The sequence below is a fragment of the Mustela lutreola genome, chromosome 1 (genome assembly GCF_030435805.1).
Source record: "Mustela lutreola isolate mMusLut2 chromosome 1, mMusLut2.pri, whole genome shotgun sequence".
Taxonomy (NCBI): Eukaryota; Metazoa; Chordata; class Mammalia; order Carnivora; family Mustelidae; genus Mustela; species Mustela lutreola.
This window is the reverse complement of record NC_081290.1, coordinates 48,047,256-48,191,434: the sequence shown is the minus strand read 5'-3', so window position 1 is coordinate 48,191,434 and position 144,179 is coordinate 48,047,256. Positions and strand designations below refer to the sequence as shown.

The following is a 144,179-nucleotide window of genomic DNA, read 5'->3' as shown; positions in this document are numbered from 1 at the left end:
GGAAATACAATAGTGAACAAGACAAAGGTCATGTCACCTTTGTCATATTATCATGGAAATTACGTTGTAGGGCAGAGCTATCCAATAGAAACAAAATGTGAGCTCCACATGTAGTTTAAAATTTCTTTTTCTTTCTTTCTTTCTTTTTTTTTTTTTAAAGATTTTTTGTTTATTTATTTGTCAGAGAAAGAGAAAGCACAAGCTGGGGGAACAGCAGGCAGATGGAGAAACAGGCTCGGAGTCTGATGCAGGACTTGATCCCAGGATCCTGGGGTCATGACCTAAACCAAAGGCTTAACCCACTGAGCCACCCAGGCACCCCAATAAAAACAGTTCTTAATGATATAGTTCATATATATTTTTTCATACTAAGTCTTGGAGATTCAGTGTTTAGTTTTTATGTACAACACATTTTGACTCAAACATAGTCAAATTTTCATTGGATTTATTTGATCTCTGTTATATTTCATAAAATTTACAGCTTAAAAAGTAGTTTACATACCTAATATATTCCAAACATAAAAGTTTCCACTAACCAAAAACAGTACTAAAGAAACAATTTTTATTTAATATTTATATCCATATAGACAAAATCTATTCATCTTTTCTAAAAGAATTAATCTGACTTTGAAACAAAAGCTTATCAGTTTCAAAATGACATCTGTCCAAATTAATTAAATTTACCAACTCTTGGACAAATTCAGAAGTCTATTGCATTAAGTTGAAAAGCAACTTAAAGTTGATTATCAATGACAATGAAATGTTCTTTTCATATTTTTGTATTTAAATCCAATTTACATAACACCTGTCAATTATAATGAAAATAATTTGCATACTAATCATGTTAGGAAAAAGTATAAAATCATTATTTTTGTTTTGTACTATAATAATTTCAGTTTCAACATAAATTCTCATCTCTATGACAAAAAGTTTTTCTTACCTTGGAATTTAAATTTAGTTCATTCATATGTTGTATGATTTTGGTGAGAAAATGTAAATCACACGGCTATTTTCTGTCATTGATTACTTAATATTTGACAAGTACTCCTTTGTTTTGAAAATCTCAGATTGGAGTTAAAAATTCAAAATGTCTTTGTAAAACTCTTCCATGACTCCAACACAGAACATAGTCAAGGAACAGAAGTCCATTAAAGTCATCTTCTATTTCTTCCAACTGTTTCATAAACTAAAGATAATTTATAGTATTTAAATGTATATAATAAACAATTTGAACCACTATAATGCTTTTCATAAAGTCAGCTATAGGCAACTAAGCACAAATATTTTCAATATGTATTATATAGTGGAATAAGCAATAAGGAAAATACTGGTTTCTTATCTGAAAATTCCCACAAATCCAGGGGCATCTGGGTGGCTCAGTCAGTCGGTTAGCATTAGACTCTCAGTTTGGGCTCAGGTCATGATCACAGGGTCTTGAGATTGAGCCCCGTGTTGGGCTCTGCACCAGGTATGAAGCCTGCTTGAGATTCTCTCCCTCACCCTCTGCTTCCTTCACCTACCTCTCGAAAAAAAAAAAAAAAAAAAAAAAGAAAGAAAAAGAAAAAGAAAAAAAACAAGTTCCCATAAACCTAGGTTTTTGACCTAGTGTAATGGAACTACCATTTGTGGTGATAGAAACTAATTTTTTCTTGTCCAGCTGGAATACTTCTTTTATAGGATGTAAAAAATTGAAGATATCTATGCGGTGTGTTAAATCTTTTAGGCTGTGAATTGATAACGTGTCTTCGTGAACTGGAAGTCCTTTGAGACAAAATGTACCCAAAGTATTAATTGGGTCGTGTCTATTATATGGCATGACTCATCTAAAGCTAAGGAAAATAAGTGTGATTTTTCAAGTTTATTGATTGGTCTTTGCTATTGTTAGAAAAGCCTTGTATTTTATGGGTAATTACTTGGTGACTTAGTGAAAGGGCTTTCACTTTTTATAAAATACCTTCTTTTAGCCTTTTCTCAGGATCTTTTAGTAATATTTTTATTAGTGAAAAATAATTTCTTTTACCAGTTCTTCATCTAAAAGCGTTTTTCTTTTGTGTAAGAATCCAATCTCTTATAGCTGGCTAAATTGATAAGCACAGATTCCATTTAAATTTATTTTCAAAAGTTTAAAAAGTTTAAAAATTTTTTAATTAAAAAAATTAGTTTTTTGTTGAACTTTAATTCTGTGTTTAGACAGCTAATTTCATTGATTTTTTTGGACCCATTGAAAAGAAACTTGTTATGAAATTCACTGTGCATTTGCTGAAAATGCCTTTTAATATTGTCAACTTTATCATCTTAAAAAATTTGTTTTACACCATAATCTGCCTCAGTAAATTATAATTGCTTTTCATTATCTTTTTTTCCTGCTTTACTCTTTCTATTATACTACCAGCTTCTGCATCTGCACTTGATTCTGAATCATTGGCTTGCCTTCATTTAAAATGTTTAAATTTGGTGGGGCCCTGGGTAGCCCAGTTGTTTAAGCGTCCAACTCTTGGTTTTGGCTCAGGTCATGATCTCGGGATCGTGAGATCGGGCCCTGCACTGGCTCCACCCTCTGCATGAGTCTGTTTAGGTTTCTCTCTCTCTATCCCCTCACCCCCTCAAATAAATAAATAAATAAATTTTAACTTTTCAAAAATTTGGCTAAACCCTTTTTAACTAGAAAGATACAATTACATTATAATTAAAATAATATTTTACAATTTAATCACCAAATATGATTTACACAGGTATCTCTGTACCATTATTATCTGCAGAAAATAGTCAAAGACTCACATTATAATGTTATGTAGGTCCGTAGAGAAAAGCAATTTGAACCAGAACAATTCACTGACAAGTTTACATGTAAAAATGACATCTTTGCTCTACATGTGCACTCTTATAATAATGTATTGTGTAATGCAGTGGTTAAAATGAAATGTAATTTTAGCATAACAATAACATTGTACCAATGGCAGAACAAGAGTGTTTCTCGCTCCAGAAAGACTGTCCGGAGTCTCACCAGCCTCCTTTCAAATGCTCAGTGGTTTCCACCCTGGTAGATGGTGGATCTTGATTATGTAGTGCTCTGAATATCAGAATATCAGGATAAGGAATTTGACCTGCATCCTGGGCAAAGGGGATCATGAGGATGACCTTTAGCAGAGGGCACTACGGGGGGGACTGGCTTCGGGAAAGCTAAGTGTTGGATGGGGAGCTGGAAAGCCCAAAGTGCAGGCTGGGCTGGGGTTCCTAATGGTGTACAAAGGGGATGGGAACACGGGAGTTGGTAAGTTAGATGCTGCGGGCACAGGAGAATCACCAGGCCTTGAGAGACAGGAGGGTAATGGAAAAAGGGATGTGTCACAGTTCTCTGGTCTGAGTAGCTGGAGAAGAGAGGCGTAGGATACTGTCAGCTTGCAGCTAAGAGTTTAACTGGCTCCTATTCAACTTGTGATTTATTTTTATGTCTCCTTGGTGCCAGCCCTGTGTCAGCCTGCGGGGGTCACAGCACCTGCTCCCCTGAGCTGGAATGAGAATGGCTGTTACCCTGACTCTGTGAACTCAGTTCTTGGAGTAAATACCGAGGGAGTAAAGAGTAGAGAGTAAAACCCTCCATAAATCTGACCTGGTCTCCTTCTCTGTGCACCTGTCATGAGAAAGTACTCATTCTTGAAGTGCCCCTGAAACATTTTCACACACACATAATTTCTAACTAGATGGAGTTTTTAATGATTTGTGATTCAAAGATCTGGCTGGACTATATATTTGCTAAGCATGCTTCTACCCTCAAATCAAATACCTATTATGTATACATGTTGGGGAAATGGGAAATGACAGTTTACAAAACAAATGCTCAGTAATCTGGCTTTCTTCCTCCCTTCCTTTCTTTTCTTCCTTCCCTATCTTCCTTTCCTTCCCTTCCTTTCTTTCCTTCTTTCGTGATAATCTGAAATATGCATGTATATTTTGAGATAAAGCAGGAGAAACATAATAGAAGTTAATGAAACAAACTCAGGAGCGTTCCTTGATTTTCAGCCTCACTCCAATGGTCCCAGACCCTCAAACCAGAGGCTCGTTGGTCAGAGAAGCATCATGCATGGATTTTTGGAGGCTGAAAAAGAGGCCAAAGGACCAGGCGGGCAAAAGGGTGGTGCAGGGGGCTGCATGTCATGAAAGAGGCCAAGGACAGCCTGGGGAGAGGGATGGGGACAAGAGTAAAAGGGACTGCTCAGAGCTGGGAGGTGAGTGGTGGCAGAGAGAGAGGTGACAGCCTATGGCTTTCTGAGGAGCCCAACTTGGAGAGAGGAGCCAGAAGACAGCTGAAGCCGTGTGGCTCTAGGATGAGAAATCAGTTTTCCATAAGCCAATTGGTGACAATACAGAGAGTGTAGGGTGCGTGCATGCGTGTGTGGGGGTTGCTGAACAAGCCCAGGGGAATGACAATGAGGATCAGACACAGAAGAGAGTTGGGTTTCTAAAGACCTCTTTGAGGTAGGAGCATCCAGAATCCATCACCGTGCTCTTCGGGGAGAGAAATAGGACTTCTTAATCTTTGTACTCCGGGTTTTCTAGCTCAGTTTCAGACATGCACCCTTCACTCATGTATGCATCCACTGCAACGGACACCAACTAGGGCTCATGCTGAGTCAGGCCCGTGCTGGGGGTGGTTGCAGGACAGATGCCGCCACCTCGTGGGGTTGGGGACAGACACAAAACCAGTAAAAGCACAAAAGGAAATGTGATCATTTCCAATTCTGTTAATAAGTATTATAAAGAAAATGAGAACAAGGGAATGTGACAGTGGGTTAGGGGAGGAGATAGGAGAGTGGCCTCAGATCCCATGGGGCTGAGTCTTGAAGGAACCAGACACCCAGCCGTCAAGACCCCTCCTGCCATTACTGAGGCACATGTTGGTTATTATTGATACTCTGAGCAAGGCCAGTTACTCTCTTTTCTAAGGACTTATTTTTAAGTTGAAGTACATATAGCTTGGTGTAAAATGCACAAACCTAAAAGGCATAGCTTGGTTAATTTCTATACTTTTAAAAATATATTTTGCATATTATTTTCATATATGTAGGTTACCACCACCCAGATCATATGTAGAACATTTTTAGCTCTCCAAAAGATTCCCTTACGCTTTTCCCACTTAATACCCCAGAAGTAACCTCTTCAGACACCCATTGTCATCAGATTTGCTGATTCTTTATTTTGTATAAATGGAACCATTTAACATGGAATTTTGTTTTGTTTTGTTTTCATCTGGATTCTTTCATTCAACACTGTACCTCTGGGGCTCACCCATATTGCTGTGTGTAGCTGTAGTTTGTTTTCATCACTATATCGCATGCCATTCTACAAATAAATAGATCATTTGAAAAATCTATTCCACTGCTTGTGGGTATTTGATTTACTTCCAGTTTAGGGCTATTATGATTACAATTGCTGTGAATATTATGCATATCTTCTGGTGAACATAAGCTCCCATTGCTATAGGTTATATATCGAAGGGTGGAATTGCTAGTTCCAACATTAGGTTTAGATTTAACTTTGGGGGACATTTGCAAATAGTTTTCCAAAGAGCTGGGATCAGTTTGCACCCAGCCCACAATGAATGGGAGTTCCTGTTGCCCCATATCCTCAAGGACAGATATTTTGAATCCTCTCATTTCACCCCATTTGAAAATCAGGAAACTGAGGCTCAGGGATGCTTGAAAACCCCAGAACATAGCCAGTGAGAGGTGGGTCTCCACTAAACCCCAAATATTGCTGCCAATTCAGCGTTGCCCATCACACCACCTTGCTCATGAGGATACTGAGTAAATGGTAGAGGTCATGAGTATCCATGGAATTCTAAGAAAGGTCAGATCTGCTTTCAGCAGAGATGGAACTTCAACTTGGTCCTTAAGGACAGAAGAAAGCTGGAGGCCACTGGTGGTCTGCCTGGGTTTGTTGATTGCAGCCATAATCTTAATAATCTTTTGTCTCCATTCCTGGCTTAATATACACATCTCCTCTTATTGAAGAGAATGCTAGAGCCTAGCTGAACTCCCGCAGTCTGACTCCCTTCTTCCTCACTGTTTATGTCCGTTTGGGCTGCTATAACGAAAATACCATAGCCTGGGCAGTGGCTTAAACAATAGGCTTACTATTCTGTTCCTTACCATCCTGAAGACTAGGAATCCAACATCAAGCTGCCAGTCGGTTTGGGAGCCCTTTTCCTGGTTTGCAGACAGTCACCTTCTTGCTGGGTTGTTAGAAGCTCTAGTCTTTTTTTTTTTTTTTTTTCAAGATTTTATTTGCTTATTTGACAGAGAGAGAGCACATACAAGCAGGAGGAGCAGAAGGCAGAGGGAGAGGGATAAGCAGCTGAGCAAGAAGCCTGATGTGGGACTCCATCCCCGGATCCTGGGATTCTGACCTGACAGCTAACCGACTGAGCCAGCCAGGTGCTCTGGAAGCTCTAGTGTTTTTCTTTCTCATAAGGACATTAATCCCGTCATGGGGACTCCACCTCTGACTTCATCTAAACCTAACTGCCTCTCAGTGGCCACACCTCTAAACTCTATCACATTGGGGATGAGGGCTCCAACATGTGACTGTGGGGGTACAAACACCCAGTCCATAGCACTCCTCCTTTATTCTGTTCTATGAACACTTCTTGATTCACCTTTATTCCCTTTGTTACCAAATCTAGCCTTTCCAATAAGACCTTAGTCCCCCTAAGGGCAGGGGCCAGAGATGAGCACCTCTTTTGTATATCTGAGAATCCCTAGTGCTTTCTGGGCACATGGATGATTAGAGAGACTGAGTATCCCCTGTGAGGCTCTCGGATTGATGAAGTCACTCTTAACTGTCAGCTTACCCATGAGGTCTGATTCCTTCCCTCACAAATCTATGTAGTGCCCACTTGTGGCTTTTCAAGTCCCCATACCAGCAACTTATCAGCTGTTTGGACTCCTGTGATGAATCAATCTAGGTATAATAAAATATGCTTTTCTTCTTTATTATTTCTCATAGTTCAGTGTGGTCAGGAAAACTCATAAAACGAATTGTAATTCATTGTAAGCTGGAAACTGTGTCTGGAAGAAAGATACTAAAAAACTGCACACAATTTCCTCCCATGTCCCAATTCCTAAATTATGCTCTGTGCATTGTTTACCATCTCCCTTGTTTTGCACCCTGAACCTCCCTTTAAGTTGGATCACAACTTGACTCCCTCTCCTTCTCCTCCTTAAATTGGTGTGTAGCTTCTTTATTTTATGATGAAAGCTCTTTTCAGAACTGCTGTGAGTTGCCTCCTTGAGCTCCTCTGCTCTCCTGGTTATACCTTATCTCTCAGATTTCATTCCTCCTCTGGCTTTGTGGTCCTGTTAATTTCACTCAATTCCTGTTGGCACATGGATTCATTTCACCCAACCACAGTCAGCTTCACTCACACTGACATTCTTTTCCACGCTCTCTTCTTGCAAACTTTCCCGCTCCAAGCATACTGGAGGTAACCTATTCCTTTTTCAGTATTTTTTTTTGCATGGGTTCAGATCTCCAGCTTAGAAATAAAAGACTATTTATTTAGTCCAGTGTTAAATCTACAAGATAACTGAGCCAATAGTACATAGAGTTCACCATACCCACCCACCCCTGCAGTCTCTGCTGTTATTAACATCTTGCATTCTCGCGGTACGTTTGTTATAACTGCTGAACCAATACATTATCATTAACGATAGTCTCTGGTTTATGTCAAAGTTCACTCTCGATGTTGGGCACTTTTATGGGTTTTGACAAATCCAGTATTGACACGTATCCATCAGTACAGTTTCTTATAGAATAGTTGTACCAAAATAACAATCCCCTCAGACCATCCCTTTCAGAAAGCCTTTTTGTCTCTATGGCACTTCATCTACACCTGAAAGTATGGTAAAGTTGAATTAGTATTAGTATTAGTATTAATATTATTTGTATGTTGGCTGTCTTTCCCTCACCCCAGCACTTTTTAGAGTACAAGTTCCACAAAGGTACAGATTTTGATCTATTTTGTTTGTTATTGCATTCCCCGGCTCCTAGACCTTGGTCTGCCATACTGTAGGCACTCAATAGATATGTGTTGAATGATGAATGAATGAATGAATGAATGTCTGAGTGACTTAATGACCATTTGGAGCTGAGTGATCTGTTAATCTATGTGTCTTCTTTGTTAGCTGTTGAGAGTTTTGTCACACACTGTATTAGAATATATTAAAACATTTATGGATTCCTGCCTATCTGAAAATGGTCAGCCAGCTGTGATCAAAGCAGAGGGACACTGTAGCAATTAGTTAATCATACCAATGGGTGTTGGTAGCTCTGGGGAGACCTCCAGTGGACTCATGATGTTTCCTCTGCATCTTATCCTCTAGATTAGTGTTTCTCAACCATTTTCCCAAATACCCATGCCTCTTAGGAAATTTTAACACCACAGATGATATACTATGTACTAATTTATGTACTAAATGGACATCTATGCTTTAGATATAAAAAAAGCAAGATGGCTTTTGCCCCTTCAGAGTGATATCACTCTCCTTGTGAATGCATGCTGTCAATAGTCTTACTGATGACCTGGAGAGAAAGACAGGAAAGGCATGTCGACGACACTCAGGGGGAACAGCACTGAGAGAGAAGGGAATATAACAGATGGCAGAATCCAGACTCAGAAGTATTTAGAACCATTAAATCCTCACCAACAAGCTTTCAGTATAAACTCCTATACCCAAGTTCAAAAATTCAATTGCATGGACAGCCTAGGGGAAACCAGCTTGATGGGTTGCATTCACTGAACGAGAATTTCTTTCTTGACAAGTCTTGGATTTACTTTGTTCCCTGCAGTCATGCTGTGCGTGGAGAAACCTTTTCTGTTCTGGGAATGGAACTAGAAAGGATCCTACCAAAGTTGAGGATGCCCAGATGAGAGTTCCTGAGACTCTGAGCCATTTGGAAATTGTGGCCAATAAGACCAATCTCCCCAGACAGGGAAAAGGGAGGCAAAGTGGATGCAAGATGGCTGTGTTTGTGTTTGAAGTATTGATGTTTGGAGCAGGAAGTTGGGCTTCTGTGGCCTAATTCCATAGTGTGTGGGCATGGGCTGAATTGCGTCCCACCCCTATCTCCCACCTCCCCACAAAGGTATTAAGTCCTAACCTCCACCATCTGTAAATGTGGCCTTTTGGAAATGGGGTCTTTGCAGATGATCAAGTTCAGATGATGTCGTTAGGGAAGATCCTAATCCAGTATGACTGGTGTCCTTATAAAAAGGGAAATTTGGACATGGAGACAAACAAGCATAGAGGGGAATTGCTGTGAAGACATAGCGGAGAGGCCATCTGCAAGGGATGCGTGAGGCCGAGACAGAACCTAGGAGAGAGGCACAGACAGATTCTCCTTCATAGCCCTTGCAAGGAACAAACCCTGCCAACACCCTAATCTTGGACTTACAGCCTCTAGAGCTGTGAGATAGGACATTTCTGATGTTTAAGCCCCCTGGTCTGTGGTAGTTTATTATAGCAGCCTTTGGAAAGTAATGCAGGGTTCAAGTAGGATCCAAGGGTAGGAACTTTAAGGAAACAGCTTTTAGTTTAATCAAGGCTGGAAGTGAGAAGGAAATTCACATAGCTAGAAGTTAGCTCATGCATGCTCACCAAGGGCCCCAGAAACAGGTGTTACTGGCATCTCCATTTCACTCATTGGGAGAGGGAGGCTCAAAGAAAGCTACTCGCTCAGACTCGTGAATGTCAGATCCAGGCTTCAGATTAATATATTGATTCTATTTCAAAGTCCACATCCTTTCTACAAAGCCCAGCTGAGGCTGGGAGATGGGACCAAAGGGCACCATGCCCATGAGCTGGGGCTGGTCAGACCATGGGTGGTGACCTCCGTTCAAGGTGGTGTGAGGAAGATGGCAGATGCATCCCGGGCCAGAAGGGAAAGACGCTCATACGTCCCGAGTGCCTGGGCGTGGCTGTGTTTTCTCCTTTAGCCCTCCTAGGGGCGCTTGGAGATGGACAGCAATTTCCCCATTCCCCATTAGCTGCCTAGTGAGAGAGTGGAGAAGTGGGGCTGTGGTCCCCATTGCGAAGTCCTGCCCTCTCTCTCCGCCTCCTGCTCTCAGGGCTCCGGCCGTCCTCCCCGCTCTGTCTGACCCGCCCAGGTGCTCTGTCCTGTGACGGAGAATAAATAAGTCCCTGCCCAGAGGAATGTTTGCTCACCTTTCTCAGTCAGGCCAGCCAAGTTCCTGATGCCCAGGTATCTCACTACTTTGTGTGGTCTGCTTAGTTACAGCAGAGTGACCGTGACCTGTAGCCTTGGTAAATGCCCAGACTGTGTAGCATAGTAGTTAAGGCTGTGGCTTTGGACCCAGACTGCCTGGGCTTGAAGCCTAGCTCGGCCTCTCACAAGTTCTGTGTGCCTTTGGGCAAGTTGTTTGATCGCTCTGTGCTTGGTCTCCTGCCTTGCAAAAAACGTCCTACACTGAAGGCACCCACCCCACAGAGTTCTTGGATGACTGAGCCACATTCTCACATGTTAAGCTCTTGGAGTAGCATCTGGCACACGCCAACCCCTCGGCGCTGTTATTAATATTTTTGTTTGTGAGTGCCTCACATGCCTTCATTGGCTCCTGATCTGAGCTCATTCACGGGACTGCATTTCCCACAGTAACAATAAAGCAGACAAATTGGAGGCAGGGAAAAAAATGCAAAAAAAAAAATGTTATTAGAAGGGAAGGACATTTTAAAAGTCAGAATCCACATAAAATGAAATAGCTCTTGTTTATTTTCTCCCCGTGGAGCATTTTGTCTTGGGTTTTCAAGAGGCACCTACGATAATTTGTAGTTCCAGTTGGTGGTAAATCCTTAAAGAGCCATTGTCTTCTGTCAGCTGGTTTCCAGAAGACACAGAAGGAAAACATACCCCAGGATGACAGGACCCTTTGTGCCTTTTATTTGTGTTGTCTCTTTGGCTCAGTCATGGGCAGGTCTGAGCAAGCAGGCAATATTTAATTTGATATAAGGAGCCGGAAGGGCCTCACCACTTTGTAGGGGGTGGTGGAATTACTCCAAATGGTCTCAGCAGAAGGAATGAGTGATCACAGAATTTTTTTTGGAGTCTCAGGAAAGAGTTCTTGTAATTCTGGATCTCACTCCGACGGTCAGGGGTTCTTGCTCACTTTGCATTAGCCTAGGGTCACCAAGGATGAGCCACGGACTCAGAGCCCTGGTGCTATTATCTGAAAAAGGGAATCACAAGACCCAGTGATTTCATCAATTCAGCTTTCCCCTCTTGTTTAAAGGAGGGTGATTTGGGCAGGGTTGGGCATGGTGAAGGGTTTGCAGGGAGCGAAGTTACCTGGGAAACGCGACTTTAAGTCACCCACACTTTAGTGTAAATCAGTGATTTGATTGACCTGATGGTATTCTGTCCCAGGTATCTATCTGCTATGTGGCAGGTGTCCTGCTGAACCTGTGGACATAGTGATTCATGTGGTCCAGAAAAGGATGACAAAGCAGTAACTCCCAATGATGAGGTTGTGTCCAAGGAGGGTTAAAGGCAAGGCTGGAAAAAGGCTATGTCATGCCATGTTATCTGAACAGGTGGGTATCTCTGGCTTCTTGGATGAAGGGACTCCTATTCTGAGTCTTAATCTATTAATAGGAATGCCAGATGAAGAAGGAGAAAAAGAAAGTAGAGCCAGGTTGAAAGCCTATTTTATGTAAAAACGCTGGGAGATCAAGGACCCTAAAAGTCCAAAATGCCCTTCAATTGGGTCTGGGGGAATATTTCTAGAATTAAAAGCCTGATTGCTCTTTCCAGGGGCTGGAGGAGGTTGAGGGTGAGACAATGAAGGGGAAAGTTTAACTTTTTTTTTTTCTTGGTGAGACTATCACACCCAAACAAATAGTATATGTGCAGGTATGTACAATTACAAGTATGTAACTAACCACTCCCAAATGCTTTAAGAGCATTATGAAACTCCCCAGCTTTCTAGATCAGGATCCCTGAGAGACCAACAGGTAGGCTTGTCAGGGTCTCAGGTGGGTACACAGGCATATGGAGCACTAAAGCCTCCCCTCTGTGCCACCTCACTGATTTTTTTTCAGTTCTCTCAGGAGGAGAGAGAGAGAGAGAGAGATGGAAATGGAGATGAGGAGAAACAGGATCCGAGAAGAGGGAAGGTTGGATGAGGGTTTGAAGGAAAGCTAAGGAGAGGGACAATTCCCCCCACCAGGAATCCGCCCCTGTGCTCAGCTCTGGGAGCTGGATCCATGCTATCTTCCTTGTAGCCATCCACCAGTAGCCCAAGACAGGCTCCAGTTGGCTTCCCAGGTTTTTCTGGACCCATCCATATCTCCCCCACACCCCCCTTTGCATTTGGCACTAGACAGGACTCTTCCATGGCAAGATCCAGACACGGAAAAGCCAGTCAGGATGAGCGCTGGCCCCAAACAGGCGTTCAGTGAATATCATCACTGAGAAAGCAAGGACTCGATAATTCATAACGCACCTCCCACTTCTGCCCACCTATGCCTCCGTAAGTCACCCAGGTTCATTCAGAGATGAGTGGATTTCATTGTGCACAGGTCACAGTACACATTTATTTGTGTGTGAGGAGATTCACATGCCCAGACAGGGAGGGGTCATGATAATTAATATCCAGAGACAGCAGCTACACATTAGGATCTCTATAGTTCTTCGGCCAGGGAAGCTGGGCTCAACCTGGCACATTCAATGACAATGTGTTATCTTCGAGTTTCCATTTCCTGGGTGGAACAGGAGGTCTCGCTGGGCAGATCACCAACTTCCACCCCTGACACTGCCAGTCAAGTTACCCTCCTTGGATCGTTTACAGCTGACCATGTCTATTGCTGCTAAATTTAACTTCACATCAGACCAGATCCAGAACACGCCCACCATGTTGGAATGGACAGGAGAGTGGGCACTGAGGCCAGGTGTTTGGACCTTCTCCTCTCTTTTCACAGGTACAGGCAATGGGAGGCAAAGAGGACACCATGCCATGTTATCTGAGTGATTACTGCCTAACAACTTAATAGCTTATTTTGATTATTTATTGTTAGAGGGTGGAGTGATTAACATAAGCAGCAGAGGCAGGTTCTTTGGGCTGAGATCCCAACTCTGCCATCTCTCAGCTGCATGACCAGGATGCAGGCCCTCAACCTCCTTGCCTTATCTGAAAAATTAGACAGAAAGTCTCCTCGTTTTTGAGGGGGTTAAATGAGTTAACCCAGGTGAGACACTTAGAACAGTACTCAAAAGACATGAGTCATTGTTCATTACCTGTACCACGTGAGGACTTGTGGCCAATTATAAAAGTTAACCCTGTGCAGGTCCTGGTCTCTGGAAGTCGCAGAAAATAGTTCCTGGAGACTTTTTCTGCTTCTTGAGTGGTCCTACAGAGACATAATGGGAGATATTGTGGGGATGGCCCAAACTCCTGCCTTCCTACAGAGGGGACTCCCCTGAAGGGTGGCAGGTTGGGGAGAAAAATTTTTAATTTACTTTTTAAACTGAGGTATCATTGACTACATAGAGTAAAGTGCCTACATATGTTTACACCCACAGAAGCATCACCATGATCGGAACATAGAAGGTTACCAACCCCATCAGAGTCCCCTGGGCCTCCTCCCAGACGAAGGCTACCCCTCCAGGGACTGTCCTTGCTGACTTCTAATAACATGTATTAGTTTCTCCTATGCAAGAAAATATAAAAATAAAATCGTGCCTGTGACTTGCTGGCAGGTGCTTGACAACAAGGTCTCCAACATGAGTAACAATAGTAAAATAATAGTAATAAAGCCAGTTTGTGGCTTTCGTCCATTTCCCTGGCCGTCACTATCACTGATTTGAACCCATCAAGGGGAGGTCATTGAGCACTGAGCTGAGAAGGATGTGCAGCGAAACACAGTTAGACAGAACTTTCATTACCCAGAGGCAAGTGACGTAAATTGCCTGACGTGCATAGATAATAGTAAAAATGTAGTAAAAGAATTAGGCAGGGAAGAGCTTTGAAAATTTACTACCTTTGTTTTCGATTTAATTTACTCAGTTGTAAGTTTATATCATTGGATTTTTAACAAGGCTGCATTTAACAACTGGCTTGCAAAATTCCTGAAAATGCAACAGTTACTTCTCATGATTCTTACACCCTGTCATCATCTTTTGTGTCTTGCTTCTTCACGCTGACATAATGTGTGACTTTCATCCTTGTCCATCTGGGTGTGAGTCATTTTCATGTGTGTGTGTTACATGGGGACACCACTTTCCTGTTGATGGTCATTGGGTTACTTCCCGGTTTGTTTTTTTGTTTTGCTTTGTTTTTTTTTTTTTTTTTTTTTTTTCCTGCAAGTTAGTAAGCTGCTATGATCATTCATGTACAGACATTTTAGTGGACATATGCACTCATTTCCCTTGGATGTGTACCTAGGAATGGATTTGGTTTGTCTTCAGTAGATGTTTCACCACTGATTGAAACAGTTTACCCTTCCATAGGCAATGTTTGAGGGTCTCCTTGCTCTACTTTCTTGCCAGTGCTTGGTACTGTCAGGCTTCAAAACTTGAGCTAACTCTAGGGGCCCCTGGGTGTCTCAGTAGGTTAAGTGTCTGCCTTTAGCTCAGATCATGGTCCGTGAGCCCTGGGATCAAGTCCCACATTGGGCTTCCTGATCAGCAGGGGGTCTGCTTCTCCTACTATAGCTCCCCCACTCATTCTCTCTCTCTCTCCCTCAAATAAATAAATAAATAAATCTCTAAAAAACCCAAACTTTAGTCACTCTGGTAGATATATAGGGATTATCTCATAATAATTTTAATTTATATTTCCCTGAGAAGTCATAACATTGAGGTGTTATTGGGTTTTGCCTTTTGTTTTCCTCTCAATTTCATAGGCAGGAATTCAGTTTTAGAAATGGTTCCTGAGACGACCGGTGATTTTTTTTTTTTTTTTTAATGTTTTTTTTTTTTTTAATTTTTTTATTTTTTATAAACATATATTTTTATCCCCAGGGGTACAGGTCTGTGAATCACCAGGTTTACACACTTCACAGCACTCACCAAATCACATGCCCTCCCCAATGTCCATAATCCCACCCCCTTCTCCCAAACCCCCTCCCCCCGGCAACCCTCCGTTTGTTTTGTGAGATTAAGAGTCACTTATGGTTTGTCTCCCTCCCAATCCCATCTTGTTTCATTTATTCTTCTTCTACCCATTAAGCCTTGACCGGTGATCTTACTCAGCTTTGCCAGAGGCACTGGATCCTATTCTAGAATTTTCAAGTGAACACTGGGTACTAGTTAACACCCTGGCTGTAACCAAAGGGGATATTTTTGACCAGAGTGACATATCCTTCAGGCCAAACTAGGTGGCTCTGGAGGGTGCATGAAGTCTGTCCTGGGTTGCCTAGCAGATGCTGCACTGAAAGCATATGGGATTCAGAACTGGAAGCCTGAGGTTCAGGTTCTAATCTGCCCTCTTATAGCCACAGGACCTTGGGAGGTCATATAGCCTCCAAATCCTCAGTTTGCACATTGGGTAAGCTCTACTCTGGTGCAACAAAGAGACATAGAGAGAAACACTGTAAAACAATGAATGGATGTCAAGTCCAATGTCAGCTTTGTGGGCGTCAACAACAGAGATGCAGTGTTCTCCTTGGGGATGCTGGAGCTGGCTCTCGAGGACCCTCAGGGAAGCAGCACATGCTGGGAGATGCTTAGCTGGGTGTATAATGAGCCCTCAGGCCCTAGTTCTAAACACTAATTGTGGAAAATACTAAGGCAGGAAGCAAGCTGAGTTTAGTGGTAGTGCCTGGAAGCCTCAGCCTCTAGCCAAGTCCATTCAGGGGACAGGCAAAACGGCGTGATGTCCTGTGATGGGGGAAACAGGACCCAAGGAGCCAGGGTGTCCACAGAGAATGGGAGCAGAGGGTGACCTGAGGTTTCTGAACACACTGGGCCCCACAGAAAGGTGAACTCCAGTGAGCTGACTTTGGCAAGTGCTCAATGCCAGTAGAAAGGTTGACATATTTTCTGGTTCTAAAAATCATAAATCCTGGTGGAAGGAAATTTGGGAAATGCAAGAAAGTATTTAAAAGACAAAAACTGTTGTCTCTAATTCCAACCCTTCATGTTGATATGTGTTGTACGTATACAATATTAACAATATTGTGTACGTACATGTGCCTCCCATTTGGCATTATAAATGCCATCTGTAATTCCTGAATGTCATCTTCTGCATGGTTACATTGCATTCCATTTTGTGGATATATATAAAATCATATAGCCATTTGTGGGTATATAAAAATTTATTTAACCACAAATGGTATTCTCTATCTGCTCTCTACTCAATATTTGCTGGATATGTTAAGATTTACCAATCTTGCACAGCTTATTGTCCTATAGAAAGAAGGAGCCAGAACTTGCCTAGTTATCAGTTATCCCTTTTCGAGCGTTTAAGATCTCACCAGGAATAGGACCGCCGGCCCAACAATTATTCATGGACAAAGAAGGGACTCTTGAAGTAAACAGGGAGAAAAAAAAAAGTCCCAAAGTGGGGACTTCTGCATTTCTAAAATACACAATAATGTTCATTCACTATTCCTTTTTCATTCATTGGATTATTTTCTCAGACATCCATCATTCCATATTTTTTGGAGCCAGACATATCTCCATTCCTGACACAGCTCCGCCGCTTTTCAGCTTGGAAGCCTTGGGCTAATGACCTATGTTTTCTTGGATTCTTTTCTCCCATCTACAACATGGGTCGCAATGCCTCTCGAGGCTGTCATGAAGATTAAACCCAACAGAGTACACGAGGTACATTTTCCTACCTGCCCCTTGAGCTGCCTCTCTGTTCACCGAGCTCTACAGCAAGCTCTGGTGAATTGTGCACCCAGAGGTCTATAAAGTCAGTTTTGCTGAAGACTGGGAGACACAGGGAATGCGTCTGGTGGGAAGCAAGGTCGCTCATAAAATCAAAGCTAGTGGCAGAAAAACTCGGTCTTCGTTCCCTCTGATGGCTTCATGTGTCTCTTGCAGGTCATTTGTCTAGTGGAGTTCAGAAGAGCCTTACAAATATTTCTGACCCCTTGCCATGCACTTGGGTGGAGAGGTCAGACAGAATTTGAATTTCAGAGCTTCACTTCGCAAAATGATGCTGAGGTTTCTTAATTTTTCCCCCTGGAACTTTCCCAGTGTTATTTGAGATTTCATTTTGTCTGTTTCTTTCTGATTCTCTCCGGTAGTTTTCTAGAAGAATGAAGGAAGAAGCCCTTTTGAAGTCTCCAACACTAACGATGTCACCTAAGTGACTTCCATGGGCCATTAGGCAGCCAGCCAGCAGCATTCATGTCCTTGCCACCAGCAGGATATGGAAGCTAGGGGAAGGAGGAGCCGTGCTCTCCTGCTGCTCCGACACTCATTAATACATTGTTAACTGCAGCTCCGATCTGAGGCACAGACTTCTTCAAAAGATTAATGTTCTTTTTAATATGGGAGGGGAAAAAAAGACCGAAAACAAACCACCTAGCCCCTCCAGAAAAGAAGCCGAGGAAGGATGGTCCTTGCACTCCTCCTGGCCCCCTGCTCCTTCTATTTCTGCTACTCTCTTTGAAAAAGGATCTTTCCATTTCTACCGCAAATCATACTCCATTGTCCAGCACAGGGCAGCGATGGCATTTCCTTCATGCATGGATCTGTTTGACGACCCAGAGGCATTGGGGAAACCGATGCCATGATGTCTCCATCAACTTTTGCATGATGGGGTTACGACTGTCTCAACTTCCTCACCTCTCTCCTCGTCCTTGGTCTGTGGTCCTTCACTGAGCCTATTCCTGCCAACGTCACAGTGTCAGGAGACCCTCTGGTCACGTTTCTGTCCTCATCCTAGCCACTGTCCCCCTACAAAGGAGGGGGTCTCTTGGTGACTTTAGTGGCTTGGTGCCTTTGACCGTTCCCTCCTTCCTGAACTGCTCTGCTCCTTAGGCTTCCTGGTCAATGAATATCCCTCCCTTCTCTTGCATGTTTGGCAAATCCTCTCATGCTCTTTTGTGAGTTGTTCTTTTCTCTGCCCATTGTTTAAATCAGTGGTTAAAAAATCAAAAAAAAATTTTTTTTTTTTGCAGTGGAATATTTTTTTAACAGATGAAACTTTATGCACATCGAAGCCCACTTAAAAAAAAAAAAATCATGAACACTGCAACTGCTGTGTTTGAACACAGGGGCTGGAGGTGCAGGAGTAGCACCTTTCCCATCCCATCTCCTCTCCCAGAAGCTCAGAGGGCACCTCTTCAGATCCTGGGGCTCTGAGAAGCTCAGTTTGCAAACCACCGTCTTAGCTGTTGAGATTCCTCTAACTTGGCCTCTTGCTGTCTCCCTTCACAATGCTAATTGGATGACAACAGTTACTATCCTGGAAGTGAACAGTAGCTATCCTTCCTCCAAAGGTAGTGTGTGTAGGGGCGGTGAACCACACCCAATTCTTCTCTCCTATTCTTTTTTCCAGGCTTCTTTTCAGGGATTGAGAAATGAGACACAGGGAACAGAGTAAAAGCTTTATTACTGACCAGGCTGATGAGAGAATGTGACTTTAAATCTGCAGCCCGATGGGCTTACTATCCTTTCCAGAACTGACTTGCCCACCGGCCCAGTGCTGCGTTGAACTTTGTAAGCATTTCGGTCTGGCTGGAGAGCAGTCCAGAATGTATATCCTCCAGTAGGCTTCCCTGGCCAGAGAAACTGGATGGCTGATGTCCTCCCCAAAGTACCAATCAAAAAGCTCTTCCTCCTCCCCTCGCCCTCTGGCAAGAAGCAGGAAGGGGTGGGGAGAGAGAACAGGCACATTGCCCTCCACCAATAGGGTGCTTCCATTCCCAGAGGTGCTCTGTGATTGTTGGGGTGCTAAGGCATATGGTGGATGGAGCCAGTGGTGCTAGGAATCCCACCATGGGGAACAATTTGCACAATGAAGAACTCTCCCTAGTCCTGCAGGTGTCCCAGCACACGTTAATACAGGTGAATGAATGATAGTTCTAATTATGTGTATCCAGAGCGTAACTCTGTTGTTAAGGTAAGGAGAGCACTTCTGGCAGTTCGTATTTTTTTTTTTTTTTTTTTTTTAATTGAAGGTGTCACAGTTTAGATAAGCTGTGATTTAAAATTTTAAATTTTGGTAAAATTTTCCACTAAATTTTCTAGAGAAGAACATATGATGAGAACTGAGTGTGGATTACGATTTGGTGGATTGAGGACTTACCCGAGGATTGTTACTATATCAGAAAATGATGGGCGCCTGGGTGGCTCAGTGGGTTAAGCCGCTGCCTTCGGCTCAGGTCATGATCTCAGGGTCCTGGGATCGAGTCCCGCATCGGGCTCTCTGCTCAGCAGGGAGCCTGCTTCCTCCTCTCTCTGCCTGCCTCTCTGCTTACTTGTAATTTCTCTCTGTCAAATAAATAAATAAAATCTTTAAAAAAAAAAAAAAAAAAGAAAATGATGTCACTACTGTAGTATTTTCATGACAGTACAATCCAACTTGGTCACTGTCATTGTCGCTACCATGTTGCCAGTCTCGGTTGCTGTTGTGTTCACTGTACTTCTGCATATAGGTACTGACATCTGGCTGCTTCGTTTCTGCTTCTGGTAAACTTGTGCCCCAATATTTACATGCTGAAATGCATTTTATTCAAAATTACCCTCTTTTTCTCTCTTATATTACAATTAAGGTAGTATCATCATTTTCTTCAAAAGATTTTATGTATTTGACAGAGAGATCACAAGTAGGCAGAGAGGCAGGCAGAGAGAGAGAGGGGGAAGCAGGCTCCCTGCTGAGCAGAAAGCCCGATGTGGGGCTTGATACCAAGACCCTGAGATCATGACCTGAGCTGAAGGCAGAGGCTTAACCCACTGAGCCAGCCAGGCGCCCCAAGGTAGTATCATCATTTTTTAAAAGATAGACTTTTTTTCTGGGAAACCTGGCTGGCTCAGTCAGTAGAACATGCGGCTCTTGATCTTGGAGTTGTGAGGTCAAGGCCCACCTTGGGTGTAGAGATCACTTAAAAATAAAATCCTAAAATATGTGTGTGTGTGTGTGTGTGTGTGTATTTGTTAGGTAGGTTATATTGCCTGTGCATTCCATTTCACAACAGCAAAGGTGGTACTGCAAAATATTCCTTCTAAGAATGAGGCACGAGTCTCATATTGTGCTAATGAAGGATGCTCATAGAAACGTGAGATTAAAAAAATGGAGTCTGCATCCATGGGGCAATTATTTTCAAAAAATTCATATTCCTGGGCCCTATCCCAGTCTTGCTGAATTGAAGCAGGGGAAAGACCAAGTTTCTTCCAAGGCTTAGAGGTCCATCTATAGGGCCTTCACCATGCTGTGTTCCAGGCTGCCTTGGGTACAAAGAGTTCCCAGAAGGTACCAGGCTGTTTCTTTTCCCACAGGCTCTGCCCTCCTTATGCCTCCCCTACTTCTCTAGAAGCTTCCCTGACACCTCTCTGGTCTCTAGGGCATTGCTCATCCCAATTTGGATTCTCTGCTTGATTGCAGCCTCTGCCCCCAGACTGTAAAATATGCCAGGGAGATGTCCATATACTCTGACCTTCATAGTCCTCATGCTTGGCCCAGGTGGGAGCATCTTTTCCCCTGGTGCCCTGGACAGAGATTTGAATACACATCTTCACAACAAAATAAACAACGTTTGTTTGAAAAACTATAAATCTCCACACATCAGGTATTAATGGGGACAAAACATGGGATCACCCATCAAACCTCAGGTGAAACAAAGATCTCAGAGAAAAGGAAATCTTTCCTCCCCAGATTACTTTGGGAGACAGTGTCTTTTATTCTTCAGTGTCAGAAAATCAATTGTTAAATTATTCATCGAGTCAAATCAGGTCCTTTTGAAAGCGATCTTCATGGCATGTCAAGCTTGATCAAAGTTGACATTATTCCTGATATCAGAGAAGATTAGTTTTCATAATTTAATACTTAATCTGTCCACAAAATACAATGATGAAGAAGATATCACTGCTTTCTGGATACCATGATGAACAAAGGCCTTGATGGGTTTTATTCTCTCATGACCTTATCAAGTGAATGAAACCTGAAAGCCATAAAAAGGGACTCATGAAATAGTACTCCTTTGGGTTAACATTTCTAATCCCTTCATTACCAGCAGCTCAACTGCCGCTCCTGACTTCCTGCTGCAGAGGGAAGGAACTGGGAGGACACTGGAAGTGACCTGAGAGGTTATCCTTACCAGAGAATCAGAGCAGGTAGGTTGAAGGTGACACTCCTTACTTGTGACCTTAAATCATTGAGGGGATCTCTCCAAGGCACTTCTCTGAACTTGTTTTCTTCAGGGTAGGGTAAGAGGTGGAATGCCCACTTGGCTGAGTTGTTGCAAAGACTGAATGAGTGATGAGTCAATGACTCCTGAAACCAAGAAGATGCACAGTAAAGGTCAACTACCTTCCCACAGACACAGAGGCCACTGTCCGTTCTTCTCTCCAATTCCATAGCATTATCATCTTTGGCTTGAGACCCCAGAACATCTCATTTCTCCATCTAATTAGATCTCTTGATTAGAATTTGAGTCCTCCTCAGGAAGTCTCTATGTAGTAAATGCCTATTTATCGAGTGGGATTAGGGGGATGGCCTTATGGCTCAAAGGATGACAGGGACAGGGTGAGATTTTCTTCACCAAGCCTTGCAATTTGGGAAGAAATTCAGTCTCAACTCTTAAAAGACCCCAATTCACTTTACTGAGAGAACCCGACTCCACAGTTCTTCAAGCCTCAAAGCACTCTGCTAGCTTTTTGGGTGGTGAGGATTAACTCATGAGTTACCTGGTATCATAGACCAGGACGAAGCTCTTCCTTGTGGATTATCAGTGACCTGAGGAACGGGACGACATCTGTCTCCATACTTCAGTATCCCCTAAGACAGTGTCCTGTGCCTCATAGGTGTTCAAAATATAATTGTCAAACGAGCAAGGGAGTATATCTCACCCATTCATGGAATTATAGTATTGGAGTGGACTTGCTTCTCGGACCACATCATCCCCTGAGACCTTCTGTAGCCTAAACAGTTGCTCATGTGTTAGCCTGATGATGGTTGATAAAGCTACCATATTTTGGGGCCATGCATATACAGAAGCCAGCTCGCTTTTGCCTCGGTGTATCTCACAGGTCACCCTTGATGAGACAGCTAGAGGAGATGTGGGAGAATTTATTCCAGTGAGAAAGTCAATTAGAGCCCAGTGAAAAGAATGTAATGACCTGCAATTATTCTGAGGTCGGAGGGCAAAGTCTCAAGTCTCTTCCCTCCTGAAGCCAAAGCTTGCTTTTCCAACCTTCTTGATGCTTTTGTAATGAGTTCCTGTTTTTGTTCTTCATGTTGAGATTCCTACTGAAATATGGACCATTCAGATAACTGTTTAAAGCACTTACTTTAGTAAATGAGAAAATCTGAGAAATGTCTCTCTCTGTGTTAATTTTGCCAGATTTATACCTTGGGAAGACATTGGATGCAATTGGAATAGTTAGGGAACCAAATATATAGTGGATGGAACAGCCTTATCATTATTACCGACTCTAAATTACTCTGGCTGTTTTCAATTGAAATATTGTAAGAAAATCTCAATTAGCTGGACATCAGCCTTCCGGGAACTTTAAGTCATTTGATAAAACACGATGCAACACAATAACAAAACTTAACCTAATTCCATGGTGGGTGGGTAGGTATGCTGTATGCTCTGTGCATGTTCAGTCTACATTTTGCATATTACTGTCCTTAATATCTACTTACAGCATTAAATAATGAGATATGAGATGAACCAGGATGGTCTTGTGGCTCTACAGCTTCTGTGATGATGGAAATGTTCCAAAACTGCACTGCCTAATATGGTAGTCACCAGTATTTACTGAGCATTTGAGATATGGCTGGTGTGACTGAGGAAATGAATTTTGAATTAAATTACAATAAAATTTAGATGTAGGTGTCATTTAGTGATTAGAAAGCTTAATTCTGGAGCATCTTGGTGGCACAGTTGGCTAAGCATACAACTCTTGTTTTCGGCTCAGGTTGTGATCTCAGGGTCATGGAATGAAGTCTGCATAAGGCTTCATGCTCAGTGCGGAGTCTACTTAAGTTTCTCTCTTCCTCTGCCCCTCCTCCACTAAAATAAATAAATAAATACACCGTTAAAGAAAAAAAAAAAACAACCGCCCAATTCTAGAATATTTGGCATAAAGAAACTTCTTTTATTATGAAATATTTTAAACATTCAGTAAAGTACAGAGAATATTATAAACCACCAACTACTTTAAATACCGAGTTAACCTTTTGCTGTATTTTGCTTCAGATAATTGTAAAGAAATAAGATATTAAGACTCAATTAAGGTTTTGTGGGGTTTTTTTTGCCTTTCCTTTTCTCCTCCTCTGTTCCCAGAAGCATGTGTATCCTTTGCACCTATGTTTTTGTAGTTTCACTATTTATAAACAATATGTAACATTGAATGTTTAAACAAACAAACAAAAAAAATGGCATTATGCTGTATATATCCTTCTGAAACTTGCTTTTCTTTTTTCACTTTTTGGGGCCCTATCCACATTGATACATAAAAATTGATTTTATATATAAGTCAATTTTATTTGTTCTAAACTTCTCTAGAGAGTTCCAACTTACACTGCAATGTATCTAGTCTCCTAAAAATGGTAAATTTGGGTTGTTTCTAATTCTTTTTTGTTACAAACAATACTGTGATGAACCTTCTAATATATTTTTTTCCCTAGATCTATGTGGGAGGGTTTCTCCACAGTCATTTATATTCTCATGATTACTGATATGTGTGAACTTGTTCATACTAGATTATTCTTTTTTTCTATTCACCATGATTTTTCTTTGCTTCTCTACCCACCTCTTTCCCCATCACCTGTGTGGAAGCTATACATTCGATTTCTAGTCATTTCATGGTTAATTGTTCGCATGCATGGTTAAAAGTTTAGATATAATCGATAGCCCTATCGTTTCTCAAACAATACAAGGAACTGGGAATACTTTAACTCCTAAATCCTCTACCATCTTCTGTATTATTGCTGGGTAATATTTTGGCTCTACTATTTTTTTTTTAAACTCCCGGTTGGTCATCATCATTGTTACTGTGATTTTACTTTTGGCATTATTTAGATTTATCAACTTTTTCATCAATTTTTTGGCTTACCATTGCTTTTTGAATTCTACCCCTTCCTCCTGGGTTGAGTTTCCTTTTTTACCAAGACATACATCACTTTGGGTACTACTTTTAGTAACAGAATGTTATAGTAAATTATGTTAAAATTTTATGTCCAAAAAATCTTTACCTATTCACTCCTGCCTACTGATTTGGCCTGGACCTCCTATAGTATCTCCTGGGGTCTTTCTCCCTTCTCTGAGACTCCTATGAAATGTACACCAAATCTTTTCATTCTGTATTATACATCTCTTAATTGCTTTCATATTTCCTACCTCCCAGCTGTGAGCTGCCTTCCAGATGATCTTCTCAAATCTACCGTTCAGTTCATTAGTTCTCTCTTCAGATATGGGTCCACTGAGTTTTTAATTTTAATGATTCTATTTTTTTTTTTTTCTGGAAGTTCAGTTTAATTCTTTTTAAAAATTTTACAGTCCCTCCCTTAGTGCTATGTTTTTTCATTTTATTTTCTTTCTTACTTTAATACATTTTATTCCTTTACATTATTGCATGTTCAAATTACATGATTTTAAAGTCTCCTTAAGAGTGCTTTATACTGTAGTTCTTGGTTTTGAATTTTGTTGCAGTTGTCATGTTTACTGATTTTCCCTCACAGTGATTATTTACTTCATGAGATTAATAATTTTTTATTGTGAGCTCATCTTCAGTGGGAATGGTATTCACTAGAATAGATGTACTTGGTCAGGACCCTGTAGATTCCAGGCCTGTTTTATGTAAGTTTCTCAGGATGGGTTCTTGTGCTTCATTGGTAGTGTGGATTCTGATCAGAAAGCCTGTGCATGATGCACTTGGAAGTTCTGCTTTCTTTGGAGTGTTTTTTTGTTTTTGTTTTTGTTTTGGTTTTGGTTTACTTTCCCTGGCCTCTAAAGATGTTTGACTTTCTTTCTGCATCACTGGCCAATGAACGGATTTCTGTTGCCTGTTTCAGGGTCAGAGAGCTTTTGTGACTCCTAACTTGAGGCAGGAGGGGGCTCAGTTTCAGCTCGCACCTCTCATGGGCTGAGATCCTGGTTAGTTGTTTTCACACCAGTCTCTTCCACCCCATTCCAATGCTCCTGTCGACTCTTTCCTTTTAGCTCCTGCTCCCTGTTCCAGACCCTGGGGATTCTTTTCTAGTTTTCAAGCTTGATCAAGTATTTAAACATTGGCAGAAAGGATTTAAATTTTATCCATCATTTGTATTTGATAGAAGTAGAAGGGCCTGCCATTCTGCAAAATGAATTAGAAATCCAGTAATCAATTATTCCAATCTTTTCATAGGACATTATGTGCCCATTTTGAGCCTTGAGGTCTTATAATGGTGCCTGAGAATAATATTAGTACCTACCTAACAGGATAGTTGTCAAGATCAAAGAAAGGAGATAATGGAAGTGTTATTTAGATTTCAGCTAGGGTCTTGCTGGCCTCTTAAGTTATTTATTTAGTTTTTAAGATTTTATTTATTTGACAGAGAGAGAGATCACCAATAGGCAGAGAGGCAGGCAGAGAGAGAGGGGGAAGCAGGCTCCCCGCTGAGCAGAGGGCTCGATGTGGGGCTTGAACCCAGGATCCTGAGATCATGATCTGAGCCGAAGGCAGAGGCTTAGCCCACTGAGCCACCCAGGTACCCCTGTTTTTAATTTTTTTTTTTTTTGTTTAAAGTCAGTTAATTAACCTATAGTGTATTATTAGTTTCAGAATCAGAGTTTAGTGTGTCCTCTTAAGTTTAGAGAGAATGTCCTCAAACCTTCTTCTGCGTGAGGTGAATGTGGAGGAGAGGGCACTTTATATTCTTCCACTTACCTCTACTTCTGAATTTTAGCATCTGGTGAATTTGCTCTGTTGAGGAGTTGCTTCTATATCTTGCATATGCTATTCCTCTCCAACGCTGTTATTTCATATGAGAAAATTCTACAAATACCAAAGCCCTCATAAGGCACTGTGTGCTCTGTCCCAGACACAGACAAGGACATTATTAAACTGAAGACTGAGGAATCCCTTGGTCATCTCACTGTCTTGAGATCCAGCCACCCGCCCTGTGAGCAGACCTTCTTCTCCCCTCTGCCCCTTCCCGCCTCTCTTCTCATCCATCATCTCCAAGATTACTTCAGAAATTCACATTCTTCTCAGTTCATGAAGCAGAGCAGTTGGGCTCTCTCTAGTTTTGAGCAACAAATTTACTTCCATGCTCATTTTGTATAATTGAACTAAGATGCTCAGCAGAATAACACTCTAGATATGAGACTCCCTCTCCTTGGAAGGAAGTTGTTATTTTAAATAGCAAGTTTTTCATTCCTTTATATCTGTAAAGCCCATAGCATAGTAAGTACCACATAATAAACACTCACCAAACATTAGCGATCACAATTTCCAATTCTAAAGACTGGGATTCTAAATTAGATTTAATGACCGGCTAAGCAGAATTGACTTAAAACGGGAAGTGTGGAGACCAAACACTGACAGTTCCAGAGTTCAGTTAAAATTATTTGTGAACCACTAGCATGTCTGTTCCATAGCTGGTGCATACGAATGAAGAAATTTGAGATGCCTGGGTACAAATCAGACATGATAATTTGGAACAGAGAAAGAAGGAAATAAAAACCAAAAACTTGTCCTACAAAAGGGTTCTTAATTTCATTCAAAACCAGGGAAATGTAGAATAAGGGGGATACTATTTTATTATGACTAGAATGGAGAACATTCTGGCAAGAGTCGGAGAATACCAAGCACCAGCAAAGATGTGGAGTAACGGTGATCCCCCTTCATTGCTAGGGGCAGTCCCCTTGCGTGGTGGTGTGGTATCTGGTGAAACTGAAGTGCTCTCCCTTCTAGAGAAATTCACACGCGTATATAACTGAACCTTGATAAGAATGGTCATGTCAAGGGGTGCCTGGGTGGCTCAGTGGTTTAAAGCCTCTGCCTTTAGCTCAGGTCATGATCCCAGGGTCCTGGGATCGAGCCCTGCATCGGGCTCTCTGCTCATCGGGGAGCCTGCTTCCCCCCTTCTCTCTCTCTGCCTGCCTCTCTGCCTACTTGTGATCTCTGTCTGTCAAATAAATAAATAAAATCTAAAAAAAAAAGAATGGTCATGTCAAGATGGATCAAAACAGCCTCAAACTGGAATCAACCAGAATGTCTCTAACAGTGAGATGCATTTTATACTATTCTTGCTGTGACATTCCATACAGCAGTAGAAATGAACATAGTTTACAGGTGCACATGGATAAACCCTGCAGTCAGAATCTGACTGATGGAAGCAAGTCCCAAAGGACACGTAAAGGTTGAATCTTTTATATATAGTGCAAAAGTAGGTAGAACTAAACTATATTCGTAGCCAGTTCCTCGGTGCTCCTCTCTCCTCTGCTCCCTCTTTCCTGCCCTTGGAACAAGGTTTTAATTTGCTAGGACGGGCCCCGTTCTGAGTGGTACTTACACCACATTCTTCTTGATTCCATTTGTTCATACATTCATTCAATGAGTACCAAATGCCACCTCCATGCAAGGCACTGTCCTTTGTGTTAATGGCAAAACAGACAAAAATCCTGCCCATCCTGGAGCTAACTATTGTTTTGGCAGGGAGATGGATGATAAGTAAAATAAACAGGTAAATTTTATAGTATAGTAGAGGCTGATAAATACCATGGAGAGAAATAAAGCCAGAAGAGGTTATGTTGGATGGGGAAGTGGGGAAGAACTCTCTGCAAAGTATAATATTTAAGCAAAGACCTGAAGAAGTGAATAAACTAGCTATATCAGTATCTAGGGGAAAAGTTTTCCAGGTGGAGGGAACAGCAAGTGCAAATTCACTGAGGTCCATCTTCATCAACCATCATTTTAGAATCTTATCAATGTCTACTCCAAAAATCTCTACATTTCCTTTCACTGCCAAACTAGAAGATTCATACTGTGTTTTACAACCCCAAAGAGAAACTTCTTGTAATTTGTGAGCCTCAAATTGTGTGCATGGGGAATAATCTTGGGGTAAAGGAGTACTTGAAAGTCCTATTTTGTTATTTCTTTAACTTCTATCAGCTCCTTTCAGAGCACAAATGGGAGACTCTGGTGGACAGAGGTTTGAATTTTTTCTCCATGACTCTGTGAACTTGAGCAGCCCACTTAATCTTCCTGTAGAAAAGAAAAAATAATACCCATCTCTAAGCGTTGTTGTGAAGACTGGGAGAAAACAGAAGTTGGAGTCTTTGTGGTCCTTCAGTAAGACTTAACAATGTTTCTTTACCTAGATCTCATACATTTTTTAAGTTGTTAATATCCTAGGTGTTCTGTATTTTTTGTTGGAAGGGAAAAATTCTAAAAGCTCCCAGTCAGAAAAGGCAAGTGGCTTAATAAGAAGTGTGGAATTCAAGTTCACGGCTGATGGAGTGGCCCCACAGTGTTATCTGCGTTTCCCAACCTCCATTTTTCCTCCATGCCATCCTTAGCATGTGGCTTTCATCCTCATGCTTAAGGCCTTGTGCTTGCTGTTTCACTCCAGTCTTAGGTCCATGGAAGGAAGAAGGAGGGCTTATGTGAACACTTTAATACCTTGGCCTATGCTCTGCAACATCACTTGAAATGCCTACCTTTGAATAGGTGTGCTAAAATTTATTTACCTCTTCCCCCATTGATGTGCATATTTTATTTATATACATTATATATATAAATATTATATATTTTTATTAATTTTATTAATTATATTTGTATATATTTCTATAATATGTAAATACATACTATATAAAATATACACTGTATATTACATATATAAACAAATACATATTTATATATGATGTATAATGTATATACATACTTATGCACATATTTATTACCACTAATAACATATAATTTGCTATGATGACATGTATTATTACAGTATGTGTACATTAACAGTGCTGAGGGACACCTTTGCAGTGAAATCTTTGCACGTATCCCAAATTATTTTCTTAGGACGGATTCGTAGGAGAACTATCTTTGAGACAGAGCATGTGCCTACTTCCAAGAATTTTGATGTGTTTTGCCAACTTGCTCTTAGGAAGTGTGGAGGTTTTTACTCCTTCCAGAGCTGAATACCTGAATAGCCTAGCACATTCTATCCATGTCCATCATAAAACTAGCCACTGTCAACTTTATTCAATTTCATTTAATTCATGTATTCATTTAATAAATGAAAAGTCATATTTTATTGTTCTAATTTCTTTGGCTATTAGTAGGTCAGTCATTTTTTTTACATCTTTTTGTTCTGTTTTTTATATTTTTTATAGGTTTATAAGGTAGCTTAAAGGCATCCTTTTATCCATCCAGCTCCAGTAAATGATACGAGAAAAAGAATTAGTGTATACTATATGCTGACCTTGACTCTTAGTGCTGTCTTGCAAAATAATCTATCTGTGTTGTAGTCTTTAAAACCTTGCTCAGTGTTTGTTAATGTCTTTGGTTAACACCTGTATCATTTTAGTGTATTAAGATTAGGTCAATCTCCATTATAAACATAAAATAATAATAGTCTTACCAAAGTCATCTTTTCTGCTTACACAGTTTGTTTCTTGGAAGATCAAAGGACTGTGATAATATTATTTTAATGAATCATTTTGCTACCCCACCTGTTATTCCATCAAATGGTTGTTCATGCTTATATCACAAAATTATTCCTTATGTATCTGAAATTCCAATTGAACTGGGAGTTCTGATTGTTTTGGTTTCTCCAAATCCAGCAGCCCTGCCTGAAGAGGGCCCGGAGTTTGAGATCTGGGGTGGGCAGGTCTGTAGGGGCTGAAAGGAGCAGAAGCTGCCTCAGGCAGAGCTTGGGAGCTGAGGGTCCCAGACCCTTCTCTTCCTGTATCCACGTGGCAGCCAGTTACAGTCGGAGCTCTCCCTGTGTTGGGGACTCGGGCAGGGGGTGTGGCAGAGGTACTTCTGGGCCCCTGAGGCTGAGCTGGCGTATTCCATCCATAGAGAGATTCTATCTGACGTGGCACAAAGAGTCTGGGAGGCAGACAATCTTTTTTTTTTTTATTTTTTTTTATTTTTTTTTATTTTTTAATTTTTATAAACATATATTTTTTATATACATATATTTTTATCCCCAGGTCTGTGAATCACCAGGTTTACACACTTCACAGCACTCACCAAATCACATACCCTCCCCAATGTCCATAATCCCACCCCCTTCTCCCCAACCCCCTCCCCCCGGCAACCCTAAGTTTGTTTTGTGAGATTAAGAGTCACTTATGGTTTGTCTCCCTCCCAATCCCATCTTGTTTCATTTATTCTTCTACCCACTTAAGCCTCCATGTTGCATCACCACTTCCTCATATCAGGGAGATCATATGATAGTTGTCTTTCTCTGCTTGACTTATTTCGCTAAGCATGATACGCTCTAGTTCCATCCATGTTGTCGCAAATGGCAAGATTTCATTTCTTTTGATGGCTGCATAGTATTCCATTGTGTATATATACCACATCTTCTTGATCCATTCATCTGTTGATGGACATCTAGGTTCTTTCCATAGTTTGGCTATTGTGGACATTGCTGCTATAAACATTCGGGTGCATGTGTCCCTTTGGATCACTACATTTGTATCTTTAGGGTAAATACCCAATAGTGCAATTGCTGGGTCATAGGGCAGTTCTATTTTCAACATTTTGAGGAACCTCCATGCTGTTTTCCAGAGTGGCTGCACCAGCTTGCATTCCCACCAACAGTGTAGGAGGGTTCCCCTTTCTCCGCATCCTCGCCAGCATCTGTCATTTCCTGACTTGTTGATTTTAGCCATTCTGACTGGTGTGAGGTGATATCTCATTGTGGTTTTGATTTGTATTTCCCTGATGCCAAGTGATATGGAGCACTTTTTCATGTGTCTGTTGGCCATCTGGATGTCTTCTTTGCAGAAATGTCTGTTCATGTCTTCTGCCCATTTCTTGATTGGATTATTTGTTCTTTGGGTGTTGAGTTTGCTAAGTTCTTTATAGATTCTGGACACTAGTCCTTTATCTGATATGTCGTTTGCAAATATCTTCTCCCATTCTGTCAGTTGTCTTTTGATTTTGTTAACTGTTTCCTTTGCTGTGCAAAAGCTTTTGATCTTGATGAAATCCCCGTAGTTCATTTTTTCCCTTGCTTCCCTTGCCTTTTGCGTTGTTCCTAGGAAGATGTTGCTGCGGCAGAGGTCGAAGAGGTTGCTGCCCGTGTTCTCCTCAAGGATTTTGATGGATTCCTTTCGTACATTGAGGTCCTTCATCCATTTTGAGTCTATTTTTGTGTGTGGTGTAAGGAAATGGTCCAATTTCATTTTTCTGCATGTGGCTGTCCAATTTTCCCAGCACCATTTATTGAAAAGGCTGTCTTTTTTCCATTGGACATTCTTTCCTGCTTTGTCGAAGATTAGTTGACCATAGAGTTGAGGGTCTATTTCTGGGCTCTCTATTCTGTTCCATTGATCTATGTGTCTGTTTTTGTGCCAGTACCATGCTGTCTTGATGATGACAGCTTTGTAATAGAGCTTGAAGTCCGGAATTGTGATGCCACCAACGTTGGCTTTCTTTTTCAATATCCCTTTGGCTATTCGAGGTCTTTTCTGGTTCCATATAAATTTTAGAATTATTTGTTCCATTTCTTTGAAAAAGATGGATGGTACTTTGATAGGAATTGCATTAAATGTGTAGATTGCTTTAGGTAGCATAGACATTTTCACAATATTTATTCTTCCAATCCAGGAGCATGGAACATTTTTCCATTTCTTTGTGTCTTCCTCAATTTCTTTCATGAGTACTTTATAGTTTTCTGAGTATAGATTCTGTGTCTCTTTGGTTAGGTTTATTCCTAGGTATCTTATGGTTTTGGATGCAATTGTAAATGGGATTGACTCCTTAATATCTCTTTCTTCTGTCTTGCTGTTGGTGTAGAGAAATGCAACTGATTTCTGTGCATTGATTTTATATCCTGACACTTTACTGAATTCCTGTATAAGTTCTAGCAGTTTTGGAGTGGAGTCTTTTGGGTTTTCCACATATAGTATCATATCATCTGCGAAGAGTGATAATTTGACTTCTTCTTTGCCGATTTGGATGCCTTTAATTTCCTTTTGTTGTCTGATTGCTGAGGCTAGGACCTCTAGTACGATGTTGAATAGCAGTGGTGATAATGGACATCCCTGCCGTGTTCCTGACCTTAGCGGAAAAGCTTTCAGTTTTTCTCCATTGAGAATGATATTTGCGGTGGGTTTTTCATAGATGGCTTTGATGATATTGAGGTATGTGCCCTCTATCCCTACACTTTGAAGAGTTTTGATCAGGAAGGGATGTTGTACTTTGTCAAATGCTTTTTCAGCATCTATTGAGAGTATCATATGGTTCTTGTTCTTACTTTTATTGATGTGTTGTATCACATTGACTGATTTGCGGATGTTGAACCAACCTTGCAGCCCTGGAATAAATCCCACTTGGTCGTGGTGAATAATCTTTTTAATGTACTGTTGAATCCGATTGGCTAGTATTTTGTTGAGTATTTTCGCATCTGTGTTCATCAAGGATATCGGTCTATAGCTCTCTTTTTTGGTGGGATCCTTGTCTGGTTTTGGGATCAAGGTGATGCTGGCCTCATAAAATGAGTTTGGAAGTTTTCCTTCCATTTCTATTTTTTGGAACAGTTTCAGGAGAATAGGAATTAGTTCTTCTTTAAATGTTTGGTAGAATTCCCCCGGGAAGCCGTCTGGCCCTGGGCTTTTGTTTGTTTGGAGATTTTTAATGACTGTTTCAATCTCCTTACTGGTTATGGGTCTGTTCAGGCTTTCTATTTCTTCATGGTTCAGTTGTGGTAGTTTATATGTTTCTAGGAATGCATCCATTTCTTCCAGATTGTCAAATTTATTGCCGTAGAGTTGCTCATAGTATGTTCTTATAATAGTTTGTATTTCCTTGGTGTTAGTTGTGATCTCTCCTCTTTCATTCATGATTTTATTTATTTGGGTCCTTTCTCTTTTCTTTTTGATAAGTCGGGCCAGGGGTTTATCAATTTTATTAATTCTTTCAAAGAACCAGCTCCTAGTTTCGTTGATTTGTTCTATTGTTTTTTTGGTTTCTATTTCATTGATTTCTGCTCTGATCTTTATGATTTCTCTTCTCCTGCTGGGCTTAGGGTTTCTTTCTTGTTCCTTCTCCAGCTCCTTTAGGTGTAGGGTTAGGTTGTGTACCTGAGACCTTTCTTGTTTCTTGAGAAAGGCTTGTACCGCTATATATTTTCCTCTCAGGACTGCCTTTGTTGTGTCCCACAGATTTTGAACCGTTGTATTTTCATTATCATTTGTTTCCATGATTTTTTTCAATTCTTCTTTAATTTCCCGGTTGACCCATTCATTCTTTAGAAGGATACTCTTTAGTCTCCATGTATTTGGGTTCTTTCCAAACTTCCTTTTGTGGTTGAGTTCTAGCTTTAGAGCATTGTGGTCTGAAAATATGCAGGGAATGATCCCAATCTTTTGATACCGGTTGAGTCCTGATTTAGGACCGAGGATGTGATCTATTCTGGAGAATGTACCATGTGCACTAGAGAAGAATGTGTATTCTGTTGCTTTGGGATGAAATATTCTGAATATATCTGTGATGTCCATCTGGTCCAGTGTGTCATTTAAGGCCTTTATTTCCTTGCTGATCTTTTGCTTGGATGACCTGTCCATTTCAGTGAGGGGAATATTAAAGTCCCCTACTATTATTGTATTGTTGTTTATGTGTTTCTTTGATTTTGTTATTAATTGGTTTATATAGTTGGCTGCTCCCACGTTGGGGGCATAGATATTTAAAATTGTTAAATCTTCTTGTTGGACAGACCCTTTGAGTATGATATAGTGTCCTTCCTCATCTCTTATTACAGTCTTTGGCTTAAAATCTAATTGATCTGATATAAGGATTGCCACTCCTGCTTTCTTCTGATGTCCATTAGCATGGTAAATTCTTTTCCACCCCCTCACTTTAAATCTGGAGGTGTCTTCGGGCTTAAAATGTGTTTCTTGGAGGCAACATATAGATGGGTTTTGTTTTTTTATCCATTCTGATACCCTGTGTCTTTTGACAGGGGCATTTAGCCCATTCACATTCAGGGTAACTATTGAGAGATATGAATTTAGTGCCATTGTATTGCCTGTAAGGTGACTGTTACTGTATATGGTCTCTGTTCCTTTCTGATCTACCACTTGTAGGCTCTCTCTTTGCTTAGAGGACCCCTTTCAATATTTCCTGTAGAGCTGGTTTGGTATTTGCAAATTCTTTCAGTTGTTGTTTGTCCTGGAAGCTTTTAATCTCTCCTTCTATTTTCAATGATAGCCTAGCTGGATATAGTATTCTTGGCTGCATGTTTTTCTCGTTTAGTGCTCTGAAAATATCATGCCAGCTCTTTCTGGCCTGCCAGGTCTCTGTGGATAAGTCAGCTGCCAATCTAATATTTTTACCATTGTATGTTACAGACTTCTTTTCCCGGGCTGCTTTCAGGATTTTCTCTTTGTCATTGAGACTTGTAAATTTTACTATTATGTGACGGGGTGTGGGCCTATTCTTATTTATTTTGAGGGGCATTCTCTGAACCTCCTGAATTTTGATGCTTGTTCCCTTTGCCATATTGGGGAAATTCTCCCCAATAATTCTCTCCAGTATACCTTCTGCTCCCCTCTCACTTTCTTCTTCTTCTGGAATCCCAATTATTCTAATGTTGTTTCGTCTTATGGTGTCACTTATTTCTCGAATTCTCCCCTCGTGGTCCAGTAGCTGTTTGTCCCTCTTTTGATCAGCTTCTTTATTCTCTGTCATTTGGTCTTCTATATCACTAATTCTTTCTTCTGCCTCATTTATCCTAGCAGTGAGAGCCTCCATTTTTGATTGCACCTCATTAATAGCTTTTTTGATTTCAACTTGGTTAGATTTTAGTTCTTTTATTTCTCCAGAAAGGGCTTTTATATCTCTCGAGAGGGTTTCTCTAATATCTTCCATGCCTTTTTCGAGCCCGGCTAGAACCTTGAGAATTGTCATTCTGAACTCTAGATCTGACATATTACCGATGTCTGTATTAATTAGGTCCCTAGCCTTCGGTACTGCCTCTTGTTCTTTTTTTTGTGGTGAATTTTTACGTCTTGTCATTTTGTCCAGATAAGAGTAAATGAAGGGGCAAGTAAAATACTAAAAGGGTGGCAACAACCCCAGGAAAATATGCTTTAGCCAAATTAGAAGAGATCCAAAATCGTGAGTGGGGAGAAAGGGGATAAAAAGAGGTTCAAAAAGGAAGAAAGAAAAAAGAAAAAAAAAAAAAAAGAAAAGAATTTTTTTTTAAAAAAGAAAACACCTAAGAAAAATGTAAAAATATATATATATATATTAGATAAACTAGTAAAAAATCGTTAAAAAAGAAAAAGGTAACAGTTAAAAAAAAAAAAAAATTTTACCCGAAGGCGAGAAAAAAAAAAAAATGAAAAAGAAAAAATTAAATTAACTGCAAGACTAAAAAAAATCACAGGAAAAAAGCCATGAGTTCCGTGCTTGGCTTTCTCCTCCTCTGGAATTCTGCTGCTCTCCTTGGTATTGAAACCGCACTCCTTGGTAGGTGAGCTTGGTCTCGGCTGGATTTCTTGTTGATCTTCTGGGGGAGGGGCCTGTTGTAGTGATTTTCAAGTGTCTTTGCCCCAGGCGGAATTACACCGCCCTTACCCGGGGCCGGGGTGAGTAATCCGCTCGGGTTTGCTTTCAGGAGCTTTTGTTCCCTGAGCGCTTTCCGTAGAGTTCCAGAGGCCGGGAATACAAATGGCGGCCTCCTGGTCTCCGGCCCGGAGGAGCCGAGAGCCCAGGGCCCCACTCCTCAGTGCGCCCTCAGAGAACAGCGCCCAGTTACTCCCGTCTGCCTGACCTCCGGCCGCGCTCCGAGCTCACCGAGCCTGCGACCGGTTCAAGGTAACACGGAGCTGCGAGCTTACTGTCGGCTCTGTCTCTGTAGCCGGCTTTCCCGTTCCAATACCCGCAAGCTCTGCGACACTCAGACACCCCCGATCCTTCTGTGACCCTGCGGGACCTGAGGCCACGCTGACCCCGCGTGGGCTTCGCTCCGGTTTAGCCTCTGGAGCGATGTCCCTCCGCGGAACAGACTTTTAAAAGTCCTGATTTTGTGCGCGGTTGCTCCGCCGCTTGCCGGGAGCCGGCCCCTCCCCCCGGGGTCTATCTTCCCGTCGCTTTGGATTCACTTCTCCGCCGGTCCTACCTTTCAGAAAGTGGTTGTTTTTCTGTTTCCAGAATTGCTGTTCTTCTTCTCTTCGATCTGCCGATGGATTTTCAGGTGTTTGCAATCTTTAGATAAGCTATCTAGCTGATCTCCGGCTAGCTGAAGCAGTCTCAGCTTGCTACTTCTCCGCCATCTTGACTCCTCCCCCTGGGAGGCAGACAATCTTGACTTCAAATCCCATTCCTTCTTTTAACTGGCTTTGTGATTTGCGGCAAGTTGCTTAAAAGCTCTTAGAACCCCTGTTTGCAGAGAGAAGGAGGGCCAGGAGGGAAACAGAGAGAGCAGAAATATTGATGACCGGCAGAACCATTGCATCAGGCCTGAACTTCAACTCCAGACTCCTGTTCAATGATTTCCTGTAACAGGACAAAATAAACCCAGACTCAAAGGTCATCATAAGGACTTAGTAGAATCTTCGGCATCTTGCAAGCAGCCAAGAAAAGAGTCTGAGCCTCGAGGTGGTAGGGGTTCATGGAGGCTGGGTGGCTACTCTTGGGGTCCACCTGAGAGTCCCTGGAATGAGAGACAGCAATAACAAAACGTGGCGAGACCACAGCCCCAGAGCCTGGGAATTCTAGTGTTTGGTGGCACAACATTTGGAACCCTTCAAAGGGAAGTTATTTCTGCTTTTTCTATATGTGTTTTCCTTTGAGAATGAGATGAGTTCAGGTGTGGAATGCAGTTAGGAAACCAGCAGCCTTGGTGGGTGCCAGGTGGGGCCCAGCTCCACACAAAGCCAGCCGCCTCCCCTGGTTTCCCAGTAACTCAAGGAGAAGCACGAGTTGCCTGGGACATTTCTGTGCTTTATTGCAGGGGCCAACAAAACCCTTGACCAAGGCCTCTACAGATCTACCAGAGCCTCAACAACTTCCTCATGATTCAAGATCTTACTGAAAAAGCTAAAGAGTTACCTATTTGTAAATACTTTCAAGTGCAGGTGTAGCCAGCCCAGCCATCCCTTCCCTCTGTCCCCAAGGGTTTCAGCCAACAGCTCAGGGGCCTTCCAAGTTCTTCAAGAAGGGGCTATCTAACTGTCAAGTGGGGAATGAAGTTAAGGGGCCAGGGGAATAATTAGGGCTTCTGGCTGCGCAGGGTCAGGTCATTGGCAGGACAGGCTAATGTCTCCCCTTCTGGATCCTGACCCAAGGGGTTATCAGGCACCCGACGGGTGTGGTCCAGGAGGAGCTCCCTCAAGCTTGCCTCGAGATGAGGGTGTGAAAAACACACCCTTTGCCTTTTCCTTGAGGGTATGGCCTTGACCCAGGAAAGGATCATGTGAGCTGAAGACATAGGCCGGTTTCAGGGAGTGGGATGCATCCCAGCCAACTTCTTTCTGGACTGCTGAACCAGGTAGAGGTGGGCATTTGTAGAAAAGAGCAGGGGAGGCAACTGCTAGAAACCGGCACGGTTTGAGGTCCAAACCAGTATTTTTCAATGTTGGGGCATCTGTGTTCTACCTTAGTGATTTTTTTGCTGACTCCTTGTCATGTCTGGGCTGTCTTAAAATTGACTCTGTATTTCTACTTAAATATTACCCCAATCCTCAATTTAAGCAATGATATCAATGAAATTAGGGGCCAAGGGTATGGTTTCTTTCTAATATATGTTTATTTTTATAAATGCTCACTATGAACTTTAAAGAAGTGTATCTGTGACCTTTAAGACCAGCCCATGCAATCACAGCTAAGATTCATTGACTGTTGTGGGCCAGGAACTGTGCCAGTCCGTTCATGGGTCTGAGTTTGTTTACCCGTCACAGCGAGGTAGGGAGGAGGAGGAGGAGAAGGGCACTAAGGATTTCTATTGCCCTGTGAGGCTTAGCTGGCTGACCCAGGCAGAGAGCTCAGAACTGTGTCTGCTGCGGAGAAGGCATAAGTGAGTGTTGGCTAATAGTATTGTCATTCTGTCCATTCTACAGATGGGGAAGTGAAGGCAGGTGTAGGGATGTTAGCTTCGGCAGCAGGATCTGAGCTTCTGGAAGGCTAAGACAGGACTCACACCCAGACACTGAGTCTGGAGCCCGGCCTCGGACCTACCATGTTGTCCTCCCTTCCATGTTTATGGAAGCACCACCGAGGGACTGGGCCCCAGCCCACGTCGGATGGGTGCTGACTGTCACCTGGATGCGAAGGGGTGGGGCCTGGTGCCCACTTCCCTGGCCAGGGAGACAAAGGCGAGGTGTTTGTGGGAGGAGCCCGAAACTGTTCAGAGATGCCAGGACCACGCCTGCGAAGCTGGCCCTTAGTGCCCGACCAGGGACAGCCAGGGAGGAGGCTGCGTAGAGCTGAAAATAAGTCTTTGTCCATTCGGGACACAGTACCTAGAGAACCCATTTCCCTGCTCCATTCCTGTAGCTCAGAACCAAATGCTCCTCCAGCTTTCAGCAAAGGCATCAACAAAGAGTGGGTTGCCTACATACTGCGTGTGCCTAACACTGAAGGAGATGGGATGGGCTTTTTGAAGCCATCCTGTTCCAGAAGTGTACCAGGCCAGACTTTCTGAAGGAGGTTGCCAACGTCATATTTGATCTTGTGGAGAATAACCTTTTGGGGCCCCCCCCAGAGGCCTTCATTTACATATGAACACGTTGTTTGGCAAATCATAGTCCTGCCTCTTCTTTATAGCAGACTCTACAGGACCTCAACCTGTGGTTGGAGCCCAGTGTCAGAGATTCTAGGGACGCCGAGGTGACTTCCTGTGGGCATCCCATAGTCAGAATTGGAACCTTTCATTAATTTAGATTGCAAGATAGCATCTAAATTATGTACTTCTATGTGACGAGCATTTTTCGAATATTCAGAAAACATTCTTGCTGTCAGAAACTGTGGTCTCTCTCTTCTGCCTTTCAGAGAACATATTCATCAGGAAACTTCATTTAGAACATGTTTCTAATGCAGATTCATCCCCACACACTGAACTGGTTTTATCGTGGACTGGCTCCAGGTGGAGCTGTGGCGTGGGTGTCTGCCCTCAGAGAGTCTGCCGTGCTCACCCCACCTCCTTTCTAGAACCTTATTGAAGACTGTTGCCCCGTGGCTGGACCCTACTGCCCACGTCTCCCTCAATGACTAATAGGAGTAGCCTTCTCTACACCAGGGCCTTACATAAACTGTTCGAGTTCTTACCAGAGACACTACAGTGAGGGGACTGCCACCCCCATTTTACGGATAAGGACGTGAGGCCCACCATCAGCTGGCAGATAGGCTGAGCTCAGGTCTGAATATGTCCAGCCCACTGGTTCTGCCTTTCAGGATAAGTCTGCTGAGCGTGAGCAGTCCTCTGACTTCTGCTCCTACTTAACAGCTAACCTGCTGCACAGTCTTGGGTCAGTTTCTGCCTTGTTCTGGACCTCAGTGTCTTAGTGTGTTTGGACTCATAACAATACCGTTGACTGGGTGGGGAAGAGGGAGAGGGAGAGAGAGAATCTCAAGCACGGTTTGTACTCAGCCCTTGGGGGTCAATTCTACCACTCTGAGTGATATCATGAGATCATGACCTGAGCTGAAACCAAGAGTCAGAGGCTTAACAGACTGTGCCACCCAGGCAACCCTCTTGTGTCTTTTCGTATAAGGGATTTTAAGACCCATTCATGGGACTGATCCTATCCATAAGGTTCCACTGGCATGACGTAGTCACTTCCCAAAGGCCCTACCTCCTAATGCCATCATACTGGAGGTTAGGATTTAGCATATGAATTTGTGGGAGGAATACAAACTTTCCATCAAGAACATTCAGTTTGCCTACTTATGAAATGAAGGTTTCAAATGGCTATCCCAAAAGTCCTCTAGGTCTAAAACGCAATGATTCCAATGAACGGGTAGAGACTCTGCTCATTCACTTCCAGTGCCAGGTGTGCTGCCCGGTGCCTGGCAAAGACATGGTAAATGTTTCCTAAACACATATAAGAATAAAAAGCAAGATGCTTTCTTCCACCAGTACCCCTCAAGGTTTCCTGACCACAGATCCTCATTTTTGTGTCTAATTCAAACATGTGATCGATGGTGAAGGAGGTGGGGTGGCCCAGGGTGGTTGGTGGGACAGAAGTTGGCAGCACGTGGTACCTGGGAGAGAGCCTTCCCACCTCTCTGCCCTGGAGGTTCTGGTCCACCTGCACCCAGATCCCATGTACCACTGGGAACTTGAGAACTGAAGGAGATGCTCTCCGGCTCTGGAAAACTTTCCTACAATGGCCTCCCTGCCAAAAATGAGCTTTCCCTCTTGGTTTGGTGCATTGATCTTCCTTCCTCAGTAACTTTTTTTTTTTTTCCTAGCTTCCCCCATCTGCCTTTCTTTATTATCTCTGTCTCAGCTTTCTTTCCTGCTTGGGGCAAATAGACAAACCTGGGTAGGAAGGATCTCCTCCCAGCCAGTAGGAAAAATGTTAATTTTTTGTAAATTAATTTTTTGTTAATTTTTTGTAAATCAGGGCTAGTGAGGTATAGCTTCTACATAGTAATAGGCACACTTTTTAGGTGTGCAGTTCTAGGATTTTGACAAATGTAGACAGTTGTGCCCCTACTGATTAAGATACAGAGTATTTTCATCAGCCCCAAAAGTTCCTTCATGGGAACTTTCTCTTTGTGGTCAGTCTCCGGCCTGGCCCCCAGGTCCTCACAACCACTGTTCAGGTTTTTGCCTCTAGAGCTCTCTGTTTTTTTGGGGTAGGTATTTTTATTTTTAAATGACAAGGCAGCTGTGGTTTTTGTTTTGTTTTGTTTTTTAATTAATTTTTTATTTTTTATAAACATATAATTTTATCCCCAGGGGTACAGGTCTGTGAATCGCCAGGTTTACACACTTCACAGCACTCACCAAAGCACAAACCTTCCCCAATGTCCATAACCCCACCCCCCTTCTCCCAACCCCCCTCCCCCCAGCAACCTTCCACTGGCTCCAGGAGACGTGTCTGGAAAGAAGCTGCTGTTTAAAAATTATTTATACACCACACTCTGGATCCAACATGGAGATGAAGCAGTCATAAAGTCACAAGTCCCACAGTGAGGACGATTACTGCAAGGACAGATGGAGAGTAGACTAGTTCTGGGAGTCTCCTTCCCCTCATTAAAAAAAAAGTTCAAGGGCACCTGGTTGGCTCAATCATTAAGCGTCTGCCTTCAGCTCAGGTCATGATCCCAGGGCCTTCGGATCGAACCCTGAATCAGGCTCCCTGCTCAGTAGGGAGCCTGCTTCTTCCTCTCCCACTCCCCCTGCTTCTGTTCCCTCTCTTGTTGTGTCTCTCCCTGTCAAATAAATACATAATATCTTTTAAAAAATGTTCAAGTCTTCAAATAAATTACAGGAAGAAGACACTGAGCATCCCTATGCCCTTCACCTAGATTGATGACTGTTAACTTTTTGGCCGTATTTGTGCTTGCTTTCTCTCCTTCTCTGTCTATGCACCATTATGTATTTGTTTATGTTTGCTTGTTTATTTTCACTGAACCAGGTGAGAGTCACCTGACATCAGCATAGCTGCTTTAGCAAGTATCGTAACCATCCTGCGACCATTACACTTAGGACTGTGGTGTTGATGAATGGCTGCTAACATGGCGGAATCTGTTCATGATCTCCTTTTTCCAGTCATCCCAATGACGTCTTTTATAATTGTTTCAGTTAAAAAAAGAAAAACCTGGGGTGCGTGGGTGGCTCAGTGGATTAAGGCCTCTGCCTTCCGCTCAGGTCATGATCCCAGGGCCCTGGGATCGAGCCCTGCGTCAGGCTCTCTTCTCAGCAGGGAGCCTGCTTCCTCCTCTCTCTCTGCCTGCTTCTCTGCCTACTTGTGATCTCTGCCTGTCAAATAAATAAATAAAATCTTTAAAAAAGAAAAAGAAAAAGAAAAGTAAAACCTAATTAACTAATCAATTAATCATTCATTTATTTTTGAGAGAGAAAGTGTGTGTACATGAGCTGGGCAGGGAGGGGCAGAAGGAGAAGGAGAGACAGAACCCCAAACAGGCTCCACACCCAGCTCAGCACAGAGCCTTACTTGGGGCTCGATTCCACGACCCTGAGATCATGACGTGAGCCAAAGGCAAGTGTCAGATATTTAACTGATGGAGCCGCCCAGGTGCCCCAATGTAGCTGTTCCAGTTTTTAAACAACATTTTAAATCCAGGATGCAGGGAAGGATCCCATGTTACATTTTGTCAACCTATCCTCTTCAGTCTCCTGGATGCTTCCACAGCCCCTCAGCCCCGATGCACCTTTCTCTCGGTGTTGCCAGGAACCTGAAACCGCTCTTAAAAAAAATCACTTCTTAAAGTAAATAAATAAATAGAAGAATATCTTAGAACTTCACACCCATGAGGATGCCTTCTGTCAAAAAAACAAAATAACAAGTATTGGCAAGGATGTGGAAAACTTGGAAGCCTTGTGTGCTGCTAGTAGGCATGTGACATGTTCCAGCTGTTTTGAAGGATGGCATGGAGGTTCCTCAAGAAATGAATATTAGAACTACCATATGGGGACGCCTGGGTGGCTCAGTTGGTTGAGCAGCTGCCTTCGGCTCAGGTCATGATCCCAGCGTCCTGGGATCGAGTCCCACATTGGGTTCCTTGCTCAGCAGGGAGCCTGCTTCTCCCTCTGCCTCTGCCTGCCATTCTGTCTGCCTGTGCTCGCTCTCTCTCCCTCTCTCTTTCTGATAAATAAATAAAATCTTTAAAAAAAAAAAAAAGAACTACCATATGATCTGGTAAGCCCCTTTCTGGGCATATAGCCAAAGATGCTGAAAGCAACATTCAGAGATATTTGTACTCCAACATTCATCACGGCATTATTCACAGTAACCAAAAGATGGGAGCAGCCCCTGGGTCCATTAACAGATAAATGAACAAAAAAATTGGCATATATATATATACACACACACACATACATATATATATATGCATATATATATACACATACACACATATATATACATATGTGTGTGTGTGTGTATTTGGTATATATTTTGAAATATTACTTAGCCTTAAAAAGGAAGGAAAGTCTAACACATGCTACAACATGGATGAACCTTGGGGACATTATATGATGTGAAATAAGCCAGTCAAAGAAGGACTGTGATTCCACTTATCTGAGGTGCTGAGAAGAGTCAAAGTCATAGAGACAGGAAGTGCAGAGGCAGGAGGGGAGGGGAGAACGTGAGGTTGTCATATAAAAGGTATGGTGTTTCAGTTTTACAAGATAAAAAGAATGCCAGGGATGGATAGTGGTGGTATTGGCACAACATTTTGAATGTGTTTAATACCATAAGGCTCTACACTTAAAAATGGTTACAATGGTAAATTTTATGTTCTGTGTGTTTTACCCCAGTAAATTAAATAATGTCTAAGAGGAAGGACTGGTTTTGTCCTTTGAACTTGGCTCATCTGTTAGAAAAGACAATTCCAGAATCTTGAGATTCCAGAATCTTTGAAAGAATAGGGCATATAGCCAAAGTAAATAAATCTCAAGATTCTGGAATAGGCAGTGCCGTATGGTGCAAAGAGGTCCCCTTGCTCTACCACTTTCTGACCAGTAGCCTTGGTGCATCAAGCTCTGTCCAACCGGGGCTCTCATCCATTGGGCTGGACTATTCTTTCATTTTCTTCATTTCACAAAGATGGCCCCAAGAGTTAGAGAGGGGCTTCCTTTGCCTTGTATTCCTTCTCGCAGCCAAATAACATGGTCCCTGTTTCAAACTTCGCCCCCCCACCACTACCCCAGAGGTCACCCCAGTGACCTCTCGTCTGGAGTCACTCCTTACTCTCTGGGGTGATGACAGGAGCATCCTTGCCTTCCTCTTAAGACTCAGTGGGTTACTACCACCACAGGGACAGGGGCTCCGACCCCTTCACTGTTGGTCATGGGACCCACCCTGTACAACTTTCTTTTACCTCTTTCAGATGTCAAGGAGAAGGGTCTCCCTATTCTTTCAAAGAAACAAATAAATCAAGACAGAATGATTTCTGAACAAAGAGGAACGCCTACCATGGAATGTGCTGGCAGCTCTTGTTCTTTCCCTTTGCTACAGAATGTGGCCTCTCCCTTCTAGAGGCACATCAAGACCTCAACACACCCTGCTCGAGAACAAAAGACAGCAGTAGTCTTGGGCATTTCCCCACATGTGCTCCCCTGAAGAAGGCAGCGTCACTGTGGGTACAGTCATGGGAATCCACAGCCAGCAGGGGAGTTTTCTGAGAGCTGCCCACAAGCCTCCACCCCCGGGCAAGTTCCTTAACCTCTGCACTTGAGAGAACTGTTTCCGTCTATGTTCGGGGATAATAATATTTACCTTCTGTGGCTCTTGTAATAGAGAGAGGTAACATATGTAAAATGTTGGGCAGATAGTAGGTATTTAATATTAATAATAAGGCTCATAATAGCACAGCAGCTATGACCGACTACAGGGCTATTCTGTACCAGGTGCCATGCTAAGCACACTCCATGCATGGCCTCATTTAACACAGCAAGCCCATTCTATAAGCACTGTAAAATAGTTCCATTTAGCAGGTGTGAACACTGAGTCTTGACCCAGTAGAATGGCCCAAATCTGGAACACTGACACCACCAAATGCTGATGAGGCTAAGGAGCTGCAGGAACCCTCATTTATTGCCTATGGGAAGGCAAAATGGTACAGCCTCTTGGGATGGCGATTTGGCGGTGTTTTTTTCCATTTTATTTTATTTATTTATTTGACAGACAGAGATCACAAGTAGGCAGAGAGGCAGGCAGAGAGGGGGAAGCAGGCTCCCTGCTGAGCTGAGCAGAGAGCCCGATGCGGGGCTCAATCCCAGAACTCTGAGATCATGACTTGAGCCAAAGACAGAGGCTTAGCCCACTGAGCCACCCAGGCGCCCCAATTTGGCCGTTTCTTATAAAACAGCAAACTCTCACCATTCCATCAAGCAATTGTGATCCTTAGTACTTATTCAAATGGGTTGAAAACTTATGTCCACTCAAAAACTTGCATGGATGTTTATAGCAGCTCTATTCATAATTGTCAAAACTCAAAAGCAACCAAGACGCCTTTCAGTAAGTGAATGAATCAATAAGCTGTGGTACATCCGGACAGTGGATATTATACAGTGGTAAAAAGAAATGAGCTGTCAAGCCATGGGAAGACATGGAAGGAACTTAAGGGCATAGTTCTAAGTGAAAGAAGTCCATCTGAAAAGGCTACATACTGTATTTTCCCAACCATATGACATTCTGGAAAAGGCTGAACTATGGACATAGCGAAAAGATCTGTGTTTGCCAGGAATGGGATGGAGGGGTGAAGGGGAAGACGAACAGGTAAAGCACAGAAAGTGTTCGGAACACTCAAACTTTTCTGATGAATACCTGTCATTCAAACCCATGAAACCTACTAACATCAAAAATGAATCCTAGGATAAATCATGGACTTGGGGTGATTATGATGTGTCAGAGTAGGTTCATCCTTGGTAAAAAGTGTACGCCTCTGGTGGGTGGTGCTGATAACAGGGAGGCTATGCGTGTGTGGGGGCGGAGAGTTTATGGGAAATCTTCATGTCTTCCTATCTAATTTTGTTGTAAAGCTAAAACTGCTCTTAAAAAATAGTCTTAAAAACAAAAGCAAACAAAAAACCCCACCCGAGTCTTAAAAACATGTTTCTACTTAAGCCACAAAGTAGGAAGGTTTCAAATCAAGGGCCGGTTGCCTGACTCTGGAACCAAGTCCTTAGACTCTTAACTACCTGGCTTCGTGCCTTTTCAAATAAGTGAATACACACATGCATTCTTCTCCAGGGACGTCGTACAAAGGAACTGGGCATAGACTAGAGACCTTGGTTCATTCTGGGAACTTAAGGAGGTCACTTTCCTCTTTGGGTCTTAGGCTTTCTCTCTGTAGGATACCAAGAATTCTCCCCACACCCTGCTTAGCTCGGGACAGATTCAAATCGCTCCTGTCACTTCGTCTCTTCTGGGAAGCCCCCTTTGCACCCCTTGGGACTGTCCTCGGCAACAGCGTCAAGTGGCATTTATGGTGGATCTAGAGGGCTCTGGCTGGCTCTGGGCCAGTGGGTAGGAGGAGGACGAGCCCTGGCTTTGAAGAGAGACTAATGCCGGCACAGGTACTGGATTTGAACCTGCCAAAAACCTGTGTGACCTTGGGCCAGCCTCTTAACCTGTATTCACCTTGTGAAACAAGCTCCGTGCCCACCTTACCAGGTTGTGAGGGCCCATGAGATTGCTCTATAGCAGCACTTCAAGACTATAAAATATTGTACAGGTATAAGCTATTCTGAATTGTGTACATGCTCTTTTGTGTGTGTTGCAGAAACATCAGTCAGGTTTGCCCTGATGCAGTTTGGAGAACCACATAGGAACTTTCAAGTCCCTTTCAACTCTGATTTGATCCCCCAAGGCCTTTGCACGGCTGCCTGAATACTCTTTCCCCATCAGTATCACTTGCCCTCTCACTTCATTCAGGTTCTGCTCAACGCTTCCCTCAGCAGAGAAATCTTCTCTGACTTCTGTATTTAATATACACTCCTTTCCACCCCATGCCGCCCATCACAGTCATTCTGAATTTATTTTTCTTCGAAGCATGTAGCTCCACCTAACCTAGTATATGTAACTTACTACTCTCATCCTGCCCCCAGCAGGGCCTGCTGCTTCTCCCTGGTGCCTGACATGGAGTTATTTCTCAGGAAGTATTTATTGAATGGATTGAAGAGACAAAGAGGTTGATTTAATCCTTCGAAGGCATCAGAGTGGACAGGCAGGGCCAGTTTTTTGGATCTGGTGGTGTCGCTTAGAAGCCCTTTGCTACTTGGAGCCCCTGTGCCTAGGGGTCTGGGAGGAAAAAGGCAGCACTGCCTTTGGACAACCACAGCTTCCCAACGGCCCTAAGACATCTCTGATCTCTGACTATGCGTCAGGCTGTTCTAGTCAGTCGTCAGTCATTTCCTCTCCTCCATGACCCTTCCCATATCTACAATATTTATTCATTCCCTGCTGGGAACTAGAACGGGGCTAAGCGCTATGGACAATTTAAGAAATGTAAAGTGATTCTTCATCCTTGAGGACGCTGGAAACAGAAGAGCCTCATGGTTAAAGTTGAGGGAGTGTTTAGTGATGATAGAAAGTCTGGGTTTCAACCCTACATTTACTACTTAGTAGCTGTGAAACTTGCACAAGTCACCTAAACTCCCTATACCTTAGTTTCTTAACTGGGAAGAGGGGCGCCTGGGTGGCTCAGTTGGTTAAGTATTGTCTTTGGCTCGGGTCATGATCCCAAGGTCCTGGGATTGGGTCCTGCATCGGACTCCCTACTCAGTGGGAAGCCTGTTTCTCTCTCTGCCTGCCACTGCCCCTGCTCTTTTGCTCATGCTCTCTCTCTCTCTCTCTGTCTCTGGCAAATAAATAAATAAAATCTTTAAGAATTTTTTTTTAGAGTGGGAAGAATAATAGTACTTCCTTTCTAGGGTAACATGAGTTCATGAAGGTTAAGCCGGGCACATGGTTGCCACTTGATAAGCTTTAGCTGTTTTGTTAGACTGTATTGGGAAGGTGAAGTAACGATATGCGTATTGGTGACTCAGTGTGGTATTTATACAACACGTCTGCCCCACACGCCTGGGTAGGATGGAAAGAGCATTGCTTTGGGGTCACCCAAACTGAGGAGGAATGCCTGCTTGTCACCAGCAAGCTATAAGACCTTGAACAAGCCAGCAGACCTCCTGGAACTCCAGGTTCCTCTTTCGTAAAACACAGATCCGAATTTTTCCTTAATAGATGATTTGAGAAGATTTACTGAGAGGCCCATTCTTTGCCCCATCAGTGCCTATCGCTGTTCAGAAATCCCAGTGCGACAGCAAAACCTGTCCTCATTGAGTGGGAATTGGTTATACCTCCCTTGGAGAACCAGGAAGACTCCAGGCAGCAACAGAGCTTAGAATTCTGATTAAAAACAAACAAAAAGCCCCAAGAAACAAAGAAAACGTGTGTTACGAAGATCTTCATCGGATATGCCAATGCATAGAATTTTAAAAACCCAGTCACAGTGAGAGACCAGGAGGCTGGGTAGCTCAGTGCAGAGACCCTTCCACCATACCCTGAAAGGTCATTGCCCCTCTCCTTGAAGATTTCTAGGGTGGCCAATTTACTGTCACATGAGGTTTTGCTTTAAATCAGTTCAGCTCTCTAATTGGTCCCAAACTCTTCCTTCTTTTCAACTTTGACCAGTCCCTGGCAAAGCGCATTTTCTCATTTCTCATTTCTCATTTTCTCATTTCTTCTCATCTCATGTCCAGCTCATTTCATTAACATCACTGAGCATCCACCAGGCTGTGGGAGGTGGTAAATCCAGCATGAGGTGGCTTTCTCTTTCTGTTGCTATTATCACTGTTTCAAGCCCTGTTCATAAGATGTGAGTATAATATAACATGATTGATACTTCTAACAAAGCCTTGATGCTGCAGGGGGCAACCTACACTGGAGCTGGAACATCTTGAGGCAGGGTCTGGGACTAGGGCGTGGAGAGGGAAGTGCCTAGACACAAATGCTATGGAGGTACTCGTTCATAGGAAGTACTCGGTGACCCACCCATCACGGAGTCCCAGTGAAGCCATCCTGCTTCTTCCGGGTTTGGTAGTGAGTGATTCGGGACTTACAAATGAGAAATGTGGTCTTGCAAGTCACTGCCTGGGAAAGCTTCACTGTCAAACAATGCTTCCGTTGTTCACAGGGAAGGACTCTTCCTCGAGAATGATCTTTAGAGCCTGCAGTATGTTTTGGATACCATTATACCCTTGAACGTGGCGAAGCTTAATCTTTTGAAGGTGGATTGGATGTTTGGACATAGACAGAAACCATTTGTGGTCAAATCTGGAGACCGATACAGAGTAGACAAGTCATGGAACACTATGTGGGGGTCAAAAGTAGATTTTTGGAGTGTCTTGTAAATGGCCTTGAAGGTAGTTTTCAGTCAGGAGTTCCAGAATGTGATTAAGCTCTTGCAACCTGTTCCAAATTGAAATGTATTTCGGAAGGTAACCACTCTGAAGCCAACACTCATTCTCTTAGGAAAGTTTTGGAGTGTTTATCCTAAAAGTCACCTCCATTACATTCTAGTCAAATGTTGTGTTATTAAGTGATAGTAAATAGAAACCATTTAACTTATTGCTGGCCTTTTTCCTTAAAGGTTGGAAGTCTGGAGAGATTACATAAGAACAACATATTACAAACCATAGATGTATTTGCTTTAACATTCATGGAGTAGACCCTCAAGAGAAATGGAACGGATCTGAAGCATCTTAACTTTTAACTTCCCAAACATGTCAATTTCTCTTTAGGCTCAATACAGCATTTAGTGTTGGGGAAATTCAAAGTCAAGAGTCCTTCTTGGCAAATCATCTGAGTCAAAGCATTTACTGAAGTACTCAGAATGAGGCTTAGAGATAGAGCAGAGAGGGCCCTTGGAATATTTCCACTACTGATCTGAAAAATCTTAGTTGGCAGAGAAATGAAGGAAGAACTGGAGACCTTGCCTTATAACCAGTAGGACAGTTCCAGGAACTCGGACTCATTGACTTCCATTGTGGTCATGCCCCTTGGGCCAAAGGTGGAAAAACAGAACTCATGAGTTTCGTTCCTCAAGACCACCCTGATTTTGCACAGGGACTCAATCTATCCAGATTTCCACTCACCCTTTTACGAGCCTTGTCCCAGAGCTCTTACTGCTGGTGAGAACTGGGTGGCCTCAGATGTCAGTCACTGGAATCCAATGCCAGCTTTGTCAGGCCTAAATCCCATTGGCCACTTCCCGGTGGCATGGCCTTTAGGTAGAAGTCGCCTCCGGCTGTGTGTCCTCGCCACTCCAGTTTCCAGGAAACCATTTGTTTCAATTCTTCAAGAGAACTACAAGCTTCTGAACCCTCTGATTATTTGTAAATTGGAGCCTTGGGCACACATTTATACTTCCTGATAATTAATTATTTGATAGCAGAGTATCGCTAATTGTTTTATGGCTTGGCAACTGTGTGGTGCTTTAGAATTGCTTCTAAGCCAAAATAAAAAACCATGCACCTTCCAGATATTTTGAAAAAAAGGAATGATGTTTGAGTAGAGGGAGTGATAGAGGGAAAGTCCAAAGGTTTCTGCTTGGAGGGGAAAGAGGAAGAGAACAAATATCCTTTGAGGACCTACTGTGGGCTGGGCGCTGTCAACTGACTTTCTACCTTGTTCTTTCTGATCCACTGCTATTAGAAGTTAGGGCTATTAGCTTGGCAGAGACTCGGAGAGGTTAATAAATTTTGCACAAAGTCGCAGAGCCAGTGAGCAGCAGAGCTGCAGTTTCAGCCCAGAGTCCAGCTGGGCCTGGGGAGTATGGAGAGGTGGGGAGAGGAAGACCCGTCAGTGGTGAAGATGGGCAGAAAGGAAAGGAGGAACTTGTGCGCAGGTAAGCTCGTCTTGGGAGTTATGATACTTTGATAAAGGAGCCAAAGGAAGAGGTGGAAAATGAAGGCCCAGGAAGGCAGAATGAACTCCCCTGCATTCATGATTTCATTCAACAAATATTTGCAATTTAAGCCATGCCATCTGTTGAGAGGCTCCGCTGCACAAGGTAAAGGGATGGGGGGAGCAGAAGTAAAGAGCTGTCTAACGTGCGGGTCAGCATGAAAACCCACGTACCAAGTGTGTGCATGGGACCCCCTCCATGGTGTTAACGTGAGGGCTACAGAGAGGAAGTTAAATAGATGTAGTGCTTGACCTTTGACCCTTGACCTCTAGTAGCACTTTAGCAGAATTCTATCGCAGCTGCCTACCTCCTACCTGGGTGATGGAAGTCTGCTTACTTTATCTCTCTGGGCCTCAGTTTCCTCACCCATAAAAGAGGATATAAAAATAGTACCCACCTGGCACACACTTATTTTGGGGCCCAAGTGGAATTCTGTGGTGTGGAGCCAAGGGTCGCTCCCTGGCTATCTTCACCCTGACCTGCAGTAGGAACTTAGGACTTTTAGAATAAAGTTCATCTCACTTCACTCAAAAGATCCAGGTGGAAAAGAAGGGTGTGTGTGTGCCTGTATGTGCATGTGCATGTGTGTGCATGTGCACACCTGTGTGCCTGTGTGCTGGTTCTTTCTGCAGCAGAGCAGAGTACCACACACACACGCCTGGACACGTAAAATCCAGATCTCGTGTCTCCCCATTCTGGGCTGGTGGGATGTTGGAACCAATCCCCAGACATATCCCCAGGAGGCATTCTGTGGTAGAAGGGAGACCCTTTGGAAAATGTTCCATTGTCCCTCTTCTGAGCAACTCTCGGGGTCCCTAACCCTTCAAGGAAGGCAGGCCCTATTGTGTTCTCTCCTGAGCTCATAGCAGGTAGGCTGGAGTTTATGGCCACAGCCCGTGTTCTTTGCCGTAGGCCTGGTTGACTGGGACCCTGTGAGAGGGGCTGCTTTGGTGTTTGCTCTGCTTTTCTGACAGAAACGTACTTGGGCACAGGTTGGAAATTTAGATCAGCTTTGAGGTGGACCCAGACTGAATTCTAAGCTTCACCTAGAATCAGGACTCTAAGAATGAGAAGGAGCTGAGAATGTGTCTGGTCCTGTCTCCTACTGGGCCATCCCTTGGAAGGACCCTGCAGTATGTTTTACCTTAATCTGATTGCTTAAGGGACTCCGGTTTAGCTTGGCCTTTGCAAGTGTGGCTTCCTTTGCCCTGAACAACCTTCTGCCTCTGCCTTGAGTAACCCCAAGCTTTCTCTCAAGTGTTGGCTTAGACACCACTTTCTCCAGGAAGTCCTGCATGATTTCCTCAAGATAGCAAGTTGCTTCACCTGATCTGTTGTTCCCTCTACCCACAATTATCCTCTATTGAGCCACACAACATCACTTGTTTAATTGTCTGTCTCTCCTTCCAGATTGTAGCCCTGGAGGACAGAGACTGAGTCTATCTTATTCACTCCTGTGGCTGTAGTGTTTAGAGAGGTGGACTCATCATAGGTCCTCAGTGAATGTTGAAACAAATGAAGACCTGGAGCAGGTTGATCCTCTGCACTTAAAGCAATAGCTGTGGCCTAGAATAGTGCAGAACCTTGGGGAGAAGACAGAGAAAAGGAGAGGGCCCCTGAGCACCCTGCTTCTACCCCCTTTACCTGGTATTTGGTTTTTAAGCAGACAGAAGTTCAAGAGCAATAATCTATTTAAATGGTTTCCTAGTTAGTGTTACCAAGCCTTGGCCATTATGGATTGGCCTTATCAGGGTTTGAGTTGAGCACATTTGGCTACAAAGAACAAAGATCCCTTAGAGTCTTCTACTCCTACCCAACCTCAAACACCACAAAAAAAAAAAAAAAAAAAGAACTGGTCTCAGGTCTATATGTATAGTCATGTTGGAGATAGAATCTCCTGGACAATTCAGAACTGGAGCTGTTGTGGAGTCCATGCTCCCTAAGAACAGATCTGTCAGACATCTCTATATCCAAGATGGTGCCAGGGACTTCTCACATCCAAACGTTCATGACTCTTTGTTTTTGAGTTGCACCATCAATGTGATGGGGGTTCTCTCTGTGTTCCCACTCCTCTCTATCCCCTTGCATCTGATTAGGGGTGTGCTTTCCCAAGAGAGACAGGCATGGGTCCAGAACATCATGTCATGTCAGGCATAGACATGGGCATCAGGTCAGCTAACAGATGGACTGTCCCCAGGGGTAAGATCCATTCTGGGTCCAGTGAGTTGTCATTTGGTGAGGGGGAACACAGAAGGAAGCAGGCACAAAATGTGGTCCCCCATATCAGCAGGAGCTAGAGGTGGATGGGCCCAGGAAACATACCCAGTATCATCCATTAGACCAAACTTCTCATCTCTCCACTCAGGGCTCCTCTCTGAGGCCAAAGCAACAGTACACATTTTACCAACATAGTCCTCAGTCCTACATCATAAACATAAGAATGTAGTATTTATTGCATTCCTATAGGTTGGGTGTCAAGATGAAACAGAAATAATAATTTTAAATATCACACAAGGGCTTTGGAGATCAATGAGGTAATTTGTATGAAATAGTTTGGGCTCCCAGGGAAAGAACGTGTGACATAAATTTAAGATTTTCATTGGATGGCCCTCATGCCTATAACTCACCCCAGTTCATGAAAAGCTCACTTGGCCATACAGACTATGTGGGCTGCTCTCTGAGTCCAGAATGGAATATTCTGTCTGGCTGTGGACTTGGTCAAACCACAGTGTAGAAACCGGTCTTCAGTCTTTTCCCTCATGGGGTAGGACATAAATAAATGACAGGTGCCTGCATTTGAGATCTGTAACACAAGGGCCTGTCTGAATGATGCCTGCAGATCACACCATCAGACTCACAGTGGCTACAAACTCAACTTTAGTTGCCATGGTTCTGTTTCTCTTGTGAAGCCAAGTAACTGATGTGAGTTTCTTGAAGCAATGTGAAAATGCCCCGTTGCCATCACTGAAAGGCCCAGCACTGTGCAAGTGAGTTGAAACTCAGTCCTTCTATATCACTGATGACTGCTCTCTCATGGGTCCATTTATGGAAAAGGAATGACCATTTACCCAGCATCCCCTTTTTGCCAGGAACTAAAACTTTCCCAAAGAGCTGTTCATGCCCATGATCTCTTACCCTCTTCTTTTAAACCCATTTTAATTGGGCTTTCACCCTCATTGCTCCAGGGAGACTGCTCTGGTAGAGGCCAGCTATGACCAATGCATTCTTACAGCCAATGGCTGATTCTCTTCCTTCATGAGACTTCACCTGTCTGCAGCATTTGCTACCACTTCTCACTCTTTCTTGAAACACTGTCCACTTAGCTTCCACAACACCACGTCTTCAGTTCTCTCTCCGCATTCCATAATTGTTGAGGTGCCATCTGCTTTGACCAGAGTTTGGCAAACCAGAATGCGCGGGACAAATTCAACTTGCCACCTTTTTGTTTTTCATTTTTTAAGATTTTATTATTTATTTTAGAGATGTGTGGAGAATCAGAGGGAGAGGGACAAGCCGACTCTGCACTGAGCACAGAACCTGATGAGGGGCTTGAATCCATGACCCCAGGAACATGACCTGAGCCAAAATCAAGAGTCAGACGATCAACCAACTGAACCACCCAGGTGCCCCTTGCCACCTATTCTTATAATAGAGCTTTATTGGAGCTCAACCACAGTCATTTATTTATGTATCATCTATGGCTGCTTTCATGCTATGGTGGTGGAAGTCAGTGGTGCCAACAGAGACCAGATAAAGCAGAAAATACTTATTTATTTAATTTAAAAAGACTTTATTTACTTATTTGAGAGAGAGAGAGTGTGCACACACAAGTGGGGTGGGATGAGCAAAGGGAGAGGGAGAAGCGGACTCCCTGCTGAGCAGGGAGCCCAGTGCCAGGACAATCCCAGGTCCTGGAGATCATGACCTCCGCTAAAGGCAGACACTTAACCAACTGAGCTCCCCAGGTGCCCCTGAAAATTTTTATTATGTAGTATTTTATGGAAAAAGCTTGCTGGCCCCTGGCATTGACTCCAGTGGAGATCCTGGTTTTCCTTTTGCCTCACCACCACACCTTGTGTTCTTTGCTTTCTGTCCTCTCGTCCTTGACCTCTAAGCCCTGGAGTCCTTGAACTCTTCTCTGTCTATGCTTAGTCCCTGGCTGAGCGTAAGCAAACCTCCGGGCACATATGCCCAACTGTGGACCTTGCATCTCCACTTCTTGCTCAATAGAGTGCTCAAACTTCAACATACACAACACTAAGCTGATTTCTGCTCTGCAAACCTGCCTCTCCTGCAGTTTCCTTCCTTTCCATCAGTGGCAACTCTGTGCCTCTAGGTGCTCAGCCCAAGTCTGTAAAAAAAACCATCATCACTTGCCTGCAGTATTTCAATAGCCTTCGACTGGTCTCTCTGCTCTTGTCCCTTCCCACTTCTCTTTTTTGCACCAGACATGGGGATCTTTTCTAAACAGAATCCAAACATACCCTTCCATTGGCTTTCCAGCTGACTCAGGGTAAAATCCAGATCTTCTTTTCTGCTCCTCCCGCTTGAACACCTGTCTGACTTGATCTCCTTCTTCACCCCACTTGGCTCACTGCCCTCCAGCTGTGATGCTCTCTTTATTAAGGGGATGCAATGAGCAGGCTCCTGCCTCAGGATCTCTGTTTGTCTGTTCCTTCTCTAGAGCCCTCTTCCCCCAGATGTATGCATGACTCACTACCTCGTGCGTCCTTATCACGAACCTTGCCCGATCCCCCTAAATAAAAGAGCAGTTGTGCTCCCACTCCTTCCTGCCCCGCTCCCAACATCCCCACCTGGTGTACCCTGTTTGTTTACACATTTCTTGTTCATCTTGCCTCCCTTGGTTGTAAGGCAGATCTTCATCTTGGTCCCTGGGTGGCCTTATTGCCTAGAATAGGGCTTGGCATATGATAGGTGCTCAATGATTGTTTCAACATCTTTGAATTCGTAAGACTCTGTGAACCCTATTTTACAGCTCAGAATATTAAGCCTTAGGGAGATTAAGGCCCCTATACAAGGTCAATCAGGGTAAGGGTAAGGCAGAGCTGGAATTTGTACCCGGAGCTATCTGACCGCAAAGTCAGGGCTGCCCCGGCAAGTGTGTGTTGGTCTATGAAGTGGCTCTGAGGATAGTTCTGTGGAAAGACAGTTGTTCCCAAGGCATAAAGGATTCCAGGACCCACTGATAACCCATTGTGAGTCTTTGTCTTATCATATTTATGTTTTGGGTTCTGATCACCCTGAGGGTTTGGGGTATGTATGTGTGAGTCCTTTAAGTTGAGCCTAACCTAAAGTTTCCATAGTTTACACCATCAGGAAACTTTCCCCCATTTCATTAAGCTATACCATCAGTGTGTTGGTTGGGGATTTAATAGTCTTTTGTGGATGACCAAAGGCCTGGGATTTTAAGGTTTTTTTCCCTCCCTTTTGCCCTTCTGTAATGTAGTTAATGAGCTCTAAACATAAGCTTAAGTGGACCAGACTAGTCTCCAGTTAAAGAAAGCTGTGGTAGATTTAGATTGGAATGCTCCTTTTTGTTGGTAGGAAACAAGTGATCATTCATTTCTAAGTTTGAAACCAACCTTCCTTCTTCCATCCATCCTCCCTCTCTCCTTCCTTCCTCCATCTTTCCCTCCCCTCCTGCCTCCTGCCTTCTTGCTTTCTTTACCTCCTCCCTCCCTTCTTTCCCTCCTTCCAGGTGTTCTAAACTCTGGTTTCCAGAATTACAGAAGACCTCACTGTGCAGCACCTTCTCCGCACCTCCTATGTGATAGCGTGACAGTTTCCTCCAGGGTGGCCTGAGCAGAGCTGTCTGGGGTTCTGTGGGGTGGGAAAGGTGCCTCCAGGGTGAAGGAGCCAGGCGCCCAGGCTGTGGGCCACCAGGAGAGGCTTGGGTTCCCTCACCTGACTGACTCCTGCATCCCCTGAAGAATGTTCAGCCAGGCTTCTTTCATTCCTTGCCGCTGTCAGTGGGGCAAGTCCTTTCCTTCCTTTCCAGTCACTTGAGTCATCTGTCACCCCTTGTGGTTGTGGTTCATTGACAGCATCTTCTGCCCCTCTCACCGTCCCCACTCGGGAGGTCGTTGTGGCAGGGGGAACCCTGAGGGCAGCGGCCTAGGAAGGTGCATTGCCACCCTCTGTCCGTTCACACCCCTCCCCCACCCCAGGCCAGCCACAGGCATACCTGACCCTGGACAAACAGGCTGTCACTGTCAAACTTTGCTCTGGGACTTTACCTTTAATTCCCCGGCCTTGCCAACTCCACCTTCTCCTGGCCAGGAACATTTGGTTTGATTTTTAATCTGATTGCAAAGTGTTTGACTTCTTGAGGGATTTGGAGATCACAGGGGTCATGTGAGAAAGGAGGATGTCAGAGAGAGATTGAACCCCATCTGACCCGGACTGCAAGCTTCCTGACTGTTTTCCGCATCTTCACCCTCACTGCTCCTCTTCATTTCAGACACAGAGGGGATGATTTGGGGGTGGTTGTTTGGGATCCTGTCATTAGAGTTTTTGAGACTCTTCTCTCCTTCTCTCCCTGTCCTCGCAACATCTCCTCCCTTGACCACTTGACTGATATCCGGAGACAACAATGGCGGCATGCTTGGCAGCCCACCCAGGCTCAGGTTCAATCCCAGCTGGGCCACACCTGCGCTGGGGGAACTCTGGGCGAGCCGCCCTTCAAACACCAGTGTTGACAGATGGAGACGCGCCATCACAGCACACGCTCCAGAGGGAGTTGAGGACTGAAGGAGAAGCGCCTGCCCATAGCTGAGGCCCACATTGCTGCCGGTGTGGTTGATACCCTTGTTTGTGAAACCACTGAACTTCCCTCTAGAAGCTTAAGCAGCCTCGTAGGAGAACAAGCTTGAATACTTGAGCAGAATCAAAGCTGGTGTTTGTTGGGGAAGTGCCTAGGCTCAGGCAGTAGATATTTATTTACTATCTATTATTACAAAGCATTTAATGTATCACATGACTATTGTTCATAGTCACATGGCTTCCTTGCCTTCTTCACACCCAAGAACCAGAATCCACAACTGCCTTTTGGTCAATGACTTGGTCTAGAATTCCTCTCCCTCCTTGAGGTGTTAGTTTTGAGCATCCAGAAAGACTAGAAATCATGGTTTTTTGGGGTACGTTATTAGGCACATAGTCTGTGCCACTCAACCATACTAAGCATACTCCCACACACATAATCATGTTTGGTCTTCTCCACAAACCCATGAGGTGCTTCTGTGACTGTCTCCATGTAGAAATGGGGGCTTGAGGATGAGAGAGGTCAAGGAATTTGCCTGAGGCCACATGGCTTGCAAGGGGCCTGCATTAAGCCCCAGACGGATCCAACACCAAAGTCCAGGGCCTTGCTTACTCCATTCCACTGCATCCTACTCATGCCTCTGGAAGGCACCTGACTCACACCTATAGTATGCTGGGTCACATCCTGCTTTCCTCTTATATCCATGCCTGTACAACACATGCCTGAATGAAGATCATCTTTGCATTTTCACTTTTTCAATACACTTCCCAACAAAGTCCTCTCCTAACTTCCATTCTTGACACTGTCACTGAAGTTGATTCACTTCCCTTTCTGTGTTCGAGGTCATGGTAGCCTTCTGTGAGGAAGAGAGCCAAATCATGACTCCCAGAAACCACTGTTTGGGTGCATGGCTTCCTCCAGCACCCACTGGGGATTCCCATCCACAATCACTTCTTGAAAATATGTGTGGGCGGTGTGAGGTAGGGATGCCACATGTAGAAAAGGGGCCAACAGGTGTTGGCTCCTCAGCTGCTTCAATATTGCTTGAGAAGAAATCCCAGAATAATGTGAAATCAATACTTACATTTTGCAAATAAGAAAAGGGTAGGAGTCATGGTAGGATGGGCGAGAAGGGGTTGCACCTGACAAGAGGGAGGAGAGAGGAAGAATCACCTGCAGGAGAAGATGTGGAGGCAGACCACAAACCCAGGACCAGCTGATGCAGCTGAGGAGTCCAGGGCTTAGGAGCCTTGTGGAACCTGAGTGCCTGTTTGGGGCAGGCTAAGTCTTGCACTGCTAGGTGAAGTTGGGCCCTGGCTGGGAAAGGCCGCTACTCTGGGGCCAGTGTTCTAGGATTGGGGGCTCAGCCCTGCTTCTGAGGCAGGAGACACAGGAAGAAGTTTGGATGAACGAATCCATCCTGTCCCCACCCTGCCCTGGGCCTGAACAGAAGGGCTCTATCTTTGGAATCCACACTGGGATGCTTGTTAAATTCAGATTCCTGGCACTTTTCTCTTGAGATTGAGATTTAATACTTGGGGGACCAAGACATCTGCGTTTTAATGAGAGCCCTTGGAGGCTCTGAAACAGAGCTCCATAGGACACATTTAGAGAAACATTGACTTAGATGGTTGGGCATAGCTTAGAAAAACCTGCTTCTGGCCACCAGTGTCCCCTCTGGTTGGCCAGCCATCAGCTACTACTGCTTGTGGTTGTACTACTGCTCTTGCTTTTACTATTTTGGGGGGAGAGACAAGTTCACCCCTGGAGGTGGCCACTTGCCTGGATGGACAGAACAAGGCAGAGGATGCCAGAGTGTGGGGAAGGAGCTGACTTTGGGAGACCATATTTGCCCAAGAAACAGCCCCTCCCTTCTTGTCCCAGGAGTTCTACTCTGAGTCTTCCACTGACCTCCCCAAGCCTTAAGGCCCTTATCTTTAAAATGGACCAACATAAGTTTTTAGTTTAGAGGGTCACTGAACAGATTCTATGAAGACATGTACAGGGAAGCAGGAAGCACTGCACGTGACAAGTTTGACAAAGGGAAATCATGGCTCCCGACTATGCCTGACATTTCAGAGCCCTCGCTGAATGACAGGGACAGCCCCTGGTGGTTTACAAGTACAAACTTGTGTAATCCTCACAGCAACCCCATGAGCTGGCTGCTGTTATTATCCATGTTTAGGAAAGATCACAGAGATGTTAAGCAACTTGTCGAAGATCACAAAGCGAAGACCCAGGCCACCTGTCCCTAAAATTTGTGTTGCTTAATGGTATGCTGTTGTGATACTGGGAAGAACCTTTTTATCTGCGTCCTCCCCCCTGCCCCCAACCTGTGTTTCTGAGGCCTTTGTAAGCCACCGACCCTTGGCTTCAAATGAGATCTTAGAAGGAAAACTATTATAAAAACAGTGCACACGGAGCAATTTGGACTGAAGGAGGTGCAGTGAGCCACAGCCCAGCCCCTCCACTTTCCTTTCCCCATCACCCAGAGGGGTCCCGTGGGGCACAGGTCCAAAACCAGAAGAGCAACATCACATGAATGATAACTGATTGGAGCCTAAAGAGTTCTTGGAATTTGGGATGGAAACACATGAATTGTTCCTGACCTCAAGGCTAAGACCTTATCTGTCCATGCTACTAGTGAATACACGTGCACATACTCCCTCCACACACACACACTCACCTCCACACACACACACTTGCCAATGTACATTCACAAACTCACCCACACACATTCACACATGCTCTCTCTCACACACATTCACCCATGGGCCTGATCCTCTGCTCCCCCGACTCCTGTATTGTGTGGGATTGCGGTCCAGTGAGGGGGGGTAGAACCCCCAGGCTCCTCAGAGCACCCTCCACCACCCCCCTCCACAGCAGCCAGACTCGCCAGCATCCTGCTCCCATTACAAACCTTTTCCTCCCAGGTCCTGTGTAAACAGGCAGCCTCGCTAAAGCCCATTTCACAGATGGAGAAACTCTCCTCACTATTATGACGTCTCATGGACAGTGGCATGTCGTCCGTGGATCATGGAGGACTCCTCCCACACACTAATTTCCAGGCCCACAGGGGTATGCACCCCTACCCTTGCCTCTCATCAGCCTTGGAAAGGGGCAGTGGTGGGGGAGCCCCAGGGCAAGGGGACCAGAAGCGCAAACCCCACTTCCCAGTGGAGGAGGCTGGCGGGCTGAGGGAGCTGAGCGTGTATGGTCAGTACCTGGACCCGGAGGTTCTGGGAAGGGCTTTAGGAATGGAGAAGAAGCCTGCAGAAGATTATTTATTATAATACTCAAGAGAGTTAGAACTATGAGTGGGTTCCCCATGTGCATGATAAACACAGTGCCCACAATGCTACAAATCACAGCGCGTTTCCTTTTTCTTTTCTTCCTCCCATTCTCCCCCTCCTCCTCCTGCTCTTCCTCCTTCTCCTTCTCCTCCTCCTCCTCCTTCTTCTTTTCTTTTTTTTGGTGGGAGTTAGGGGCCATTTGTAAGCATTTCCCTGCATACCACGGCTTGGAAGACACTGGAAGTTTCTCAATTGGTGAAATATGGTGCTTCATAAAGATGGATCTTAAGGCCGTGTGTGCAAGATGAATCAAAAGGGAGTTGTGGAAGGGGGTTCGGGGCCATCGCCCCAGTGCTGGTTTGGGCCCGGGGCAACCCGGATGTGAGCTATTTCCGGACAGAGTTGTGGAAACAAGATGTTATACAGCCATCCTAAAACAGCATGGCAATAGGATGGAGGCACATGAATGAGAGCAAAGCTGTTTGCATTCATGGTTTTGGGCTGGATTTTCCAGGGCAACATGGGAGATTTTTTTTTTTTTTTTTTTTTTTAATGCTTATGCTCAGGTCCCACTGAGATTCTGAATCAATTGGCCAGGTGTGGGGTCCGATATGGCCCCCAATGTGAGCCTGAAGGAAATCCAAAGCTAAGAATCACCAGTCTAGACCCTTGGTACCCCAGGTGTGATCCCCACCCCACCCCCAGTACTGGCATTCTCTGGAAACTCGCTCAAAATGCAGATTCTCAGGGCCCCGCTAGGCCCTCCGAATCCATATTTGTATCCTAAGTGCTGCTCAGAAAACAATGTGCCTAGACATTTGAGGGGAAGGGTAGGGATCTGGTTCAAACACAGTTTCTGATTCTGATTTAGATCTCACCCAATGCTGACTCTGAGAGGTATTCCTAAGCCCAGAAGGGGGTCGGCACGAGAGCTGACATTCCTGCAGCATCTGGAACTAACCAGGCCCTCGCTGGGGACTCTTACCCTAATTCTAATCCTCATGCTGCCTGCAAGGCACCATCTCCCCCCACCCCTGCCTTAGAGGGGTTCTGATTTACAAAAGGAAGGCTGAGGCTTAGAACCCTAAAGGCGGCTCTTCTTGCTCAAGGCCCTCCTTGTCATGTGCAACCAAGTTCAGGGCTTGGAACTGCAATCCTTGTGGCATCGGAAACCACGGCACATCACTTAGGGGGCGTCAGGCTTCCTGGGACTGCTTGCTAAATGAGTGACAGGCTTGCAAGCTCCGCGAAGGAGAAGATAAATCACCTGTGACTTGTGTGAGGGGAAGAAAGACTCAAAGGTCAGTGGTTTTCAACCCTGGCTATGCAATGGGATCTTCCATGGGAGCTTCCCAAAGTACCCAAGCCTGTGTCCCAGCCTCGGCGACTCTGATTTAACTGATCTGGATGTGGCCTGTGCTCTGAGATGCTTTTAGGGCCACGCTGGTGATTCCAATGTGCCGCTGAGGCTGGGAAGCACCTCCCCCTCCCTCTCCCCTCCCCCTTCTCTTCCTCCTCCTCCTCTTCTTCTTCTTCTTCTTCTTCTTCGATTTATTTATTTACTTGAGAGAGAGTGAGCATGAACCGGAGGGGCAGAGGGAGAGGGAGAGAGAGTTACAAGCAGACTCCCTGCTGAGTGCAAAGCCCTTGGCATAGGGCTCGATCTCACGGCCCAGAGCTGAGACAAAAGGCTGGATGTTTAACCAACTGTGCCATCCAGGTGCCCCCGGGGACCTTCTGTCTCCCACACCACCTGACACAGTCCTGTACCCCAAACGGACACAGCCTCTGGTTGCTAAATGCCTCCTCCCAGCCTATGGCATCCATCCTTTATCCCTGAGCAGCCTAGTAGGGTGTCGGGGGAGGGAGGTGCCTGCGAGGAAAACATGCTCTTCCAGGATCCCAACCTGCAACCCCATTTAAGGCACCCTGTGAAATTTGAATTCCAGGCCACGATGAGTCCTTTTATTAAACATAAGTATGTCCCACATAGTATGTGGCATACTTATACTACAAAGTCCTTTATTATTTATCTGCAATTCAGATTTCACTGGGTGCCTTGTATTATACCTGGTAGCCCAGATTCTCATTTCTAGCAACTAGGCCTTCCAAAATGAGAGTATCTGAGGTGAGGACGTCTGGGCCTGGTTTGGGGCATCCAGTTTTGTCAGGTGAGAAAGATAAGAAGTATTGGTTTTCAGGTTCCTTTATTAAAACTGCCCCAGATGGACAGACACAACACCCCCCTTGTCTTCTTGGCTGCAGAGTTGGCTTTCCATGAATATATTTCACGTGAATGAGCAAACCGGTTTCTCCTCTTCCTGGCACCAGGCAGTGTTCACCCATGACACAGCCTATCGAGAAGCTAGGAGCCCAGAATCTGACAAAGGAAAGTTTTCTTTCCCCCCCCCTTTTTTTTTCCTGGAACCAAGTTAACATGAGCCAAGTAGCTATATATAAGTTTGGTAGAAATGTCACAGATAGCACATTCTAAGAAAGTTGGCCATGGGGGATCTTGACTTCTATATGCAACTGGCATTCATGCTGTAGGTCTGGAAGTCATGTTATCTAATACAGAGAATAGCCAAGCAAGTCAGAGTGGTGAGGATCTAAACTGCAAGGGTGTAAATTAGCGTCTGTTGCCTGCTCATGTAATGATTTATTTTTAAAAAATATTTCTTGTCCTGGCACATAATAAGCTGCCAGTACATGTTAGCTATTAAAACACATAGATAATCTTAATATATTAATAGTAGCCATTATTATTAGTGATGTATGAACCAATGTGGTGAGCAGAGAAGTGAGCATAACAGTCACTAACATTTGTTGAGCACCTACAATATGCCATGAATATTTCACATTGCACACAGTTCATTCTGTGCACGTTCCTGAGAGGGATGCTCTAACTATCTCAATTTTAGGTCAAGGCAGCCGAAGCACAGAGAAGTTACATCACTTGCCCAAAGCTCACACCACTAAGATGGCAGAACCTCACACCACTAAAAGGGCAGAACCTGGCCTTTGAACCAAGGAAGTCTGGCTTTGAGGACCACACTTTTTGTCACTAGGTGGTACATGGACCAAGGTCTTCTTTTGCAATACTCCAAGCATTTCCAAATGTAAAGAAAGGAAATTTGACTTTCATTAATTGACATTATAGTCTCCCGCAAGAACTGCAAACAACCTGAATCTGTGTTTCTCAAACTGTGTTCCATGTTCCACTACATCTGTAGCAGTAACATGTTAATAGGAGTTATGCCCTCAGAAGATTCCATGGCTAAGTGAGTCTGGAAAATGCTAGACTAAGCGAAGTCCGCTTGCTTAGTAAACTGCAGGACAGCTTCAGGGCTTTAAAATGATGTCCACTGTGAATCTCTGGGTGGGAAATGTAAGAGCAGTGTTTCTTAGACATATTTCACCATGGAACCCTTCCTCTTCTTTTCACAGAACATCTCATAGGAGTCATGTTCCGTGGAACACACTTTGGGAACTATTGCTAATGGTGAAAGCCAGGAAGACTGAAGAGGAACAGGGAAGTTAAAATCTGTAGTTTGGGAGCGCCTGGGTGGCACTGTTGTTTGAGCATCTGACTCTTGATTTCGGCTCAGGTCCTGATTTCAGGGGTATAGGATGGAGTCCCAAAGTAGGCTCCCCACTCAGTGTGGAGTCTGCTTGGGATTCTCTCTCCCTCTCCCTCTGCCGCTCCCACTCATGCTCTCTCTCTCATTCACAAATAAATACATCTTTAAGGAAAAAAAAAACTATAAAATCTGTAGTTTGGCAGGAAAAGACAGAAGTTTGAATATCTTGAAATCAGACAAAAAGGAAACCCTGTCTTAGAGGTCAGTGACAAGGGCAAACTGAACATGAATTTTGGCAAGAGGTGGCATTTTTACATAAATATCTAGTATCAGAGCATTTGATATTACTGGGCTTATATTTTTATAAGACAATAACCGGCCATCCTGTCTCAGGCAAGCTGTCCTATTTGCCACAGCCCTCCCCACCCCCTGCTTTATGATAGTTGGCCCCACTTACGTCATTTATGCTACATGGAAGTGTTTGGGTTTGTGACCTCTGGTCCAGCTACATTTATAAGCCTCATGGAATCTGGAACAAGGATTTATACTCTATAACTGCCACTCAGGTATTTATTTTTAGCACGAGTTCTTTTTTTTTTTTTCCTCATTGTAGAAGTTACTCATGCTGATAGCAGAAAACTTAGAGATAGAGAAAAAAAGAAAAATAAAACTACAGCATGCATAATAACCAAAGCTCAGATAATAACCTGAACTATTAATCTTCTGGTATATTCCTTCTCATATTTTTCTTTGCACTTGCATATCTAAGTTGTTGTCATATTTTGGATCACACTGTATATGAAGTTTTATATCTCCCCTTATTCAGAGGATATTCTATTAGTTCCTAAGGATGATTTATTCTGCTCTATGGTAATAGCTGAGTTTCTAAGAAAACTCATTTTCTTAAAAATCACTTATAATGAAACCAGAGAGGTTAGGGGCTAGAAAGTTTTAAACTCACAATAAAAAAGGTATTTTTCTGCCTGAAGTTCTATCTTCGAGTTGCTTTTCATAGTCATAAGTGCACAGCTCTAAAAGTTAAACACTCGAATAAATCCAACATTATATGGTTCAAAAAGGATTGTAATAAAAAAAATGTCAAAGTGCATGTGAAAGACTTGAATGTGATTTCATTAAATATAAGAATAGAAAATGTAACTTTTCTAAGTTTACATATGATAATTTTACAATACACGTAAGTGTGATGACTTATGTGTCAGGTATAATAAAAATATAAATAGACATTTAATTGTTCCATCTACCTTCCTAAAAGTTTATCTCTTCCAATGGCTCAAAACCCTCTTACACTGGAAAAATTAGGGATGGTCTTAGATTAGGGGCATAGTCATCATTTGGCACTTTATTTAGACCCCCAGCATCCCATAATGTGAGAGGGCTTTGGTGGTCATTCCAGGTAACTGTCTCCTTGAAGTATGAGTCCCTTCCACAAATCACAACAAGTGAATGTCCATTCTTGGCACGAAGGTCTCCTGCAATGGAAACCAAGTACCTCAGAGGTGCGATCCAGAGCTTGTTGCTAAATGCTCCTTCTTCACTGAAGCTGACTGTCTTCTGCCAACTCCCACCCAATCACTCGATTTTGCTCTTCAAGTTGAAATCCAGTTCTTTTCCATATGGCAGCCTTTTAAGTATTTCAAGAAAGCTATTATTTTGCCAAGCAGTCTTTTCTAAGTGAGGTGTCTTTAATTTGTTTGAATTTCTACTATATCATAGTTTCTAGATGTTTCTAGAAGCTCAGAATGATTTCAGGATTGCATAAAAGTAAAAAGGAGTCAAGTGAAGATATCTTTGGATCAAAGCAAGAACAGGCAGGGGGAGGGAATCTGGACCATGGTAGTTATCTCCCGTGTCATCTCAATCACTCCTCATAGCTCCCAAAGAGACAGTGTTGGTCAAGACATAAGATCCTGTAAGTGACAGAAAACCAACTCAAGCTCGCTTAAGCAAAACACCTAAATAGATTAATAAAGAACACTGAAAATCCCAAAAGTTGGTCTTGGCCTTCATTAAGTTCACTGAGTTCCTGGATCAACTTATGATCTAGGAACTTGCAGCAAGATCATCAACTTATGATCCAGGAACTCAAATAATGCCACTTTTTACTTCTTAGCAATGTAGTCTGGTAAATGGCCTTCATTCTTGGCCAAAATTTGGTGACTCCTTGTAACTCCAGGTTCCCATCCTCCTAAATTCAAGTTCAGCAGGAAAAAGCCCCTTGTAGTTCCCATAAAAGTCTCGTTGCATCTCGTTGGTTTTGACTACATCATATGCCTGTCTCAGAACCAATGGTTGGGCAGGGGACATGGGTGATCTTATTACCCAGGCCTGAAACCCATGTCCACTTCTGAATTTGAGAGAAAGCTTCACCCAAAATGTGTAGACTATGAATGGGGGAGAGGTGGTTCCCCAGAAGGAAGTCTGGCTGCTGTTACCCAAAGGAGTGGGAATGGAGCACCAGGTCATCCATGTCTAATTATTATTATTTTAACCTTCCATTTAGAAACAAAGGAACCAAAGCTCTGAGACAGGAAGTTTTTGGTCCAAGGTCACACATGGAGCAATGGCTGCAAAGCTGTTCCTTTCCCCTCTGCCACAAGGGTATTTTTGTTGACCTGAACTGAACCATAGGAAATGTATCTCCATTTTTTATGATTCAGTAACTTTAGGTGACAAAGTAACTCATTTTAAGGCCTGGTTGATAAACTCTCCTGAATCATTCATGCCACGCTACACATTTTATCCAGAATTCCTGGCAAAGGTGTTAGAATTTCTCCATGATTAGCCAGTGAGCTCATCAGCATCTTCCCAGAACCTGGGGGCCGTGGCTGCTAGGACTTCAGAGGTTAGTCACCCACTTCATCTCGATTTTTCATTTCCTGGTAGCAAGTCCGCTACTCTCTGTCCCAGGGTCTTGTCTGTTCATGGACAGTCTGGAGATAGCAGAGGGGAGCCCTGGGGTGATCCTGCTCCAAGGATAAGATCTGTTTTGCCAGTGCACTGTTTTAAGACATAAATATGAATGCATTGGTCACAAGGGGCACTAGTCCCCATTATCAGTAGAGTATTATACATGAATCTGTCTGTCCTGAAGATATTTGAACTACTACACCCCAAAAGACACTAGAAAGTTAAACTACATCCCTTATCAAGAGCAGAATAGACTGTCATGGAATTGTGCATGAAATATATTCATACATGGGATACCAGCCAGCCATTAAAAAGAATAAAACGAGGTGACTAAATATCAGTATAGGCAAATCTCAAAAATATGTTGAGTAAAAACAGCAAAATTACTGAAGCTTACATGCCAGATCACACTGTCAGTGGTGTAGGGCTGCATGCAAAGTAAAAAATGTAAACACATACGTAGCCATTTCAAGATGGCAGGCCTTCGGGGCAAGAGGAAGGGGCTTCACGTAGTAAAAGGGAAATGGCGCATCATCAATTTTATTCGTAATTTTTTTTCTCAAACTGAGTGGTGGATATAGGGATGTTTGTCACCTTATTCTCTGTACTTTTTAAAAAATAATAAAATATTTGAAATGTTTGATAATGGGATGTGTTCTGCCTGAGTCATAGTTAAGTTTCCACCTGTTGGATGCTGTATGGGTCAGGACTTCATAGCAGACATGATCTACTCAGGGTCCCAGCCAGGTTAAGCTGAAGAAGACCTGCTAGTGTTTACAGAATTATTAGGATGAAGGCACAAGGCTGAGTTTTCAGGAATAGCTTTGAGAACCATGCTACAAAACAAGGGGCCACCAAGAGCACCACTGCCTTTTAAGATCATAAAAAGACCAGACTTTCAGCAGGGACACTTGCGAAGAGAAACAGTGGGAGAAGAAGTGTGGCTGCCCCCTCACTCCTCCTTTCTGGTGGTAGAAACTCATGGGCATCTGGGAAGTGTAATTCTTTTTTTTTCTTTTTTTTTTATTTTTTAAATTTTTTATTTTTTATAAACATATATTTTTATCCCCAGGGGTACAGGTCTGTGAATCGTCAGGTGGGAAGTATAATTCTGAACTGTCCAGCCCCTGAAGTGGGAGAAGACACATGAGGAGAAGGTAGGAAATGTTGATCCCCCACATTTCTTACAGGAGCTGTATTGTTCCATCACGTAATTCCCTTCTGCCCCTATACCACCTTGTCCCAGCCTCCAACTCCTACCTTCACCCCCATGCTGAACTTCCACCCCCAGCCTCCACAGTCGACTGGGGACTGGCAATCAGGACTCCGTGAAGAACAAAATGCAATTCAGTAAGCACCATTGCAAGATGGCAGGCTTATGAGTCTGGGACCAGGCACAGGATTGAAAAGAAGCATTTGATCAGGAAAACTATCTGGGATCACAAAGGACTCCAGTCAGCCAGGTAGTCCTAAGGGGAAGGTGTAGTGCTTAGTGGTGTAAGAGCCCAGCTCTGAACTCAGACCACCTCAGGCCATTTTTGATGGCCTCACCCTTTGCTTAAGGGTGACCTTGGGCAAGGCCCTTAACGTCTCTCTGCCTTTCCATGATCTGCAAAATGAGGATGATGATGGCGATGATGCTAATGGTAATAAAACCTCCCTCACCAACTGTTGTAAAGGTTAAATGATATAGGAATAACGATAACTAGCAAACACAAGCAGTTCTCACCAGGCCTGGGGCTGAGCATAGCATGTGCTTTAATTCATTTGACTTCACGGCAGTGCTGAAGATGGCTACTTTCCATATAGGCATCTTCTGGGTATGGAAACTGAGGTTCGAACCCAATGACCTGGCATCAGTCTTTGTGCTCCTGATCTCTCCCTGCTGCTCCTTTCAGGAAAACATGAAGGGCTCAGGACAGACTGGGTATCTGGTGAGGCTGAATCCATAGTGGTCATCACCTTGGAAGTCTATAGGGGCTCTCACAATTAGTGGGTGTCCAAACGAGTAGGCTGGAACATGGGCAGGAGCAGAGGAGGAAATTTGCAAGGGAAGGCCAGTGTCCCTTGCTTCTCCTGCTGAAATTCACTGCCATGGAGGTCCCATGAGAGCTTCTTATTATTAACTACTTCATCAGCTGGGTGGGAGCATCCAAGTGACGGGACTAGATGTGCCTGGGAGGCTGGCTCCTGAGGTGGAAAGTACCAGGGTTTTTAATTTAAAGAGATAGTTATACGTGGGGAAGGTTCTGTGCCTGCAGCTTCCTCTCTATCATTGACAAAGAGAATGTGACCAGTGCTAGGAAAGTGTTAAGGACATGCCAACTGAGACTTTTCCTCTTGCACAAACTATTTATAATGTTGACATGCTGCTGTGAATTAAGGAGCTCTCTCAAACAAATGTGTATTTTATTAAATTCATCAATGACCACATAGCTTTGAAAAATAGCAGATGATAGATGTGCAAAAAGTACTCAGCCTTTAGATAAGGAATTCTTGGTGAATATGTGCATTAGGGGACAGGGACTTGGTCTTTGTCCCCTGGGCCTGGGAAGCAGGAGGATCTGAGACCCCAGCCCCCAGGACTTCCATACTTACCAGGCAGGACTGGCTACATAATTTGCAAGGCCCAGTGTAAAAGGAAAATTAAAAATTTATTAAGAACTTCAAAGAAGTGATAGTAGGACATTAACCCAAGTATAGGGACCCTCTCGGTGTGGGGGTCCTCTGAGACTCCTCGGGTCACACGCACATGAAGCTAACCCAGCTACCAAGGATTCTCTCCAGATGAGAGCATAGTTTGGATGCTTGACAATGGGCCCTCCACTGAAATGCCCTTTTTCCCCCAAAGAAGTTGGCTATGCAAGATGACAAGTGATTTCACCCACGACACGAAGCTGAAGAGCTTCCCATTGCCCCCTCTCCCCTTCCTTCTACCTACAAACACTGAGCATTGTCCCTGTGTGGGGGGCACTGGGAAAGACTTCATTCCCAAACTTCAGGACACTCACAGTCTAGAAGCCAGCAAAGGGTCCTCAAGGGGCTCTTGCAATTCTTCATGGGCCTGGAGAGCCGGGGTTCTGACTGTGTTTAGAAAGTACCACTGCCGCAGGGTCGAAGCTGGATTTAGGGAAGGCCAGGTTGGTCCAAGGGAGCCCAGTGGGATTGCTCACTGCCCTGGTGAGACATAACTGAGTCCTCAATGACAGCAGTGGTATCTGGCGCTCCTCCTGGAGCAGGGGCGGGGTGGGATTCAACAGTTAGTTCAGACAGGGACGCCCTGGGGTTTGGTGACTGACTGGAGGTGGGTGGGTATTAAAGTTAAAAGAAAATCTTAAAATGACTTCTTGGTCTCTGACTTGGAGCAGATACATGAACACAGAAAGAAAGCCAGTTTAGAGGATAAGATTATTCAGATTATTAGTAATTCTGCAAATTGAAGGTAAGATACAAATTGTAAGATAAGATACAATTTGTAAGATACAAATACAAATTCTGCAATTGAAGGTAAGGAGAGCTACATACCCCTTAAATGCTCTTCTGACTTTCACATCACATCTCTCCTTCCTCCCCACCATGAGCTTCTCCACAAAAAACAAAACAAAACAAACAACAACAACAACAACAACAAAACCAGCACACAGAAGAACACAAAAGAATCCCCAGTCCTTACTGGAAATATGGAGAATTGGAAAACTATTAAGTGGAATGAAGTTAATAGATTGGTTATTCCATCTCAGAAGCAATGAAAATACAATTTGGGAAAACGAAATGTCAGGTTTCTAATTGTTTCCAGTTCTGTAATCAAAGGCAATCATCCTAATACTATTTTTTTTTAAAGAGAAATAATTTCCCTGGCTTTATATCACCAGAGTCTTTAGTAACTTATTTATTTATACCTTTAAGATTCTAATAGATGAACTCAGGTACTCAAAAGGTGCGGGGTTTGGGGCAGGAAGAAGGAAGATCCTTCTCAAGTTCAGCCAGATCTTTAAATTAAAATAATAATAATAAAAAAAACACCTTTAGTGGGAGTTAATTGCTTAATAATTACCTTGTGTGCACAACACAAATCCTTGAAATGATTAACAGGAGGCAAATATTGGTGGAAGCCCATAACATTTGCCTTATTTAGAAAGCATTTGAGGCCAACTCTATAATGCAGTCTTAAAATAGTTGCTAATCAGATTCTGATTTGGGCAGCTGTAAAAATAGGGAAGTCCCAGCCACATCACCTGAAGAGGTAACTAGCATTAAGCTACACCATGTCCACTTCTCATTTCACACTTTATAGACCCCTTAGTTCCACCTCAGCAGTGATGGAGGGAAACTATTCGGGAACTTATATATGCCAAATCACACCCATACTCTCAGGGGGAAATAGTCCTTTGATAGAACTTAACAAGTGAATTTTTGTGTGTTTTCAAATTACCCAGAGCTTGTCTTGAAGGGAGTCTTTTTCTTCCCTTCCATGTTGTGGCAAGGACTCTGCCATCTTGGGTTGCCACCTCTTTCGTGTGCTTTTCTTGTCCTGATTTAGGGGGACAGGCACGGGAGCTACAATAATGAAGCATCTCTTTCTCAGTGCTCCTGCATTTCAGCTTCCTTTCATACCTTCTGTGGGAGGGTGCTGCTGTGGCAGTTGGAGGGGGAGAGCAAGAGAGAGATTTTTCTACTGACCTGTTAAATGATGTGATAACACAGTTTTCATAGAAGTAATTGCTGAGTGGATTTGGTCCTTGGGTGCCTTCCTCCTCAAGGCTGGGCAGCAAGGGAAGATGAATTATACCAAGATCTGACAATACAGCTCTGCCCTTCTCTCTGCCTTACACCTGGTGGCTTCTCTCAGAGACCTTCGGCCAGAGCATCTGAGCTGGCCTGAAAGACTTCCTGTGTGGGAATTGCTACTATTATTTCTTACAGGAACCCATCTCTGTGCAGTTGAGCTGGCCAAACCAGACTTCTCTCTAGGACAATATTTAATTAGGAATGTTTCCATCTCATGACGGCCATACTCTAGGCATTGAAGAATGATCAAATTGATTTGGGTTCTAAAAACTTAATCAAGCATCTTCTTAAATGGGATTACTCACATTCCTGAGGCATGTGAAGTGAAACTGGAATCTGCTCCTACATTTTCGCTGGAAGTAGGTGGAATTTTTTTTAGCCAGCCTTTTGGAGGAGATGCCAGATGTCCAGATGGACAAAGAAGGAAACTTCCTGGGGAAAGTTGGCAGTCAGAGGGCATGAATGGAGTTACAGATTGTACTTTGGAGCCAGAGTGGGAGGGCTGCTGGCTCTGGAGGAACCACCAAGAGTCTGCCTGTTACATGCCTTTGTGTCAAAATACCAGGCCAGGAAAAGCCTTGGCCATAGGTAATTTCTAGATGACTTGAGTGTAGAGCACACAAGGGATAAACCAGTTTCAAACTTTCTGCCAAATCAGTGACAACTGTTGTTTGGCTATTGGTTCCTAGGTGTTGGGGCAGAGTCTTGGTTGCTAAGCCAGGGGGAATAGATCTGCCTTGTCCACTGAGAGTCAATGATCCATTGCTGATGTATTTCCTGGGCCTTCCTAGGACAGCCTTGAGACTGACATCGGTCAGTGTGTGTTCATCCAGGTATGGCAAAAAGGTCCTTCTAGAAATCAGGACTAGAGTTAACTGAAATGCTTCTTGGGCAAAGGAATATGGTTGTTTGTTGTTTTTCTCCCTTCCTCAGGAAAGCTGGTTAGTGGTTCTCTGATGCAAGGAGTCTTCCTGCTGGGAAGAGGCATCTCTGGGAGGTAGGAAGGTGGGAAGCAAATGCAGGGAAGGAGGATGGGAATGACCTCACATGTCCCATCTGCAGGGAGACCATTCATGGCTGCCCAATATCATTTATCCTCCACCCCAGGAACTGTCTACTATCTTGTTCTGATCCATCACTCTGATGTATTTCCATATATCCTAGCACTTATTATAATCCCAAATTATCTTGTTCATTTAAATATTTCCTTAAGGTCTCCTCCCCACAGAAATGTAAATTTCAGTGGAGTAAGGATCTCATCATCATGTCCACCCCTCTGTCCTCACCTACTGGACAGTGCCTGGTCTGTGGTAGGTACTCAACGAACACTTCTTGAATGAATGTGTGAAAGCACTGGGTGTGAACATTCTATAGCATCTCATGCTTTTTTATTTTTAATTTACACATTTGGGTTAGAAATATGACTGAAATGGATTATTTGGTTTCATGCCTTCTGCAGGTGGAAGGTGCCAGAAAATTAAATCTACTCTGAATGACCCAGGGCATCATCACGAACGTTGATTTTTATACTGGACTGTCATTTAATCCTTTAGAGTACGTGAGTTTTTTTCTTTTTCCTCTACACAAATCATTTTGAGTGTTGAAAGTTTTGGCTCTGTCTTTTATGGTGTTTCTCTCTTCATTTTGCTGGGCTAGCAGCTCTTTTCTTTCTATCATCAAAGACCTACAATAACCATTCTCCTACTACTCCTTTATAATTTCATTGAAACTGGGTAGTTGAGCTTGGGACAGATGACTATAAAATATAAGTGAATTGGTCCTGCCTGAGAAGTAAGTGTATCTCCTGGCTACATATGTGAGTGTTAAGACATCTTAACACTTAAACACTTGGTGGTGTTTATTGAAATTAATTCAATAGATTCTTCCCATCCTTAGTTCAGGAGAACAAATTAGAGGTTATTTTAGTTGCAAGCAACAGATACCGATGCTGGTTATTTCATGAGAAAAGGGGACATTTTGGAGCCCTGGGAGAGCTCATAGAATTGAAAGGATTTTATGTCACCAAGGAGCTTCCAGGCTATACCAGGAAGTGAGATAAAGTTAGTTTAAAGGCAATGTATTAGGTTCCTTCAGAAAAACAGAATCAATAGAATATATTTATATTTGCATCATTATCTATCTATCATCTATCTATCTATCATCTACACTGAGAGAGACAGATGAATATAAGAGGAGATTATAGGAATTGGCTCATGTGATTATGGAGGTAAAGAAGACTCAGAATCTGCCATCTACAAGCTAGAGAACCAGGAAAGCTGGTGGTATAATTCAGTCTAAGCCCAAAGGCCTGAGAGCTGGGAGTGTTGAGGTCTGAGGGCAGAAAGTGGATGTTTAAGCTCAAGCAGAGAGAATAAATTCACCCTTCCTCCACCTTTTTGTTCTAATCCATCCTCTGGCAATTCACCATATTGGTGAAGGTGATCTTTACTCAGTCTGTGGATTCAAATGCTAATCTGTCTTGAAGACATATGCATGAAACACTTAGAAATAATGTTTTACCAGCTATCTGGGGATCCCTTAGTCCAATCAAGTTGACACATAAACATTGACCATTACAGGCAATAATGGAAAAAACACCAAAGTATCATAATGTTTGTTCTGTTGAGACTCCAAATGGTTGGAAACTCGGTATGAGCTAAGAATTTTGAGGAGAGATCTTTGTACACTGAGGTACATTTAAGGAAAAGGTATGATAGGATTTGGATACCAAAGGAGGTTATAACTTGCCTAAGTGGAGAGGAATGTGAGTGATCAAAGCTCAGGTTGTAGCAGGAGCAAAAGAATGGGAGCAGGACCATGTGAGACATTTTTAGAAGTAAGTGAACCAATCAGCTGGAGTGGAAGTTTCCAGAATGGGAGTGTTGGAAAGCAATGCTGGAAATCTAGGTTGGGTCATATTAGATGGAGTCTTGCACACTGGCTTAAGACCTTGGGGTGACATCCATAGCTGAGCAATTGAGCTGGTAAGACAGAGCCGAAACCAATCAGCAGTGCTTAACCAGTACCTTCCACTAGTAGTATAGTAAATTTATACATTGGCCTTGAAAGTGTGACTTGCCTTCTTCTAATCTCCCAAACAGAAAGTGACCACAGGCAGGTGTGCTGTGATTGTTTCGCCAGAATTTCATAATCTTGTTTTAAAACCTATTACCCAATTTGGAATGTGCCTAAATCCTAAATGCCAGGTAAAGTGAGCTTGGCTTTGAAGAGCGGGAGTTTTTGTCCTTTAACCCGAGCCAGTGACTCCAGGTAAGAATAACAATAATAATGGCTGAACCCAACCCAAAATCCTGCCACGAATTCCAAACTTATAATCACCAGGGCTGGCCTCACAGTGCCTGGAGGTGGAAAAGGGAGCAGTGGTAGCCAGCCAGCTTTGCCTCTCCCCAGGGCCTGCCTGGTGTTGGCAAGTTCTATCGATTGCTTTGCAAATGCCAACTGAGTCCTCTTAGAGAGAAATGTAGGTTTCCAGTTTTTCTCTAAAGTTCTTTATTGGATGGATGGGTGGATGATGGATAAATGAATGGACAGACAGATGGATAAGTGGGTGAATGGATGATGGACAGATGGGAAGAAGTGCCCATTTCAGGTACCAGGGCAGCTCACCCAATGTCTCAGGAAAGCATGATACTCTCATGAAATAAAAAGCACCTTCTTCACTACAAAATTTTTTAAAAAGAGAATCTAGCCCAAAGAAGTAGAGAAAATCAAGAACTGGCCCTTCATTTCAACGACTTCTTAGTGGTCTGCACTTAGGATTTGAATATTCATCCTTTAATATATGGACCTTAACTCAAAAATGTGCATGTATCACTCAAAGGCTAAGTGTTGAGTGCCCTTGCATTACACCGGGTGCTGGGGACAAAGCAATGAGTGGGATGGAGGGGGTTCCTATCTTCTCATATATTCTGAAATAAGATAATCTATGAGAAAATGCTTAGTATGATGCCTGGAAGCTAATAAGTGTTCAGTGTCAGTAAAATTAAAAATTGAATGAATGAATGAAAATCATAAACTAGTGATTTCTGAAATGTGTCATCTCATTTGGTGTTTTCTAGTCTCTCATCATTTGCATACCAACATCATGATTTGTGCCTTATACACAAACTGCATTGCTATTATTTGCTGAATATTTATTCTTAAAATCTAATTACTTGTTTTCTGCCTGAACATTTTTGTTTTGAAACAGAAATATCCTACTACCACTACAAATGGAAAATCATTATCACTTGCTATTACACAGAAATAATCTTGAAAACACATATAATGGGAAAAATAACAGTGATGTTATTCAATTCCAGCTTAGGGAGATTCTGGGTTGGAAGCCTCCTTTCTATTGTTCATCCACAGGAGTTTAGCTAACGTTGTAGAAGTGTTGAAGACATTCTAGACCCAACTGAGATTTTATCTAGTACAAAATATGTGCGATGATGAAATGTCAATGTGAATTAAGGAAAGCTTTCAGTGAATGTGGATTTTATTAAAATCAACTATGACCATAGCTTTGAAAAACAGCCGTAGACAGATCTACTCAGTCCTCAGAAAATAAATGTTTGTGAATATCTGCATAGAAAACAAGGACTTGGTCTTGCTTACCACTCTCTGTTAGACTTCCAGAGCTGCCAGTAACAGACATTTATTTCTCACAATTCCAGAGAGTGAAAGTCTGAAATTATAGTATCAGCAGGCAGGTTTCTTCTGAGGACTCTCTCCTTGGTTTGTAGGTGGCCATTTTCTACCTGTGTCTTGATGCAGTCTTCACTCGGTGTCTGTGTCCAAATGTCCTGTTCATACAAGGACAACTCTAATGACCTCGTTTTAACTGAAGTACCTCTTTAAAAACCCTGTCTCCAAGTACAATTCTGAAGTACTGGTGGTTAGAATTCCAGCACATTTTGAATAGACACAAAAACAAACTGGATCCTTCCTGACATTTAGAATAATGCTTGACACATAATAGGTGTCCAATAAATGTTGTTGAGCAAGAGAAAGGGAGAATGAGTGGATGACTCTACAGCTCCTTGGGGATCTATGATATCAGAAAATTCTACTGGTTTCATATTTAATCTTTTCAGAAATATTTTTCATGGTCACTTATGAATGGGTACTAGCTTGATTGTCCATAAAATAATTATTCCAGTGAATTGACAGAAGTACAGAGGACTTACTCTTGCCCATTATAGACTCATTTGTTCATTCATTCATTCATTCATTCAATAAGTGTACAACTAAGAGGGATGGTTAATTGGTCCTGGCTTCTTTTTCTGTCTTCATTCCCTGGGTTTCACCTCAGATTATGTCAACTCTTGGTCCACATGCAATACCCAGGAACCCCTGACAGATTTTCTCCACATCTGCAGACTTACATCTGGCCAAGACCTTATGAATTCCAGGAGGTCCCACACCTTCCCAGGCCTGGCTGTGCATTGGAATCACCTGGGAAGATTGAAACATTTTTCCCATGGCCCATGCCTCAACCCAGTCAGACTGAATTGGAATCTCTGGGAGAAAGGTCTGGGCATCAGTATTTTGTCAGCCTCCCCACATGATTCCATTGTTCAGCAAGCACGAACAACCGAGGACCTCCACGCCCCCCTGGAAAATTACCAGATCATATAATCATAAATTCCAGGGTCTGCACTTGCCCCAGTCTCCTAAAGATGCTGCCTTCCCAGGGCGCCTGGGTGGCTCAGTGGGTTAGGCCTCTGCCTTCGGCTTGGGTCATGGTCTCGGGGTCCTGGGGTCGAGCCCCACATCGGGCTCTCTGCTCTGCGGGGAGCCTGCTTCCTCCTCTCTCTCTCTCTGCCTGCCTCTCTGCCTACTTGTGATCTCTGTCAGGTGAATAAATAAAATCTTTAAAAAAAAAAAAAAGAAGATGCTGCCTTCCTATGTTGACCATCCTTACTAACGCTCATACGTGGAAATACACTTGTCCATCCATTCAACCAACACTCATGGAAAATCAATGTGGGAGCAGCTAGGGGAAAAATGTAAACAAGAAAAATATAAACATGGTTTTTCCCGTTAAAAATAAATAAATAAAAAGTACACTTACAATCTTATAGGAAAACCAGAAGTGTATATGCTGAATATGATGCTACTCCTTCATACTTTCATTCATTCATTCATTCATTCATTCATTCATCAGGTACTTATTAAGTATCTATTAGGTACCGAGCTTGAAGATACAAGGGTGAACAAGAAGCCCAGTGTCTATCTCCATGGGGTTGACAATCTGGCAGGAAAGAGAGGTTAAACCATAGTCAGGTGTGGTGATACTATGGCAGGGAGGAAGAGTGGAATCTAGGGACACACACCAGGGAACATAACCTGATTAGGGGAAAAGGAATATTTCCTTGAGAAACAGAGATTTAAGCTGAGCCCTTGAAGATAGAAAGAAGTCAACTAGACCAGTGTAAGCCTCATAAAAGCAGAAATCCTCTTTGCTTTTTTGTACTCCTAGTGCCCAGCTCACAGTAGGGGCTCAGGAAATTTTTTTTAAATGAATAAGTGAATGGATGGCAAAAAAAAAAAAAAAAAAAAAAAATCCAAACCCAGGGGAAGGTTTAGTGTGTCTGAAGCAGGGAGTTTCAGAAGGGAAATCTCCAGGGGAAATCTTAGCACTGGAAGGGGAGGCAGAGGCTAGATCAGGGAGCCTCAGAAGCAATAAAAAGGAGGTGGAACTTTATCTTGGGGTCAAGGGGAAGCACTGAAAATTTGGCAGAACAGCAACTGGCCAGATTTGTATTTTGAAAGCATCAGTTGCGCTGCCTGTGGGATCAGATGGGAGGGGGCGTGGGAGACTGGCGGAGAGCAGCTGTGTGAAGCGGCCACAGTGCTGGTGGTGGTCTGCTCTCAGGAGTGCGGGGACAAGCAGTATCTAGGCAGAACAGACTCGGTTTAGTGGCTGACTGGTTGGATTTGGGTGAGGGAGAAAGTGAAGCCACCTGTGGACAGTGGATTTAGGAAGCTTGAAAGATGGTGACAAGGTTCACTGAGGCAGGCAGCTCTGGACACAGAGCAGGCCTGGGATAGAGGCTCCATGTTTACCTTAAGCCAATGCTGGGTTTGGGGCAGATGTGTTGGGAGTTCAGTGGCGAGGCCGGAGCCAGAGGCATAGTTGTAGGGTGACGGTACAGAAAGGGGACCGTTGAAGCCCTGGGATTGTTGAGGTCCCTGGGACGACTATGTGAAGGGAGAAGGGAAGTGGAGTTATTTTGCATTCTGAGACTGCTTTGGCCACAATTAGTTAGCTATTGGTCGGATGGAGGACTGCGCCACCCCTTCTTCTTAGGTGGGATGCTACCCAAATCAGAAAGTGACTTTTAGGCCTTGTTTGATTAGCATAAAGAAGAGCTCCCATTTCCTGAACAGCAACACATGTAGAGGCCCCCTGGCTCTTGTTAGCTGTGTGGCTTTGGGAAAGTGATTTAACCTCTCTGCTTCTCTGTTGCCTAACCATTAAAATGAGGTTTAAAAGTACTTACTTTACAGAGCTGCTGTGAGGGTTGAACAAGTTACTCTGCCGGCCCTTGGAACAGCTCGTGGAATATCTTAAGCACTATCTAACATCTGCTCTTCATCACTTGTTACTGTTGTTGTGATTTTATCCTTCCAATTTCTCTGCACAGTACGAGTTAGTAGCTTAATTTTCCATAGGAGGAAACAAAGTCTCAGAGAGGTGAAAAGGCCTTGTCCAGGATCCGCCCTTCGAGCTGTTAGGACTCCTGGCCACAGGAAATGGAAATCCACTGAGGCTCACTTCAGGGGGAAAGACACGGGCTGACTCATGGAACTGAAGCTACTGATATAACTGTGACTCTCAGTCATGCCCTCTTGCAAACAAGAGAAACCAAGTGTGGTTTTGCTAAAATAAAGGGGAATTTTCGGAAGGATGTTATGGTGCATGGAGCTTGTGGCTGATTGCAGATGGGGCAGGACCCGAGGCGGGCTGTCTGGAGGGACGAAAGCTGGAGGTCCAGTGGGGACTGCTGGGTCATTCCAGACTGCCACCCATCTGGGCCTGGGGTGAATGGCCCCTGTCGGTCACTTGTCTGTACTCACATTCTAGGGGAGGCCAGTATGTTTATGCAGCTCAGGACACATGTCTAAATGTGGTGGTCCCTGGGGTGAGAAGGAGGACCTTGCTCCCCCTCCCAGTTGCCTGAAATGACCCATCCCCACAAGGCAACTCACAGAGAGAAGTCACACTCCAATAGGAAAGGAAAGCCTGCTTTGGCAGGAACATTGGGCAGCCAAAAACACACAAACCTGCACTTTATCAGCTCTTGACTATGAACAGCCAGGGACAGGAATGCCCATGAGACTATCTCCAAGTCCCATTTTGAGGTCTCTTTATATCTCTGTTTCATTCATCTTTTTCTATTTCCCCAAAAACTGACTTTCTCTGCATCCTAGGTAGAAAATGACTATCCACAGTCTCAAGATTTGTTTTTTTTTTTAATATTTTATTTATTCGTTTATTTATTTATTTAGAGCACATGTGAGCAGGGGAGGGGCAAAGCGGAAAAGAGAGAATCTCAAGCAGACTCGGCGCTGAGCACAGAGCCTGATACAGGGCTTGATCCCACGATCCTGATTTCGTGACCTGAGCCAAAATCAAGAGACAGAGGCTTAACTGACTGAGCCAACCAGGCACCCCACAGCCTCAGCATTTCTTGACTGGCCCAGCCCCACTGGGACTGAATCTCTTAGTACAATTTCAATTCTCCAGGCAAGGAACTGAGTGGTCCAGCTCAGGTTCAGGTGTCTATGTCTGGTCCAGTTGGTTGAGGCCAAGAGAGCAGAGACAAGGCAAACTTGCTCTTGAGAGGGCCTAGGGAAGGAGAACACTCTGCAGGGCCAGCATGGGGACTTCTCATAGACTGTGAACCACTGTCTGTGGGATTTATAAGTCCCTGACTGTCCTAACCGGCCTTTCAGTAGGAGCTCAGCACTCTGGGTTTCCAGAGCAACCTCTAGCCTGGGGACACCCCAAGATCAACAATCTTCAGAGACTGTCGCAGCTCAGCAGGACTAAGATGTCAAGATACTTGTCACTGTGAGGACAGGGACAGAAGTGAACGTGACTGGTCAAGGCGGCCCAGGAGATGTTGGAGGAGGGGTGGAAGGAGTTAGCTTGTGCAGAATTTGGGACCATGTGCTCGGCAGGAAGATGTACAAAAGGAAGGAAGTCCCTTTCCCTGCCTTGGGGAGCAGAGCTCCCACACACTGCCTGTGGACTGATACTCCAATTCTTGGGGTCTTCAACCAAATGCAGGAGAGGAGGACAGAGAGTCAGAAGACAAGCCCAGACTTGAGATGGTATTGCTCAGGAGAGGATCGAGCGGACAGCAGTCCATCTCCTGCATGTCATGGCTTTAGAGGTTGAGAGATATGTAGCCTTACCCGATGCCCCAGGCTGGTGACAGAGCTGGGACCTGCATTTCATTCTCTGGATTCTTTGCCTGGGGCACTCACCACTCCCAGAACCATCCTTCACGTTTTATTTTTAAAACTCCACTTTATTCTGAGTTTTGCCATGCAACCAAAGGAAGGAAGTTGAGCTTACCTTTGCATAACTGAGGACTTGGTGTCACCTTGGATTGCACAGTTCATCCCAAATGCGAGCTAATGGCTGGGGTCCTTTTTCCCCTCTAATGATCTGAGAGAGCAGCCCAGCCACTTGCAAGTCGTCTGCAGTGACTCTCATCCTCTTTGGTAGCGGTCCTGTGAAGCTTGCTCTTGACTTAGGATCATTTAGGGCCCCGAGGAGAAACTTCTAGGCCCAGTGTCCTTCCAGGCTTATCTGAGATTAGCAGAGCATCATGTATCTGGGGCATCTGGAATGTGGGCCCAAGGAGTGAATGAATTCTGGAGAAGCTCACCCATCTCCCCAGTTAGGGAAGACCATTCTGGGGGACCCGCCAAGATTTTTCTTGAAACCAAATGCATTGAGGGCTGATCCAATCTGGGGTTCTCCTGAGAATAAATTGTAAGTGTTTCTTTTCTTTTTAAAGTCTTGAACTTTAATGTTAGCATTTATTTTTGAAAAGGTAATAATTATATTCAGATGGCTCCAAGTACAAATCGGTCTGCATGAAAAGTCTTCTTCCCACCCCACAGTCCCCAGGCAGCCAGCTCCATCTCATGAAAGCAGCCAGCAATAACTAGTCATCTATTTTTTTTTCTTTTCTTTCTTTCTCTCTCTTTTTTTTTTTTTTTTTTTTTTGCCAAGGGTCCTCTTGGGGAGGAACCTACCTGATGAACACAAGTTGCTGGTGGTGCCAAGAAATACGTAAGATGCATTTAGTGGGAGTGTGCGGCTCCTGAATCCTAGGTGTGCTGGGCAACTTCCAGAGCCGTCAAGAGGCAGAGGCAAAAGATCAGCTCTGAGGGCATGTGTCAGATTCTGAATCCGTCTCTTGCTCCTTCTGGGATCCAGGCAGGTCTCTTGCTGACTCATCCTGTCTACAAACATGTAGAGGATGAAAGAACCTCCTCTGTGGGCTGGTTGGGAGGATTACAATGAGACCACACAGGTTCCTGGCCTATTCTCAGGCACCTGCACTGCACAAATAATCCTTAATATTATCTCCTCTCGGTGACTTCTCCACTAGAACACAGAGGCAAGGGCAAGCCCAAGGGCAAGGCTACATCCATCAGAAGCACCAGGGTACACTGTCTTGTTGGTGCAGTGTCACCTTGTGGCAGAAACCCCATGGACCACTGTCATGGCCAATGTTGTGAAGGACTTGCCGTGTGTCAGCATCATACCAGCCTTACTATAGATACAGTCACAGCAGCCACACTCTGAGGTAGCTGCCCTGTCCCCATAGCATGAGGACACAGAGGCACAGAGAGGTTGTCCTCCGGATGGAGAACAGCAACACCAGCATCTGACGTCTGGCTGTCTGGCTTTACTACCTAGAGCCCTCTGAGGGTGACCAACTATTCTAGAAGGCCCCAGGCTAGGGTGAAGTGAGTGAGGCACCCACATCAGGCTCACAACTTAAGGGGGTGCCAAAAATCTCAGTGATCAAAGGAAATAATATATAGATGCAGTATCATTTTAAACTATCACAATGTTTTATTTTTTTTTAAAGATTTTATTTATTTATTTGACAGACAGAAATCACAAGTAGGCAGAGAGGGAGGCAGAGAGAGGAGGAAGCAGGATCCCCGCTGAGCAGAGAGCCCGATGCGAGGCTCGATCCCAGGACTCTGAGATCATGACCTGAGCTGAAGACAGAGGCTTAACCCACTGAGCCACCCAGGCAGTCCCTATCACAAGGTTTTAAATGTGATTTTAAACAATCACAATGAATGTGAAAAAAATCCACGAAAGCCGAATAACAAAATGTAGCTAAAGCGAAGGTCAGGGCCAGTGAGAATCCCAGCTCCTGATGTGAGAACGTGTTTGGGTGGGAGAGGCCAAACCGGACACAGGGGGGGGAAATGCAGGACAGGAGGCCAGGCTCTGCTGCCCTCTCTCCTTCCAGCTGGGACTCCTCAGGGACTCAAGGACTTGTGCCTTTTGGTCTTTGTTGATTCGGGCAGGTGGCAGGGAGTCTCTGGGAGCTGTGGGAGTCGCTGACCCAAAGCAGAGGAAACACTGGGTTGTGCTTGTTAAGGAAAGTCAGGAAGTGGTATCCCTTCCAGGAGAGAGCACCGCTGGTAGGGGGGAAGGCCACAAGAGGAAGGCCACAGGGTACCAGGCGGTGTCTTCTCTTAGTGTCAGAAGGAGAGAGGACCAACTCTGCCAGCAAATGCTTCGAGAAGCCCATCAGCCGTGGAGGCTGCGGACTTAGGGCTTTATTTACTTGGCAGCCAGGATCAGAGGAAGGAGAAGCAATCGCAAAGCAGAGTTGTCACTGGGCTGGAGGATCGGGGGAGGGGTTGGGGGAGGGGCCAGAGAAGGATGCTCCTGCTGTGACTTGATGTGACTTCTCCCCTAACCTCTCATCTCCGCTCTCCCACCACATTTGCAGCCATTGCAAATTGCTGAGGGGAGGGGGGCAGATCTGTAACAAGGCTGCGGTGGGGGGGGGGGGGGCAGGCTCAGGTGCAGCTCCCAATCTGCCTCTGGATTTTGAGAACATCGTATCTGCAGGAAATGGATGCATTCCCTCTTTCTGGGAAAGACAGCTCATTTGTGACTGTTAGCCAGCAATTAAGAGATTTCAGAGTGATTTTGCTATTGATTGCAAGCCTATTTCTGTATCTACTTTATCTCTGTAGATCTGGAATAACAGTAGTTCTCTCCCAAGTATTTCCCCCCCCCCCTAAAGATTTTATTTATTTATTTGAGAGAGAGAGAGAGAGAAAGAGAGGGAGAGCACGCACAGAGTGAGGGGGAGAAGCACGGTCCCCCCTGAGCTGAGAGCCCTAAGTGGGACTTGATCCCAGCACCCCGGAATCATGACCTGAGCCCAATGCAGCCTTAACCCACTGAACCCCCGGCGCTCACCCAAGTGTTCTTATATTGGCTTTGCCATCCATCTCACTTTCTAACTGAATCCCTGGCCGTCACCCTTAAACTCTCTTTTCCTTTAGTCCCATCTGTCAGCAAATCAGGTAGACTTGGCCTTCACACACGGCTGCTTAGGATGACCGACTGCCCAGGCTTGCCAGGGGTTTCCCACTTCAACACCAAGGGTCCCGTGTCCTAGGAAGCCCCTGAGTCCCAGGCAAACCGGGGAGATCGGTCACCTCGATGTGCCGTGGCCACACCTAGTCCCCCATGGACGACTGTGTACCGTCCTCGCTGCTGGCCTCCTGGCTTCGCTCTGGACCCACAGACTTTCCCCACACAGCCACAGGAGAGCTGGCGGAGGGTGCACTCAGGAACTCCCACCCGCCTCTGCTGGAGACTCTCTGATACTCTAGAGCGCTCACCTCTGCGGGCTGCCTGTGGCCTTGCTTCCTCTGTCACCACACAGAAGCGCCCCCTCAACGTGCTAAGTCCCCTCTCCCATGTCCACTGTGGCTGTCCCCTCTTTCCAGAACGCTGTCCCCAGGACCTGCTTCTCATTATTCAGGTCTCCGCACAAATGTCACCAAGTCGGAAAGGGCTTTCTTACCACCCAGATCGAAATTAGGCCCCCCCCGCCCCCCCCAAGCAGCCCCTCTCTATCCCATAATTCTGGTTGATTCTTCTCCCTGTATGTGTCACTGTGAAGACAGCTGTGTGCATTTTGTTCATTTATTGCCTTTCATTTCCTTCCTGCTCCTCCAGAGTATAAACTCCTTGATAGCAGGAAGCTTCTTGTCTCATTCTCCACTAAACCCCCAACACTTAGAATGGTGCCTGGCATGTAGTTGGTGCTTCATAAATGAGTGGGAGCAAGGCCTCCCTGCATAGGATTCACAAGTGGAGAAGAAATGGCTGCCACTCTTCCAGAACTTGGAGGGTTAGGGGCCAGAGGGCATGGCAGCTGAAGGGATCATGGACATGCTATCTCAGTCATCCAAAGTAAGAGAGGGTCTGAGTCTTGCCAGAGGTTGTAAGTTCTTAAGGAAAATGGGGTTTCCAGAGGCAGAGCTAAGGGCCCTCAAATGCTATTTCCCATATGTGGAGGAAGGAGTGGAGGCAGGAGTGAGCGATGCCCACAAGGGTCTGGAAGTTTGCAGTCAATGCCTGGGTGATGAGACCAACCATAGGAGTGGCAAAGAGCCACGGAGAGCTTTGGAGCCACACATCTGAGTCATTCAGGGTGGCAGAGAGAACCCTGAGTTCCCTGCATCGCTGTTGATAGTGTGAGGGGGGTAAAAGGGTGAAGATAGGATGGAGACAAAGGTAACAAGCAGGGAATGTTCTAAGGGAAGACTTGCTAGGGTTTTGTGACAGTTTAGATCTTCGTGGCAAAGGGAAAGGAAGTTTCCAACCAATTTCCTAATTCTACTGATTTTTAATAGAATCAATTAGAATTGACCAATAGAATCATGCACTTGCAGAAATCAATAGAATTAGAAAATTTGACAGATAGATCAATAGAATTAGATCATTGGTTGGCTATCTGGGGCAAAGGAGAGCACACAGGAAAGTTGACAAAAGTCTGGGCAGAGAGAGGTCTCTGGGAGGGACTGGTTTAGGAGGGTCCCTCTAATAAGATTGTCTTACAGACTGTGGGGAGTTGGTTGCTGATGGAACAGTCAGGTGGTGCCCTGTTAGGAACTGTGGGTTGGGAGGGATATACAGGTCACAGTTGCCACAAAGGGGAGTTCTTAAACATCCTTGGGTCCAGGACCCTTGTGGATATGAAGAATCTCCAAACCCCTGAAAACACTTGCATTTCAAATCAGCCCTGTTGTCCAATGGGTGTTTTTTTGTTTGTTCTTTTGTGTGCCCTTGAGATTGGCTTTTGTGTATGGAAAGATTGGTTCCGAAAAGATTTCAGCTTTTACAATGTTTTAAATTTGTGTAAGCTGCAATTTTTAAAAATTCTTCTCTCTTAATTTCCTTCAATTTAGTTTTAAAATATCTTAATTCAATTTAAAAAGAACTCTACCCAAGTTTAGACCATTTTTTAAAATTTATTTGCATTTAAATTCAATTAACATATAATGTATTATTGGTTTCAGAGGTAGAGCTCAGTGATTCATCAGTCTTATATAAAACCCAGTGCTCATTACATCACGTGTCCTTCTTAATGCCCATCACCCAATCACCCCTTTTCCCACCCTAATCCCCTCCAGCAATCTTCAATTTGTTTCCTATAGTTAAGAGTCTCTTACGGTTTGTCTCCGTCTCTGATTTTGTCTTATTTTTTTCTCTCTTCCCCTTTGCTGTTCTGTGACATCATATGATAATTGTATCAGTGACATCATATGATAATTGTCTTTCTCTTATTGACTTATTTAGCTTAGCATAACACCATCTAATTCCATCCACGCCTTTGTAAATGGCAAGATTTCATTTTTTGATGGCTGAGTAGTATTCCATTGTATATCTATACCATTTTCTTTGTTCATCTGTTGATGGACATCTTAAACCATTGGTTCTAAGAGTACTTTATTTACACCTTAGACTTTATTTATACTTTGAATATACTGGTTTGGTTTCTTTACGTTATTGCAACCACCAAAGGTAGCAAGTCTTCCAAGATACCCAAGTAATTTTTATAAAACTAACAAATTAAAACTTAATATACTGGATTTTAGTTTCTCTTAAGAGTTCCGATATGGTTTACAAACTTACTAAGAGTTCCATTTAAATTCACAAATCTAAATCCATTATGCAATTACCTATATTAAGTTAAAATCACTGGGTTGGTGTATTTAAAAAACAAATATGCTGGACTGTCCTTAACATTTCAAGAAACTAAAGTAACACATACATATAGATTATAAATAAAAATTTATTTGACATTCAGAGTTTGATGGACTTTGTAGATCTTTTTAATTCTGAACCTCCCCGGGGGATAAGTTCTGCAGCCCCATCAAGGGAAGAAATCCCGTCACTGCTGGACTGAGCCTTCTATGGCAGTCATTGTGTCCGGGGCCCAAAACTCTGAAAGAGAGGGTCCCAGTCTAACCGCCGAAATCTGCATCTCCGCCAGGACTGCTATAAGATTATAATTTTTAATTAGATTTGATTGCATGGGGCTTTTGTTTGGTTTACTCTTAGGTCATTTAGGTGTCTTTCACCTTAGACTTGATGGAATCTTCCTGATTTTACGTGGTTCACACCCGGTGGACCGGACAGCTCAAAGCCCACAAGGTCTCTCGGAATCTGTCAAGACGTTGCCTGAGTCCTGGCTCTCAGAAATCGCGGGCCACGCCGGGGACAGCATCAACCCTCAGCTCCCAAGTTACGCCCCCTGAGATGTGTTCGTTGAATTTACAGAAGGCGGAGAACTTGAGCTAAGGGAGAGAGGGGAATCATGGGAGTGAGCGTCAGCCAATCAGAGGGGGTGCATATTAAGTCCAGGTGGGGTAAGGGTGGGGCGACCACGGAAGCCGAGGGTGGACAGAATCCTCAGAAAAGAGCATTTACCCAGACTGTCAAAACTACAGAAAAATTGAGATGGATGAGGGCTTAAAAAAGACCGGAAATCACTTGGATTCCAAGGGCGTGGTTTCTGAACCCGACTGTTAGCTGAAGCTTCTCTGATACCATGCAAAAAGGCTACATTATTTCAAGGAATGGTTCCTCTTCCTAAAATGTGTTAGGATTTCTAGGTGCCCCACACTGTATGAGATTCAAAGAGGCAGCTGTGTCTTTTCACACAGGCTCCTTATGGCCATACCAGGTCCTTGAAACTTCTGCCAAACTCCCTTCATCTCTTTTTCTGGGCACTGGAAGAAGAAATCAATCATCAGACTTTCCTTCAGGTCCCTTTCTTGTGTCTCCTGAAGGGAGGAATTATTCTTGACACTGTGAACCTCCTAAGCAGGAGAGAAGAGCAGTGCCACATAGTAGACGGGATTTAGGGCTTATATGGCGAAATGCAGCCTCTTTGAGTTTTGAAGAAAACAGAAGAACATGCTAGTTCAGGATTTCTCAGTCTTGGCACTAATAACACTTTGAGCTGGATCATTCCTTGCGGGCTTGGGGGGGGGGGGTGTGTGTGATTGCTGTGCAGTGGAGGGTACTCAGGGCTTAGAGCATTCCTGGATACCCATCAGATGCCCTTAGTACCTCCACTTCCGGTTGTAGCAAAAAATGAGACCAAAAATGTCCCCAGACTTTGCCAAGTGTCCCTTTTGTCAAATTGTCACTTGCTCTAGCTATTTCAATCAGAGAGGGGTTTAATTCAGGAAATGGGGTGCTTTTAGGACCACACTCAAGGGCTTCAAGTTTGTTTCAATGTCAGGGAGACCTCTGCAAATCCTTGGTTCTGCCCTTGGCCAGTGCACGCACTTGAGTCAGTTCATTTCTTTGAGCTTTGGTTCCCCATCCTGAAAATGGTACATAATACCTATTTGGAGTAGTTACTTAACTCTACTCCCCAACATGGGGATATGAATAGTACCAACCTCATGGGGTCATTGTGAGGATGAGAGGTAGTAGATGCATTTGAAGGGCATACAGCTGGGTCTGATGCTACAGGAGCTCAGTCGTGCTATTTCTGTTGTCAGGATTCTAGATAGCTGATGCAGAGAATGAGTGCGTGAGTCACACTGCAGGTGAATGAGAAAGAAAGCTGTTGTTAGTAGTAGAAGTATATCCAATGGTCAATAACAAGGACTATCTTCTTAGGGCAAGAAATTTAAAGATGCAGTGTCCAGCTGTGGACCAATTTCAGCCAGATTGCAGGGCAGGTGTGAACCAGGTGTGCCTAGAGTTAGAAACCAAGATATGGAGTGTTGGTGATGCTGATTCTTGAAGTTGCTTTTCTTTTTTTTTCCTCTCTGCAAAATGAAATCTTACTTCTCAGACCAGAAACTGAGCATGGTCTCCAGGGAACTGGGAGAAAAGAAAAGTTATAAAGAACCCAAGTGCTTTCAAACTGTAAAGAGGAATAGATATATTAGTATGTCTAAAAATTTGATGGCAAGTACCCCTCCCCCATTTTTTAATATGGAGAGTTGTATTTTTGGAAAAAGCCATATTGATAAATGAGCTCGGTGAACTGGCTCTTCCCACCCCAGCCTCAGCACTTCTGTTTCTTCTAAATTTCCCTCCTGGATCCTATTGTTCTCTCCACATCTGAGCACTCCATCACTGCCTGGGTCTGATGCACTCCCTTGCTCTGCCACTTGGCCCTCTTCCCTCCTGCAGTCTGGGCATCTTCTCTCTGCCTGTTTCTGTCCTATAGATCCCAATCCCTTTTTTTTTCTTTTCTGTCTTTTGTTTCCCTCCCTATCTTTTTACCTTCTGCATCTTTCCTTGAACTGCTGAAGTACACTTGTCAAATGAAATATATCAAATAGAACTTCCATGGTTTTTAAGACATCAGGGGGAAAAAAAAAAAAGACTTTGGATTGTAAAACAAAAACTCCATCAACGAAAGCCTGGAAAAATAAGAAGCATTTAAAAAGTTCTCTTTAATCTTATCACCTTCATACCATTATTCTTATAAATCTGGATATACCTTATTTTTTTGTTTTTTGCTTTACCATTTTCTTTCCTGTTTTTTTTTTTCCCCTTCCCAACCTATTTCTTTCTTTTTTTTTTTTTTTTTAATTTATTTATTTGACAGAGAAAGAGAAATCACAAGTAGGCAGAGAGGCAGGCAGGGAGTGGGGAGCAGGCTCCCTGCTGAGCAGAGAGTACCATTTGGGGCTTGATCCCAGGACTCTGAGATCATGACCTGAGCCGAAGGCAGAGGCTAAACCCACTGAGCCACCCAGGTGCCCCCCAACCTATTTCTTAAATTTATTTTATTTTTATTGATTTATTTTTAAAGGAATCTCTCTGACCAATGTGGGGCTTGAACTCATGACCCCTCTGAGACATCCCAACCTATTTCTGTTTTGGATTTCTTTGTTACATCATATCACAAACATTTTTATCTTGTTTTTATAAATGCTATTTTTATTTTATTTTTGCATTTAATTTATTTATTTTATTTTTTTTCTATTTTTTATTATGTTCAGTTAGTTGCCGTATTGTATGTTATTAGTTTTTGATGTAGTGTTCAATGATTCACTATTTTTTTTTTATTTTAAGTTGAAGTACAGTGGGCTGATAGTATTATGTCAGTTTCAGGCGTACAACATAGTGATTTGGCAATTATGTACATAATGAAATGCTCACCATAGTAAGTGTACCTACCCTCTGTCACCACACAAAGTTATTACAACACTATTGACTATATTCTTTATTTCGTGTTTTTTATCCTTGTGACTGATTGATTTTATAATTGCAAGTTCGTGCCTCTTAATCCCATTCACTTATTGTACCCATCTCCTCATCCCCTACCTTCTGGCAATGAAAAGTTTGGTCTCTATATTTAGGTGTATATTTCTGTTGTGTGTTTCTTTTGTTTGTTGTTGTTATTGCTGTTGGTTTTTAGAATCCACATACAAGTGAAATCATCTGGTATCGTTTTTCTCTGTCTGACCTATTTCACTCAGCATCATACTCTCGAAGTCCATCCCTGCTGTTGTGAATTGTCAGAGTTCTTTTTTACGGTTGAGATATATATATATATATATATCACTTCTTCTTTATCCATTCATCTATCAATGGACACAGAAGTTGCTTGCATATCTTGGCTAGTATAAATAATGATTCAATGAACATAGGGGTGCATACATTTGAAGAAATTACCCAGAAGTGAAATTTCTGGGTTGTATGGTATTTCTATTTTTAATTTTTTGAAGAATCTTCATACTGTTTATAATAGTGGCTGCACCATCTACATTCCCATCCAGAGTGAACAAGGATTCCCTTTTCCTCCACATCCTCGGCAACACCTGTTATTTCTTGTCTTTTTGATGCTAGCCATTATGACACATGAAAGGTGACATCTCCTTGTGGTTTTCATTGCATTTCCCTGATGATTAGTGATGCACACCCTTTCATGGGTCTGTTGACCCATCTGCATGTCTTCTTTGGAAAAATATCTTTTCAGGTCCTCTGCCCATCTTTCAATTGGATTACTTGGTTTTTTGGTGTTGAGTTTTATGAGTTCTTTATATATTTTAGATATTAAGCTGCCATTGGATATATAATTTACAATCATCTTCTAAAATTCAATCAGTCACTTTTTTGTTTTGTTAAGGGTTTCCTTCACTGTGCTTTTTATTTTTTTTTAAGATTTTATTTATTTATTTGAGAGAGAGAGAGAGAGAGAGAAGTATGAGCATGAGGGGCAGAGGGAGAGGGAGAAGAAGGCTCTGCATGGAGCCTGACACAGGGCTCAATCCCAGACTCTAAGATGATGACCTGAGGCGAAGGCAGACACTTGATCGACTGAGCCACACAGGCACCCCTCCTTCACTCTGCTTTTTAATTTGATATAGACCCCATTGTTTATTTTTTATTTTGTTTCCCTTGCTTGAAGAGATATAACCAGAAAAAATATTGCTAAGGCTGATGTTGAAGAGATGAATGCCTATTTTCTTTGGGAGTTTTATGTTTTTCAGGTCTCACATTTAACCCTTTGTGAGCTTATTTTTGTGTATAGTGTAAGAAAATGACCCAGTTTCATTCTTTTGCATGTAGCTACCAGTTTCCCTAATACCATTTATTGAAGAGACTGCCTTTTCCCCCATTGTATATATTCTTGCCTCTTTTGTTGTAAATTAATTGATCATATGTGTATGAGTTTATTTCTGGGCTCTCTATTCTGTCCCATGGAGCAATGTATCTATTTTTGTGCCAGTACCATATTGTTTTGACTATTGAGACTTTGTAGGATAGTTTGGAATCTGGGATTATGATAACTCCATCATTGTTCTTCTTTCTCAAGATTGCTTTGGGTCATAAATGCTCTTTTTCTTAAAGTGGCTGCAAATAGTCTTAATTGCCCAGTGGAATATTTATCATGCTCTCATTTGGGATATATGACACCCTGCCTTCTTTATTCTTTACACTATGATGAATATTTTAATACATATGTTTAGGATCTTTTCCTAATGTGAGTTACTAGGTCAAAGGGTAATGATCATGTTGTGTTTCTTAACACGTTTCCAACTTTCTCCCAAAGGCTGTATCAGCTTGAATTACCAGTCATAGAGAATATCTATACCATTGCTCACTGCAACAGGACATTAATGTTTCAAATAAATCATATTAATAGGGAGAAGTGTCCTTTAGTGTTAACATGTAGTTCAAAAGATTATTGGCACTTTTCAAGATTGGATTAGTAGATCTAGATCTTTTGTGGTGGATTTCCTGCTTACTGCTTGTATTTATGGAAGTCTTAGAGTTTGATTTACTAACATAGATGAATTTGAACAATTAAAAAAAAGGGGGACCAACTCAATGTTTATTACTGAGCAGGGATGTTTTTTCTTACTGTAATTTTTTATCTATTCAGTCAAATCTATAGCTCTTTTTGTCTGTCTCATTCATCATTTTTCTGTGGTCTGCCTTTTATAGTCTATCTGGAATTAATTTTGATAGATGATATGAGTGTGTCTGAGTTAATTTTTTTTTCAAATTGCTAATAAGTTACTCTAGAAAATTTAGTAATATTACTTGATTTTAAAGTTGATTTGAGATGCCTTCTTCATCAGATTTTAACAGGGGTCTGCTTCTAAAGCTATTTTATTCAATTCATCCATCATCTTGCTCCTAGGCTATTGCCATACTATTTTGATAATGGTGGCATTTTAGCATGTTTTAATATCTTATAAGGCATTTTTTCATCTCACTTCTTTACTGTCTTCTGAATGTTCTTCCATATTCTTTCTTTCCCTGTTCTTCCAGATGAGTTTTAGGATTGTCTTCTTGATGTTTACACCTTCTTCCCCAGTAGGGATGTCAGTGGGTTAGCCCAAGTGTCCTGGGTTTCTAATGCCCCAGAGCACATGTATGTGAACCAGATTAGGCTGCTCAGATGGGTCATCACAGCAAGAGGCTTACAGTGAGTATGAGCAGAATGAAGGAATCACCCCCAAAGCCGGGTCTCTAAGCTGAACAAGGGAGGGTGAAAGCAACCCTAGAGAGAAAACAGAATGAATGGATTTAGAGAGGGAGCTGGCAGTGAGGGGCTGTTCCACCCTAACCTGGGTAAAGGAGATTAAGGGAGGCTGCAGGCTATATATCTTGGGATTGGGAGGCTATGTCTTGGCTCACCCTCGGTAAGGTCTGGTGTCTTCTTCCTCCTCAGGCAGCAGCAATTTCTGGCTCTTCCTGACTCCATTCTTCTCAGGTATGAAGACGGGGTATGAGGGATCTAGAGTCTTTCACAGTATACTTATTTTCCTCAAGTTCTGGGTGAACAGAGCTGGTCTCTGGGAAGATGGTGGAATGTGGGGTGCCCTGTTGGGCAGAGAGGGTCAAAGTAAGTCTGAGGGATCTGTAAAAATGTCTCCATTTTCCAGCTCCGACAGGTTCTGCGTTGGGAGTTGGGGGTGGGGGTGAGTCCTTGTGCCTAGAGTGTTGTATTTGTGTGTCACTGAGCTCCCTATTGGGAGGACCCTTGTTGGAGAGCGTGGGTCCACAGATTTATGCTTAGGCCGGTGAGGGGTTGTGTGGAGTAGTCATTAATCTGGGTTTGTGTCCTGATTGGACCAGAAACTAACTTAATTCTTTTGGGAAAAACACAGAAGGCTGTCTGAGCCTGAGCCTGAGTTTTTCATCTGTAACATGTAGATTCAGTGACCAGTTGACTCAGGCTTATTATGAGCCACAAAGGTTAGGGATGAAAAGCAACAGGTTTTGGTACTGTGGGTTCACCATGCTTTGCCACTCACACTTGCTGTGAGATTTTAGGTTATCTGTAAAATGTGGATAATGATGGGATCAAGCTTATAAAGTGATGAGGATTAAATGAGATAAACCCAAGCCCCGGAAGGTAATGGAAGATAGTTGGAAGAAGGGCCTGCAGGGGCAAGGTTCCTTTCTCTTAAGAGGAAAACTACCCTTAAAAGAAAAAGAAACAAAAACCAAAAAACAAAAAACCCATCCTGTTAGCTACCTAACCCAGCTACCTATTATGATAGGTAGATGAGTGTGTGGACAAAATACCTGATTGGGTGGGGTGGGGTGGGCGGCAGCACAGGGAGGATTCATCAGATTAAGAGTCTACCAACAAGCTCATAAAAATCCCTAGACTTAGAAACTCCAAGGGCAACCCTCTCCCGAGTCCCCTCCTTCCTCAGGAGCTTTGGTACTATCACCTGATAAACTTTGCTGCGCTGCTTACCACTCATTGTCTGGTCTACCTCTTCATTTTTCAAAGCAGCGTGGCCAGGAACCATGGGCACTGAAAGAAAAGAAATCTTGAAACAAAGGTTTAGCCCTGGACTGTCCTTTCACTCCACTCCCACAAATATGGTGATTTCCAGAGCCTTGGGGGTAATCCCTTTATTCAGCAGGGGCTCCCAATACACCTTCCTTCAGGCAAAATCAGGGAGTGGGATTTTGGAGCCTTAAGAGGACCCCTGGTATTGCTTCCAGGCTAAATTATGTAGCCTTGCTTTTCTCTCTTGTTTCTAGGGAACTTAGGGTAAGAGAGAGGAAGGTGCCCTTAAGGGTGGATGGAGCTACTTCATCCTTGGGGAAGTACCCACAGGACATTATGAACACAAGAAGGAACCACCCAGTTCCGGAGTCCCTATAAACAACTATCTTTGCAAAATGGGGGACGGGTATGTAGGGAGGCATGGTGCCCACCCGTTTCTCTTGAAAGAACTCTCAGCAGAATCCAGAAGAGGCGTCTGCGATTTGTGGAGTCAATAACTTTAAGAAAATTTAATGACAAAAACAAAAAACAAACAAACAAAAAAAAACAAAAAAAACCACTCATAGCAGAATAGAGGGAGAAATAGGGAAATGAATGCTTATGCACAGAATAACAATTCTATCAGCATTTCCTTAAGCCACTCCTCTCTCCAAGCTGGTGGTACCCAAGGAGCCGGTGTCTACAAGGGCCTGTAGTCCAGTGCCTGAAGTTACTTATCAGCTCCCGATTCTTTCAGGTTGCGGAGGGCAGCCAGAGAACAGGAAGCCTCACGGAATCTGGAATTAGAAAATTTGACTTGCCTTCGAGTACAGAAACCTTAGCAAAAGCCACTTTGGTTCTAAGCAGAGAATTTATACTAACATACCATCCAGTTGTGGTGGGGGAGGTTAGCCAAGTGCCATACCCTTGTCATTGGTGATTGAAATTATCTCTAGATCTGGTCTTCTCCACAATACGCCTGATGGGGCAAGTAAGTACACCTTGAAGCATGGATTGCCAAGTGCTTTTTCTGTGTTCCAACAATTAAACTACTCCATGTAGCTTCTACAGGGCCTCAAAAGAATTCTCATTCCAGGTAGAAAGATAACCCCTCAAGAAGACCCTTGACCTACCTTAGCTCCAGGCCAAATTGCAGAGTTATCCTTGACAAGTCACTGAAGTTTTGAACAGCAGGTTGGCAACTTGTTTAATAAGGGAGGTCTCAAAGATCTTAAATTCCAATTCTAAGGTTTTGAGTGTTTTAAGTCAAGGTTGTCCCCCCCCCCATCCTGTCGAGTTTTGTTTTGCATGTGAATGCTTTAGGGCAGATCAGGCTCCATCCATTTAGCCTCAAGTCCCACTTAGTCCTTATCCCTATCTGACCATTCTTGCATCGACCTGCTTAAATGCAGCATTTGAGTATCATTTGTTATTTCTACAAATATTTATTGAATACCTATTCTGTATCAGGCACTCCCTGAGCCCAGCGACCAAATTAAATCCTCCCTCTTGGAACTTGTGGCTTACAGATAATGGTAAAAGTAAGAAATACATTATGTGATGATGATGAGTGTCAAAAGAAGGAAAACAAGACAAAACAAGAGGCTACCTAGACCTCACAGTTCTTTTTTGAGTGAAGCAAAGAAGCACGTTGTACAATAGCTGTACCACGCAGGAAGAGAGACCAGTAAGGCCAATGGCCCTGGGATAGGGATAAACTTGCCAAGTTTGAGGAACAGCAGGAAGGCTAATGTGGCTGGAGCAGAAGGAAATGAGGTTAGAATAGCCATATGTGGAGAGTCTGGAAAGACTTTAGAGATTGAGTTGTAAGTGGGATGGAGGCACATGGGAGGGCTTTGAGTGAAGGACATGATTTAGTTTATATCAAGGATTCCTTTAGCTGCTGTGTTGAATAGACTGTAGAGGGGTTGGAGTAGATGTAGAAAGACTAGCTAAGACTCGAAAGAGTCCAGGTGAGAGATAGTAGCTAGGCTAGCATGGTAACAGATGGTGAGAAGTGATTGCATTGGGGTATATTTTGAAGGTGGATCATTTAGAAGGATTTTCTGATAAAGCAGATGTAGGGTGAGAAAGGAAGAAGTCAAAATGGCACAAATGCAGGCCCTGGTTTTGGATCTGAGCAACTGGGTGAATTGTTGCTGAGCTGGAGAAGGCCAGGGATGGGGCTTGCCAAGTTTGAAAGGCTGGTGGGATGTGCCAATGAAGGGACTGTTGAGTAGGCTTTTGGAAATTCATGTCTAAAGGTCAGGTTCAGGCTAGAGATGATAAATTTGGCGGTTGTCAGCATACAGATGGCATTTAAAGACTAGAGCATGACCCGATGGTGGTCTTGAGCAGCATTTTAAAAAGAAAGAAAATTTCAAATAGTGTTGAACATAGTAGGGTTACTCACTGTTCTACAAAACATTTTATGTCAACTGTGTATACATGCACAAAGCTCCTGAGTCAGGATGTGGAATATATTTTGGGTTGTGATCAGAAAAGTCTGAAAGTCATTGACCTAAGGGCTGAGTGGAAGAGAGCTGAGGACTGAGCCCTTGTGTGGGACACTTGGGTGTACAGAGGTCAGGAAAGGAATCCAGCAAGAGGTGAGAAGTGGCTGGCCCACGATGTAGGAGGAAAGCATTTCAGGTCGCGAAGAGGGATCATGTACTTCTCACGCTGTCACAAGGTTAAGAAAGATAACTAAGAGCTGACTGTTGGGTTGGCAACATGGAGGACAATGGTGACCTTGATAAGAGCTCATTTATTTTTTAATTTTTATTTATATAGAGAGAGAGCAAGCAGAGAGAGGGTCAGAAAGAGAGGGAGAGAAAGAATCTCAAGCAGATTCCATGCTGAGCACAGAGCCCCAGGCGGGGCTCGATCCCCAGACCCTGAGACTATGACCTGAGTGGAAATGTAGAGTTAGATGCTCAGCTGACTGAGCCACCCAGGCACCTCCAATAAGAGCTCTTCTAGTGGGGCATATTCAGAGCAAAAACCTGGTTAGAATGGATTCAAGAAAGAATGGGATGGAGGAAAGAGGAGATGGAGTATGGGTGATCTTTCAAGGAGTACTGCTATCAGGAGGATAAAATAGCTAAGAGGGGGATGTGAGCTCAAGGAGGAGGGAAGGTTTCTAAAGATAGCAGGAAGCCCTGCATTTGCATGCCAATGGGAAACATTCCCACTAAGGGAAGACCTCAGTGCTGTGGAGAGGGCTGGGAAAGGTGGGGGACATGCCTGGGAAATTGTCCTAGAGCAGGTGAGAGGGAAGAGGATCTAGGGGAGTCTGAGTGGAGTCAGAGGAGAATCAAGCCAGGTGCAAAGAGGAAATGCAGAGTATATGAATACAAGGTCAGGAGGTTCAGTTAATTTGGTGGAGAGACGGGATGGTCTCTTCTAAAGGCTTCTGTCTTCTGGGCAGGATTAGAAACAGTTCATCAGCTGAGGGCAAAGAAGAGAGAGCTAGTGATCCCCAATTACCACTCAGCGTTAATCCATAAGTCTTCCAGGGGTGTGCAGCCTGACGCTGGAGCCCTCCTGCCTGCCCCCCTCCTCCCTCTGACCTGCTGCAGAATGCTTGGGCGACCATGTAGTGGTTGAACTCTGGCCTCCTTTGGGGCTGAGTGTACCTACCTTCCCATCAAAATACCTCCCAAGAGCCCCTGAATCTGCCACTAGGCTCATCTGCGCTGAGTGAGGTCACCCAGACGGGCATTTGGGGTTCTGAGCAGAGTGGTGTCAGGGCTGTGGAGTCAGCCCGGGAGGAGCTGAAGTCCACGGACACTGGTTTCCCACTTCTGTGTGAATTGGGAAAAAGTCCCTCTCTGGTTGGATGCAGCCCCAGGTGAAAACCAAGACCCAAATAAACTACTTTAATGCATAGAAAAAGGAAAGTCTTTATTTTTTCTACGTGTAGTTTATTTGGGTTTTGGTTTTCAACATTCCAGCAAATGCTGGTAATAAAATAAACATGCCCAAACTGCCATGGTGGCTATTCATGGAGGGTAACTTGCCCCCCTTTTCTGGAAATTTCACAAGGTTCACAATAACCATAGATTCCTTGTATAATAGGGATCTTCAGTAAGTCCCGTCCCTGTCCCGTCTTCCCACCCTGCCATGGGTCAGGTTTTCAAACTCAGGACTCCCAGCAGTTTGGTGGAGCTCCCCTCTTCAGTGCAAGCCCTGCCCCGAGGTTATCCAAGGACTGGAAGGAGATGGGAAAGAGGATCAGATCAAGCAATCCTGTTGTTATCTGTTTTATCTGTTTGTGCTGAAAAATCACTGGGCTAGATGATTTCTAAGGTTTGTTCCAACTTAAACATTCTGTGCTCCCATTGTTCCTATAAGTCATTCAGGTGATAGCAGCACTGATTTTTATCTGAACAGTTTTCCTCAGGGTTAGACACAGGTGGGTCCCTTCAAATTTGGGGAGAGGGAGAGTGTTCTGACAGGTTCCCTGTAAGATGGGGGTTAATACGTTACACAGTGCCTGGATCAGGAGGGGTTACTCTGGAAGCTTCTGGAAAAAGACATTTGGCCAGACATACGTAAAGGGAAGAGACTGTGTCTTGTGCAGTGACCCCCAAATGGGAAAGGCCCACTTCCTGAAATAGGGTGAGACCAGGTTGTGGTTGTTCTGTGGAGGGGCAGCCCACTGCATTCTTCCGTGAGTCCCCACCACCCCCTTACATCAGAAAGAATGAAGTAAGTCTGGGTAGCAGTTGAGAATGGCCAACCTCCTGGCCCTTTGTCGGGAAATACAAAGCCTCTAGCCGTGGAGGGAAAATACCTTAATTTTACTGAGTTCCTGTAAGGACAAAGAGCTTGTATTGTTGCCGGTAACTAGCGGTAGTTCCCAGCATACCACTGGCCGTCTGGAAACCTGCTCTCAGGGTAAACATGGATGCATCATGTGGGCAAGGAGCCCCTCCCCTCTGTCACGGGAGAGAGCCCAAGAGGCAACTACACTGCCATTAGCAGTGAGAGGGCATTGGGTGTTTGGGAGAGTAAAATCAGCTGGGCTCTTGGGAGCCCTCCTGACAGAGATGAGCCAAGTTCAGATAAGGGGGGAACTGGTACAAAGGTGGACTGTGATGGTGATGGTGTCAGGCCGTCCTCTGTCGTTAATTCATTCCTCAAATGTCGACTGAGCTCAGCTCTGATTCTGGGCCAGAGTTTGTGAGTAAGAGACAAAGCCCCCGTGCCTTCATGCTGCCCACCTTATATTGTGATTAAGAACTTGGGAGTTCTAGGAAGGGCTTTGCTGATGCTGGGCAGTAGCAAGCTCACAAACATCTATTGTGTCCTGCATTTGTTCTGAGATGGACTTCGTTGGGTGCCCACAGTTGGGTTTTGGAGGGTTACTTTTTTGTTTTTGTTGTATGTTTTTTTTTTTCTTTTTCATTGTTGTTGTTGTTGTTGTTGTTTTGAGCCAATATCTAAAGTCCTGGAATTTTACCCAAAGGTCCTAATTTCTGGCTTCAGACACATGAGTGGAGTAGCAACCCCAGCCCTCCTCCAAAACTCAGTGGTGTCTGCCCCTTTTAGGGGAGATCCGTGGATCCGTTTACTATCCTGAGACTTTCTGTGGCACCTGGCCTTTGTCACTCAAGATCTGTGGCTGCAGCCCTAGGCCATTGGCCAGAGTTCTGGTTCCGGCAGGGGTCACACCTTCTCCATGGTAACCACACCCCGAGCCCCACTTTCGCACGTCAGCTTCGATTTCGTGACTATTCAACAAACCTCTGACTACACAGCTACTGAGAACCAGACACTGTGCTAGGCACCAGGAATGTGAAGATTAATAAGGCAGTGTTTGCCCTTACCCTGGAGAGGGCTTCCTGGAGGAGGTGATGATGCAGGGAGAGGGGTGAGATAAGGCTGGAGGTGTAGACAGAGGCGGTAGACGTTGTGCTAGAACACAGGTGGGGTTCTACCCTACAGGTCAGCAGTTCTCAAAATTGAGTGCACACCAGAGACACCTGTGAGGTTGCTGGGTCATATCTCCAGACTTTGTTCAGAAGATCAGGGTGGAGGGGGAGGTGAGAGGGTTGGGCAGAGAGGTTGTATGGCCAGTCAGGTCTCAGGGAAAAAGTGCTGCTGGTGGTACTGGTCTGGGAACCACACTTCAGGAGCTACTCTAGAGGATGAGGTGCTCCTCTGAGTCCTTGGGCTTCTCCCTCCAGCTGGCCTGACTCTGGGCCTTAGCGCTAGGGCAAGTACAAAACTTCCTTGGCCATTTGAGCTGTATCCAGTCTTGCTAGACCGACCACTCCCTTATGACCGACATACAAGTTAGCGGGCAAGTCATGCCAGCACATGGAGCGTCCTTTCTCTTTAGAGATCACGGACTCGGAGATCTGTGTGAAGGGGGGTGGGGAGGAAGGGAGGCCAGCTCCAACTGGGTGGAAGCAGGAAAAAAATACGAAGAAAGGAGTCTATAGGTGGAGAGAGGAAGTTTGACAGACAATGTCCCAGCTAGAATCTCATCAGATAGCAGAGTGTGCAGATCTCAGTACACTTCTGGGGTCCTGCAGGACGTGGATGGATGTGTGGATGCGGGCCTAAGAGGGAGCACCTTGACTTTGGTACTTCAAACCGAGCCTGTGCCTGGACCCGGACAGAAGCAGAGGCTTTGGAGTTCGGTGGACTTGAGTGGATCCCATCTGGCCGGGGAAGTAATGGACCTCTGTGGTCTGGATTTCTTAGCTTTAGAATGCAAACACTCATGCAGTCACTGAGTCACTGTGAGGATGAAGGGAGGTCATGCGTAAGCAGCTAGATTTAGTGCTGAGGCTGAGAGCAGAGAGGCTCCTCACACAGATCGAAAACTAAGAAACACTGCTGAGTACCTACTGTGTGCCAAACATGAGAACACGACAGGGGCGTGCATCAGTTAAATTACTCAATGACAATCCATTACTGTAGCCCTAGGAAGGCAGGGCCGGGCCCTCATGTAGAGCTGGGCACACAGTAGGCGCTTCATGAGGCTTCTTGGCTGAAGGATGGAAGGTCCCTATCTCTGGGATAGAGATGATGCTACTCGGGAAGGAGAAGGGACAGTGGAGGACCTCAGTTTCCAGGAGAAAATAAACAGGAATGATCTATAGCCCTAGGAGAAGTGGGAGGAGGAGTTGGTTGGCATAAATTACCCAGTAGCAGTGAAACAATAGAGGATGGCAGGAGATTTTAAGGAAACATTTTAACTTAAACAAAAAACTAACTTGAGATAAAAAAAAGTTCAAGGCTCTGAGGCCTGATTCATTAAATTGATAATTTTAGATTCTACCTATATGTGTTCATTATACATATAGATTGTGGTGGGCCAGGTTTGAAAGCCAGAGAAGCAAGGGTTTGAGATCCTGTCTATGCCTCTTAGTTGAACAGACCCATAAGAAAAGAAATAAATGGAATTATAGTTATTTATTGAGTCCTTACTTTGTACCAGGCCGTGTGGTAATACTTTATATTCATTGACTCAACAAATAATGCCTAATATTTACAAAGTTCGACAGACTTATTTGGGATCTATTAGTTTCGTCTTTGCAAAGCATTCGTGTCTCTTGCTAGGACGAACAGTCACCGTGTGATTGGTCTCTTATGTGTCAGACATCATGCAAGGCACTTTACCTACAGCATTTGGATTTACCAGTTTTCCACTATGACCCTCTGTGACTGATTTACTAGGCACCAGCCCAATGCCGGACCATTACAAGCACTAAATAAAATGGTGCCATTCATAAGACTTGCAAGTCTTAATTAATTTCACATACCATCTAATTTCACCTACCATCATCTCATTTGAATATACAAAACCACATGGGAGGCGGGTTGAGCAGAGATTATCTTCTTGTTTGAGAGATGGAGTAAAATTTCCCCAAATCTGAGGAGCCAGGGATGGGGGGGGGGGGCTCACAACCAGCCTCAACTTTAAAAGGCAGTTACTTTTGTGGAACTCCCTGCTCAGTGGGGAGTTGCTTCTTCCCCTCTGTCTGCCCCTCCCCCACTATCCAGCTCTCCCATGCTCTCTCTCCCTCTCAAATAAATGAATAAAATCTTTAAAAATTTTTAAAATTTACTTTAGAAGTCTCTGGTTACAGAAGGAAACTATGGTCTTAGAAGGAAGAAAGCCCTGAGCATCCAGTTTGTTTTTACCTGATGGACAACCAAAGGTCTTTAACGAGGGCTTTTTACCACTCTTAGCGGACTACAAAGCGGAGAGCCCAAGGCGCCTGAGCTCCAGCAAGTGTAGATCAGCCTGCTGTATGAAGCTGAACCACATGACGTTGACCTACAAAAATGGCAGTTTCACTGGGTTGGATTTAATGTGTGGCGCCTGGCCCTCCGCTGCCTCAGTCCTCCTTTCCTGCACTTCTTTGCCTCTTCTGTCACTCATTTTGAATCAAGTTTCTTTTGTCCGTTCGTAAGCTGCCTTAAATCCTTTTTGGAGCAGCATACAAACACATACCAAATAGTCACCCATTCCCATGGTCAGAGGTAGTAACCTCGATGATTTTTGTGTCTCCGTTTCCAGGGTTTCTCTGCACATTTGTATGCATATTTAAGCAAGGTTGAAAACAGCCTTTCATGATGCCAGCCTGTGTTTTGTTCCTCTAGCAATTCTCCGCTGAAACCTGATCCTTTGAAGTCTAGTGCTTTCTCACAAAGACATAACCCATTATTTGACATTTCCTGAATTCTGGCAGCAGCCAGGCGAATAGATTCCCTATCAGTGGGCCTGACTGGACAATTCTAAAATGATCAGCACCGTCAGAGAGCCCTTGAAGACACTCCTAACGAATGCAGAAGTTCAAAGTGGTTTAGTTCAGGTGTTATTCTTGGAGCCACTTTTGCAGGATCTTATGCTACGATCCACCTTGGTAGCAGTGGTTGTGGCCAGGGAAGCACCAGGCTGTGGGCCCGCTGGCCCCAGGGTGGGGTCCCCGCCAGCAGATGCAGAGCGCAGCTGCCCCTTCTCCAGGCCCAGCCTGATAGCTCAGAGTCAGGCGGGCAGTGCCCCTCTGTACTTGCTTCAGTCACTAGCCAGCTTCATGCTGCTGGAGAGTTTGGAGTGCACAGGGCAAGAGTCTGGCTTTTCCCATCAGTATCGGTACCCAGGTTTTCCCAGGCCGGGTGACTCAGGGCAGGGTGCTGAGTGGAAGAAGAGAAATGAGAGCCGGGCTCCCGGGGGCCCTTCTCAGGCACCGCCCAGGGAAGAGCGCCGTCCTCCCCTCTGGAGGCATTCTCTGCCACCTCTACTTTGTGAAGACTGCCAGCCCCACTAAAGGCTTTAGGAGATTGGCAGGAGGAGACCCCAGAGGGCCTCAGAGGACACAGCCCTGTAGCTGGTCAGAAGGGCACCGGGCCAGGGTCTGCACACCTGAGAATATATTTTGGTGTCGGGATGAAAACTGGCAGTCTATAGACCTGCTCTGTTTGTCCTGTCTGGTTATTTGTTGTTGTTGTTTTAGTGGTACATTTCATAAACCCGGTTATCTGGCTTCTCCAGCAAAGTCCAAAGATCTGGCAACATCACTCTGTGTCTTCTCATGCAACCCCTGGAGCTGAGCCCTGAAAAGGCATTTCCTGCCCAATCCCCGCCCCCGACACAGAATGCGCCTGTCCTCTAGTACCTGGCTTCCTCATGTGTGTTTCCTACTTGCAGCACCTGCGAGGGAGAGACTCCTGCCCTACTCTGTTCAGGTGCTTTATCTGTTTCCTCATCCAAGCAGGACTGAGGTTTAAAAGCAACAGCACTATTTTAAGGGAAGACCTTTCCCTCCCTGGGCCCTAGTGCGTCTCACTCCTCCAAAGGCAGCAACACTGGGCCAGAGGCAGGTAAACTGGGCGGCAGGGACTCTAGGAGAGGCTCGCTGGATTGCCAGGAAATGGATCTTTCATGAAGGAAGCAGTGTGAGAGGCAAGAAATCTAAGTGTGTTTGGTTAGCTGGTAAGGTGTGGGGTGGGTAATAGGGTTGTTTAATGGGGGAAGAAGGAGGAAGAGAAAGGACCGTCATCCTGGTAGAGGCCAGGCCTCCCCTTCATTCACCTTGCCTCCACTGTTTTCCTTCTAGATTGTTACGTGCATGAGAGTTAGGTACCCACGGAGCTAGAGTTTGTGTTATTTTAAATTTACCATGTGTTTTGGCAGCTTTTCAGGTAAGGTGAGAGGACATAGAACTGATAAAAATTCCAGTCCTGATCAACGCATGCAGACACATTTGGGGGAAGTTTGGGGGGTTACAGGTAGACTCTCCTATTTCCTACACATTTCCGGAAATTAGGATGTGTGTATGCAAGCTCCTTATGCAAGCTCCTTATTTCCATACAGTCCAACTAGCTACATCTGTGTAACTCTACAGTTACCAAGCCCTTTCCTGATAACAATCTTAGCAAATTTTCATTGCGAGTGGGGAAAGGTAGGTTTAAAAGTTCTCCCCACATAATGGGTATGAAAATTCCCAACTCAGAAATAGGCAACATCTCCTAATAGATGGATGGATAAAAAAAAATTATTTTTCCTAATTTTTAAATTAGTAGGTATCGTTAGTCCTATCCATAACAAGAAATGATTAGATTTTACCCTGTGATTATCCCTGTTAAGGTTGGTATATACCTTTCAATCTGTTTCTTCCCCTAGCTATTCTTTGTTTTTAGTGATAACCCATTGGCTCATGGCTGGCCTAAAGAGAGTTTCGTTATGTACGCATAAAGCAATAACTATATTTTTTTGCCTACGTGACAGCATTATAATATATCAGTGGGAGAAAGGTGGTTACACATTCATATAAGTGGTTTCCAATTGTTTGCCACCATAAGCATTACCTTTTAGGAACACCTAAAAAATACTTCTGGAGGAGGGTCATGAGACCATCTAGGAGTAAAGCAGAATAGAGACCAATTTTATGAGACTGACACGCTACCTACTGCGCTAACGAGGCACCTTAGAGACCAATTTTAAACACCACTGTCACTGACAGTATCATCTGAGATAATATGCACTGCCCCCCACTTCGTCTTTTCCCCCCAACCCCTCCCACACTGGTTTCTAGAACTTACCCTTCCCTTTTTATTTTTTGGTAGTCACCTATGGTGGGAATGTGAGATGCCCTAATGGGCTGTGGGAGATCTCTCTGTGTGAGCTGGCACTCAGGAATCACTCACATCTCTTGCTTTGGCATCTCCAACCAGGCCTGTGGGATCCAGACCCAAAGGAGAGTGGAAAAGAGATTCGAACCTCCAGGATGGCATTCAGGCTTAAGTTCCAAGCTGTGAGTTCTTCCTTATTTTCAGATTATTTTATTTTTTAATTGTAATTAACCAAAAACTAACTTTAAGTAATGTGGTCAAATGTTATACATTTGAATTGCTTTAAATCCCCTTGGTTTAAAATTTAAGTCAAGTGACATATTTAGGGAGCCATTTGGTTTCCCAATCCCAGTCCCTCAACCCAGGAAGGAGACATTTCTTTGGAGATCTAGTGTTGAAAAAAAAAGAGGCCCTATGATAAACTGTAAAGGAAACAGAACTGAGGTGACAATGGCTGCAGGCAGGGGAAATGTTCAGTGAAAGTCTGACACATGAATGATGAGGGGGAGTGTCCATGTGAAATTTCAGAAAAGTGTTCTGGGCAGAGGGATGACAAGAGCAAAGGCCCTGCGGTAGGAATAAATAACGGAAACAAAAGGAACCTCAAAATGGCAGGGAAGCCACATTTTTCTCTGCGCTGGACTCCTGGCCACCCCAAAGGCCCTGGGACCCAGTGTGATGATCCGATCCCCACCGCTTACCCTGGGTCCTCTGTATGGTACGAATGTGTCAGACTTACTCCCTTACTGTCTGTCCTTATAAAATGGGATTTTAGTGTCGGTGGCCTCAGTGCTTTAGAATCTAGCTGGGTACTACGTAGTAAGATGTTTTCGGATTAGCTAAAGTGGTGTTAAGCCTGGGCAGTAAAAAGATGCACAGAAATAGACCCATTAGACCTTTCAGGCTCACTCCCTCTTGCTTTACACAGTTTTAATGACCATTAATTAAATGGATAAATGAATGAGGTGAGCTGTTTTCTTAATCCACAACAGGTTAGAAATAGCAACATAATGATGGCTTCTGATGATGATAATGCAGGCAGGTCCTGCTACGTATACTTAGAGAGCCAGCTCAGACCTAACTGCTAATACCGCGCAAACAACAAGGACTAAAAAAAAAAAATCACCAAAACCCTCCCCAGACACATGCACACACACACGCACACATGCACATACACACACAGGGAAAATTGAAAACTTAGCTGTCTGGGCCTGTTTCAGGTGGAAAAACAGCTCTGAGGTGCTTCAGAAACAAAGAGATGGTCACTAGGTTTTGCAAAAGGTCATCGGGAGGCTGTTGGAGTCCATTTGGTGCTGGGAGGCAAAGTCCGGTGTGTTCTGTTTTAAAAGTGAATCACATAACTGGTTAAACATCTGGGATAGAAGCAGCTATCCTTCCAAGTGCCAGAGATGTGGACGATCATAGTAAATACTTCAGGGACATGGACTGTCAGTGGCTCAAACGAAATCCCTTCAAAGGATTTCAAAGTCCCTGATAGAACCCAGAGCCCGATCTCTTTCCTGGACCCCTCCCCAGGACCACCAGGGGTTTTTTGTGTGTGTGTTTTTAAGCTTTTTAATTTGTGAGATATTCACAGGAAAGGAAAAAACATAGGATTAGTACAGCTCAAGGTTTTATCACAAAGCAAATGACCACAACCCATTGTCAACGCCTCAGAAATTCCAGCATCCTCCCTCAGTCTTACCCCCTCCTTCCCAACACAGTGACCCTCACGTGACTTCTATGGCAAGTCCTTGCTTTTTTCCTCAGTAATATCAGTTAAGCATGCATTCCTGAGCACTAAGATTTTTTTCTTTTTTTTTTTTAACTTTCTTTTAAAATTTATTTTCAGCTTAACAGTATTCATTGTTTTTTGCACCACATCCAGTACTCCACGCAATCCGTGCCCTCTCTAATACCCACCACCTGGTTCCCCCAACCTCCCACCCCCTGTCCCTTCAAAACCCTCAGATTGTTTTTCAGAGTCCATAGTCTCTCACTAAGATTTACATTGGGGCCGGTTCCAGAAATTTCATACACCCAAAATCCAACAGTATGAACCCTTACGTCTGGTTTCTCTAACTTAAGCGGCTACCTTTGTGAGAACACCTATCCATTTCCTTCCACGTAACAAGTGGTTCATTTTCCTCCTAGGTTATCTGGACACTTTTGATGCCCCAAATGGCAATTTCCTAATAATATTACATTGTAGGAACATTTTTTGGTTAATATGCCATCCTATTAATGGAGGTGGGCTTCTGGGCTATTTCATGCACTGTGCTGCTGAGGACAAATTTGGGTGACATTGTCTTTCGGGGACATATGTGTCCATGTCTCTTGGGCATATGTCTGGGATTGGAGGTGTAGACACTGGGTTTAAATCTAATGGCGGTTTAATTCTCCCGTTTCCTTCAGTTGTGATACAGAACACCTTTAGTGTGTTTATGAATCATCCTCATTTCTGAAGGGCCTGTTCCAGTCACTGGAACATTTTTTAAATTAGATTTTTTTTTCCTTGATATCTGAACACTCTTTATATATTCTGAAATAAGCTCTTGGTCAGTTCTATGTGCTCTAGACCTCTCCCTCTGCTCTGGTTGGCCTTTTCACGGTCATAAAAATATCTTTTCCTTGATGGTTAATGCATCTTGTACACTATTTAAGAAGTCTTCCCCCACCCCGAGTTCATGAGTATTTGTTGATGTTATTTTCTAGAAGTCCCAATTATTTTGGCTTTTACATTTAGATAAACGCTTGGGTGTGTAGGGTGTCCCGGGAGAGGGTCAGGTCTGATCTGTTGCTGTTTGGGTCCGCATTTGTCGTGGGTCATCTTCACCCTGCTGCTCTGAGAAGATAATGGCTGCAAATCTAATGTCTGTATGTGTTCCCGAACTCTCTATGCTTTCTGCTCATACCTGTTCTTTGGGCAACCAAACATCCCTAGAAGGAAAAGGAGATAGGAAATTAGTGAAAATGTTTGCTGGTTAATGTGGGTGGAATTGATAACTGGGTTAGGACTTGAACCCTGTCAACTAAGAGCAGTCCTGCCACTTGGGGGAGAGTTATTTCCCCTTCTCTGGGGCCCCGTTTCTCGGCCTCTATACCTCGCTCCTCCTAGTAGAAGAAGTAATGACTTGATATATGTACAGTACTCAGAACAGGACTTGGGTAAGCGCTCAGTACCGAGAAGTCAAAATTTTTAGTCTGCAAGGTGAAAACCCCTGTCAAGCCAAACCCTAGCCTGAACGAATAGATCAAAGTCGTGTTGTGTAGTATACTATTTGGACATCTTTACAGCAAAAAATATCAGAAGGTTTTATCGCAAGGTGCTGGTGCTGCCCAGGCCCCAGAGAGTGTCTCTCATCTTACTTTCCCCAACTGGAAAGTTCTGAATTCTGAAGCACCTGGGCCCCGAGGCTCAGCAAGGATGGTGGGCCTCTATTATTAGCACAGAGTTTTGTAGCCTCTGGTAAGACTCTGGGTGGGCCTTGATCTTGCATTGATACATTTAATCCAATCAGTGTTACCTTACTGGGCAATAGCAGGCACAGAAAGCACTCAATGAAAGTACTTTTAGAAGTTTGTGGGTAAACAGGGACCTTGCAAAGTATGCGTAGGTTCTTCTTAAGCATGATACTGAGTTGTATCGAAGTGGGATGAAAATGGGAAAATACCCCATAGCAAACTGTGCTCCCCTACAGGGAGGGATTCAGGAGTGACACATACACACAGCTTCTAGATTTCTTCTAGACTCTATGGAAAAATAGGAAAACGACAATCCCAAACTAGAATAAAAAAGATAATTATCCCTCATCAATTACCGGGATGCATACACCTGAAAAGAAAGCCTCCTGATTGAACCAGCATTTTGCCTTTTCAATTAGAATAGAAAAGGGAAAGCTTTCCCTTTTCAGTGTGTGGTTTTTTGTTTGTTTGTTTTTTAATTTTATCTATTTGCTCCTCGTTGGGAGTGACAGAAAGGCAACATGACCACGCTTAGCCCTGTGCCCCACAGCAAAGCCCACCATTATTGGTCATGGGAGGCTTGTTGGGATGGATGCCCAAGGCCGCCCCCGAGAGCCCCTGAGATGGTGTCTGCAGCCTGCCTGGCCAGGGCTGGAGGAGGAGCTGAGCTCAGTGAACACGGGCCAATGGACCGCCATTGCCAGAAGACTGTGTTTTGGAAGTCACCTGGAGGAGACTTGCTGGTTGGTCACTGCCTCCAAGGACTAGCTTTGAAGTCTGGCACCCACTAGCAAAATATCTCTCGAATAAAAACAGCCCCAGGGCTGATTTGATTTCTCTGCCCACTCTCCAAGCACTGAGTCCTGACCCTTGGACTGATGTGCCTAGCTAGCGTCTGAGGCTGCGGAGAAGTAACCTCAGTCCTGAGGTTCCCGATGAGACTAATCAGAGCTTCCGGCTCAGTCTTCTAACACCAGAGGTTCCTAGAGCAAACTACACTGGTTAATATGTACTGAGTGCTTCTCGTGCTCATCAGGAACTGTGCTATGTGCTCTAAATATTTTAGCTGATTTTTCTCTGATCGGGACATTATTCCCATTCTACACAGCAGCACATGAAGTTAGGGAGAGCAAAGGGTAGAACCAGAAACTGGGCTTCGGCACTTTGACCAACCAGAGTTAAGTGTACATAACCACCGACTTCTCAACCCCGGGGACAGTCCTTCTCAGTGGGTTCTAGGAAGTAGCACTGCTGATTTCCTCCTCCCGAGGGAGGACAGGGCTCTTGGTTTGGGGATTAAACCCATGGGTCCTTCCACACTTCCTCTGTGTGCAGCAGAGCTACTGGTAAACTGAGCCTCACTTACCTTCACTGTAAAACCAGGATTATGCGGCGGAGGGAAGGGGCCTGGGTTTTGCAATAAGATTGAGGTTTTGCAATAAGATCGAGGTTTGATCTCCGCTTAGCAAACCTGAGTAACACTGTGCCATGCCCCCTAACCCTTCCAGAAGCCTCCACTAGAAAGGAAGCTACTGTCCCTCCTCGCAAGGGGTTTGTGTGATCATCGGGGGTCAGCCCTCACCTAACTGGGTAGCTCTTAGGGTAAGTGCCATGATAGGCTTTCCCTGGGACAAGTCCTCTCACAACCAGACAAAGCTGTGGGGCCACATGGGGAGTACACAAGGCAGAAGAGGGTGAAATTAGGGACATAGTTTGCCAAAGCCCAGATGAACTGGCAGGAGCACCAGTCTAGAGCTAAGATCAGCCCCTCTCCCCTTACTCAACCTGGCTAATTCAGCCCAGCCCCGTGGCAGACCCAGGGCTCCAGCTGGCCAAGTGTCTTAACTGCAGAGTCCAGGCTAGGAGGGCAGAAAGCACCCCAAAGACTGATAAGGCCAAACAATCCTGGCTTTGTTTTGGAAGGATTTGTCCCTGAGTTTCCAGTTGGCTTTTATCTGTGTCTCAACTTCTCTGACCTCTTCAGCCTCACAGGAGCTAAACTAGAAGATTCAGGGTCTTGTGTTGCAGAGAGCAGGGGATGGGGTGGGATTGTGGGGCCGGGGCCGGCCGCGGTGGGGGGAGCCTGGCGAGCCCCCCCACTTGCTGGGCTGTGCGGCCCCGCGCTGGGCGGGGGCGGGGCAAGCGCTGCCTTCAGCACACGGGCCCAGTGAGGTTCTCCCGCAGCCTGGGCGCCTGGCTTTCCTCCGAAGCGGGGCGAGGTCACGATGGGCTCATTAAGCCGGCAGGTAGGCAGTGCCCCGGCGGCGGCAGGCGGTCCTGGAATGTGCGAGGGGCGTGATGACAGCCGCTGCCGCCGGCCTCTTTGCGCAACACCTTCGCTATATATACTCAGGCCTCAGAGGCTGAGCTCCGCCTGGGTGCCTCCTTCGGTCCATTAACTGCGCGAGGAGCGCTGGTGAGTACCCGCCGGCCCAGGGCGCTTCCTTCTCCCTCCTTGCCCTGGAAAGAACTGTCATTTACTCTGACCACACTGGGTTCTTTCAGATAGCCCTCGATGTTCACCCCTCCAGGAACTTGGCTGGTTTGGGGCTGAAGACAAAATACACCTTCCCTAAATTATCAGATTCTATTTGTGTTCTCAGTGTGACTGCTTTTGCTGTTACAACTCCCATGAGGACGCTCTTAGTGCTGACCCGGTTATTAGTCAACCACGGGTGTGGGGGGGTATCTAAAATGATACATATACTGAAATTCGTGGCTTGGGAGGGGAAAATGGGGGAATGAAAGGGGCCACATAGGAATCAGGACGGCAGGGCTCTCTTTTTTTGGTCATTTACTAGCAGTGTGACCTAAAGCAGGTGGCTATGAACCCACAGTTCTTCAGTGTTTGCAAAGTCAGAGGATACCAGGTGAGCAGTGTGGGGGATGGCGTTCAAGGAAATATGCACAGGTGTGGTCGGCTTGGGAGGGCACCCAGCATCTCTAGGCCAGAAACAGGTGGCACACAGAACAGAATTAATTCAGTCTTCGGATTCCCGGAGGTAGGAGTGTTAGAATCAACTCCTTTTCCTTAGGGAGGTGGCAACTTTCTCAAACAATAATTGATTTCACCGAGGCAGCTTGTGGATTTCATCACTCAGAATCCCCTCTCTCCCTGTTTCTATTCACAAGCAGTTTCTGTGTTAGCTCTGCTTGGTTGGGACCTGTTTGTCTTCCTCTCGCACCCACTCCTGAGCTCAAAGTTGTTCAGGGTTGGGCATTGAAAAAGTTGTGCCTGAGAGGAGCAACCATTATTGGAGGTTGTTCAGAGCGTTTGAATTTCTCTGCTCCTGCCAGCCAACCTGCTGATAATGATCTCTATTTTTGTAACTTCGGGAACCGGTGGCAGGAAGAGCATGCTTGTACAAGGTTTGGATGTTTAACAAATTGCCCCTTCCAAAATCCACCCCAAATCACTCAACCACCTCATGGATACAAGTCCCTGATGGTGGGTGGACGGACGTCTGGGTTACAGCTGTTAGGCACTAAGCTGACATAAAAATATCCTGGATTCAATTTAATGAAGAAAACAGCTTCTAGGGATCAGTGATTTGGAATAAACTTTTAACACCATTTTCAGCCACTTCCTCCCTGCCTGCCCGCTTTCTCGCCCCCCAACTCCACTGTAGGGACTGCGGGAATGGCAGCATCAACAGGAAGTAGTCAGGACATCCCACTGAATTCAGAAGTGCCCCCAGAGTGCAAAAAGAGGACTGCAGAGAGATTGCGATGCGTTTAAAGTGGTTTCAGTCATGAGGGTTTTTAACCCCCACCCCTAACACAATGCACAAGAATTGGTATAGTTAAAAGTGAATGGCAGGATTTATTTTAAAAGTTCATAAAAGTACACTGGAAGTGCATCCTGAGGGTGTAGTTTGGTAATATAGCCCAGGTTTAAAGGGATAGAATAAATGTATTTTTAAAACCCCTTTCGTGCCTGTTGTCAAAAGTCTAAACTAAAGCCATTCCTGAATGCAAAGCCCAGACCAATTGCTTCCGTCTCCTGTGCCACGCACCTCCCCCCGCAACTACCACGCACCCTCCCCGCCTCCCACTACTGTGTCTTTGGGATTATTTTGCCTTGTGATGGCTGAAAGAAGCTGCGGAAAAGAAAAAAAAAAGTAGACATTGCCCTCTTGGGAATTTTTGAAGTCTAGGTCATTCTTTCAACATCTGAAAGGATTTCTGAAGCGTATTGAACATTGGACTCAAACTACCTGAGTTTGAATTGTTCCTGAGGGTGTAGAGTCTGTAGACCATGAAGCAGTTAATTTCTTTGTGTCTTAGTTTTTCTTCCTAGGTAGAATTAGCATGAAAGTAAAAGTGCTTAGAAGTAAATTTGCAGAAGTGAAGTGCATGTGAGATGGGACGGGTTAGTTTGTGTGGGGTGCTCCCTGCGGTGCTGGAGGCCTCTGCCTGGGAGGAGACAGTGGGCCTGTCTCCTCTCTCTGCAGGACGCTGCCCTGCCTCTTCCCCCTCCCACCTGGATTGGCAGCTGCTGTTCTGAGTACAGGCGGCACCAGCACTGGTCTTGGTTGGGGAAGCTCAAACAATGCCTGGTGGAGGGGTTGGGTGACTGCCAAGTGCCCTACATTTTCCTGTTCCCCAGGTCTGAGAAGTGTCCTCTCCTTGGCCTGAGGAGTTCCTCTTGGCAGGCGGGGCAGTCCACATGTGGACGTGGGAAGTTGAGCCCAAAGGGTTATTCTGCAGAAGCCAGTGCAGTTGTAGGGATGAGTGGTGGGGAGCAAGAGAGTAGGTGTGTGCTCAGACCCCACCAGCCTCGTGTCTAGGGGTTAAACAAACAAAAAATCTTTATGGGTATTAGTACCAAACAGACAAAGTGGATGACTTGATGCTTCTCTGCTTTTTCTGGCAGGTAGCAAGAGAGTGTTGGACTGTGCCCTTGGGAAGGTAGGGCGAGGGAACAGCTAGATCAGAGGATCCCCTGGGGAGAGAGACTTTGGGGGGTGCTCAAAGGTGCCAAAGACCCCAGCGGCTGCTCAGAGTCCCTTCCTAGAGAAGCAGGTTCCAGACAGGCCGGTGTCCGGCACTGCACTGGGAGAAGGGCCTGAGATTCAGGTTGGGGCCTCTGCCCAGCTCATTCAGTGTCACCTTTTCCTGCTTAGCTGAGACTCTTTATTAAAAAGGTTTCGCCTCTGCTGAATCCAGGTCTCCATTAGGCCAGAAGCCTTTGTGGGCACAGCAGCTGGTCATTCCAGCATTCTTGGCTGGCATCTCTAGCCCTCTAAAAGATTAAGTAGGAGGGACCCCTGCAGGGGCACGATATCAGCCAGCTTGATACTGGCCAGCTCTCCTGCCAGTCCCTGGAGCTTGGTGGCACGCGGCTCGGAGGGAGCCCAGAGGATTCCTGGTCCCTCTGTCTCAGCCCCTGGCTGAGAGGTCTGTGGAAGGGGTCCCTACTTGGGAACTGGCCTTCCTGGGTTCCAGTCCTGACCCCATTTGCAGGGAGCCATGGGACTTTTTAAATTTCTCCATGCCTCAGTCTCTCTGTAAACTGGAAAGAACTTGGTTATTGTAAAATTTAATGAGGTCACGGATCACATAGGACACTCCCCCGTCACAAAACAGTGTTAGCGCCTTTCTCTTGTGCTTTAGGTTCCTTTATTGGACAGATATTAACAGAGGGTTCGCTGCTGTGCTGAGCACTGAGAAGACGAGCCTACGGTCTAGGGCCCAGTGGCGTTTGGGCTGTGCCTTGTCCATGATGCAATTCATTCCACAAGAGTTCTCCGTTCTTACTCTGCAAGGACCTCTGCTCAGGGGCTCACGCAGGCCCATTAATCAGTCAATCCTGCAACAGCTCAGGGAGGGAGATGGGATTGTCCGCATTTTGGAGATGTTGAAACTGAGGCTCAGAGAGGTTCAGGGTCCCACACCGTGGTAGGACTCCGCAGACCAGGTCTTCACCCACTGCGGGGTGCTATCTTGGTGCTGTGTGGCGGCCGCTATCCTGGCAGCAGACCTGGCAGCTCCGGGGGCCTGGAGGAGGGGCCCTGAGGAGCGGCCTTGGGGTCTATCACAGGCCGTTGGTTCTAGGGCCTCCCTTTCCTCCAGAACCGCGGGGTCAGCCTGCATGAGAGCTAGGGTTTTGCTGCCTGGGAAGGTGAGGTGAGTGGAACCTGTGTGCCCGTGCTGCTGAGAAGAGTGATTGCAGTAGGGAAGACAAGAGTTCTAAGAAGGTGTGGAGACATTCATAGGTTGTTTTTTTTTTGGTTTTTTTTTTTTTTTTTGCGTTCTGGTGGTACTGGCAACCAGAAGTAAAACCAGAGTAAAACGAGGGCCTGGAGGTGAATGAGGCCAGCAGAGGACTCACAGAGTAAGTTGGTATTTGAGGCCCGTCAGTGGGTAGGCGCCCTTGCCGGGAGGTCCTGTTCCTCTGCACCAGCGCAAGTGGGCGTCTACCTGACCCACTGCTCACCGTGCTCTAAGCGCCCTGAACATTAGACTGGGTGAAGTGTCTGTTTCTGTATGTGCTGGATAGTTGGTGACCACTCAGAAATCCAGTCCCTGAAAACACAATTTAAATGGGCGAATAATCATCCTTCTGACCTAAGTGGGGACGAGAGTTTCCCAAGTGGGGCTGCTGTGATGTTCAGGGCCCAGTTTCTTGATGCGGGTCTTCCATCCAGCAGATCTTGTCCAACCCAGCTTATGGTGGGGGGAGGTGGGTAAACTGCAGGCTTGATGTGTTTCCTAGTCAGGGACCTGGTGCCTCCCTTCAGCAAACCCTGAATGTGGACTCCTCCATTCCCAAATGTGAGGAGCACCGTGACATGTAGTCTACTGAGCACTGGGAGAAAAAGCGTTAACATATGGGTCTTGCCTCAAAGTTAAACAGCAGTAGAGAAGGCTGTAGAGATGGCAAAGAGATAGGAGTATGATTCTAGAGTGAATTAAGATTATAAAAGGAGAGGTTGTAGAAGATCATAATAGGTTTTCAAATTTTTCCTTTAAGCTACCCTGGAGCAGAATAAGCCAAATATATGGAAACCCCTAGCAAATCTGTGAGTAGTTCAGAGTCGCCCCTTGCAAGCTCAAAGCAATGTTTTGTGTCCTGTCTTTTTAATTTTGAATTCAGAGAAGTCTTGTCCTCTATATTCCAATGTCCCTGATTATTTTACTGCAATAGCTGAAAACCGCAGAAGGTTTAACAAGGTGTCAAACACTATTCTGAGAACTTTTAATACATAACACCCTTAAGCATAACAATCCTTCCTCGGTCATGTTAGCATAATTTGACATGTGGGGAAACAGAGAAGCAAAGGAACTAGCCCAAAGACACACAGCAAATGGCATCGCTGAGACTTGAAACCAGGTAGCTGGGATGTGAAGTCTGAAGCTCTATAGACCAGTTATTCTCAGTCCCCAAGGGACATTTGCCAATGTCTGGAGACCTTTTGGGTTGTCAAAACTAAGGGGAAGAGGTATGTTGAGAATAGAGACCAGGAATGCTGTCTCTCCTATGATAACACAAGATCACTGGCACAGCAAAACATCATCTGCCCTGAATGTCAGGAGTGCCAAGGCTGAGCATGGGCTCCATGTAAATATCCTGTGTCCAGTGTAAGTCACCCACTAGGCACACTCTTCAGCCTCCCCACCGCCCAGTTACGGGAGTAAAACCAGTGCTCCGGGAAAATACCTTTACATTGTGGCCAAGGATACTGTAAATCAGGGTCCCAGCCTCACTGACTGTGTTTAAAAACTGTCCCTCCCGTGCCTAGTGACTTTGATCAAGTGGCGGCGTAATCTCTCTCTGTGCTCCAGGTTTTCCTGTTTGCAAGTGGGGATGAGCATGACCCCTTTCTCGCATAAAGATTGCAGGAGATATTACGTGTCATGGCCCAGCACAGTGCCTGGCACCTTGCTGGAGCTCGTTAAACGGTGGTTGTTCTTAGAAATCAATGACTGTGTGTGTGGCGGGGAGCCCTATGAGTCACACAGGCAGTGCTGCCTGGCACATGGGGATGGTCAGAGGAGCCCGTGGGACTCAGGCAAGTGTGGAGGGAGGGCTTGGACTGAAAGATGGGGGGAGGGCCTTCTGAAGAGGGGTGCTCCCCAGGCAAGAGCAGAGGGTGGCACCCTACAGAGAGGGTTCAGGGTCCCAAACTGAGGCCAGTGTGACCTGAGGAGGGGATCATTTAGGGAGCACCGGGCAGTAAAGAAATGGGGAGTCCCCATGCAATCACAGCTGGGTGCTGGCAAAGTTAACCCCTGGGAGGCACTGGGGCCCAAACCAGTTAAACAGGCTGCTGTGTGTTGGTTGGCACTGGGGCCCAGCCTGGTGAGGTGGCACGGGGAGCTGGAGACCACAAGCTGTGATGTTCCCAGCTTGAGTCAGCAGGTCCTGGTGCTGGCTGGGTGTGGGGGCTGGCAAAGACGACCTTGCAGTTCTGGGTGGCAAACAGCGAAGCTAACGTTTGGGGTGATGGGGAAGTGCTGACTGCTCCAAGGGGCCCTGAGGTGGCTGAAGTTTGATGCAGGTGAATGCTTTTGTGCCAAAAACTGGAGTGGCAGGGGCTTTGAGACCCAGTCCACCGAGCTGTTGCTTCTTCCCCTCGGCTCTGCATGTGGAGGTGGGGCACTGACTTCTACCGCCTGAGTGTTGAGGCGTCTTTCCATGAGCCTGGTAGTGAGGCATTAATCAGATACAGTGCACGTTTGGTGCCATTATTGCATGACTCATCCCTTCCAGGAGCGTTCCAGACGTGGAGCTGAGAGGCAGGACCAACTCTGGAGTCAGACCCTCTCAAATCATGCTGTGGACCTGGGCCAAGTGGCTCTACCCCTCTGAGTGCTTTGGCTCTCTCATCTGTAAAATGGGAATAACACTAACTCCTCTCAGGGGTGCTGGGAAGAGGAACCTTAACCACTTGGTCAGACAGGTTACTGTCTCAAGAACTTTGCAGAAATTAACTGATTGAAGCTGTCTAATAACCCAGTGGGTTATGGACTGTTATAAGCCCCATTCTGCAGAGGGGAAACTGAGGCACAGAGCAGTCAAGTGACTGCCTTAGTATCTGAGGCAGAGCTGGCCTAGGATTCAGAACACCTGCGCTGTGTAACTACCCAGCCTAGTGCCTGACTGAAATGAGGATCCCCAAGAGTGCTTCTTTCCCCAAAACCCTGGGGCTAAGGATCCTGTGTTGGGAGAGGTAGACCCCTTAGCTATGCTTCCCTAAGCATGGGGACCTGGCTGTGTCTTTTCTTATCTCTGTGCTATTTCAAACCTGAGCCAGTTTACCTGCAGAGTGGCCTTGAGCTGAGCTTAGAGCTCTCTCCAACCAGCCTAGGTTGTCCTCCCCAGCCACCCAGTTCCCACCTCCCCTGCCAGGGCCCCAGCCTCATAGCTGCCTTCCATCACAACTCCAGGAAGCCCATCCCCTGCCCCACCCTAGCGAGCCTTGAGAACAGCAGGGTTTGCCCCACCTTTGATGGTCAGCTGTAAGAAGGAATTTAATTGAGCCCGAGGGAGGAGTCGAACTTGTGGCAGGCACAGCAACTCCAGAAGGCCAGACGTTAGAAGCAATGTCTAGCCTAGAAACCAATTGAGTGGCCTGCAGAGAACACCCAGCCCAGGAGTGGCTGCCAGAAAAGGCTTGGGATTCAAATTGACCCGAGCTCACAGCTCTACACCCTGGGTCCTTGGGTAAGTTACCTAGCCTCCTTATCCCCCAGTTTCTTTTGTCTAATGGGAGAACAGTAACTCCCCGAATGGGTGGCTGCGAGGTTGAGCACAGCCAGGCTCAGTCAGTACAGGCTCTCGCTGGCCAGGCAGTTCATGGAAGCCGGTGCCTGCAAGACGTTTTTCCTTGTGATGGTGGAAGAACATGTCATGTCCTGCAGTTCGTTGGAAAAGTCGAAATTCCCTAGGCAGATGAAACCCCCTCCTGATGGGGACGCCCAGAATCAGATGAGGTCTTGGCTTACTAGGATGAAGAAGAGTGCCACCACAGGTGTCCCCGAACCATTGCAACTTGTGGGTCTGGGGTTGGGCTACATCTCTTATGAGAATTTGATAATTTCATAGAGAGGAAGAATAGGTCCCCCACAATCCCATCACGCACTCTGAATCCCGTGCAGCCGTCCCAGAGCCTACAAGAACATGCTGTGAGTAGGACAAAGAAGTACCTTTTATTCACAATTTAGCTATAGCATTTTCCTGGGTTGTTTTTTTTTTTTTTTTTTTTTTTTTTTATCTTCTTCTGGCTCTTCATCACCTTTTCAGTGGCATGCTGTTATGCTTCATGGACGGACTGTGGTTAATACAATTTCCATGTTTTTACTTTTCATCTCTTTGACAGTGTGGCAACGCCTTTTCGGTCTGCATCCCGTTCATTCGGTCAATCCCCATTTATTGGGCCTTGCCGATGTGCCAGGCAGAGCTCCAGACCTCCAGGATACAGTGAAGATCTAGACAAAGCCTCTATTTGAGGGGTAGAGCTTACATTTTGGTAGGCAGGAAGTAGATCCATTTAAGAAAAATAGGAAAGGAGTCAGACCCAGATTCTGGGAACATCTCTTCAAAGAAGTGATTGGAACAGGGAGGTGTTTTGTATTTTCTGGGAGAAAATGTTTCTAGATTCTTAATTCCTAGAAGTGAAATGACTAGGTTAGAGATGTTTTTAAAAAAGTGAAGCGTTCTATAGTGGTGCTCTGCTCACTGCCTCTTCTCTAGCATAGCATAGTATACCTAAGAAATAATTTTCTGCTGATCTGATGGTTGAAACTTAACTCCATGTTCCATTTTGCATATCTTGGGTTGTTAATGAGGCCAAATTCTTATTTTGTAGTATTTTAGCCACCTGTACTTCCTCTTCTGTGAATTGTTTGTTCCAGTCCTTTGTCCTCCCCTTGTCTAACGTGTGTCAAAAGACAAGGACCACAAGGAGTGGACTTCCAAGTGTGTCAAGAGCCACACTTCCTGTCTGTGTAAGCAAGAAAGGCTTTGTTGAGAAAATGGGTTATGAGGAAGTCTCTATCAAAGGTTGGAAGGAATGTGACAAAGGGCCATTAATTCAGCCGCATCGCCTAGTCCTAATTACCTGCCTGATGCCAGGCACTTTCTAGGTATCACCATTAATCTCGTAACCCTGCAAAGTATGAAGAACTATCCACATTTTCTAGATAGGGAGACATTTATGTCTTTATGCTCAGGGATATGAAAGGACATTCCTAAACACACACTCACTGATAAGTGGCACCACTGGGATTCAAACCAGCTCCGGCGGGTCACGCTACTCACAGAAGACTCGGTGGTGGGTCCGGCAGGTAGAACATATATGAGGATCTACACATACATTATGTCCCCTGGATGAGGTTCGGCGCAGACCTGTAGTTTAGAAATAAAAAGCAGATGAGGGACCCATCGTAGGGCTTGAGGACTTGGTGTTCCATGAGTGGAAGATGGATAGGTTTGCATCCCCTTGCTGACTGAAGGAGAGTCAAGACAGATGCTGAGAGAGGGAAGTGAGAGAAACCGAAGCAAGTTCAACTGACTTTGAGGCTAGAATGGAAAAACACTAAGATGGGGTCTGATGTAGCGACAGCGAGGTGAGCAGGTGAGGGAGACCCAGAGGTGGAAATAGGCGTTCAAGAGCCCACACTTAAAAGTTGTCTGAGCACGACACCCTACACCTCTCCCGAATCTCTGCAGCCACTGGTTCTTCCTGACACAGCACTTGAGAGTGACGCCTTTTAGTGGCTGCTTCTATAAGCTCTGTTTTCTGTCCACAGACCATGGCTCCTTGGCCTGAGCTGGAAAATGCCCAGCCCAACCCCAATAAATACTTGGAAGGGGTCACCAGTCAGCAGCCCACCACAACTGAGAAAGGCAAGGAGACCAACAAAAGTAAGTGTTTCCCATCCTGCCTCAGCTTGGCCTTTGTGAGGACCCCTGGAGACTCTGGTCTGACTCATGGCCTCTGTTGCTCGTTTGGATAGATGACACCGGGAGCCCTGTGACCAAGATCGAACTTCTGCCATCCAATTCCACTGTGGCACTGATAGAGGAGCCCACCCAGGTGGCAGACCCCTGGGACCTGCCTGAGCTTCGGGACACCGGGATCAAGTGGTCAGGTAAAAGCAGGCAGGAGGGACTCCCATCAGTGAGGGTTGGGTTCACAATCTCCATCGTATCGTCTCCTTTGTGTTGGCCTCTTTCTTGCCCTTGCTCTGATGCCCTTCAAACAAAGGTCCTGGCTAGGGATGCCACCTGGCAGTCTTGGAGGCTTCAATTCCAAGCACAGTGTGAGGACCAGGGGGCCTTTTGTTCTCCCTCACTCAGTGAGTGTCCCAGTGTTGGAACGCTAGTCACTGTGCTGCTCCCCATGATCCACTGTGGGCCGACTGGCTCCCAGGAGCGGTGTTCGGGATGTAGCAGTGAACAGATGGGGTCCCTCACTGAGAGCTCCTGGATTGGGGGGGGCTCCCCACCTAAATGTGGGCATCAAGGGAGGCCTGCAGAAGATGCCTGCATAGACTATACAACCAGCAAGGCTGGTATGCAGGCAAATGCTGCATTTCTTTCCTGGGTACAGGGTGTGGGGTCTGTATGCAGCTCAGACAGCTGGGAGAGAGGAAGTGAGAACCGCTGTAAGAAGGAGCAGAGAAAATAGCATCCAAGGACATAGCATTCCAGGATGTGTGCACGCCCCAACCCTCCCCAAGTGGAGCCTGTGATTGCTACCTTGCGGCCACGTTCTAGAAAGTATCCTGTGCTGTTTTGAAGGTGCTTAGGAGAACCATTATCTCTGATCCCACACTTAGCAGGTGCCAAGTGCCCTTAACTGCCCCACTCAGCAGCACTGGTTCAGCCGAGCATGGAGTCTGGCTTGTCTATCAGTGCCCCAGACCCCATAGGACCCCTCCTCTCCAAAGCTGATCCTTTAGAGACACCTCACCACAGGCTTCAACTAAATGAACTATAGTGGTAATTGCTTTGAAAACTGCAGTTATGGCTGTGTCGCATCTCTAGGCCTTGCTTATAGCCACCTAGAGGGAGGGTGTAGAAGGGAGAAGGGGGGACCTCTGAGCTCACTGCCAAATTTCGGAGTTTCGGGCACTAACAGACTTCATCCCTTTTCCCCTACCCCAGAGAGAGACACCAAAGGGAAGATCCTCTGTGTCTTCCAAGGAATTGGGAAATTTATTTTGCTTCTGGGATTTCTCTACTTCTTCGTGTGTTCCTTGGATGTCCTCAGCAGTGCCTTCCAGCTGGCTGGAGGTATGGATGGAAGGGACAAAGATCTAGGGTGAGGGGATTTTTGTGGTACTGGGTTTACATGGTCACAGTGCAGCAAGCCCTCTCCAGCTGCAGCCTCTCAGCCTGTTTCAGGGCAAGAAGTCCCCTGACATCTTGTGAAGTCGTAACCCCTATTTTACAGAAGAGAAAACTGATGCCTGTAAAGAGGCTGTGACTGTTGGCTTTTTTAGGCCAGCAGCCAGGGCTAGAGCCAATTCCAAGCTGTCGGCCTCCTGTGTTCATCCACGGACTCTAGACAGGAAGCTGTCTGACAGAGGGACTTATCTCAGGGATCCCTGCTGTCTTGGGCCTCCCACCTGAAGAGATTATTAGCTAGGAGTGCTCTTGAGCTAAAGCAACTGTGGAAAATCAGGGCTGGGCCTTAGCTGAAGAAGAACAAGGGTCCCAGAGTTGGTGGATCTGTATCCTCGGCAGTTGTCAAAACATCTTCCAGGACTGAGGGTGGCTGTGCAGTGTGTGGGGGACCCAGGAGTGAGGTCAGCATGGGCTCGGTCCCCTCTGTTCCCCCAGTAGGGGATGACACTGATAACCGCCACTTGGAATGCCACCTGGGGTCAATGCCGAAAGAGGTCATGCTGCCCAGACCTTCATTTCACAGCCTAGAGGTGGTACAGTGGGTTCCAAACTCAGATCCCAGTTACATGGAAAGCCATAGATTTCTATACCCCATGGTGCCTTCTTTGGGAACTCATCTTTTTACCTGGGAGAACTGGGGAAGGGGGGGCACTTGTGGGGATGGATGAGAGGCAGACCAGCCTCCTGGATGCCACTGCCAAGTCCCTGGTCCAAGGCAGCATCAGCAAGGCGTTTCATTCTCTGAGTACCTAACAAGTGGCCTCCACCCTCTGGGCCCTGGTCTTCCGTAAATGGGTTGGGGAATGGATCGGTGGTCTTGGGCATCTCAGGCTAGGCTGGGGCTGGAGAATGGGGGTTGGATAATGTGGACAGAGAAGAATGAGAATATCCATTCCTGGGAGATAAATCTGAACGGGGAATTAGGGCATCAGGAGACTCACTGACACACACTGGGCCAAGTAGAGTCGAGGCTGTTGGTGACCAGAGAAGGCTGGAGGAGGGCTTGCTGTGGAAAGGAATGGCAGAGATGTGGGAGGCTACAGGGTGAAGGGATATACTGGGTGGTGGGGGTATACTGGGAGCTCGGTCACAGAAGGGGAGACATGGTGCCAGGGCAGCGCTGGGAAGAAGCCCATGGAAGTAAGAGTCTGGAGGTACCAGCTGGGCTGGAGACTGGCCTCACCTTCCCACCCCCCACCCAACCCACTGGCTGTGTCTAGAGACTAACGTATACCCACTGCCCACCTAACATTCCAAACCGTGCACTTGTTTTCTTCAGGAAAGGTGGCTGGACAGTTCTTCAGCAATAACTCCATTATGTCCAACCCCGTAGCTGGGATGGTGATTGGTGTTCTGGTGACTGTCCTGGTGCAGAGCTCCAGTACCTCCTCCTCTATCGTCGTCAGCATGGTGGCCTCTTCACGTGAGTCCAGGCACCTGTGGGCCCAGACGTACTGCAGGCATTTCCCTGTCTTGCTGGGAAGCCTGGAATTTGTTCTGAATACATCCAGGCCAGTCACTGGTGTCTTCCTTTCTTGCACAACTATGACATGTCCTGCCTTATCCTGGGCAGCCTCCTGTTTCATTCCTGTGGTTGGGTCTGAAAATATAGTCCCTGAGGCTTGAAGACTTGGCTCTGAATTCTCTGGAACTGTATTGTCCAGTCCAGCAGCCACTAGCCACATATGACCATTTAATTTTATTTAAGCTTAAGTTACTTTAAATATAAAAATTAGTTGCTGGGTTGTACTAACCATGTTTTAGGGGCTCAAGAGTCACATGTGGCCAGGGGCTGCCATATTGGGCCATGTAGATGAGGAACATTTCCATCACTGCTCTGTGCTAAGAGTAAAAAAAATGTAATCCCATCACACGTTGGCTTGGGGACCACTGAGCTTGGGAAGCCGGCATTCCGAACTTGAACATGCTGATCGTTTTCTCTGGCTAAGCTGGGATAGAGTCTCGGTGGGGGGAGGGCAATTTGAACTAGTTAATTTTCAGCACAGACCAGCATTTTTAGCAAAATTAACTAGAACTTTCCTGGGCTAAATCAGAAAAAAAGTTATTCTTCAAAATAACTTTACCTTTGGGGCACCTGGGTGCCTCAGTTAAGTGTCTGACTCTTGATTTCAGCTCAGGTCATAGTCTCAGGTGGTGGGATTGAGCCCCGGGTTAGGCTCTGTGCTCAGTGCGGGAGTCTGCTCATCCCTCTACCTCTGCTCCTCCCCTGGCTCATATTATCTCTAAAATAAATACATAAAAATCTTAAAAATATATAGCTTTGCTTTCATATGTTAGAACATTGTGGTAGTGTACTAACTTGTCTTAGAAAAAGAAATTTCCCGTAATAAATACACAAGTCCTTACACATTGTTTCCTGTTGTCGCCTGAGCTGGCCTTGCACCTGTAATAGGGAGCATAGAGAAATTGAGAAAGGCACTTGTAAGCTGGGCTCCACAGAAGGGCTTCTCTGTGGAGTCTGTGGAGTCCCTGAGATTATATGCTGGAAATTTTTTTGGGGTACACGTGCATATTTCTGTGAGCTGTCCCAGCTTGCATCAGATTCGTAGCCTGGTGCTGACCCCAAAATCATGAGGAAAGGCTGCTTTGGCAATTACCAGCTTGACTGAGGTCATCCTGCCTTGGGCCACATTGGGAATGTGGCCAGGCTGTCGTTCTAAGCTTGCTAACTCCCTAACCTTCTCTCTCCCGTTTTCCAGTGCTGAGTGTGCGTGCAGCCATCCCCATTATCATGGGGGCCAACATTGGGACCTCAATCACCAACACCATTGTGGCGCTCATGCAGGCAGGAGACCGGAATGAGTTCAGAAGGTAGGAGGCTCAGAATCAGCTTTTGCTGGGCCAGGTCCTCATAACTACCTTTAATCAGCCAGTGCAGATATGCTGGTCATTGCTAGAGCTCCTAGAAGTAGCCATAGTAGAATGCAGCTGCGGGTTGGAATCACATACTTACCAGCTGATGAAACTCAGCTCCGTGGTCAGCATCGCCAGGATCACTGGCTGTCTGTCACCTTCATTGTCCAAAGGACTAAACCCAGTCCTACAGGTAAATGCTTAGCCAGGTACTTGGCATGCATTCAAGAGCTCCCTAAAGGCAAGCCCTAGCTAGAAGCTTCCCTGCCGTGTGGTGTAGTTAAAACAAGGCCAGTTAGGATAGGATTTACTATCCTGCTGAGTCAGAAATAATTATAACCTCCTAAAGCTTCCTCTTTGGGCTGAGCTCAACCCCTGCCACCTTCCCTTTGTACTTTACCTGCATGCCAATAAAAGGCAAAATATAGTTTTTGTGGGTGAAGAAGATCGGAAAATGGGGCAGGTTGAAACAGGCAGAGGGTACACCTTCCTTCCGAAAGGTTAATGGGAAAATGAAGCACGTTCTCAGCCTGCCTTCTGACAGATGGACTTTTTCCAGAAGTTTCTAAAACAGAAGTACTTTGTCTACGTGATGCGGTCTCTGCACAGGTCGGGCAGACAGCAGTAAGCAGGCTGCTGTGTCGTCAGCAGATGACATCCCTCATCAGCTGGTGAGCTGGCAGGTGGCAGAGGTCCTCAGAGCTGCTCATTTCTGCTTAGACGCGGCTAACCTTCTTTGGTCCCTGATGAAATGTCCCAAGGGTCTTGAGAACGGATACAACATTATCCAGGGCCGGCTGTTAATTTGATCTTCTCAAGAAGCTGAATAGACTTTTCTTTGCCCCATTTCATTAATACAGAAACACAAAGAGGTTAAATAACTTCCCTAAGGGGCATGGCTGGGACTCAGTCTAGGTTTTCTTCCAGATTCTGGGCTCTTCACTGCTACATATGAAATATAAACTTGCCAAATATAAACATGATCTATGAAAATGGCTGCACATAGGAATAAAATTGAACTAGCCCAGCCCTCGTTTGGATTATTTTAATAGATTGCTTTCAGTAATGTCTTTGGAGATGTGCATCATTCTTTCCTGGTGGTTTGGAACACCTCGTGGGTTTTCAGAAAAGTAATGACTATATCCGACCCCTATAATATAAGGCTCTTAAAACATTTTGCCAAACAACTAAGAAATATTTGTATCACTTTGTGAAGATGTCTTAAATCACCTTCTCTTGGAAGAAAAGGTTACTTTTTTAAAATATTAGCTGATATGGAAGGTAAAGATTTGTACTTATAAGTAAATAAATGTAAATAAATTTTACTACTAGTGAAGTTAAGCATTTCTTGCACAGGTTTATTAGCTTCTGTCTGTTCAAGTCCTTTTTTTTGTTTGGGGTGGTTTTTTGCACATGCAGATGCGTTTTTTGTTTTTTAAAAATTTTACTTATTTTTGAGAGAGAGCATGAGTGGGGGGTGAGGGTGGGAAAAGGGCAGAGGGAGAGGGAGAAGAAGGCTCCCTGCCCAGTTCCATGAGCTCTATCCAATCCCAAGGGCCCGTCTTTGGGACTTGATCTGATCCCAGGACCCTGGGATCATGGCTTGAGCTGAAGGCACGTGTTCAACCAACTGAGCCACCCAGAAGCCCAACATGCAGATACTTTTTAAAGGAAAACTTTTTTATTGAGGAAAAACATCTCACTTGTTAGTCTGGAGATAGGATGGAATTCAGAGGACCGTGCAAACCTTCTCAGATATAAATTGTAGTGTATATTGACCTGTTTTCTGTGCAGGCCATTCAAACGGTTCATCAGAGTCTCAAGATTTTAACAAAGTTAAGAATTCAGTTGATGGCTTTGGTCACCACCATACCACTGACCCTCAGCTTTCCAAAGGAAGATTGTCCTCAATGGCGTGATTCAGAAGTGGTTTGGATGAATCACGCAGCTCCTTGTTATGGCCATAACCTGTCTACTTCCCTTCCCCCCCATCCCCTGCAGAGAGAACTGAGTGCTATCTGGCTTGGTGGGGTAGCCTCTACTGGGCAGTGGGAGTCCAGGGGTCCTGGACCCAGTACCCAGGCAGTGGTCATCTATTCCTCTTTGCTTGCTGGCCCTCAGTTTTCTCATCTGCCAAATGGGGATATTGATATCAACCATTTGGGAACTGCTGTGAGAATGTGAATATAGACAGAGAGGTGACCCCCCCCCCCCCACCAGCAGATAATGCCATCCATGACCTGCCTAGACTGGTACCTACTTGCTTGTTGATTAATCCAACTGTTGGCTTGGGTTGGGATTCTTATAGGGCATTTGCGGGAGCTACTGTCCATGACTTCTTCAACTGGCTGTCTGTGTTGGTGCTCTTGCCCCTGGAGGCAGCCACCCATTACCTGGAGACCCTGACCGATTTGGTGGTGGAGACCTTTCACTTCAAGAATGGAGAAGATGCCCCAGCACTTCTGAAAGTCATCACAGACCCCTTCACCAAGCTCATAATCCAGGTAACCCAGCTTCCTTCAGAGAGGGAAAGGAAGGAGCTAACTTCCCCCTTTCCCCCTAACTCCCCTCCTCTCCTAACTGGGCAGGGATAGTAGAGAAGTATGAGGGTCTATAATGCCTCTGAAAAAGGCCATGGGAGGTGAGACTCTGGGGACACTGGGTATCGTAACTGGCCTTTTTGTTTTCCTTGACTTTCAACATATATCATCTTTATTGGGGTGGGAGCGTGTGACAAGCGCTTCTCGAAACTCAAAAGGCTCCATTGGACACTTTGGGCCATTTTAGTCCCCCTACTGACTTCAGCACCCAGGGGCTCATGGGAAAAGTATTACCCTACTCCTATCCCAAGAGAAAGGTTGCTGTCCTTCCCTTCCATCTCGCCCCTCTGCTCCCTAGGGCCATTGAAATATTACTAAAATAAATTTTAAAAGGTTTTTTGTGGTTGTTGCCTTGGAAAATGGGTCAGTTTTGACCTTGCCCCTTACCACCCTTACCTTCTGGGTTTTGCTGTCACTCAATGACCATCTGTTGTGTGTTTCCCAGCTGCCAGACTGTTGTTGATACGATCATTCCTTTGTCCAATACCTGCTACCGTCCAGGTGCGGTGCTCCATCCTGGGGGTGCAGATGGAGTGAGTCCTGACACACTCCAGCAGGGGCTCTCCGTTGGGCTTATGTTGTTGAAGCCCCTTTAGTAGAACCTTCTTCATGTGGGTCCCTCCCCAGTGCTGAGGACATGCTTACTGTCTCCCACCTGTTGTCTTCCTCAGCTGGATAAGAAGGTTATCAGCCAAATTGCAATGAATGATGAAGCCGCCATAAACAAGAGTCTGATCAAGATTTGGTGCAAAACTTTGACCAATGTGGTGAGTTTCTAAGAATATTGCTAGGTGGGCAAACTCTTGAACCTGTGCTTAAGGCAAAACTTTTAATGCAGCGTGGGCAAATGAGAGGTAAGAGGAAGTAAATATTGGCCTGTGAGAATCCTTAAGGAAACAAGTTTTTGAATGCTGGATGGACAGATAACGCAGTAGGACAGACCCAGCCCATTCTGCCACACCCCGCACTGCAGATACATTATTCCTGGCTTGTAACTTTCATGTCTCCTGGCTTACCTTTGGCACCTGTGTTCCCACTGATGGAGGGACCCGTGGAAACAGTGCATCACGCGTACAAACACATGCTGATGTGTGTCTCCCTCCTACTTGCCACATTGCCTGCTAGTCCCCATCAAAAGTGCGTAGGGTGGACTCTACATACCATTTCTCAATGTTTGTCATTCAGACTCAAATGAATGTCACTGTCCCTTCGCCTGAGAACTGCACCTCGCCTTCGCTTTGTTGGTCGAATGATTTGTACACCTGGACTATCAAGAACGTGACCTCCAAGGAGAACATTGCCAAGTGTGAGTGGGTCTCAACAGTGTCGGCCGTGGGGATGGGTGCTGGGGGCCGCTGACAGTGTTCTTACTCTGCATGAAGCCCAGTAGGTGAAGGTGCATTAGGATTCACTGAACACCAGCATTATTCCAAGTCACGAACTATGCACTTTCACAGCAGCGGGAACTAAGTCTCAAGGACAGGTCCAGGGTCCCACAGTAGGGGGCGGAACTAGGTCTTGAGGCCCAGTTCCTCTGGCGGTCCCATAATGCACCAGAGCTCAGCAATAGGTTCCGGAGTCCTCCCTCGGGATGCATTGGTATCCTCTGTGCTCTAGGGAGGCACCCACCAGATTTGCAGGAGATGTAGGGCCCACATGGAACAGAACAGATACATTGACCCTAAAATCACGAGTCCCTGCTGTCCATTAGGCCCCGTTCAAGACCCTGGAGCCAAAGCCCTGATCAAGGCAGTGAGCCTATGTGATGCTCTGATTCTTTAAGAAGCTAGACTGTTGCCTCTGGAATGTTGGCCCAGACATCTTTAATTCTTTTTTTTTTTTTTTTTTTAAGATTTATCTATTTATTTATTTATTTATTTGACAGACAGAGATCATAAGTAGGCAGAGAAGCAGGCAGAGAGAGAGAGAGAGGAGGAAGCAGGCTCCCCGCTTAGCAGAGAGCCCGATGTGGGGCTCAATCTCAGGACCCTGGGATCATGACTTGAGCCGAAGGCAGAGGTTTTAAGCCACCGACTCACTCAGGCATCCCGACATCTTTAATTCTTATCATTCCTTATCTGCCCGTGTGTGTATCTCTGCTTCTCTTCCTCCTCTCCCCACCATATGGCCACATTCATTCTGAGCAGCAAGTATTTTAAGTGTGGTTGACCTCACAGTGTCCATGAGTTCACCTCCTGTGTTCTTGGTGCTAGCCATCCATCAGTAAAACTATATAATCATGGGGCCATGCAGGACTTACAAAAAAATGAGGCTTCCAGTTAGCGATAGCTCCAACTCTGACTTGTCCATCCTTACCCCACTTTGCTCCTCAGACTCTCCGTTGTAAGTATCCTCAGTTTCACGAGTAGAATATTGTGTGGGAGTTAGCAGTAGAAGAATGCCCAGACTAGCTCTGCGGCTACAGGATTTCACCTCCTGTTCTGGCCTTATGAGGCTCCCACTGGCCAGAACAAAGCCTCAGGGTCACACCTCGCTGTAGAAGGCAGCTAGGAAGTGTGGTCTTTGTTCTGGGTTGCCATAGGTCAAGCTAACAATCAAGATTCTGTTACTGTCATACAGAAAGATGTTGGGGGAATGAGTACCAAGTGGCCTTGGCAGGGGGCGGAGGGAATGGCCCTCCTAACAAGGGCTTTCCATGGTCTTTTCAGGCCAGCACATCTTTGTGAATTCCAACCTCCCGGACATTGTTGTTGGCATCATCCTGCTGTTAGTCTCCCTGCTGGTCCTCTGCGGCTGCCTGATCATGATCGTCAAGCTCCTGGGCTCTGTGCTCCGGGGACAGGTGGCCATTGTCATCAAGAAGACCCTCAACACTGGTAGGTACCCTCACCCCCCCTCCTGCCATTTCTGGGTTCTCTAGGGCATGGCATAACTATGGCTACTCCTGGTGTGGGGTGACTCCTTTAGATTTTTATCTAGCAATGGCCTCTGCATGGAGTTTCTCTCTTGGATCTGATAAGCTGAAGAAGTTGAGATCCCATTTGCCCTTGAAATCTTCCTTGGTGTCTTGGGTAGAGTCTGGGGAAGTAGGCACTAGCTTTTGTCATGTTCGAAAGGTCCTGAGGAAGAGGGGGCTCAAATCCAGAGATCTGTGAGACAAGACTTCCTTCCAGCAGGTTTTCCTATGCCCAGAGCTTTGGGCTTTGTCAGGAGCCCTTAGGAAAAGGGTAATAGATGTCTACCCTCTTCCCCATGTCCCTTCAACTCCTGGGAAGAAAATGTGATCGCGGGTAATATGTCAGCATCTTGAGGCAGCCAGCGCAGCCCCACTGGCGAGGAGAAGCTGCTGATGAGTATGGCGTCCTGGCTGGTGAGAGAGACTGCCAGGCCAAGGACATCACCTCCCCATGAAACCTCAGTGAAATGAGGCCAAGAATATCCGCCTCCCAGGGTTGTCCCAGGGTAGCCATGTGGCTGAGCTGGGTCACTCTGGGCACCTGCTGGGTGGGCAGGGTCTGAGCCGTATGGGCAGTCCTGAGAGCTCCATATGTGGGACTTTGAGCTACCCGTCCTGCCTCCATGCTCCTTCACAAAGATGGAGGATCTATGGTACTGGGAGACCAGGCCAGGCAGAAGAACAGAGGTCCCAGTGCTCCAAGTGCTTTGTGGTAGGAAGGTGGTTATTTGGGTGGAGTCTTAGTTCTGCTACTGTAACAAATTATCCTAGGCTCAGTAGCTTGAACAGAAATGTATTTCTCAGAGTCCTGAGGCCTGGGAAGTCTGGGCTTGGTACCAGCATGGTCAGGATCTGGTGACGTCCCACTTCCTGATTTACAGATGGCCGCCTCCTCACTGTGTCCTCCTATGGCATTAGTTGAGAGAAAGGAAGATCTCTGTTCTATAAGGGCACTAACCCATTCATAAGGACTCCACCCTCATGAACTAATTACCTCCCAAAGTCTCCACTTCCTGCTATAATCACACTGGGAGTTAGGGTTTCAACATCAGAATTTTGGGGGTGTGTGTATTTGCCTTCATAACACACACACACACACATTCTTGGCTCTACCATCTGAATATGCAAGGGGAAAGGACTCTAAAAATCCCATTTGTTAATTTCTGGCCATGGCACTGGGGAGGCTGCCATACAACCTGACCTTCTGGCCCAGCCCATCCCCCCCCCCCCCAGATCCTCTGGAGGTGCCAGCTGGACCCCCAATCCAGGCCTCCTTAGGAAACCTGTGACAGCTTTCTTTACCTCTGTCTCCTAGATTTTCCATTTCCGTTTGCCTGGGTGACGGGCTACCTGGCCATCCTCGTGGGGGCAGGCATGACCTTTGTCGTGCAGAGCAGCTCCGTCTTCACATCCGCTATGACCCCCCTGATCGGTGAGTTTCTCCTCGGCTTCCCCATCTTGTTGCCATTACCATCTCGCATCATCCCTTGAAGCTGATACTCTAGTTTCTGTATCTTCCCACCAGGTATTGGTGTGATCAGCATCGAGAGGGCGTACCCGCTCACGCTGGGCTCCAACATCGGCACCACCACCACCGCCATTCTGGCTGCCTTGGCCAGCCCTGGCAATACCCTGAGGAGCTCACTGCAGGTTAGGAAAGGCTGTGCAGGCTGGGGGCTCTGGGGGAGCTAAGTACCATTTGTGGGCTTGCAAGCAGATGGTTTTGAACAAAAGCCAAGTTTTTCTGTGTTCAAAACCATGAGACCACTCCCATCCCTGGTGGTGGTTTAAACAGGTGGGGTGGCCACTACTTGTTAGCAGTGGGAAGAGTATTCAAGAGGCATAAATACCACACTACCATCTCCTTGCTCTCCACTTGGGGAACTCTGCTTGGACACTGGGAGGTCGCTTGTGCTCTGGGCTTAGAATGAGGAGGACCTGCTTGGATCAGCTCGATTACTTGGACAAGACCTTTGGCATTGGCATTCTTGTCCTGCCTTTCCAGGCTAAGTGACCTTAGACAGGTGACCTGACCTTGAGCATCAGTTCCATCATCAGAAACCCAGGAACCGTATCTTATTAGGATTATTCTAAGGATCTCATGAGACTTTGTCTGGACAGAAATCTGAGTGTAGAATATAAATTTGAGCCACCCACGTAATTGGAAATTTTCAGTAGCCACATTTTAAAAAACTAAAACAGGGAGATCCATTTTAATAACGTATCTGATTTAACTCATTATCCTTTCAACTTATAATCGATTTAAAAGCTGGTAACGTGTTTTACCTTCTTTTTCGGACTAAGTCTTGGACACTAAGTATGTGTTCTGGACTTGCAGCCCATTTCATGTAGACCATGTGGGCTAGCCACGTGGTCATGTGCTCAGCAACCACACACAGCTATTGCTTAATGTATCAGACAGACTAGTCCCGAGCCCCTCTTGTGATGCCTGGCACCTAATGGGCACATGGGGAAGGAGCAGAGTGTGACCTCTGGAGCCAGGCTACTTGGGCACAGAGCTTCCCTTCCTCCTCATCAGGCCCATTCTGAACTGTGCTCTGAAGATCAGGAAGACCCCTGCCTCTGCTCAGGATGCCTTGTAGACCAGTAGACCACCCTCCCATCACCTTGACTCCCCCAGGCACCAGACCCACTCACCTGTCCCCTCTCTTGTGTTGTAGATCGCCCTGTGCCACTTCTTCTTCAACATCTCGGGCATCATGCTATGGTACCCGATCCCCTTCACCCGCCTGCCAATCCGCCTGGCCAAGGGCCTGGGCATTGTCTCCTCCAAGTACCGCTGGTTTGCCATCTTCTACCTGATCTTCTTCTTCTTCCTGATCCCGCTGGCTGTGTTCGGCCTCTCGCTGGCCGGCTGGCCGGTGCTGGTGGGCGTGGGCGTGCCAATCATCTTCGTGATCCTCCTGGTGGTGGTCCTCAATCTCCTGCAGTCGCGCTGCCCGCGCATCCTGCCCGGAAGGCTCCAGAACTGGAACTTTTTGCCACTGTGGATGCACTCGCTGAAGCCCTGGGACGACCTGATCTCCCTGTTCGCTGGCTGCTGCCAGAACCGCTGCTGTCTCTGCTGCCGGCTCTGCTGCCGTACGTGCTGCCTGCTGTGCGGCTGCCCACCGTGCTGCCGCTGCAGTGGCTGCTGCCAGAACCTCGAGGAGGAGCCTGAGTTGCCCATCAAGGTCCCCGAGGCCTTTGATAACGTGGCCATGAGCCGGGAGGCCCCAGATGGGCCCCCGCAAGCTCAGGGGGAGGCCGGGGGCACCAGAAGCATCACTAGCAGCACCGCCTTGTAGGGGTGGCCCGGAGGTAGGAGGGGGCGCCCCCCAGCAGCCCATCGGTCTCCGCGGGCCTTCCTCTGCCTGGCGGGGAGCCATTCCTCCTCAGAAAGCTGTTCACATCAGCCCCCGCTTTCATGGCCCTTGGCCCGGTAGCCTGCACAGTGGCTCCATCTCGGTGCAGACTCCCGAGCTTCCGCCTACAAGATGTGCTCAGTAATCCTGAAAGACTGGGACAGAGAATGCCTCCAGATGATCACACTGCCCAGCCCTGCCCAGCTGGCTGGCTCCACAGAACCCGTTTTTCAGACTCCAGCAGTCCTCTTCCAAAAAACCCCTGAGGGAGGGATTTATGGAAGGTTCTCCAAGATGTACATGTTACATGCGTATGTGATGGTGAGAATACTCTACCATCTCTCTTATTTACCAAAGATTTGCCTCAGCCAAGAGCAGTTGCCCCCAGGAGCCCTTGCCCCAGACCAGACCCTTTGGGTGGGGAGGGTGTGGGAATAGTGTAATTGTGTGGAGACTTGGTGAGGACCACAGGGTGGGCCTTTACCCTTTGCCAGAGCTCCACAAGTCCCTCGTTGGGTGTCTTCACCTAGACAGGTGTGGCTCACCTAAGCTTCCCTGCTGTGTCCTTGCCCAAGTTCTTAGGGCAGGAGCTGCATCTGAGCTACCAAGAGGTTCAGAGTGCACTTTGGCTCCCCTGTTGGCTCCATCTTTCCAAGAAGTGAATGGTCCAAATCCTGATCTGGGCAGTTGGGAGGATGAGAGCTAGGGAATGGGGAGCACTGGGGTAGAGATGGTTTATCTGGTACAAGAGCCTAGGGCTCTTGACTCGGCTACTCTAAAAGCCAGATTGACCATCAGGCTAGAGCCCAGTGCTACCCTTTTGATCAGATAAAATTGCCCTCGTTGAGTCTTTTGGAATAAGATCCGAAGCCCCTCTGATCCCCTCCACTGCTGCCACCGTGAATCCCAGGAGACATGGGACAATTGCAAGATAGATGTCTGGGTCAGCTTTTCGGTGGGCAGCTTCCATTCATCCATCCAAGCCAAAAACTCTTCGAGCATTCTCTCGCGTTCCCATAGATAGGCAAGCTCCAATTTCCTGCCTTCTCTTCATGCCTGCGGAGATCCAACCTTTTTCTCAAAGGGCAGAAACCAGGGCATGGCCAGACAGCCCCCAGAACGGTGATCATCAAGTAGCATTAGGGGTCCGTGTGTGGCTGTGGGTCCATGGGCTGTGCTCCTCCTTGCTCCTGATGCCTTCTTCTCTGTGCCTTTGAGAGTGGCCTGCTGTCTACACCTACTCCCTCCACCGCTTCTCACGCTGAACACTCCCAGTCTGCCCCCGGGAAAGGGAGGGAGCCTCTCGGGTCTGGGGGAGAGAGTTCCGCACAGCCTCACTCCAAGATCCCATTCTCCCCCATCCTGGCTTATGTGTCAACTTAGCAGGTTGGGATGCCGAACTGAGCCGCCCTCTAACCCTTAGCTCCTGTAGATACCAGTTCCCAAACAGAGCCATTTATACTCATATATTTATAGTCGCACATCTGTACAGCATTTTTTGTAAGTTACATAGTAAGTAGTAGCGTGATTTGTGTTTTGTAGTGCTGTCATTTGGAAATGAGGCCGGGTTCTACGATAAAATAGAAAGAAAGCACCTTTGTATATTTCATAATACCGCCTTTTCAATGTGCCTCTGTAGCTGCACCCAGGGCCACACGCCCTGTAAATATGTATGCTAAGCCTGGGCAGGGCTGTGGCCCTCTTGCATGCTGATTTTTTTTTTTTAATTGGATCCTTGTACCCATGTTGATTGTAATTTTTTTTTTTTTTTTACTGGTTGTGGGAAGGGAGAAATAAAAAAAGACAAATCCAAAGGACTGTATTGCTTTTCATTCCAGAGAAATAGGGGCCTCCTGGGTCTGTTTCCTAAAAACATTAGGGTCTCTTCAATATCATGACCCACCTCTCCATCACTGGGGTCAGCTGCATCATCTGTGGGGCCCCTGGTTCAGAAGCAGAGGGAAAGTGCCATTATAGGCACTAAATACAAAAGCTCTCCTTCCTTCAGTGATCTCTCCTGATTTAGGGCTTTTAAAGTATTGATGGGTAGTGCTTCTAAGATTTAAATATTAATTATTAGCATGTATGTTGCGATTCATTTTCATATCATGAAATGTCCATTTTAAATGTAAACATGAGAGCTTTCAACTCACACATGGGATTGCTGAAATCACACAACTCCTTTTGTCGCTCGTACGTGTATCTTGTTCCTGCCAGAACAGCGGGAATGCTGCATAAAACTCCATTTTTATTTCTCCTCTTGATGTGTGCGTGTCTATGTCCATCCATACCCTACCTTACTGATGAGTAAGGACAATGAAGAGAAGCACCAGAGGCTGACCTTTCCTTTTATGTCATCATTCCAGCCTAGATGAGTGGCTAACAGAGAGGAAACATGAGTGAGGAGGGGTAAATAGAGTTCCTCACTCATTTCTCTTGCGGTGCTTGAGGAAGGTGCTGGTTTGAATGGGAAGTGTGTCTTCCTGTGACTGTCGGTATCCTGGGATACTCGGTTGCAGACTTAACACTTGTACTTGGCTTGGGGTCTTGCTGCCCTTAGGCTCGTTGTGGGTCTACTTGAATTCTGTGCTCAGGGGCATTGCCAGTGGGCTATACGAGTGGGGTGGCAAGGGACTGTGGGTACACAGATTGCCCATTAAGCTCCCACACATGCTCCGTTGTCCCATTGGACTTCACAGACAAGCCAAAGTTAAAAGATTTGGATTTTCAGGATGCTGATGGCAGAGCATTTGAGCCAAGGATGAGGTCCCTCTTCATGTGAGGTCCTATGAGACTGCAAGCTCAGGAAGATGGCCAAGCCCACCTCCCCCCCCCCATGCCAGTGTTAAGGAAGAGTTGACTGAAATAAATGTGTGTAGAAGGACGATACATGGTAGTAGTACCTCTCTAGAACAGTGGAAGCAGGTACAGAGGGCTAAGCTGGCACTGTAGGGCGGTCATCCACTCAGGGTTGGAATTACCTGGAGAGATGGGTCCCACTCCTGGTTATGTCATTTACTAGCACAACAGTTAACCTTCCTCAATGTCAATTTCCTCATCTGAACTACAGGACGGTAGTGCATGGCTCCTCAAGATAATGAAAACCAGGTAATAAATCTAACTATTCAGCCCAGGGTTGGTTTACTGTAAGTGTTCAGTATACGGTCATGCCTCAAGCCATAGGACACCTGACATGCCGAGTACTGGATGTACTTGTCATTGCTTGTGCGTGCTTTTCTTCTTTACATATTTCCATGGTGAAATGGCAAGTCAGAAGAGCTATCAACCCAAGACCCAGTGGCCAGACTGACCTCGATTCATTATCGGGACAACGTGGACAAGCGTCTTGTGATTCACTTCCAAATGGACTTGGACAATTGGAGGGCCGGGGTAAGAAGCAGCCAGGAGACAGGGTGCAAACAGGCACTTAGCCCTTTGGAAACTGTCCTCTGAGGGGAGGCTCCCTCTCTAATCCCAACTAAGGATGCAGAGGTAGGCATTGTTTAAAAAAGGTTTTGACATTATTTTTGTCAAGGCTGAAAATCTAATAGTTTATTATAGAGTTTACAAGTTGCTGTTGTCACTTGCCCCATCCCTCCTCATACTCCTGTCTGTTTTCCAGAAGCAACCTTTCCAACTCTGGGGCTGCTGTCTTCTGGTATTTTGCTCCATAATCATCATATGACCGTTGTGGGTTTTCCTTATGCATCTGTTCACCTGATTTTTGGTAAATGAGGTTTATCTGACACATCTCCCCACTGCCACCAATTTCTTAAATCAGTAGTCAATATTTATATCATTTTGATTAATATGATTTAAATATTAAATAATGTTGATGCAGAACATTATTTAATTTTTTTTATCAGTGTTGTCATACCTATAAATATTTTTTTTCTATAATTGCTCCACAAAATGTATGACAACCTTTTGGTTTCTTTCTTTTCTTTCATTTTTTTTCTTTGTTTTTTAAATTCTTATCCTCTTAATCCCATATAGACTCATGTATGTCTGCCTTTTGAGCAGCTGTCCATCATCTTGGGCTTTGCCACTCTGCTAGAATGGATACCGTGTTTTTTTCAAGTTCCTATTTTATTTTGCTCTCCAGTTTGGTTGAATTACCTGAGAGTGTTTACAAAAGAAATGAAGTTTTTGAGCCCAGGCACGTGTAGGAGTTTATCCACCACACCACCACCCCCAGCCCAAAAAGCCCATCCCAAATTGCTGAGCAATTTGTAAGCTAAGAAAATGGTGGCCATTTCTAAGGCACAAAGTTCTGAGGTTGTTTGTTACACAGCATTAGATAACTGATATGGAACCAAGTGTTCAAAGCACAGAATTTTACTTTAGTCTAATGTTTCTTATCACCTGCCCTGCCTATAGTGGCTTCTTTGGCTTAATTCCTCAAGAGAATAAATCTCCCGTCACCTGGAGTGGTTGGAGCAGATCTACAGGTCCAGCATGATGTTTTACTTTATTTTTAGTTTCAGCTTAATGTCCTTGGTGTGTGATATTAACAGAAAAACATCATCCTCAGGTACTGGCTAATGGACGGCCTGTGAGTAGAGTGTGAATTATGCTGTCAGTTAATAAAATTGTTCCTTTGTGTTCGGCTCAGTGTGGTTACATAGGATCCACACGGGATCTGGGATCTGCTTCTGGGGTTGAGGTAGTGGTCCTACATTCTAGAGAAGGCTTCACTGAAGTCCTAGGGAATCAGTAAATAACAGCGCTTTCTTTTCTTCCAGAATTTGGAATCAATGAAAAATAAGACATAGAAGATGGACAGATAGAGATGAAAATAATCTGTTTTATTACTAAGGGGGATGATTTCAAGATGTGGCTTATATATCTTCAGGGGTGGGAGAAAGCTTCTTAACATTCCACTGTTGAATGAATCAATTTACTTCGCCAGTCACAGGCAGAGGTGAATAGTGCAGGCCTCCTCCATGGGGTAGGGCCCTGAAAGACCTACCACAGCTGACTGAAATAAAATGGGACACTGAGCATTCCAAAGCTGAGCATACTCCATCTTTCCCCAGACTTACCCATCAGATAACTCGGAGGCCCACACTGTGACTGCTGTGGACGTTCCAGAGCACTTGAGGACCCCTGCTAACACCACAGATAGGCTTGGGAGGCCACCTTCCACAACCAACAGCACTTGAGAGCCCTAGGTAGCTGTTTTCCATGCAACACCTCATGGACTGGCACTAGAGCCTTAAAGAGACAGGAGTTACTTATTCCCAATAAATGAAGGAGATTCAGAAAACTGATGGTCCCAGATGATAGGATTCAAATAGAGCCCAATGTCCTACCCAGTGAATCATGCTGCCTTGTTATTCACTGACCTCCATTATTATAGGGCAGGTTCTAGACATATCAGAGTTGAAGTGTCAAGGCATTCTGGAAGAAGAAGCTTAGAAGAAAGGAGGTGGGACAGTCCAGGAATAAGGAATCAAGAGTATGGAACTCAAGATTATCCAATGTGGCAGACATGTGCTGAATATGTCACTTCCTGTATCAACCTCCCAAATCCAATTCCCTTGTCCTCACAAGTACCCTGGTTTTTCTTCCTCACCACCCAGTGAAGTATGTGTGGGACACATCACAAATCAAAGCAAGCAAGTCACTCCCCAAACATTCAGGATAGAGGTGAAAAGAGCACCATAGTGTCACCACACATCACTTCAGAACCAGATGAGAACTTGAGACTTGCTGGTGGAGGGAGAAAACTCTCATCTTTCTTCCCCCTGAAGTTTTAGTTCCGAGTAGCCAAGAGGAAAGATTTACTCAGGGAACTGTTTGTATCCCTTGCCTTGATCTTACCTCTGACCTTACCATTCTGGCTGGAAACAGTAAGGGAATCTTGTTCCTTCCTTCTTCTTACCATCACTTTCACTTTTTGCTCCTCAAGAAAAAAAGGAGATTACTAAGAATCTAGATGTGGTAGAAAGAAGACTTTTTAAATTTTTTTTATTTTTTTTTAACAGAGCAGGAAGTTTAGGCAGGAGCAGATGCAGCCAGTGGTGGGCCAGGCCGATGGCACCGGAATGGTGGCTGTGACTATTACCTCCCTTTCCCCACCACTTTACATCTTTCTGTCTCAGCACCAATCCAAGATGGCCATGCTTCCTTCCTTACTCAAGTCTAGGGAGGTGGCTTCATGGAACCCTCAGAGGGTGAGGTTGGAGTGCTCTGCAGCAAATGAGGACATGAGATGGTGTTACCCAACTTGTGTCTGAGGAAAAGGGCTGGTGGCAGTGGAGAAAAAGGCTGTGTTGACCTACTCTACTCTGTCGGCCAGTTGAATGTTGTCCAAGATGGCTCACTCACACAGCTGCTGGCAGGGAGCTCAGGAGGGCTGTCAACCAGGTGTCTTGATTCTCTTTCATGTGGTTTCTCCATGCAGCTTACGCTTCACAGAACACGGTGACTGGATTAAAGAAGGGAGTGTACCAAGAGTGGGAAAAAAGCTGTGAAGCTCTGACGGCCTTGCTTCAGAAATTATACAAGATCACTTCTGCCACATTCCATTGGTCAAAGCAAGCACAGCCCCAACTAGAGGGGAGAGGAGTGGACCCCAGCATTCCATAGAAAGAACATCAAAGAATCTGTAGCCACCTTTAACCACCATACTAAATTTGTGACTTAAAGTAATCCTAACGTCACTAAAAGTGACTAGAAAAACTGAGTTTTTATGAGGAAGGCAAGAACTTCCCATTGAAGATTTAGAGATCAGCAGGAAAAAAATAAAGTTGAGTTCTGATTATATATAAGTAGTTAGATTTATTTAATTTTTCAGTTATGATTATAAAAATAAAATAACCTAGCATTGAAATACATAAAGCAATGTGCTGGAGATTTTTTTTTTAATTTTTTATTTTTTATAAACATATATTTTTTATAAACATGAGGGTATGTGATTTGGTGTGTGCTGGAGATTTTTTTAAAGATTTATTTATTCATTTGAGAGAGTGAGAGCACAAGTTGGAGGGGCAAAGGCAGAGGAAGAGAGAATCTTAAACAGACTCTAATGTGTGGAGCCCGACTCAGGGCTCTATCTCACTACCCTGAGATTATGGCCTGAGCAGAAACCAAGAATCAGATGCACCACCCACGCATCCTTGCACAGGAAAAAAATTTTTTTTTAAGATTTCACTTATTCACTGAGGGGATGGTGTAAACAGGGGAGGGTAGAGAAAGGAGAGAGAGAATCTTAAACAGAGTCTGCACAGATTGGGGAGCGCAACCTGAGGCTCTATCCCTCAACCCCAATATCATGCCTGGAGCCAAGATCAAAAGTCCACATATAACCGACTGAGCCACCCAGATGCCCCTGTACTGGAAATTTCGATAGAATTCATAAGTGAAAAAATTTCATCTAAATTTTAAAAAAATTTATTTTGTATTATGAAAAATATCAAATATATAAAAAATGTAAACTGAAAAGTGTCATGAATTCCTAAGTACCTGTGGACCTAAGCTTTAGTAATTATCAACTCAGAGTCATTGTATTTTCACTTATACTCAAGCCTACTTTCTCCTTTCCCATATGGTGTGAAACCCTTTTCAAAGATCACTTAATTTTATTTGTAAATATTTCAACATATATTTGTAAAATATAGGAATTTTTTAAACACAGGGAATCAGTGTTCACAGACATATGGTGATGATCATTTCACAATATGTACATTAACGAATCAGGAAGTTGCACACCTAAAACAAATATAATGTTATATGTCAATTACACCTCAATTAAAAATCCAAAAAATATGCAAATACCATTATCACATGTAAATAACATTAACAATTCCTCAAAAAGTAGTTGGGCATTTTAGTATAGCTTTATTTGGCAGATCTAGCAGGCAAAAATAAGTAAGAATAGCTGTGCTGCCCAGTTCATCAGAGAGTAGCCACATGTGGCTGCTGAGCCCTTGAAATGTGGCTGGTGGGACTGGGAAATTGAATTTTTAATTGTATTTAATTTTAATTAATTTTAATATAATTCTTAAAAAGGATACTTGATTCAATATTGACAAATTTTTAAGACTACTGAGAACAACAGAGGCATGTGAATTTACCTTTTGAAATGTAGATTTTATGGAATCTAAATATAGATCAAGGATTCCTGATGGCAATTTAATATCTGAATCTAGAAGTGCTACAAATGTAAAAGACACATTAATAGTAGACAAAAATGTAAGACATTTCATTAGTATATTTTATTTTTATTTTTATGTTTCTTTAAAGATTTTATGTATTTGACAGAGAGTGATCACAAGTAGGCAGAGAGGCAGGCAGAGAGAGAGGGGGAAGCAGGTTCCCTGCTGAGCAGAGAACTTGATGCGGGGCTCAATCCCAGGACTCTGAGACCATGACCTGAGCTGAAGGCAGAGTCTTAACCCACTGAGCCACCCAGGCACCCTCATTAGTATATTTTATATTGAAATGATAATATTTTGGATACAGGGTGTTGTATAAATATGCTAATTAAAATCAATTTCACCTATTTCTTTTTACTTTTCAACACAGCTACTAGAAAATGTTCAGTCATATATTGTCTATAGCATATACAGATGGCATTGGGATAGAAAGAAAGTCTGAATGATGTAATCAAGAAAGTCAATTTTATAGATAAATATCATATTCCTTTTTCTTATAAACAAAACACTCTCTAGTACTTATAGATCACTTTGATACTGATTATATATTACTCAACAAAGAAAATTTCAGTAAATTCCCCAAAGCATGAATTATTCAGAGCATCCTCTAACCAATATTAATAACATAACTACAATCAACAAAAAGACTCAACCCTATGAAAATACAGGGATTCTCTCCTAAAAACCTCTTCTGTCAAAAATGAAACCAAAATGTAACTGTTGGATATTTCAAACATAGCAGTAATTAGCATACTGCATAGCAATGCTATAGGGCCTGACAAAGCTGTAATGAGAAGCAAATTCAAAGCAACAAATGCTTTCACCATTAAATAAGCAAGAAGGAAAGTAACAGAATTAAGCAATAAGCTTCAGAAGTTAGAAAGCAAAATAGTCTGAAGGAAATCCAGAGAAAGGAAAGACAAAGGTAAAACAGAAAAAAAATACACTAGTAATTTTGTAGAAGTAGACAGTCTTAGGTAAAAAACAAAAACAAAAATAGGTAATGTTTTGCTTATATGATAAAGGAAAAAATGTGGGAAAAATGCAAATATCCAATATTAAGTACATAAAAACAGCCCACATTTACTGAATATTTCCATGTTCTAGGCATTGCGCTAAGCACTCTGCCTACCCTCCTTCCCCTCCTAGCATCCTTATAAAGTGCAAAATCCTATTATATCTATTTTTCATTTTTG

At 44.9% G+C, this 144,179-nt stretch overlaps 1 protein-coding gene and 1 long non-coding RNA gene across 3 annotated transcripts; both read left to right on the top strand.

Moving 5' to 3' along the window:
- The first annotated feature begins 50,431 nt into the window (after positions 1-50,431).
- On the top strand, positions 50,432-106,422 carry LOC131825202 (uncharacterized). The gene is made up of 6 exons (XR_009351158.1): positions 50,432-50,907; positions 64,489-68,707; positions 73,552-73,648; positions 73,798-73,892; positions 94,088-94,129; positions 106,343-106,422. It is a non-coding gene; the product is annotated as an uncharacterized LOC131825202 (long non-coding RNA).
- Positions 106,423-111,963: 5,541 nt separating this feature from the next.
- On the top strand, positions 111,964-137,078 carry SLC34A2 (solute carrier family 34 member 2). 2 transcript variants are annotated; one of them, XM_059164343.1, is made up of 13 exons: positions 111,964-112,121; positions 121,463-121,577; positions 121,670-121,804; positions 122,823-122,951; positions 124,345-124,488; positions 125,786-125,897; positions 128,248-128,443; positions 129,211-129,306; positions 129,725-129,845; positions 131,209-131,376; positions 132,772-132,888; positions 132,982-133,106; positions 134,138-137,078. In XM_059164343.1, exons 2-13 carry the CDS (start codon positions 121,466-121,468, stop codon positions 134,762-134,764), a joined length of 2,082 nt encoding a protein of 693 aa, XP_059020326.1. In that variant the 5' UTR covers positions 111,964-112,121; positions 121,463-121,465; the 3' UTR covers positions 134,765-137,078. The 2 variants fall into 2 exon arrangements, with proteins under 2 accessions (XP_059020326.1, XP_059020335.1); XM_059164352.1 differs by lacking the exon at positions 111,964-112,121 and adding an exon at positions 119,355-119,375.
- The last annotated feature ends 7,101 nt before the right edge of the window (positions 137,079-144,179 follow it).

Excerpts from the sequence above, each read along its gene's own strand:
- SLC34A2 (XM_059164343.1), top strand. The coding sequence starts at position 121,466 with ATGGCTCCTTGGCCTGAGCTGGAAAATGCCCAGCCCAACCCCAATAAA. Across the intron at positions 121,578-121,669 it reads AGGCAAGGAGACCAACAAAA|ATGACACCGGGAGCCCTGTG; the intron begins GTAAGTGTTTCC and ends TCGTTTGGATAG. Across the intron at positions 129,307-129,724 it reads GCAAAACTTTGACCAATGTG|ACTCAAATGAATGTCACTGT; the intron begins GTGAGTTTCTAA and ends TTTGTCATTCAG.